Source organism: Sciurus vulgaris, assembly GCF_902686455.1.
Source record: "Sciurus vulgaris genome assembly, contig: HiC_scaffold_182_arrow_ctg1, whole genome shotgun sequence".
Classification (NCBI taxonomy): Eukaryota; Metazoa; Chordata; class Mammalia; order Rodentia; family Sciuridae; genus Sciurus; species Sciurus vulgaris.
The window spans coordinates 1868562-2012740 of record NW_027632871.1 but is presented as its reverse complement, the minus strand read 5'-3'; the positions used below and the strand labels follow the sequence as shown (position 1 = coordinate 2012740).

The 144179-nt window shown below is 42.2% G+C and overlaps 1 protein-coding gene, 1 long non-coding RNA gene and 2 pseudogenes across 4 annotated transcripts; 3 read left to right on the top strand and 1 right to left on the bottom strand.

Annotated features, from left to right (window-relative positions):
* Positions 1 to 42126: 42126 nt before the first annotated feature.
* LOC306652409 (zinc finger and BTB domain-containing protein 11-like) lies at positions 42127 to 45873 on the bottom strand. Its single transcript, XM_079125320.1, has one exon. The coding sequence runs from the start codon at positions 45734 to 45736 to the stop codon at positions 43799 to 43801; it is 1938 nt and encodes a 645-aa protein (XP_078981446.1). The 5' UTR covers positions 45737 to 45873; the 3' UTR covers positions 42127 to 43798.
* Positions 45874 to 54160: 8287 nt separating this feature from the next.
* On the top strand, positions 54161 to 54877 carry LOC306652393 (ras-related protein Rab-5C-like; annotated as a pseudogene). The gene has a single exon. The product of its transcript is annotated as a ras-related protein Rab-5C-like (transcript).
* Positions 54878 to 57401: 2524 nt separating this feature from the next.
* LOC306652390 (ras-related protein Rab-12-like) lies at positions 57402 to 59109 on the top strand (annotated as a pseudogene). The gene has a single exon. The product of its transcript is annotated as a ras-related protein Rab-12-like (transcript).
* A 35297-nt stretch (positions 59110 to 94406) lies between these two features.
* On the top strand, positions 94407 to 104954 carry LOC306652406. The gene is made up of 3 exons (XR_013761386.1): positions 94407 to 94708; positions 95257 to 95368; positions 104852 to 104954. It is a non-coding gene; the product is annotated as an uncharacterized lncRNA (long non-coding RNA).
* Positions 104955 to 144179: the final 39225 nt, after the last annotated feature.

Genomic DNA, 144179 nt, shown 5'->3' with positions numbered 1-144179 from the left:
GCAGTGACGGACCAGAGAGGGGCCCATCCCCTGGTGCTCCTCTTCCAATGGCTCAGCTTGCTGGGTCATCAGGCAGGTCACACTCTCTGCCTGTTTGCTCTTCCTGTGCAGACCGGCATCTCCTCCTGTCCTCAGGAGAGGTCTGGGACCTGCAGGCCCCAACCTGGAAGGTCATGGATCTGCCTGTGCAGCGCACATGACCGTTTCCTCCAGGTGCCACGCCCCCTTCACTGCCAAGGTTTCTCGAGTCTTTTGTCTGCCTTTCCCTCCTTCCTCATGACCACAGGTTGGCCAAACCTGTTGAGAGAGATGTGTGCAAACACCCACACATGAGAGTTCTGTGTCTGTCCCTAGACTGTCACCAGTCTTGGCACCTCAGATTCCTTCTGTGCAGTCCCCAGGATGACTTTCCAGGACACAACTTGTTCATGCTGCTCCACAGCTCAAACATTCCCGGGCTCCCCACTGCCTGTAAGAAAATCCCAAGCTCCATGACAGCACCAGAGGCTCCAGTTGTTGCCTGTGCTGTCTCCTCCATGTCTTCTCACCAGCTCCTCCATGCACACTCCAGCTGATTGCTTCATTGTTTGCACATGACCCTCAGTCACCAAGGTAGATGGGAATCCACTACATCACCTCCCAATGTCCATACCTCTTATGATGTGATTTTGGTGTTCTTCCCACCAAAGGCAAGGAACACTTTCTGCACCTTGACTTTGCTTGGCCATGTGACATGTTCTCACCAGTGGAACACAAATAGGTGTGACCCAAGGGAAGGTACAAAGAGTACCCCACACACCCAAGCCTGCCCATTGCACATCTGCCACCACTAGGAGAGGGGCTTCCTGTGAGTACCTGCTGGCTGGGGTCTCCAGGAGAATACACATGGAGGGCAGGTAAATGCAGCTCTCTGGGTGAAGTCCTGGCACCTGAGGTCTTTATTGCCCCCCTTTGAACTCAACCATGGGTGAGAACCACCTTGAGAGGGAGCCTCCAGTGGGGGTGTTCTCCATCTGGCTGCATGCTGGGATCTCTGGGAGCTTTGAAGAGTGGCTGATGCAGGGACCCAGGACTGGAGCACGGCTCAGGCAGCAGGAGCTTAAACAGCCTCCAGGAGTCTTATGTGTGTCGAGACTGCTCTAATGTTTTTACTCTTTTGCTGTAAAATGAACCCCTGGAAACTCTGGGCCCCTTTGGCTTGAGAAAGTCACTCGGTTCTGTGTAACCTTGGCTCACAGGTAAAGTAGACCCTGGAAATCTCTGCAAATTGGCAAATTAACTGACTCCCAGGAATGACTTCACTTCCTTCATGATTAATAATGATCCCCAACCCTGTGTGGTGTTTGAACACCATGTGATCCCTTCCATTGCTCTCATTGGAACATCACCAGCACCATGGGACAGCAAGTACTTTATTGTACTCTGAACCTCATTCCTCATGTATGAAGTGGAACCAGGTGACCAGCCATGGTTGCTGGGTTTGGGGAAGCCAATAATGTGACCCAGCCTCTGACCCTAAGCTCAGGCCCTCTCCTTCTTAGTCCTCATGACATCCCTCACTGCAGAGCTGGGAGGGAAGGCAGGCTGTATGGATGCAGGAGGGGTGTCCTTTTCTGCAGCACAATAACATCAGAGATTGGAGAAGATCTGTGGCCACTGTGAGCTTGAGGTATGCCCATGGCTGAGCCTCAGGCCACTATCTGGGACAGGAGCCCTTCCAGATGTCGCCTTGGGGTCACAAAATATGGGATTGGTGCTTCACACTATAGCAGACCAGCAGGGATGGCAGGAACTGGCCTGCAAGGCAAGACCAGCTTGAGTGAACCCTGAGGTACAGAAGGCAGGGTGCCTCTGTAGGCAGATGACCTGCCACCTGTCCTCCTCCTGTGACACCTGGAACTCCATGACATCATAATGGAACTCTGCTAGACTGAGGCAGACAGTTTGTTCTGGATGTCTCTTTCTATCTGATATGACTCTAATAGAAGAATTTCAGTGTCACCAAAACATCACCTCCCACTCCTTGCATGGAAGCTATTGGAGGATGTGCTTCAGCAAAACAAGAGGAAAAAGAGACAAAATGGGATCTAAGTAACAGGAGATTCAACCACAGGAAAAGAGTGGAAGAAGTACCAGAATGATAAGAAAGGGAAGGATGATGGATACAACTGCTCTAGATTAGAGCAAAAAAAAAAAAAAAAAAAAAAGGGCTCCAAGAAAATATTGGAACAGGTGTATTACCTAATGTCTATGACTATTTGGAAGATGTGATTGATAGACATCAGAAATCTTTTCAACACATCTAAGTAAACATTAGCAGTTTAGTTAAATTAAACTGCCTGAACTCACTGCCAACATGTCCTTGGAAACCCACAAGCACCTCTGAGCCATGAATCCACAAGAATCACAAAGAGGCTGTTTCTGAGCCATGAATCCACAAGAATCACAAGGAGGCTGTTTCCACGAGAACAGGAGCACATGGTCCCCAGGTCTCAAGTCAGAAAGTCTGGACTGCCCAGCACTGCTGACCCGAGAACACAGAGTGCTCTGAAGGGCCCCACGGCAGGGCTGCCATGTGACACGCAGGCCCACTGCCAGTCATGCCATCACTCTGTGCCTCACCAACACTCCAAGGGAGTGCTGGAGAAATCTCCCTTTGCCTGCAACCCAGGCCAGCCTGGAACTCAGGAAGGGCCCTATCTCAAAACAGAAAGGGCTGTGGTTTGGCCCAGTGGCAGAACACGGCCTAGCATCCCCAGTGTAAATCAGTCAACGAGGGTATCAGAGAGACAGGCATCCAAGACCAAGGCCCAGAGAAGAAATCCAAAAAGTCAGTGACATAAGTAATTTTTCAAAAATATCTGTTTCAGCTATAGATGGACACAATACCTTTATCTTATTATTTATTTTCATGTGGTGCTGAGAATCGAAACCAGTGCCTCACACATGCTAGGCAAGTAATCTACCACTGAGCCACAGCCCAATAAATGATATTAACAAGGTCATGTGATACTAGAATATTTAAGGACCCAGTGTTATTTCTATATATTAGCAAAAAATAATTGGAAAATTAAAAAACGAAAAACATTTATAATAGCAGCCAAAATCACAAAATACTCAGAGATAAAATTTAACCAATGATGTATGATACCAAAACATCACAGATGCTGGGGAGATCCAAGGATGGCAGACTAGAGGGAGGCTGTGTTCCTTGTCACTCTGTAACTCTGGTTTCAAGCAGAGGATATGTTACTTGGTGAGGCAGTTTTTGCTGCTTATCAATCCCCTGCTGTTTACCCCATTTGTCTACTGCGATCACCTGCAGTCTGCCAGCATATGGACGCCTTTTTTGAGTACAGATTACTCGCTGTCAGGCACCTACCATATGCCATTTGCCTGCCTCTTGCCTGTCCATCACCTGCCTTACACCTATCAATCACCCACCACACAAGGTTCACCTCCTGATTGTCCAACGACTTTCAGCGAATTAATCACCAACGGCCAGTGGAGTGCCAGCTGCCTAATGTTGCCTGGAAGTTCACTGTTACAGTACCTGAAGGTTTGATTACACATGGCTGCTGCCATTTTTAGACAACAGCCAGGCCCTGTAGGACCCCTGGCCGGACTGACTGAGCCCCGTCTCCGGGATCCCACAACCACACCAAACACACCCGACCTCCAGGACCCCTGCCTGACCAACCACACCCTGCCTCCAAGACCACCAGCTGACCATGTCCACACTCTGAGCTGCAGCTACCCATTTGCCAACACATTTGGAAGCCAGAATGGCCATCTTGGATAATCTTGGAAGCCATAGCTCGGATCTTTAGGTGGGGCAAAACCCATCCTGAGACAACTGCTGGAGACCTGAAGCTCATTGTCAGGTACCTCTCATGCATCAGGCTACTGAAGATCAGAGGTTTGAATACTATATGACTGTTAAGTGTAGATTTTCCTTTTTCTCCTTATTGAACATTTTTTAAGTTTTTATTTCTTTACTTTTCTTGTTCTCTCTTCCTTTTGCATACCTGTTCCCTCAGAGTCTCTTTCTTCCGTTTTGCATGCTAACATCCAATATTTTTTGATTACACTCTCACCCTTTCTATTATCTAGAATTTCTGTATATTCTTTTCTTATCCCATTAACAGCTACATCCTACATCCCTCTGCATCCTCTTTGTCCTCCATTAGAAACAACAGACCTTATTGCAAATCTGTTTGTTATACTGAAGATAATAACTTATCATTCTGTTTATTATGACAATATTGTTATCATCCTCATGAGGCTATTTGGTCTAGGATTGCATAAGGTCTGAACTGGGCACTGCTAATATTGATCTCCCCTTAAAGAAAAGGTTTTGGAAACCTATAGGTCCACATTAAGCCTATAGGGGGAAATCTGCAATACCCCAGATCTGCACTGCTAGAGGGGAAGATACATGAACAACATGAAAAAACAAGGGAAGAAAATGATCCAAACAAATCTAGATTTTATATTAATAGAATCCGATGACAGTATGTTAGAAGAAATGTCAGAAAAGGACTTCAGAGTATACATGATTAACATGATTCATGAAGCAAAGAATGAGATAACAGAGCAAATGCAGGCAAAGAATGATAATACCAATGAACTGAAAATGCAACTGAGGGAAGGAAAAGATCATTTCATCAAAGAGATAGAGATTCTCAAAAACAAACAAACAAACAAACAAACAAATAGAAATCCTTGAAATGAGGGAAACAAAGAGAAATAAAAAACTCAATGGAAAGCAACACCAAAAGACTAGACCACTTGGAAGACAGAACCTCAGACAATAAGCCCAAATGAATGGGAATACAAATCATATCTCAATAATAATCTTGAATGTTAATGGCCTAAACTCATCAATCAAAAGACAAAGACTGGCAGAATGGATTAAAACGAAAGACCCAACAATATGCTGCCTGCAAGAGGCTCATCTCAGAAAAAGACATCCACAGACTAAAGGTGAAAGGATGGGAAGAAACCTACCATGCACATGGACTCAGTAAAAAATGGGGGTTTCCGTCCTTATATCAGATAAAGTGGATTTCAAGCCAAAGTTAGTCATAAGGGATAAAGAGGGACATTTTATACTGCTGAAGGGAGCCATAAATTAGGAAGACATAATGATAGTAAATACTTATGCCCCAAACAATGGTGCATCCCTGTACAAAACAAATCCTTCTCAATTTCAGGAACCAAATAGACCAAAACATAATAATTCTGGGTGACTTTAATGCACCACTGTCACCACTGGAGAGATCTTCCAAACAAAAACCAAACAAACCATAGAACTCAATAACACAATCAATAACCTAGATTTAATAGACATATATAGAATATTCCATCCATCAAAGAATGAATTCATTTTGTTCTCAGCAGCACATGGAACCTTCTTGAAAATAGACCATGTGTTATGCCACAAAGCAGCCCTTAGGAAATGCAAAAAAATAGAGATAATGCCTTGTGTTCTATCAGATCATAATGGACTGAGAATAGAAATCAATGACAAAATTAAAAACAGAAATTACTCCAACACCTGGAGACTAAATAGTATGCTATTGAATAAAACATGGATAACAGGAAACATCATGGAGGAGATAAAAAAAAATCTTAGAGGTCAATGAGAACGACTATACTACATATCACAATCTCTGGGACACTATGAAAGTGGGACTAAGAGGAAAATTCATTGCATGGAGTGCATTCCAGAAAAGAATGAAAAGTCAACAACTAAATGACCTAACCTTACACCTCAAAGTCCTAGAAAAAGAAGAACAGAATGACAGCAAAAGTAGTTAGAAGACAGGAAATAATTAAAATCAGAGCTGAAATCAATGAAATTGAAACAAAAGAAACAATTCAAAAAATTGATAAAGTGAAAAGTTTGTTCTTTGAAAAATAAATAAAATAGACAAACCCTTAGCCACACTAACAAAGAGAAGGAGAGAGAAAACTCAAATTACTAAAATTCGTGATGAAAAAGGAAATATCACAACAGACACCACTGAGATACAGAACATAATGAGAAGCTACTTTGAAAATCTGTATTCCAACAAAATAGAAACTACTGAAGACATTGACAAATTTGTAGAGACATATGCTTCTCCCAAACTGAACCAGGAGGACATACACAATTTAAACAGATCAATATCAAGCAATGAAATAGAAGAAGCCATTAAAAACTTACCATCCAAGAAAAGCCCAGGATCAGATAAATTCTCAGCTGGGTTCTACAAGACCTTCAAAGAAGAATTCATTCCAATACTTCTCAAAGTATTCCAGGAAATAGAAAAGGAGGATACCCTACCAAACTCATTCTATGAAGCTAATATCACCCTCATACCCAAACCTGGCAAGACACATCAAGGAAAGAAAATTTTAGAACAATATCCTTGATGAATATAGATGCAAAGATCCTAAACAAAATACTGGCAAACCGTATCTAAAAACATATTAAGAAAATTGTGCACCACGATCAAGTGGGGTTCATCCCTGGAATGCAAGGATGGTTTCACATCCATAAATCAATAAACGTAATCCATCATGTCAATAGACTTAAGGATAAGAATCATATTGTTATTTTAATTAATGCAGAAAAAGTGTTCGACAAAATACAACACCCCTTCATGCTCAAAACACTAGAAAAAATAGGGATAGTAGAATCATACCTGAACATTGTAAAGGCTATTTATGCTAAGCCCATGGCCAACATCATTCTTAATGGAGAAAAACTGAAACCATTCCCTTTAAAAACCGGAACAAAACACAGATGTCCTCTTTCACTACTTCTATTCAACATCATTCTTGAAATACTAGCAAGAGCAATTAGACAGACTAAAGAAATTAAAGGGATATGAATAGAAAAAAGAAGAACTAAAGCTGTCACTATTTGCTGATGACATGATTCTATATTTAGAGGATCCAAAAAACTCCTCCTGATGACTTCTAGACCTCATCAATGTATTCAGCAAAATAGCAGGCTATAAAATCAACAGGCATAAATCTAAAACATTCTTATATGCAAGCAATGAAACATCTGAAAGGCAAATGAGGAAAACTCCATTTGCAATAGCCTCAAAAAAAATAAGTAAATAAAATTCTTGGGAATCAATCTAACCAACGAGGTAAAAGACCTCTACAATGAAAACTAGAAAACATTGAAGAAAGAAATTGAAGAAGAACTTAGAAGATTGAAAGATATCCCATATTCTTGGATAGGCAGAATTAATATTGTCAACATGGCCATACTCAAATCCCCAGCACTGAAAAAAAAAATAGCCATACTACCAAAAGTGCTATACAGATTGAATGCAATTCCAATTAAACTCCCAATGATGTACCTTACAGAAATAGAGTAAGCAATCATGAAATTCATCTGGAAGAATAAGAAACCCAGGATAGCTAAAGCAATCCTTAGCAGGAAGAGTAAAACAGGGGGTATTGAAATACCAGAACTTCGACTATACTACTATGTAATAGTAACAAAAACGGCATGGTATTGGCACCAAAATAGACAGGTAGATCAATGGTACAGAATAGAAGACATGGACACAAACCCAATTAAATACAATTTTCTCATACTAGACAAAGATGCCAAAAATATGCAATGGAGAAAAGATAGCCTCTTCAACAAATGGTGCTGGGAAAACTGGAAATGCATGTGCAGCAGAATGAAACTAAACCCCTATCTCTCACCCTGCACAAAATTCAACTCAAAATGGATCAAGAACCTCGGAATCAGACCAGAGACCCTTTATTTTATAGAAGAAAAAGTAGGTCTAAATCTTCAACATGCCAACTTAGGATCAGTCTTCCTTAACAGGACTTCCATAACACAAGAAATAAAAGCAAGAATCAATAACTGGGAGAGATTCAAACTAAAAAGCTTTCTCTCAGCAAAGGAAACTATCAGCAATGTGAAGAGAGAGCCTACAGAGTGGGAGAATATCTTTGCCACTCATACTTCAGTTAAAGCACTAATTTCCAGAATATATAAAGAACTCAAAGACTCTACACCAAGAATATAAATAATCCAATCAACAAATGGGCTAAGGAAATGAACAGATACTCCACAGAAGATCTACAAGCAATCAACAGATATATGAAAAAATGTTCAACATCCTTAGTAAAATAAGAAAAGCAAATCAAAACTACACTAAGATTCCATCTCACCCCAATTAGAATGGCGATTATCAAGAATACCAGCAACAACAGGTGTTGGCAAGAATATGGGGAAAAGGTACACTCATACATTGCTGGTGGGGTTGCAAATTAGTGAAGCCACTCTGGAAAGCAGTGTGGAGATTCCTCAGAAATTTTGGCATGGAAACACAATTTGACCCAGCTATCCCACTCCTTGGCCTATACCCAAAGGACTTAAAATCAGCATACTACAGAGATACAGCCACATCAATGTTCATAGCTGCTCAATTCACAATAGTCAGATTGTGGAGCCAACCTAGATGTCATTCAATTGATGAGTGGATAAAGAAACTGTGGTATATATATATACAATAGAATATTACTAAGCCATAAAGAATGATAAAATTATGGCATTTGCAGGCAAATGGATGAAATTGGAGAATATCATGCTAAGTGAGATAAGCCAATCTCAGAAAACCAAAGGAAAAATGATCTGGCTGATAAGCGATGATGACACATAATGGGGGGTGGGAGGGGGGAAGAATGGAGGAAGGAGGGACTGTATAGAAAGGTGAGGGAAAGAAAAAAATAACAGAATGCATCAAACACCATTACCCTATGTAGATGTATGATTACACAAATGGTATGCCTTTACTTCATTTACAAACAGAAACAACATGTATCCCATTTGTTTACAATAAAAACAAAAAAAATAAAAAAGAATCCATGAATTTAAAAAAAAGCAAGAAAGTAAAACACACTCCTGAATGTAGGACGGGACAGAAAATCTGCTCAACGTTTTGCTTCTGTTTGTTTTCGCAGGGTTGGGATGGAACCCAGGGCCTTGGGGAAACAGGCGTGTGTTCTGCCCCTGAGCTATACCCCTAGCCCCATTTTACATCTTTCCAAAAATGATATATTTAAAGAAAAGAAATCAAGTGAGTGATGACGCTTTGGCAGACAGATACGGCCTGAGCAGACACCAGTCCTCGTCAGGGTGGAGACACTAGGAGGCAGATGGACCTCAAGGAGGCTGAGTCTGATAGGAGGTCCTCAGGTCACAGGAAGTGCCTCAACAGGAGCTGAGGGACTCTGCCCCTGCTTCTTTCTCCTTTTTCTTCCTGGCTGATAAGGTGAGTGATTTTGCTCTGCCACATGCTGCTACCATGTCCCCAAACAATGGGATCAATGGATCGTGTACTGGAACCTCCAAAACTGTGAGCCAAAATAACCTTTTCTCTTTATAAAGTTCAGTATCTCAGGTATTTTGTTATAGTGATGGAAAACTGACTACACACCCTTGGACTTCCCAGCCTCAGAACCAAGAGACAAAGTGCACTTTTTTCCTTTATAACGCATCCAGGTATTCTGTTACAGTAACAAAAAACAGATTAGGACACAGCTGTCAACCACTGAAGGTCAAGAATTGGTGGGCAATTCCCTCGAGTCTCCTGAACCCTTCCGTGACTTTGAGGAACCTTCTACTCAGTTGCTCAGAAGATTCCAAAGGAAGCCAAGTGCCAGTTGCCTGTTCATGAATGTGTCTCCCCTCCCTACCTGCTTTTCCTACTCCCTCATACTGCTTTTTGCGACCACCTCCCTTGTTTGGAGAAACCAGAAGACATGGAGTAAAGTGGGAGATGGTGAGGAAACAGCGGACGTTTGTGATCCTGAGTCAGTGCTTCTAAAACACTTGCTCCATGCCTAGCATGTAGTATGTGCTCAACCAATGCTTCCAGTTGCTTTTTTTTTTGCTATTAACATTATAAATTGTGATTTACCATTTTAATCATTTTGAAGTCTATGCTTCACAACATTCTCCTGGCTGTGAACCATTGGCATCAGCTCTCTCCTGAAATCTCTTCATCCTGCAAAACTGAACATTTCTTCCATTAAAAAGCAAGCCGCACTTTGCCCTCTGCCCTCAGCCGGCCATCCACTTCTGTTCCGCGGATGTGCCTATATTGGTGACCTGGTGCCAGTGGAGGCACAGCACTGTCCTGTGGTGCCACGCTTCTTACCCCCATGTCCGTCTGCAGGGTTTACCGCATGGTGACGGCATTGGCGATTCCCACCTTTGAGGGCTGGGTGATGATCCCCTGTGCTGAAGGACCACACTGCATTGGTCTGTTTGTCCTTCCATGGGGTCTTGGAAACCTCCCTGTGAGCTATTGTAAAAGAGGTTGACCATGGCCGTCCAAGCCATCTTGCTTTTCGTCATTCACTCCTAAAGTTCTAGGAAGTCCCATGTGCTGATGTCCCAACCCACACAAGAGGGATGCTTTAGTCACCCTCCAGGGGACATTGGCCCTGTCTGGAGACATTTCAGTTCACGACGAGATGGGCTGCTACCAGCACCGGGTGGAGAGAGAACAGAGAAGCTGCTCCACACTCTAAAATGCACAGGACAGGCACCACGAATGACCTGGGCAGCGAGGTGAAGCATACCATGCTCTGAGGCCAGCCGGCCATTCTTTTTTTTGCAGTACTGACTGGGGGTTGAATCCAGGTCTGCTCTACCACTGAGCCAACTCCCCAGCCCATTTTATTTTCTTTGGAGACAGAGTTTCACCAAGCAGCAGAGGCTGGCCTTGAACATGTGATCCTCCTGCCTCAGCCTCTGGAGTAGCTGGGAGGACAGGCATGCACCTCTGCACCAGGCTGAGGCTGATCTTTCAACCTAGGCACTCTTAACCCTTACTGCCCCACTCTGTATTCAAAGCATAGCAGCAGAGGTGGGACCAAACCAGACCAAATCCAGTGTTCCAATAGCAACAACTTGGTGACAGCTGGTATCCCACAGAACTGTGAAAGGTCTGTGCTGTGGTTTGGATGCATTTTGTCTCCACCAGGGCTCATGTCCCCAGGGTGGTGACATGAGAGGTGGTGGGCCTGTTGGGAGCTGGGCCTTGGTGGGAGGTCATTAGGTCGCTGGGGACTAAGGTAGCTCTCCTTGAACCCTGAGTTAGTTTTCTCAAGAGGAGGTTGTTTTAAGAATGAGCCTGAGCCCTAAATCACCTGCTGCTTTCTGCCGGGTGCTGTGACCTCTTGTTCTTGCATGGGCCCCTACCTACCCTTATGATATCATCCATCATGAAGTTCTCACCAGAGCTGAGTCAATGCCAGCACTATGATCTTTTAATTCCAGCACTGTGAGCTAAACAAACTTCCTTTCCTTATAAAGTTACCCAGCCTTGGGTATTTTGTTACAGTGGAAAATGCTTGTACAATCCAAGTTTCAACACTATAATTTCATGGATGCTTGCAGAAAACAAGAGACACCAAGGTCAGAGAAAAGGGGATTTTATTACTGAGGCACAAAAAGCAGTGTGAGTTTTGTATTTGAGCTGGAACCTCCCAAGCCTCACATGGAGTTTATTCCACAGACAATAAGCTTACAGCTTAGAAATTCCAATTTGTATAGTGGACACAGACCAACCCACCCTACCTCTATGAGAGGGGGACACTGTCTTTATTCCATGGACAGCAAACACACCTTCACTCTGCTCCACAGGAAGACCCTCTCTCTACCCTCCAGTGCTGTTTGCTCTGGAAAGATGGCTGGAGCCAAAGCATCCACAACCCTGTTTCTGAGATGTGCAGATGTTTGAAAGACCCATCGATAATTGTCTCCCAGTGGCATCAGTGACACCCACTGCCCAGTGGCTGTCTTCTGTGGCATCACCTGGACTGGGAGTGGAACAGGGGAGTTTAGTGGATCAAGTGTGGACTCTGGAGTCAGACCCCATGGGCTGGAGTCCCGGTTCTGCCTCTGCTTGAGCGAGTTTCTCTTCCAGTCTGTGTCTCAGCTTCTCCTTCTGTAAAATGGGGATCCCAGTAGCTCCCATTTCACAGGAGACTGGGAGAGGAGTGGTATGTATGCAGGTCCTCAGGACAGAGCCACAGGCCACGTCAGTGTCAGCTGTAATTACGATTAATTACATGACCATGCTAAAAAAAAAAAAAAAAAAAAAAAAAAAAAACTCACAAATGGCCATGAAACTGGCCAGGAGAAACCTAGACCCATCAGTCCAGCCTCACGATGGATTGGACGGCTTCCTCTTCTTGTGGGGTGACAGCCCCATGTTGCTCGAGGCCGCAGCTGCCCCTTCTGCTGCTCAGAGACATAGGCATCCACATGCCCACAGTATGAAGAAGCTGACCATGGACTGAGGACTCGGTCAACAAGATGGTGGCTCCTTACAAATTCACCTAGAAGTTCAAGTGATCCCAACAAACACTTTTCTAGAAACTGACAAGCAGGTTCTACATGGGTTCCAGAACAGCCAGAATAATTGTGGAAAAATGGAATTGCTAAACAATGAGTATCAGCTAACTTAAAACAAAGCACAGCATCCACAAAGTGTGAGGTTGGGAGAAAGGTGGAGTCTGGAGGCTGAGCCCCACCCATGGATTCACAACCCTCAAGTGGAAGGGTATCTTTGAGAACCAGTGCTGGAGCCAGGGAGTGTGGTGGGGATACCCAGCCACTGCTGCACACTGCAAGGACCAGTTGGCCCCACAGCACAGACCTCAAGCCAAAGGAAAGGCCAAGAAGCCTCTTGAGGAACATGAGATGAATTCTCTCCAGTTTGACTTAAGTGAAAAATTTGACGGGACACAGAAAACACTAACTACAAAACAAGGAACTGATAACAGAGCTAGGTGTTCTGTTCTTCAAAAAGCACCACTTAAGAAGGGAGGGTGGGCCCAGGACTGGAGCACAGACCCAGCAGACCCTGAGGGCAGCAAGCACTCACCCACAGGATGGCAGATGAGCCTTGAGCCCAGGAGGTGACAAGCCCCACATGTCTCAAAGCGCAGTGTGATGCGTGCAGGTGGAGAGACAGAATGAGACCCTCACAGGAGACAGAGAGGGTTGGGGTGGGTCTGGGTGGGAGATCACGAGCAGGGTGCAGTGGCCACACCTGTGATCCCAGCAGCTCAGGAGGTTGAGGCAGGAGGATCACCAGTTTGAGGCCAGCAACTTAGCAAGACCCTGTCACTAAATAAAAAATAGAAAGGGCTGGGGCTTAGTATGGCTTAGTGGTTAAACACCCCTGGGTTCAATCCCCAGTACACATACAAGGAAAGAAAACAAACCAAAAATGTGGGCAGCAGCACCAGCCCCCAGAACCTGTCCACTCCCCAATACCCAGCCTCCAGAGGTGCCCAGACAGTGCCCAGCAAGCACTGCAGAGGAACAACCAACCAACAGGCCATGCCCCCAGTTCTTGGTCCCACTCCCAGGTCCCGACCTTGAAGTCATAGCCACGTCTCTGGCCCCACCCCCGCCTCTTGTGGGTCCCACTAGGGGAAAGGGCAGACAAACACAGGTGGGTATTGTCTACCCACTTGTCAGCCCTCCAGCTCAGGGATGTGCCCCAGGGAACCCTGTGGGCACCTGAGGAGCAGAGACTTCCTGCAAGGGTCCCATTCTGTTTGTCCACCTGCATGTATCACACCGCACACTGGGGTGGGGGGTGGGAGGATCATATGCACACTGACCACAACAGTAAGCATTCTCAAACAGCCAAAACATGTTCCACCAAGGAACTGGGACAGATGAAGGGGCCCAGTGATAGATAGCAGGTGGCAGGTGGTGCCTTCTTGCAAGTGTGGGCAGCAGGACGCCCCTGGGAGGGCAGGCATGCCCCTCTGTACAGGGGGCAGGGGACTCAGAGAGGTTTTGGATGCAACTGTGAGGCTTCAGGAGGCAGAGTGCGAGGATCAGGAAGATGGCACCCATGTAGAACCACAAGGGCAGGCCTGCACCCTGAAGCCCGTGAACTGAACATCTGTTTCTCCACCTGCAGAGCTACTCATGCTGCATGTAACTGGCTGAGGGCACTTTCTGGCTGTAAGAGCTCCTGCTGACACTAGGAAAGGTGGCTCTGGGTCCTGGGTCCTCTCTGAACCTCAGGGGACAGTGGGCAGCCCTGCTTTGTTCAGGCTGCTGCCAGGCATGGCGGGCTATAGCACAAGTAGATGGACAACAGATGGAACAGACAAGATGGGCATGGCCAGGCCTGGGGAGCAGTGCACAATGGGCAGCATCCAGTAGCCTGGGCTCTGCAGGATCTGCAGAGGACAAAGGGAAGCAGCCTGCCCAACATGCTGGACCCAGGTGGCAGGAGGGAACACAGCCTAGGAACAGTTTGGGCCAGGGTGTGTTCAGGAGGCCTTAGGCACTATTCCTGACCACAGGCAGCATGACCCCAGCCTGCCTGTCGGTTCTGGGTGGATAAACAGAAAGCCCCCTCCCCTGTACACACCTTGAGGACATCAGGTTCAGTGGAGAGAAGCCAGACACAAGAAAATGGTCCCAACTTTGGAAGTGTCCAGAACTGGCCAGTTTGGAGACACAGATGAGTGTCTGTTGAGGGCCGGGGAGGGTGGGAACCTGGGGGGACAGTTGGGGGCACCAGGTTTCTTTAGGGATGTGGATATGCCCTAAAGTCGACTGTGGTTACACTAAAAGTCACATAATTGCACACTTTAAGGAACTAATTGCTATAGTACATGAATCATACCTTTAAAAACTGTAAAAAATATGTCCACAGGCTGAGTAGCAGATGCATGGAAAATAAAAATTAAAGGGGTCATAGAAGAAGTGGATACTCTGCAGACCCTGCCCCATCTTCATGGAGCAGGGCTTTGGTGCCTCAGACCAGCAGCCCGGCCCTCGGGTAGGCCCAGAGCACAGGGCCACCAGGCGAGATGCCCAGCCCTGAACCTGGCAGTTGAGACAGTTTCCAGCAGCAGGACAGTCTCCTTCTTTGGGGTCCCCACAGAAACCTCTCTCCCCTGGGGTCTGCACGGCACACACCAGGAGGGTGCACCCTGGGCCTGCAGCCTGCAGCACTGCACGCCTGCCTCTCTAGTGGACCCTGGGGTGCCTTCTGCCTGGGGAACAGGAGCCTGTTTCCTCCAGACCCACCTGCCCCTGTCCCTTTCCTGCCTTCCCTGTGTCTCTTCTGTGGGGGTCTCAGCTGCCAGTGCCACTCTGTGCTCAGTCCTCCTCGTGAACCTGGCTGGGGGCAGTGGTGGGACCGCCAGCACATCATGCGTTTAAAGAAACCTCATAGAAGAAATGCAAAATCAAAACAAAAAAATATTAGAAAGCAACTTGGAAGGAAAAAAGGAATGGAGAAAGAAGAAAACTAAACCCGTCACAAGTACCTCAGTGAGAAGCTGTGTGCAGGCAGCACCTGCAGCTCCAGCTATTCAGCAGGCAGGGGCAGGAGGAGAGCCCCTGGCAAGAGTTCAGGATCAGCTGGGCAGCAAGGTGAGACCCCATCTCAAAAACAAAAACTAAAACAAATGCTCTCAGAGAGGCAGGAGTAGCTGCTGTACCCATGCATGAAACCAGAGCAGCACGGAAACGAGCCCTCCATTACAGCTCAAAATTCCACCACATTGTGGAGATGGTGGTGAGGAAGTTTTCCGGAGAGCAAGGAAAAAGGACCAAAACAGAGAAAACAGCCTGGAGAGGTGGGTCTCATACTGAGACGCAGGCATCTCGTTTCTAATGTCTGGACATGGGCTTAGGTAACTGGCAAGAGAGTGGAGCTGGACGTGGGAAAAGCATATAACAAAGCAGATGAAAGGGCCCTTTTGAACACCAAGGAGATGTGTGAGAAAGGAGCCACCTCTGGCCACAACAAAGGCAGCCTGGGAAAGCAGGTGCACTCAGGCCTGGGGTTGAGGGAGCACAACCATCTCCTCCACAAGAAGAGGAGTGTGAGTCTGTGTGAGGCTCACAAAGGAATATTCTCCAGGAGCAACAGACATACTGTCAACCCCGACACTGACCAATGCTAGCTGCAGGAATATGGTGGGATGGTGGCACCCACCAAGGTAAAGGTGTAGAACAGGACAGTGTGGGGACACCGTGACCAGGCCAGAGGCTTCAGGATGCAGTAGAGCTCACGCTCAGCAAGGTCATGCACCCACAACACCTTCATTGTGAAGAAATTCCAGGCTGGGCACAGTGTTGCATGCCTGTATTCCCAGCGGCTTGGGAGGCTGAGGCAGGAGGATCAGGAGTTCAAAGCCAGCCTCAGCAAAATCGAGGTGCTAAGCAACTCAGTGAGACCCTGTCTCTAAATAAAACACAAACTAGGGCTGGGGATGTGGCTCAGTGGTCAAGGGCCCCTGGGATCAATCTCTGGTACCCCCCCCCAAAAAATTCCAAACACATGGTCATGGCAGGGTCATGGCCTTCTGCCCAGCAGCACTTGGCAGGGCAGACAGCGGCTCACCAAGGACCAGTCCCTCACCTCCCACATCCTGGACCCTGATTCCTGCATGATGTGTTTCCATGGTGATTCAAGGGGAAGACCCAGGCCTGCTTCCCACCTGTGGTCAGTCGGATCAGCAGAGTGCCAGGGTAGGAAATAGATGCAGCAGCAGAGGACCCAGGCCTGGGTGCTGGCTTCTTAGGCTACACCCCAGGCCCCCACTCCAGTGCACTGCCTCCTCCCCCTGGCAAAAGAGGAACATTTTGTTTAATTGATAAAACCCAAAGATAGTTCTCCAGATAAAATGAACAAAATCCAATTAAAACCCTGGAAGAACAGATGGCCACTGGCAAGTGTGAGGAGGAGAAAGAGGCCGAACAAAGAGGCAGCTGGGCAGGTGGCTGAGGAGGAGAGCCGGGCAGAGGGAGCAAGACAGGCACACAGGACCCACAATGGCCGCCCAGACCAGCAGCAGCCAGGGTGCAGGCCCTGCTCCCACAGCCAAGAGGCCTGACCACTGACGGGGACCTGCCTGGTGAAAGCAGAGCCACCCAGAGCACTCTCCTGGACTAAGAGGAATGCGGCTGGGGAGAAAGACACCACCTGATGGAGCCAGCGCAGGAGGACCTCCCTGGCCCACTGGGCCCACCCTTTCAGACATGCCCAGTTCCTGCATGGGCTACTTCAAGTGGAGAAGCAGAGTCCTCCAAGAGAGGCTGCAAAAAGCCTCTGGAAGCCACCCCCCACAAGGCCTGTGGTTTGGGAGGGTGCCCAGCAGCAAAGTGCTCAGCCAGCACCAGGCGCTGAGAGCTCCAAGCACACTGGCCACACAGCCGCCAGCCCCGCCAGCCCCGCCAGCCCTGCCAGCCCTGCCAGCAGGCGCTCCCAGGCTAATTCACACATTCGATGTGACCTCCATGTAAATGTTTGGAACCTTGAGTCTTATTCAGAAGCCCATCCAGAAAGGGAAATGCTCAATAAAAAGAACCTGTGGACAGAGGCGCTTGGGACCCTCCTGCAGGCACCAAGGGCACAAACACCCCAGAACCTGCACCGAGTGTCACGGGGACAGGCTGCATGCCCTGCGGTGGCATCCATGAGGGACCCTGCTCACCCCCTAGAGAGCCAGGACTGCAGCAGTCACCAGGTGCACCCATCTGGGAGGTCAGGGGTCTGACTGTAAAGGAAGCCTCAGGAGCACAGGAAACGGAGCAAGAACCCAAGCCGTGGAGAGAAAGGAAACCTGGAAAGAAAGGTGGCTACAGAGAAGGTCCCACCACCAGCCAGGCCAGAAAGCAGACCACAGGCAGACAGCCGCAGTAGGCCATGTGTCCACCCACACCAGCAGCAGAACCCATGACCCCAGCAATTGTGAGTCCTCCACCAAAGGCTGGATTCAAATGTGAATGAGGGACCATCTGCTGCCATCAGACACAAAGCACCAGAGTGAGGCCAGGGACTGGGGTGGCGGCAGCACACACAGGAGTGAGCCAACCTGTGACACAAGCACCAGGGTGTTCATGAGAGGGAAGCAGCCTGGCAACCACCTGCCCATCAGCCAGGGAGGAGCCAGGAGGCCCGGGAGATGGGCTCAGGAGAGGAGACACAGGCACCTGCAGAGGCCCCACTGGCCATTGTGCACACACCACAGCTATCTTGGGGAGGGCCAGGCTCACCTGCTCCACATGGGGCTCCTTGGTGAAGGAGATCCTGGTGATGGAGTGGGACACGATGCACAGTTCCTGCCCATTCACCTCACCCTCTTGCACCTCCACAACACCCGTGAGGGGTGGAGCTCAGCTGTAGCATCCTATTCTGGCTCCAGAGAGCAGCTTCCACCCCACAGGAGGCTGGCCTCTGAGTCTTCCTCTCCCAACAGAAGGCTGGACTCTGAGACTTCCAGCACAAGACCCTTCTTGCCGACACACGGCTTTCTGGGTTTCGAGTGTGTTACAGTACAGGATGGATACCCTGGGGGGCTGGCCTCTGCAGAGGTGCCCTGGACCCAGCCCTCCTACCGAAGCCCCGCTGGAGCACTGTGGGGTGGACATACCCACTGACTTCCACCCACTGCCATGCCCACCAGGGCCTGAACAGCTCCACTCTAAGCTGGGTGCCTCCTGAACATCCAGGCAGGAAGCAGTTTTTGGGCAAATGGGCAAGGTCAAGGTCATGCAAGTTTTTTGAGAGTAACTTCTTTTTCAGTACTGGAGACTGACCACCAGGGCTTAGGGCCTCACTAAGTTGCTGAGGCTGGCCTCGAACTTTGGATCCTTCTGCCTTAGCCTCCAGAGTCCTGGGGATTGCAGGTGTGCGCCATGACCTGGCAGTCTGAGTGACTGAAGTAATGAGGGTGGTAAGGGTGGCTGATGAACGATTTCAGAAGGACCTCAAACTGGGGCAAGCCAGACTTCCAGAAAAGGCCCTTGCTGCCAGACTGTCCTCCTCAGGAGCCCTGCTCCTCACCACGCACACCACGCATCCATAGTCCCTGAGCAAGCATACCTGGAAGGTTGTCTGAGAGGCCCTCGCCCCTGCTCTGCTGGGTGTTTGCAGTACCTGTGTTCTGGGTGCTGACAAAGGCCACCTTGTTGGTGTTGGGCTTGAGGCAGATGAAGCCACACTGTCTGTGCAGGGGTCTGTGTGTGTCCGGGTGGAAGGAGTTGAACTTGCAGGAAGTCGAGACCTTGGGCAGGCACCGGGCTCGCTAGTGCCCATGCTCAGGTACGAAGGTGCCCAGCCTGACACACAAGTGGCCTTGTGCCCTGCTGTCTGTGCCCCTCCAGGCTCTGGGGTTCTGGCTGGCTATCACTGTCCCCAGGCCTGTTGTTCCCCACCTTCCACCCACTGGACGGACCTCCTTCTGTTGAGCCCAAGTCCAGTTGGTTTGTGTGGTGGAGACAGAGCAGGTATGGGTCCCTGGCTGGCACACACCCTGTGGCAGACAAAGGAAGAGAGACACAACTCTGCTGAGTGAGCACCCAGATTAAAGCCCTTTCCCTGCATGGCTCAGGATTCCACGCTGTCTGCGGCCTGTCTACAGCTCTCATGGCAAACTTCACACAGGTCAGGCGTCACCGCTGGTGCCTGACCTGGAGAACCTTTGTGCAGGGCTCACACTGCGGAGTCCAGGGCACATGCGTGCCCACCTGTGCTGGCACCAGACCCCACTCCGCTGCTCTCCCATGCAAGTTACAAGATGGACTTTCTGATCCTCTGGCTTAGGCCACAGTTCAAAGAGGCTGATGACACTGTTCTGCATCATCTCTACCACCCAGAATCCCACTGCTATGGGTTGGACTGACAGCTGGCCCCTCGTCAGTCTACTACTGCTATGGGGACTGTGAGCAGATGGGCATGGCTGCTGTGGGGGTACATCTTCCCTGTGCTCCCTGCCCTTCTCTGCTTCCTGACCCCACCATGAGCTCCCTCTACAGAAGCCTTCACCATGACATGCTGGCTTACCTCAGGTCCAGAGCAATGGAGAAGGCCCTCTATGGACTGAGACCTCAGGGACTTGAGCCCCACAGTCTGCCTCCTCTCAGCTGCCCTCAGGTCTTCTGGTCACAGTGAAGCAAAGCTGACTCAAATACTCCTTAGGGTCACATGCCCTTGTCTGCTCAGTCAAGAATGCCCCTTTTGGGCACAGCAGTGGTGCCTGTGTCCAGCAGCCTGGAAGGCTGCGTTAGAAGGATCCCTGAGCCTGGTTGTGAAACAGTGTTTTTAAATAAGATCTTCTAAATCTCTCTGAGACTGAAAGCGTTATATATACAAGTGGATCTTCTAAAATCTGAAACTCAAAATAGCATCATGTCAGGGCTCAGAAATGCTTAGCCTATGGAGTATTCCAGATTAAGTTGTGCAACTGGCAGTCTGTGCACATATCCTAATCCAACACTGTGCAGCCTGGAACAGGTCTGGTCCTGAGCCTCAGCCTGACTCGCTGTCTCCGTCATGCAGCAGAGGCCAGAGGAGCACAGGGCCCTCTCATTCCAGAGGCCTGGGAGCCTCTGCCTCCTCCAGAACAGCAGGGATCTCCTAGTGAGTGTGCCATGGGACCCAGCTGAGGACCTCACTGTGATGAAGACTCTGAGAACCACAACTCTAACAGAATCCTTGATTCACAACCAGCTCAGGGCAAATCAGGAGGACAGCCACACCCCTTGTTCTCAGTGACACTGGGGTGACTAACTTCCACACGGGAATTCAGCTTGAGATCAGATGAAAACAAGCGTGCACTTGCTCCACGCTTGGTTCACAGCGACGACCCTGGTGTCTGCCTAACACCTTCAAACACATAATGGACTCAGAAAGATCTTGCCACCACTCCTGCCTTAGATGGCCTGCAGGTTCCTGCTGGACCCTCTCTGTTCTGGATCAGCCTAGAACCGGAAGCCCACCGTGGGGGATTATGAGAAGTTGAGCATGGGCTGGTCCGTGTGGGAGATGCACACCTCCTCCAGGTACTGGAAGGGCTGCCGGATCGGGTAGGTCCCAGCTCCCAGAGGGTCAGACAGCCAGGTGCCCAGCATCCAGGACAGTGGCTCTACCACTGGGTTCATCTTGGGAGGCTCTGAGGACAGAAGGACAGCAGTCAGCAGCCTCCTCCTGTGCACCTTGCTGGGCTTCCTGTGGAGAGGCTGCCAGAGCACACCTTAGACGGGCACCACTGGCACCAGCAGTGCCACGTGGTCAGACCTCACGAGTAACCACAGAAACACAAACCAGAGGATCCAGGGGGCTAGGGTGGACAGCAGCTCCTGCATGGGGTCAGGGACCTGGAGATGGAGAGCGGGGCTACAGGGCTCAGGGTCTTCCCCAGCTGTGCTTGGTAAGCCAGTGACACAGCTGGGCTGAGAGGCTTGGGGGTGGGCAGCAGTGGGACAGTGGGTGGTGGGGACTGAGTGCTGCTGAGTGGCTTCATGTGACACGAGGTCAGCAGGGTGAAGTACCTCTGCATCCCCCACCTTGGACTGCTCATCAGGGCTGCCTCTTGTGGGCCAGGGCTCTTCCCAGTGCCTGTGTCTGGAGGCTGGAAAAGAACACTAGGGATGGCAGGAGTGCAGGGGGCTCTGCCCACCCTCCAGACCATCTGTTAGGAGCCTGGGCAACAGGCGCAGGAGCCCTGGGCACCAACCACAAGACAGTGGAGGTGGAGGGGGCAGCCTGGCCAATGGCAGGAGGGGCAGTGGGGGAAGGGCCAGGCTCAGGACCCCCAGGTAGAGCGGATGGACATGGGATGGAGGGGCTCTGAGGGTTCTGGCCTGAGCTCCCGGAAGACAAGCTGCCATGCTGACCTGGTCTCGGTCTGCGTCCAAGGACGAGCTGGAAGCCCAGTGCTGGAGGCCCCAGTGCAAAGGCCAGTGCCTGGGCACCTTCCTCCTGGTTTTCCAGATTGACTGACAGTTGCTCAGCACTGAGAAGGGGTGTTTCCCTCACACCTGGGCCTTCCAGACTCTGGCCCCATGGCAGGCAGGCTACCATCACAGCCCGGCCTGCCTCCATACCAAGCAGGGCCAACTCACGAGGCCCTTGCCTGAACAGGCTGAGGTCGACCTGGTCCTCGGGCTGTGCTGCAGCCCAGGTGTGGGCCAACGCAGCAGCCTGGGCACAGAGGAGTGGATGGGGGCTGGTCTGCCAGTGATTCTGTCAGGGGACTAGAATCTGACCTGCTGTCCCTCACAGAGTGGTAACCTGCAGCCTTGACTCCCAACACACACCTGAGCCTTCCAGGGAGAGCAGCATAGGTGCCCTGCTGTGGTCCTTCACAGAGGCCAGCATGAGCCAGCAGCACCAGGGGTCAGTGCACCCAGGCACTTGGCTGGAGGGCAGGGAGCCTTCCCTGGAGGTGCAGGAAGTGAGCCTGTTCCTGTCTGCTCAGGAAGTGCTTGTCCAGCCCTGCCCACACACTGGAGGTTGCAGCTCATGTGAAAGCCATCCTGTTGGCCAGCATCCTCCCCAGGAGATCCCGGGTGACCCTCTACTCAGCAGGCCCGAGCCTGGGATGAGCCATGCCTGCCCCCTGGTGGGGAGATGCGCAGTAGCAGCAGCAGAGCTGGATGCCACTCAGGAGGCAGGGCCGGGGTCGCAGACCAGGAGGGGCCACATCATTCACTAAAGGGACATCTGAACCCGCGCCTTGGTGGGCACGACTCCATCTTCCCCAGACCTGAGGCCACCCTCCCTAGCAAGCAGCCCACCCAGCTGTCCTCATCTCCGTCCCTCTGATCCAGCACTAGGCCATGCTGCAGCTGGCTGGAGGCCCAAGGGAGACTTGTTCCCAAAGCCTGGAAGGCAGTCCTCAGAGACAGGGCGAGGAAGACAGAGCCTGAGACACACTGGCATCTGAAAACAGTCCACAAGTCAGAGATAGAGAGAAGCAGAAGAGAGGCAGAGACCTTGTTCCTCTGTCCTTCAGTCTGTCTATGGTCTTCCTGGGGACATAACCAAGTAGGTCAGAATGATCTCCACCTCTTCTGGAATTAACAACACAAGAATGCTATGATGAAAGATTTTCCCTGAGCTTGATTTCCAGGCAAAATAGTTCACATATAAAATTCACAGCCACCAGAACTTGGGGGCTGTGGGAGCCAGTTGGGAGAGCCAGTGTGTGGCTGGAAGACAGAGAAAACCAGGCCAGGGCCTCTGGAGGCAGGTGAGTGGTCCCTGTTCACCAGAGGAGTGAAGAGTGGGCAGACAGTAGGGAATAGCCCCCGTGACCCTCTAGGCTGCCAAGAAGAGAGGCTGGGTAGGCTCCACATCTCCTGAGGTGCAGGGCAGGCCAGCATCTCACCAGGTAACATGGCTGACCCTCAGCAACACACTGGTCCCAGACATGTGCTGTCCTTGGTGCTCAGAGCAAAGGGTGTGTCCACCCCTGGTTTATCTATTCATTCTGAGGCAGGGCCTCAACCTCCCGAGTTGCTGGGACTGCAGGTGCACATGCTGAGTCCAGCCACTTCTGTGAAGAAAGACCAATCACCTGAGTGCAAGAACTCAGGGAAGAGAACACAGGTAGGCCACAGGCTGGAGGAAGCTGGGGAAGGAGGAGGAAAACCAGCAGGAACGCCACGCACAGGGGTCACGGGGCAGCGCCCAAGACACTCAGAACTGAGAACAGCAGGCAGACCAGCACTGCTTTGGGATGAGAACCACACCTCCTCACCAGAGCCAGGAGCTAGCTCTCGTCACTGCCGTGGGCAATCGCCCTCCCGACTGATGAAGGTGAGTGGACACAGTGTCCAGACAACACAGCCAGGAGCCAGGTGCTGGGCCAGCAAACAGACCCGAGCACACACCACACAGGCCTGGCCACCCTGAGGGGCTGCGGGGCTTCTCCACACAGAAGCCTCAAGGCAGAGGCCAGGCACGTGCATTAGGAATGGTGGTCCCTGAGGCGTGCTGAGTACCAGAAGAATTCCCAGCACCCCAGTGACCTAGACCATGGCTGGAGACCATGCTGGAGACAGGGCTCAAGTCAAACATGACCAAAGTAAGTCTCCCACCTTACGCTAAGGGCCACTAGGTGTCCAGGCTGCGGGGCTCCACCCAGGGCCTGAGTGGCCCAGCAACCAGATTGCCAGGGCCATGACCAGACAAGGCCATTTGCTGCTCCAGTCTTCCAATTGTCAGGGAAAAGCCAGAAATATTGGTTTGGGGATAAAATGTCCCAATTTCTAAAGATTTCTCCAAACTAAAAGAGCTCCTCCTGTTGTGGTGTGAGTCACATACCCTTGTCCCTGGCTATCCTGTCCACCAACCCGAGGAGCTTGGTCTCATGACATGGGTGGGTGAGGCAGGCCTGAAGCCCCACAGTCAGGGCCAGTGGTGCCCACTGGTTGGAGTGTGGTCTGAGGTCAGATGCTGACCCAAAAGTTTCTGCTGCAGCCCTCCTAACTGCTAGCAGAGGTTCACCAGAGGAATCCACAAGCACTCCAAGTATGGCAGGGAGACAGAAGAGATGCAGGAGACCACAGGGGGTGGGGTGCAGAGGGGGGAGTGGGGGGCCTGGGAGGGAAGGGAACTGTGTGACAAGGCCTGGGGGTCTTATGGGCATGGTGGGGGCTAAGGGTGAGGCCTCAGCTGTGCGGGACTCTCAGAAGCCAGGCTGCCCAGGACCATGAGTTGCTTGGTGCCCAGCTGATCCACAGGGTTGGTGGGAATCAGGCAGGCAGTGCACTGCCTCCAGGTGACAGCAGGGTTGCGCTCTGTCCCATCTAAGTTCTGTGACACTGGGTGGCTGGGTCTAAGCGAAGTCTTGATGACAGGAGCTCTGCCTGGGGGCTCAGGTGCGAGAGGCTGCAGTTGGAAGCCCAGGGCCAGCAGGACAGAGTTGACAGAGGGGAGCTGCTTCTGATGTCACATGGTCAGGGAAGCACCCAGGGGCAGGAAGGAGGAAGCCCCCACACAGGGCTGATGGCAGAAGAGGTGGGCAAGCTCAGGAGAAACAAGGCAAGGTGCTCAGGCCTGTGTCAGGGAGAGCGGGAGGAGTGCCTGGACATGGTCGGCACTGGACAAGGCAGGTGGGTAAGGTGCGCCTGTGCGCCCGCTGAAGTCCAGCAGGTTCTCCAGGAGGCACAGGCCCCGGACCACTTGCAGGCACCATAGAGCCCTCCCAGCCTCTGCTCCACATGGCTTTGATGTGGACACCAACAGCAGGCTGGGCAGGGACACCTGAGCCTGGGTCCCTGGTTCCCCACCCACCCCCACTCCCTGGGTCCTGGCCACTGCCCCTCAGCCTTGTTCTAATGAAAGCAGGCTCTGGTGTCTGCCATGAGCTGGGATTGGGCTGGGGCCCTGTGTGCTGGTGGGTGTGGGCACAGGAGGGGGCTGGGGCAGAGTAGGACCAGCCTGAGTTGGAAAGAAGCAGCCAGAGGGTGGTTCTGGGAGGTCCTGGGGCAAAGGTGAGGTAAAGGGGGGGGGGGGTCCCACAGCACTGCTGAGCGAAGCATGTTGGACAGAAATACGCCACACTCCAGGTGGAAAGGTAGATAAGGAGTGACCTGTGGATCACAGGACACAGGCATGGTCTGGAGTTGGACAGTTGTGGACTGTGTGGATGTACAGGAGGTTGTGTCCCACTTCTAATGGTTGCATTCAGCCCTGGGCAGCACTCCTGCAAATGCCTGCGGCTCAGCTGTGTCAGCGTGGCCACCAATGGAGTGCACAGTCCTCTGCAGAACAACCTCGGGTCCCCCTGTTGGGCCCCATGGGAATCCTCCCCTTCACCCTCCACTGGTGTCTGCTGGAGGCCTGGGGCTCAGTGGGCACAGGAGGTCCAGTCTGGGGTTGTGACTGGGCATGGTCAGGAGGCCCTGTTGCCCTGCTGTCCTTGAGCAGAGTTCTGGGGTGGAAGCTCAGCATGGAGGGCCAGGGCCCAGAGGGCATCCTGGCTCCCTCGCAGCTGGCCTATGGGGCCAATCATCCAGGCTTGAGGCTTGGGTGTGGCTGGACAGGGGAGGGTTTTGCACACTGTGTGGTCTGAGTTCAGGGCTGTTTCTTCTTGTGGAGGTGAGATGAGTAGAGCAGCTTCACCTACCTGAAGTGGCAGTTTGATGGCATTTGGTACACTGGAGTGGTGACCCCCGCTTGGCCCACCCCAACAAGCCACTGACCTGCTCTGGCTGCAGGCGCTGTTCTAGATGCTGCACACGTGGTCTTGCCCAGTGTGTGTGCTGTGCACCTGGATCCTTCCACTAGCTGTTCTGAGGCTTCCACTGTTCATGTGTTTCTCTCAGTGCTGGGGTGGAGCCCGGGTCCTGATGGCTATTGGACAGCTGCTTTGGCTGGGTCCCATCCCAGCCTGTGTACGAGTCTCAAGAGGGCTCTTCTTCGATTTGTGAACTGACTTGGTGTGCTCAGGACAGCAGCTGGCCCAGGGCTCAGGAGCACTTGTACAGGGCCATGGTCTGTCTCCCCCGAGGTGGCCCCAGCTCTGTGCTGCTGCTCAGTCAGTCAGTTGTCTGGGAAAGGTTCTTTCCATGGTCCTTGGGTCCTTCATGAATGGATGACTGGGCTGTCCTGCTGCAGAGGGACAAGAATGTCCAGAGAGCCCTTGCTGTCCCTTCGTGCAGCCCCAGGTCTACTGGGCCCTGTGCCAAGGTGCCTCCCTGGGGCCTCCTCTGTCCTTGGGCTGGGCACCTTGTCTGCCCTGGGGTGGGTGGAACTGACCCACGGGAGATGTGGAGGGTCCCACCAGGCCGTTGGCTGGCTGAGTGCCACTGGGGTGAGGGCCTGCAGGAGGAGGAGGTACCTGGCTCCTGTCACCACCTGAGCATCTCCCACTGCTAGTGCCTGACCAGCAACTCTCTCTGCAGGCATCGTGTGGGGCAAGGTGGTATCCCTGTATGCAGTGGCTGCAGGACTGACGGTGGACTGTGTGCGGCAGGCATAGCCCACCATGGTGCATGCCCTGGTGGATTGCCTGGGGGAGTTTGTGCTCAGGACCTGGCAACCTGGCTGAGGAGGCATGGTGGATGGGTGAGCCCCTGGGTGCAGGGCTGTGGGTATAGCTTGGGGTGCTGGGATCCAGGGTGCTGATGCAGGGCAAGGGAGAGTGGACAACACTGGGGCAGCACCCAGCTGGCTCCTGCTGTCTGAATTCTGCACTGGCTTGTTTCCTGCCCCTCCCCATCATGCCCTGCCCCAGCTAAAGACCTGTGAACTCTAGAAGGTGGCCAGCAGAGTGGGAGAGGCAGGACTCTGGTCCCCTCAGTACTGCCCAGAGCACCCTCTCCTCCTCGGAGCCCAGCCTCACCCACTGAAGGAGGGCTCATGGCCTTGGGGGTGGGTGTCAGAGGCAGATCCTCTGCTGTCTCCATGCTCCACTGGCCACTGGGCCTGGGCACACTGTGGGTGCTACTGGGCCTGGGCATGAAGTGGGCTGCACCTGTAAAGCAGGTGGTGGGGCTCAGTCCCCCCACTGCTGGGCCTGTGGTCCCATCTGGACACTGTGCTGCTTGAGGAGGGTGTATTCCCAGCAGAGACCTGAGGCTGCTGACCTCCTGCCTCTTCCCTGAAGACCTGGGAGGCCCCAGTGCCCAGGGGGCCAGCAGGGAGTACACTGGGCAGCACCTAGGCCAGTCCAGGAAGCGGGGCTAAGGTGTAGGCATGCACCCATCCCTTCTGAAGGGCCTCAAGTCCAGGGTTCCTTGGCTTCTGGAAAGCCAGGCCTCTGCTCCCACTCTAAGCAAGGGTCCAAAGCTGTTCAGTGGCCCTGTGGGATGGTTGTTTGAGGCTCCTCAGGGATGGACAGCAAGCAGGGGGACATTTGGGAGCCCTGGTGCAGGTAACCTCTTTCCCTCTCCACCCTGAGCCCTCCCTTCTGCTGCCCAGATCCTCAGGTGCCTGCAGTCCAGTCCTGTCCCCTCCCCAGGCAGCCTGGTGCTGACTGTGTGGTTCATGTGCTCTGGGCCTATGGGGCTGGACTTAATCTCACAGTCCTCTCTTCCCTCACAGACTGATATCCTTAGGTGCATGGTCAGCATGGACCCTGGCCTCCATGCACAATGACTGGTGGCCGTGCTCTGCAGTTTTGGCTGCTTCCTGAAGGCTGTCTTCTTCATGCTGCTGCCAGGGAGATGAACTTTCCAGCTGGACAGAAGCTGTGGCTTGGCCCCTGGGGTCCACCCCTAGAGTCCAGCAGCACCTGGGAAACACCTCTCCCCTCTGAGCCCATTTCCTCTGCAGACCCAGACCCCTGGGATAGGTGAGTGGAGAGGGGCTGACTTCAGTGTGGCTGCAGGCCCTCTCCTGGACCCCTGCCAGGAAGTCAGGGTCAGCTCCCTGCAGCACATGCTCCCTGATGCCTCCAGCCCCGGAAGGGCCATCTCAGGACACAAGCTGGCTTTGGTCCTTGTGGGCAGTAGGTCCTGCACAGTTGGTCTGAAGGAGACTGGCCAGCTGAAGCTGGAGAACCAAGAGCTCCTACTGGCCTGGTCAATAGCACAAGGCTCCCTTGTTGGTGGTCTCACCCATTTCTAGAGGGAGGGAGTGTCCCTGTCCTTGGTGGGTTCCAGGCCAGTGTCCTGACTAGTGGGCCTCTGATCCCATGGGAAAGCAGGACCCATTGAAGCTTCACATTGTAGAGAATGATCGTGAGCCCTGCTTTCCCTGTGCCTCCCTCATCCGGCCCCCCAAGGACTTGACGCCAGGAAGCCCAGCCCCTGGGGCACTCTAGAAGCCGAGGCTGGCTCAGGCAGAGTTCTGCAGCCCCAGCAGCCCTGCCCAGCCCTGCTGAGCCACATGACTGCTTGAAGTGCCTTCCCCTCTGGCTCCTGTGCCCACACTGTAGCTGCACCTGCCCACAGGCCCCAGTGGGAGACCATGTGCCGGGTCGTCTACCTGGCATAGAGGGTTTGGCAGGAAGCAGCCCCAGGGTTGTGTGGCCTTCAGGTCCCATTGGGGGGCACAGACTGGAAATAAAGTCCAAACTGAGGTTTTCATTTTAGTTGCCCTGTGTCCAGTGATGTGCAAGGATGCTGTGTGAGGTGTGGTAGGCACTCTGGTCTGGTCATGTGGAAGGGTGCAGATGCCTGCTCAGTGATGTTCAAGGATGCTGGTCAGACAAAAATGTGCAAACACCTCTCCCAGTTGAAGCTCCTGACAGTCCAGGGATTGATGTGGCAGTAGAAATACGAGGGACAGGGACATTGCCATGGGAGGCTTCAAGGCTCCAGGTGACCTCAGAACATCAAGGAACAAATGTGGTTGCCTGACTGTTCAGAGGAAGAGGAACACAGGGGTCAGACCCCACAGGTAACCGGAGGGCTGTCTGCCCTCCTTCAGCTGTGGGATCCCCAGACCATTGGGCCCAGGACCTCATTCCTCTGGAGCTGGATCACAGTACCAGAGAGAGCCTGGCCTTGCAGGGCAAACCCTGTGAGGGCGTGGGCTGTGAACGAGTGGCATTCTGAGGAAGCAGGGGATCCAGGAGCCTAGGATCCCGTGAAGGTGTCTGGCCAGTGGAAGCTGCTTCCCACCCCAAGAGGCAGCTGTCTACCTGTCCCAGAGCATGGCCTTGAGGCAGCTGCCCTGCAAGAGGAAGCAGATTCTCTCACACCACTTGTCTCTAGACACCAGCCCTGCAGACCCCTGGAGCTGAGCTTTACATGGGACCTTGAGGGACTGTTGTAGTTTTCTCACTCATGCCAACCACCAGGAACACAGAATGCAGACTGAGTGTGGGAGAAGGAGCACAGTTCGCCAGGCAAGCAGAGGTTCTACACTCAGTGTGCAGCCCAGAGGCCTGGAGGGTGTGCCGGAGTGGCATGTCCTCCCTCCCTGCCCCACAGGCAGCCTGGACCTTGGCAGGCACTCCTGCAGAGCAAGGCCCTCGCCCAGGGCTGGCAACTCAGGTCCTCAAGCCCAAGTCCATCTCCACAGGCACAGGGGAGGTGGTGCCACTGGCCAGACACCCATAGGGCCCACAGCCATGGACACACGCCTCGACTGCACAACTGGGGTCCTGCACGGGGCCCTCTAGGGCAGGGCTGGCCGTCCTTTTCCCACAGGCCTGCAGAGGCTCCTGGGGACCCTGGTGGCTGAATTGAACGGACCACAGTGAGGGCCTTCCTGCCCTCATATTGACCCTGCACTTTGCTGTGCCACCAGAGGCTCACACATGTGCACACACCAGAACAAAGGCCAATTTGCTCCAGAGCTGCAATCATTCCCTTTCCCTCTATCCTCCTGTGTCCATCTGCTTCCAGGCCAGCACAGGGCCAAATTTTTGAAGCAGGGACTTTCTTTCTCCCAAGGTCCACCCATCTCCAGGTTGGGTCATGGGACACTGCCGGGAGGTGGACACATCACAGGGTTGAGACAACAACCACCAAGGTTTTCTAGCCCTGCCTGGCCCTCAGGACACTGCAGCCCACCATACCCTGCCCAATCCCTGGCGACCCTGCTGCTCTCCTGGCTCCTTCCCCCTCCTGGGAATCCCCACCTGCTCCTCTCACAGCCCCCAGCCCCAGGCAATGTGGTCAGGTTTCCAGAAGCCTCCTGGCAGCCATGTGAAGTCAACTCAAGGGGGACACTGCTCTGCATGACCACCAGCTGGGTAGTCTTGGCTCCGCCTGCCTGATGGGCAGCATCCTTAGCAAAGGGTGCAGGGGTTGCAGCTCTGCAGGCTTCCAGGCTCCTGTCTGCACCTCCCAGAGCAAAGGCTGTGATCTAGTCCAGCACGGGAAGTTCTCCACTCCAAGGGCCCAGAGAAGCGGCAGGTCGAAGAGGCAGAGATCAGTGGCCTGGATCCAGGAAGAGATGGCCCATCAGGGCAGGGACAGATGCAGCATCAGTGGAACAAGCAACATGAGCCCAAGGCAAGGAAAACTAGGGATATCTTCAGGGCCCCAAAGTGGACATGAAGAGGTGAAAAGAGAAATGTATCTTGGTGGCAAAGTTGGACATCCCCCAAAAAAACCACAAATCAAATGTAACCCTCATAAAAGCAGCAGAATGCCTTCCCCTGAATCTAAACAAGCTAACTAAAGGTCACGAGAGGGAGAGGAGTAAAAATAGCCTGGACCACCCTGAAATGGAGAAGGGTGAGTGTGGAGCCCACTGGAGGGCTGGGCACCCTAACAATGGCACCTGAGGGGAAGGGGAAGGGGGATCCTGGGACAGTCAGGAAGGCATGCTGACAGGAGAGAAGAGGGCTTGTCCTGTGGAGCACGGGCCCGCTTGTGCTTTGTAAGACAACCCAGGAGGCTGTGGGCCACTCCCCTCCCAAGCTCTGCTCTGTGAGCAGGCAGAAGCCTGGGGTGCCCAGGGGTGGGGCCTGGCAAGCACTTCCCGGAGCTGGCAGCAGAGTCGGATACAGCCCCAGCCCCCAAGTCCCCCAACATGGGCCATGTGCCAGTTCAGGTCCTTGCCACAGGCCACATCCACCCCAGGACTGGACATAGACCTGGGCTCTCCCCTGAGCTGAGGTGTCCCCATGCCCTGGGGCTGCAGCTGCCTGAGCCTGTTGCCCATCACTGTCAGTTCTGCTCCCAGGGGAGGCTTCTGGAAAAGGGATCTCCTGGTGTGTAGGTGATGCCAAGGCTCGGCAGTCCTGGGGGCCATCACTTCACCTGAATCCACTCGCAGGCATTCAGCAGCAATTGGGGGAGGCAGAGATGACCATGGGCTGGAGCCGGGTGGCCAGGAGGGGTCATCAGAAATGAAAGCAAGCTGTAATGGGGTAATGAATAGAACAGACACAGTGCTGGCAGTTACCACTGATTGGCTCCTGGGGCTCCTGATTTGGGGAAGAGGCCTAGACTCTTGCTCCTAAAGGTGATGAAAATGACCTTCATTCTTTTTCTCATTTTGGAGACAAGGTCTCACTACATTGTGGGGGGGTGGGAGTGGGGCTTAAGCACTCCTTCTGCCACAGCCTCAAGTGGCTGGGACCCCAGGTGTGGTCACTGCACCCAGTGCTGCCACCCTTTGCATTCCATCTTTTGTCTGCAACATTGTAGCCCACCCTATTGAAGACTGATGGTACTTTAGATCTTGTTAAAAAACTGCAGGAAGAAAGAGAGGAACTTGCCTATTACATGAATTTTCTCTTGCAGTGCAAGGGGTGGACCCAGCGGGAGCTGCCCAGCTGAGCTCCATTCGAGTCCAAGACTGTTTTTCAGGAAAAGACTGTGGGATGAAATCAGCAGCAGAAGATAGAAACGCATGCCATTGAAACAAGAGGTAACAGGCAACATTCTCAGCCATAAAAATAAAAGCCTTTTATTTGGTTTTTCTACTTCACTCCAGGAGCATCTGCATAGGGCCACCTGTCAACTGCAGCCTCGCAGGGCCCAGGCTCTGGAGTGCTGACTACAGCATCACCTTCTTGTAGGTTACATGAAGATGCTGGGTCAATGACTGCGTGGTGGTTGCCATGGACACTGTCTGTTCAAGTTGGCCTTCAGAATTCAGCCTGAATTTTCAGGTAATCTGAGGAGAGAACAAGACAGATTGCCTTGTTTGAAGGGCCAGGACTGTAATTTCTTGTTATCATTTGATTCTTTCAACTATAAGCATATTAATATTCTCACTGGATTTCACATTAGAAATGGAAAGGAGAACAGGTTTAAAAAAAAAAGAAAAGTGGGAGTAGACCAACAGGTGCTTGGGTTCTTCCCCACCAAGACCCCAAGTCTGGCACTGGACAAGCTCTCTAGCCAACCATGCTGAGGATGCCTCCAGCTGCTCCCCAGTCTTGCCTGGGCTCTGATGCCAGTCCAACCATCGCTGACACCTACAAATATAGAAATATTGGTGGCACTGGAACCTCTCCAACACTGGAAAAGTAGCAAAATATGAACTGAAAACTATGAAAACGCAAAGCTCCCTCAGTGATGCCTTGACATCAGCTCTTCTCCAGGCCACGCTTGTCCAACAGCAGCAAGGGAAGCCTAGTTCCAGCCTCCGCCACCTCTGCGTGCCCTGGGAGCTGACCAGGGGTGGCAGCCATACAGACAGGCTGTGGGCTGTCTGGATAGCCCACCAGCCCTCTTGGTTGAAAATGTAACTTTAACAATTACCATCCCTGAAAAGGAGCCAGCAGGCATCCAGGGGCACAGGGCCTCATGCCCATCAGAGCACAGATGCTCAGGGGAAAGGACCACTGAGGGCCTCTGATGAGGACTTCTCCCTACAGGCTGTCTCCAATTTGAGAAAAAGAAGAATGTAGTGCCACCAGCACATCCAGGAATGGGCCGGCTAAGCTCCTGGGCCAGCCCCTGCCCCACAGCACTGTCCCCTGACACCTGCTATGGCATGCCCAGGACTATGAAACATCTGCAGCCTGACAGCTGTGGGTTCAGACAGACTCTTTCATCTTGTGTCCGTGGGTGAAGAACTGGTCTCTCAGCCTCCACTTCCTAATCTGGAAAATGGGGATAATAACACTTGACTCTGAGGGCCAAGGGCAGAGCTGGGCAAGTCTTCCGCAAAAACCCAACATGGCCGTGCAATGGAAGGTGCCTTTACCACTAATGGATGTTCTCTTAAGCTCTCTGCAGAACCAGCCAAGGAGAAGTCCCTGCCTCTCCTTGAGCCCCACTGCCACAGTCTGCAGTCCCTAAGGCCCCTTCTCCAGGACGCACTGCCCCTCACTCAGGCCAGGTTCTAGGGACAACCGTCCAGCCCTGCCCATCTCAGAGTCGTCCTCCTGCCTGGACATCCCCCAAGGCCTGTTCAGGGATCCTCTGCAAAATTCAATGTGTCTACTTTGAGCACTTCCTCTTCCCTGCTGGCGAGGGAGGGGTCTCATCCTAAGGTCACTGGATGGCAGAACACATGACAGCTGACACCAGGCAGAGGAGACTGTAAGCAGGTTGTCAGTCACTTGTGTTCCCACCCCGTGGTGGGGGGACACTGCCTGCCATGGAGGGCCACATGGGGGAGCACTTGTGGACAGCATAAACAGAGGCCACAGGAGGCAGGCTTTGTAGCATCCGAAGGGCAAGAATGCCCCAGATTCCTACCAGAGGATGTGATTGGCTTGTTTGAATAATTCTACAGACTCCCAGGAAGCTGAGGCCCACGACTCAGGGGTTAGCAGGAACTGCCTGCCGTGCTCTCAGTGAGGAGGGTGGCTTGGCTGGAGGACCCTGCCCACCGGAGCAGAGAGGGGCAGGGGACTTGCAGCCACTGCCCACTAGGCCCTCCTGGCTTCACCAAATGAACAGCAAGGTGGCCTGGTCTATAAAGCAGTGATATGACCAGGGCCTGGCTCCCTGTTGCGTAAGGACCAGGGGAGTTGCACAGAGCAAGGTCCTAAGACCAAGTCCAGCACAGGAAGTCATCGTGTTTCCCCGGCAACTGCATGGTCGACCTGGCTGGCAGGTCGGAAAGTGGGTTGGGAATCAAGCCTGGGTTGGAACCCTGACTCTGCTCTTCCTGTTGTTGGGACTTGGCCTTGGGACTGAGCAAAGGCTTGGGGCTTCTGGGGGCAGCCCCAGAGCAAGCATGACATCGGGTGCTCAGGTTTACTCCCCAGCACCAATGGGATGCAGAGAGAAGGTCTTGGGTGGCCTGCATGACAGGTCCAGCCACTCACTGGGCCCACAAGTCCACCATGTAACTGCCCAGAGTGGACACCCCAGAGACAGGGCTGCCCCCTGGGTTGGTGCTCCTCACCCACTCCAGGCTCTATGATTGACACAGTGCCCCTGTTGGTACCCTTCTCTCCTGTCCTAGGACAGAGGGCACCTGCAGAGCCCCTGATCCTGAGGCTCCTCCGAGGGCCACATGAGTGAAGCTTTGATCCCAGGCCCAGGTCAAGGGCACATCTCTTGGTCTGCGTTTGGCTTCTTGTTCTCCCTGGTGCAGACCCCCGAAGAAGAGTCTGACTGCTGACCACCAGTGCTCACCGTGGGGCCCAGAGGACAGCACCAGTCCCTTGATCTCCCATCAGCAGCTGCCCTCTGTGATCCACATCCTTGGGATCCCTCCCTGGGCCACCTTCCCTTTCTCCCAGCAACATGTTTGCTCTTTCTCTGTCCCTTTGCTTCCCTCCCTCCCCTCCCCTCCATCCTATGACCCCAGATCTATGAGTTAGGTCCCAGATCTAAAGCTTCCTGCAGGTTGTTCATGGGAAACTCAGCTGTTGAAGTCCTGAGCACAGGACCATACAGAGGAAGCCTCTCCTTACTCCCTCTTACCCAAAGGCCCGCCCACGATGGGCGGAAAGAGAAGAAAAGAGAAGAAGGGGCACAGGAGGGGGTAAACTGTCTGGATTGATGACAGCCATGTATTGAGGGGTGGGATGAGGTTCTGATGGCAAACAGAGAAGGACTTTGGAGGGAGGGAAGGAGGGAAGGAGAGAGAGAGAGAGAGAGAGACTTAGTCCCTTTGTGCTGCTATAATAGAATGCCTGAGACTGGGTAACTAATTTAAAAAAAAAGATTTATTTGTTACAGTTCTGGAGGCTCAGAAGCACAAGGTCAAGAGACCACTTCCAGCAAGTCTTCTTGCTGCCATCATCTCATGACAGAAAGCAGGAGGGCCAGGGAGACAGTGTGTGAGGAGGGAGGGTGGGGACCGCGCTTGCAGGCAGAGCCCTCCTGGTCTCACCACCGCCTCAAGGCCCCAGTATCAATGCTACTTCATTGAGGATCAAGTTTCTATGGATCCCCGGGGATACACTGGGACCACATGCGTGCACAAAGCCAGGAAGGGGATACAATCAGGGGCTGGAGAGCAGAGGGGAGTGAAGTCTGAAACTTCCAGGGAGCCAGGTTGGTGAGCACTTCACCAGCAGCAGGGAAGGCTGGTCTCCAAATCCAGAGAAACCGGTTGGCATAGCAGCTTCCCCAGGGCCTAGTGGGGCTCCACCACACACAGAAGGAAACAAGACCCCTAGGGACCTCTCAAGTTGAAAGGTCACAGAGCAGAGCCAGCAGGAGCGAGTGCACCAGGCACATGGTGACACGTAGGACCATCACCTTCCCTCCCTCTCTGCCACCTCCCTGGGGACTGCCTGGATGTTCCCCAACTCTGCCAGAATTCCCAGCTCATCCCTGCTGGCCTCAGGAGGTTGCCTCTCCCCCAGGGCCGGCTCCCCTGCCTTTGCTAGGCTGCCACCAAAGCACAGTCAGCTCCAGTTAGGAACAATTGACTGGAGGGCCCTGGCTGTCACAGGGCCAAGTGCTGGGTTTCTGCCACTCACGGCCTGGTGGAGGTGACTGCAGGTAACCAGGAGCAGGCCGCTAGACTTGAACCACCATGCGGGCATTCCGTGAATTCAGGAGGGTGCTGTCTCACTGCTGCTTGTCAGTAGAGCAGTGTGTGTGTATGTCCTGGTGCACCAGGATGCATTGTTCACACGTGCATCTGTGTGCATGCATTCACGGATGTCTGCATGTCTGTACCTGTATACACATCTCTGTATACACACTTCTGTGAGCACCCCTGTCCACAAGCTCAGGTGTAAGCTAGGTGTCTGATAGCAGGAATGAGATCCAGCTTGACCTCATAAAGCCCTGAGCTGAAGCATCCCCAAGGGTCTTGGAAGCACTCTGTGCACGCAGGCGCAGCCCAGCACCGAGCCACCCACGCTCACACCCACGCTCAGGCACACACTGCAGGCTGCATGGCGTGGTCAGGAGGCCCACAGAGCAGGCAGGCCTCAGCTCTGAGCAGACACTGGAAGGGGCCTGCACCTTCCAGTCTCCACGCCTTCCAGCTCCCACAAGTGGCTGCTCTGCCCGCCCCTCCTCACTGGCTGCTCTCAGAGAGCCCCCAGGCTGTGGCTGTGGAGTTGACTTGGGACACACCAAGCTCTGCCTCCTGCTTCCCAGCACTGAGGCCCCTCAGGCCTTTTGCCCCAAAGGGCAGGGCAAACACCCTCTCTGCAGGACCAGCCAGGCCTTTGCACCCTCAGGGCCTGTCTTGAGCCCAGGCAGAGAAACAATTCCAAACCTGCTCTTCGCGCCCCTCCTCAGCCCATGTTAAGAGTGACCCAGGGCCCTGCCCCCGAAACCCTGCATCCCCTAGAAAACGTTTTTGTTTTTCTTTTCCAGGCTGCACACTGAAGCGCCTACTGGTGCCTGGAGCCCTCCTTGTGGCAAAGTTGCACAGGCACAGCATCTGGGACATCAGGGTCTCCCTTCTCAGTACCTGAAAGGGGGTGAGAGGCTGGGGGGAAATTCACCCCTCTGGGTTCCTGCTGACACTCCTCCTCCTTCCAGGGTCCTGGGTATGGAGGGAAGAAATCTGAACATGGGTACTTTCACCAGGTAGAGCTTCGTGGATGACTGGAAACAGAATACCTATCTGCCTGGACCTCTGGATGCAGCTGTGCCTCTCAGAGCAATGTATTGATCACATTCTCTTTTATATTCCTGAAGATGTGTAGTGCAAATATAGACAGTAAGAAGGGGAAAAGAAAGATATACACTAGCAAATTCCAAGAAAGCATAATAATATAGAATTGATAAAAACTTACTGTCATATTTTATTTTTCTTGTCTGTAATCCTCAACACATTTATTTGACAAATGATGATTTATACTATACATAAGAAATGAAAATGAATTAAATTATATATCACACATATTCATTTATTTATGTGTTATAAACTTACTGACCATCTGTTTACAAGATGCAGAGTTTGTCATCAGAATAGCACTTTTTTTTAAAACTTATTTTTATTGTAAACAAATGGGATACATGTTGTTTCTCTGTTTGTACATGGAGTAACAGCATACCATTTTTGTAATCATGCATTTACATAGGATAATGATGTTTGATTCGTTCTGTTAATTTTTTCCTTCCCGCCACCCCTCCCACCCCTCTTTTCCCACCATACAGTCCCTCCTTCCTCCATTCTTGCCCCCTCTCACCCCCCATTATGTGTCATCATCTGCTTACAAGTGAGATCATTTGCCTTTTGGATTTTTGAGATTGGCTTATCTCACTTAGCATGATATTCTCCAATTTCATCCATTTGCCAGCAAACGCCATAATTTTATTATTCTTTACATCTGAGTAATATTCCATTGTATATATATACCACAGTTTCTTTATCCATTCATCAATTGAAGGACATCTAGGTTGGTTCCACAATCGGGCTATTGTGAATTGAGCAGCTATGGACATTGATGTGGCTGTATCTCTGTAGTATGCTGATTTTAAGTCCTTTGGGTATAGGCCGAGGAGTGGGACAGCTGGGTCAAATGGTGGGTCCATTCCTAAGATTTCTAAGGAATCTCCACACTGCTTTCCAGAGTGGCTGCACTAATTTGCAGCCCCACCAGCAATGTATCAGTGTACCTTTTTCCCCACATCCTCTCCAACACCTATTGTTGCTTGTATTCTTGATAATCGTCATTCTAATTGGGGTGAGATGGAATCTTAGTGTAGTTTTGATTTGCATTTCTCTTATTACTAAAGATGGTGAACATTTTTTCATATGTTTGTTGATTGCTTGTAGATCTTCTGTGAAGCATCTGTTCATATCCTTAGCCCATTTGTTGATTGGGTTATTTGTATTCTTGGTGTAGAGTTTTTTGAGTTCTTTATATATTCTGGAAATTAGTGCTTTATCTGAAGTATGAGTGGCAAAGATATTCTCCCACTCTGTAGGCTCTCTCTTCACATTGCTGACAGTTTCCTTTGCTGAGAGAAAGCTATTTAGTTTGAATCTATCCAAGTTGTTGATTCTTGCTTTTATTTCTTGTGCTATGGGAGTCCTGTTAAGGAAGTCTGATCCTAAGCTGACCTGTTGAAGATTTGGACCTACTTTTTCTTCCATAAGATGCAAGGTCTCTGGTCTGATTTCGAGGTCCTCCATCCATTGCAAGTTGATTTTTGTGCAGGGTGAGAGATAGGGGTTTAGTTTCATTCTGTTGCATATGGTTTTCCAGTTTTCCCAGCACCATCTGTTGAAGAGGCTATCTTTTCTCCATTGCATATTTTTGGCACCTTTGTCTAGTATGAGAAAATTGTATTTATTTGGGTTTATGTCCATGTCCTCTATTCTGTGCCATTGATCTACCTGTCTATTTTGGTGCCAATGCCATGCCGTTTTTGTTACTATTGCTTTGTAGTATAAAGTTCTGTTATTGTGATACCCCCTTCTTCATTCTTCCTGCTAAAGATTGTTTTAGCTATTCTGGGTTTCTTATTCTTCCAGATGAATTTCATGATTGCTTGCTCTATTTCTGTAAGGTTCATCATTGGGATTTTAATTGGAATTGCATTGAATCTGTATAGCACTTTAGGAGTGTGGTCATTTTGACAATATTAATTCTGCCTATCCAAGAACATGGGAAATCTTTCCATCTTCTCAGATCTTCCTCAATTTCTTTCTTCAATGTTTTGTAGTTTTCATTGTAGAGATCTTTTACCTCTTTGGTTCGATTGATGCCCAAGTATTTAATTTTTTTTGAGTCTATTGCAAATGGAGTTGTTTTCCTCATTTCCCTTTCAGCTGTTTCGTCACTTGCGTATAAAAATGCTTTAGATTTATGCGTGTTGATTTTATAGCCTGCTATTTTGCTGAATTCATTGATGAGGTCTAAATGTTTTTTGGAGGAGCTTTTTGGATCTTTTAAATATAGAATCATGTCATCCGCAAATAGTGACAGCTTAAGTTCCTCTTTTCCTATTCGTATCCCTTTAATTTCTTTAGTCTGCCTAATTGCTCTGGCTAGAGTTTCAAGGACAATATTGAATAGAAGTGGCAAAAGAGAACATCTCTGTCTTGTTCCTGTTTTTAAAGGGAATGGTTTCAGTTTTTCTCCATTAAGAATGATGTTGGCCATGGCTTAGCTTAAATAGCCTTTACAATGTTGAGGTATGTTCCTACTATCCCTATTTTTTCTAGTGTTTTGAGCATGAAGGGGTGTTGTATTTTGTTGAACGCTTTTTCTGCGTCAATGAAATAACCATATGATTCTTATCCTTAAGTCTATTGACATGATGGATTACGTTTATTGATTTATGGATGTTAAACCATCCTTGCATTCCAGGGATGAACCCCACTTGATCATGGTGCACGATTTTCTTAACATGCTTTTGGATACAGTTTGCCCATAATAGCACTTTTTGAGCTTGAAATCTAGGGGGATGGAAATCAAAGAGCCTAGCACACAACTAGTTATTTTACCAAAATTCTAATATTTGAGAAAATTACAAGTTGCTGTGAGAGCATATATGATAGATTATAATCTTACTCTACAACTCAGATAGAGCTTTGTCAATTAGATCACAAACGGATTAAAATATAAAGTGTTTGAAACAGTTGGTGAGTAAAAGTGCAAATATTCTTTCAGGAAGATGAAAAGGAATGATACAATGTCCTCAGAAAGCATAAATTATTAGAGTCACTGGGAAACATTACTGGAAAATCATGAGGTATATATTAGGCTGGGGCATTATTAGAGATAAAGTTAAAACAATAGGCAAGGACCACACTACTTATATTTCTGTTATGTACTTAATATAACAATGGAAGTATTTTAGCAATAGAAAGTCATTGAAATTTTGAAGCAGTGTACTGAGCTGGTGGTGGACATTCATATTTCCATTGCATGCATGCTGCTTTTCTGTAGTGTGGAAAGCAAGTTCCAATGACAAAAGATTATATTTAGAGAAATGACTAAGAATGAAAACAGCTCTTCAGGGAGAAATTAGGTGGAATGTTCTACTTGATGTCAGAAATGATGTCAATAAGAAAACAATTATTTCCAATTTATTAGGATTGAAATAGAACTTGAAAACAGTATATAGGCTATGATTTTAAAAAAATGGTGTTAAATCAAAATTCTGAAAACCAAGCGATCTCTAAAGGGAAAAATATAGATAAAAAGGATTCATTGAGCCATAAAAAATGCTAGACCAGGGCTGAGGAGATAGCTCAGTTGGTAGAGTGCTTGCCTTGTAAGCACAAGGCCCTGGCTTTGGTCCCTAGTACCACACACACACACACACACACACACACAAAATGGTCCCTAGTACCACACACACACACACACACAAAAATGGTCCAAAAATGCTAGACCAAAGGACTGCTCCTAAGACATACTCCCTGAGCCACCAGAAGTATGGTAAGTAGCACTTGGGAAAGTGCCTACCAGCTCTCATAAAATAAAAATTTATGGAGAAGAACATACATTGCTCACATTGAACCTATGTTGGCTCCAGATGAGAAAAGAAGGACAATGCAAAGTTAAATTTTGAGGAAAGGACAAGTTTTGGAATGTAAGAATAGCTGCTGCTTCTTGACTGGTAAGAATGTAAGAAGAAGGTGAAGAACCTTGGTGGTCATCCTCCACCTAGAGGATTTTGAATGGAGGGCTGAAATGTACACATGAGTGAGGAACAGTTCTTTTTGCTCTGTTGTTACTGTTCTTTTGAAACTGTTGGTTGAATTGCTTTTTTAACATCTCCTCTCTTCCATTCTCTGGCTTATAACAAAATTAAGACATTTCAGAATTTTTTTAGTATTAGTGGAAATTGTTAAGTTTGTGTTTTATAAACTAGATGTTTAAAAGTATGAATCAGTAAAATAGGGCCAACCTTTCCCTTTAAAAGTTTATATTAGAGTAGAAGGAGTTTCTGTGTAAATTATGCATGGGTTGTAATTGAGATGCCATTTACAAGTGGAAATATGAAAGATGGGGAGAAAAGGTGGAATTTAATATGTATTTAAGTATTTTTGCTTAAAGTTAGTACATAAATGAATAAAGACTTTTCACAAATTTGTTTCCAAGACAAGCAGAACATACTTATTAGTGAATAATAGAAAATGCACAAATAAGTTACTTTCCAAATATCATCTGGAAACATCAAGGAAAGATTTAAAATAAAATGACTATAAAGCATGAATAAAAATGTGGAAAAATACAATAAATTGGAAAGAAAGTGCAAAAATTTATGAAATTATATTGAAACCTGAAGCCACTTTCTTTAAAATTCCAAGAATTTTCTCTGAATGTATGATACACTGAGATTCATTAGAAATTTTATTCATACTTATGTCTACGTTGACTTCATAATCTAAAAAAGTGTACTTTGTATATATGTTCCTTTCATTATTTCCTTTAGAACATACCATGAAAATAGTAGGTTAATGAGACTTGTAAGGAGGGGCATAGTTATTTTTTATTAAACCACTATGAATAAATACATAAGAAAAAATATAATTAAAATATCATAATTTATTTATTAAATATAAAAATACATTTCATAGATTACACAATAAGAATATTTCTTTTAAATTAACATTTTTTTTTGCTTTTAAGCAAGATTCAACATCTTTTATTTACATATTTATGACATACATTAATTATCTTATACAATTAACTAAATCTAATTAACAATGGTGAAAATGGAACATAAAAGACACAATTCCAAATTTTAATAGATTGAAATACTTTTTCACTAACTGAAAGATACAGTAAACAAGCAGCCATTATAACGTATGGGCTGTATGTTGATTCACTTCTTAAAACTGAAAGTCAGCCACACAACTACCAAAACAACAGGGAATTTGCAAATGCAAATATTACATATCTAAGTATAATGCATGCACAGCTATCACATTTATTCTTTATCCATAAAGCCATTTTTAAAGTAAACTGAAATAAGCATCTGAATAATATATGTACATCAAGGCACATTCTTTTCTTGTGCTTTAGGAATGATTTACATATAATTTGCTTATATCTTAATTTTATACCTTATAACAGCTTCTAATACCTAAAAGCTTCATTTTAACAATTATAGTTTGAATGGTAGTTTCCTAGAGAGAAATGTGGCATTTCCCCATGGTTATTTTGAAAATCAGAAAGTTGGACAGCTTAAAGAGGCAAGAATTTAAAAATCAAACACATGTATTAATTTAGTGTTGAGGTAACTTTTCAAAATATTTTCAACAATTTGGTAGGACCATAATCCATTAATTTCTTCAAGTAGTATACTATGAAGAGGGCTGCACTGAAGAATTTTCAATATTTGGAAATTACTGGACAATTATGAGATATCCACAGGACAACTGTAGATGTCTATATTGCTGTCTTATTTCTCAACTTCAGTTTTTCAACAAAATAAAACAATTAAACATGATGCAAAAGTTGAAAACATGAAACGTAACTTGTTCATTCTTCAATAAAAGAATGTGGGGTTTTTTTGGTCTTTATTTATGTTCCTACATTATCAAGGAGAAACTGCCCATCAACAATTTTATAACAGTACTCTTTTCTTATTGTCAATTACCTGCCTTGAAGAGATAGTACAGTAAGGCTTTAAAAGGCATCTCATGCATTTTAATGGCATATTAAAATTAGCTATTTATTTATGGGTTTCCCATATTGTTAAAAATATTGTGCAAACTTGATTACAACATGTAACTCATTAATAGTGCTTTAAAACAGAATAAAGAACCCCTGATGTGGGGTTAAAATAAATAGTAAGAATCACAGATCTTAAAGTATTTTAAAAATGTAATACACCTATGCATCCTACTGAAATGCTTTATATTAGGATTTGCTTTTTAATTCACAAACAGGGCAACTGAAATCACAGAACCTCTATATGTTGAGAATAAAACAGAAGAAAAGCTAATTGGTGCAGCCTTTTAAACTCAGAATATATAATAAAATAATGTCAAAATACAAATGATACTGTACAGCTTTAAATTTAGTACAGTTGTTTACAAACATTAATTCATAAAGGGCATACCATGATAAACTATTACCATCATATAGATTTGTTTTCAATTTCTTTACAGTAAATGGACTTTTCTACAGAACTCAGTGGCTAGAGTTTAGAAATGTCACCAACAGCCCAGAACCTTGACATATATAAACTCTAAGTGGATAGTCACATGAAATTGTAAACAAATGTTCTGTGAGTTCAGTATAAATATGATGTCTCTTCTTTTTGTCACTACTATATTCATTCTGCTTCTGAAATATGTGCCACCTCTACTTCAACAGTTTGAATAGCTTCTGCAACTTCAGATAGCTTCTGTCCTTGCTGTTGGGCCAATACATAATTAACCACTTGCATAATACTTTGGTCAGAAAGCGTAGATACTGATGGACACTCTTCAGTAGCTGCAACAGCTTCAAGAACTTCCATGGTTTCTCCTGTCACCACCACAGTCTCAAGTTCTTGAGGACCACTGTTTTCTTGTTCCTGCATGTCTGCAGTTAAGATGCTAACAGCATGTTCCACTTGAGTTCCTTGGTTATGAAACTGAAGTGTGTCTTTTTCCAGCATAATTTTGCAAGGCACATAGTCTCTGTGGAATTTAGTCATATGTTTACGAAGTGTTCGAGCATCTATGTAGGCTTCACTACACACAGGACAGACATATGGCCATTCACCAGTATGTGTTCGGACATGGCGTTTCAGAGATCGGGCATCAGCCCAAGCTGCTCCACATGTTAAGCATTCAAATGGCTTAACTCCTTCATGGTTGTTCATGTGTCTCCTATACTCTCTCAGCTGAGTGAATTTTCTTCCACATTGTTCACATATTCGTTCCAGATTTTGCTTTGCTCTCCCTTTCTTCCCATGGGTGGCTTTCTTTACATGTCTTCTGAATAAAGCTTTTTCATAAAATTCTTTGCCACATATATTACACCTGTAAGGTTCAGTGACAGAATGAGACTTCACATGGGAATACCAATCTTTCTTCCAACTATAACACTTATCACAAAATTGGCACTGGAATGGTTTTACACCAAGATGTTTATTCATATGCTGGCGAAGATCTCTTGCTTCAAAGAAACTTTTCTCACACTGAGTACAATGATAGCCTCGAACCTCAGGCTTTGGTTGGTGTTTCTTTAAGTGCTTGCTGAGTCCAGAGCCCCTGTGAAAAGACTTTCCACAAACTGAGCAAAAGTACTTGGACTCTCCTGTGTGAATACTCATATGTTCTTGAAGACTCCATTTGGTAACAAATGACTTAACACATAGTTCACACTGGAATTGCTTTTGTGATTGATGGAGACTCTGGTGTAATTTCAGACCATGTTTATAGATAAAAGTCTTTCCACAGACCTGGCAAGCATGCGATTTTACACCTGTGTGCTTTAACATATGTATTCGGAGAGAATATAATTTAGGTAATGTTCTTCCACATATAGAACAAATAAATTCTCGTTTGGTTCTGCCCTTCTCAGATGATGTTCCTGATGCTTCGTTAGATGTGGAATTGGATGAGGATGATGCCGGTGCATCCTTTCTAGTGTGTCGAATAAGGTGTGCTCGCAATGAGGCACTGTACTGGAACTGTTTTTTACATAATGGACATTTGTAATCTCTAGCTCTTTCATGTTTCAGTGTGTGCATTATAAAGGCATACCGTCTCTGAAAAACCATTCCGCATTCCCCGCATTTATGGGACACTTCTTCAGCATTCTCTTTAGAGTCCCTTTTTGGCTGTTTCATCTTTTTCCCTCTTTGAACTAATTTCTGGGCTACCTGTTGAACCGCTGACTTGGGAATGGTTTTTCGTTTCTGATGCTTTTTCTCCATGCCTTTGTGAAGTCGGACATACCCCCCTTCATTAACAGAACGCTGCCGAAGCCTGCTTCTGTAAGTATCATCATCAGGTCCAGGGTCTGTCTTTTCTGTTGGTGTAACTAGATTTTCCTGATCCTTCAAAGGTTGGCCCAAGTTCTGCCTATGTTTTGAAATGTCTTCAATACAGATTTCTTCAACTGATGTATCATTTCCCATATCACTGTTCTCTTGAGAATTACCAATTATATTCTCTTTTGAAATTTTAAGATGAAAATTAGAAACTATGCCATCTTCTCTGATGTTTGAAGTTTCTAGTTCTGACTGGTTGTTTTTTGTTACTAAATCATCAGACTCCATTTTAGGATGGGAATCAGTTATACATCCTACAGATGACAGAGCAGATTCAGCTGCTGAAGAAACCTGAGGCTCAGGCTGTCGTCCTAGCCCTCCATTCTGCTCAGCTTCTGGCAAGTCTCCATTTACCAGTTGTACAATTTCACTTTGCATCATGTGTATGATGTATCAGGGCCTGATTATTTGAAATTAATAAGTAAATAAATAAAACTTCATCTCAACAGTGTTTGAGAGATTTATAGTGATGGTTACAGCTGCTCAAATTTATTCATTAAAATAATTTTCATCAGCAACTCTATGATATTGTATTTATTCATTCTAATTGTTGACAGCTATGTGAATAGTTTTCAGTTATATGCTATTATGGATACTGTAGCTGCAAACATTGTTTTATATAGCATCTGTTGCAAAAGTATGAATTCCTTTTAGTGATTTATCTTTAAAAATAATACCTATATACATATATAAGTATTATAATAGTAGTTACTTTATAATTTCAGATTGAGAAAAGCTTTATAATCATTACTTGAATTGATAATCTATAAACAATAGTTTGGTTACTTTTTAAAATTATTTTAATTGTAAACAAATGGGGTACAACTTATTTCTCTTACAGTTGTAAACCTATAACTTAAATTATAAACCAACAGGAAAAAAAATCATTAACCCCCCACCCCAAAATTATAAGCAATGCTTCTTCTACACAAAACAACTCATTTTTAAACACATGATGTGCTCCTGCCAACTCATTTTTAATTGGACCAATAGAAAAATAAATATATGGACATGAATGGGAGCTATTTTATTCTACCACCTTCCCCAGTTATGGTGGCAGAGATCCTAAAGTTTGACAATACCCTATGTTGGGGTATGTAAGGAAAAGTTCATGGGGTAAAAAGCATATGTAGCTGATAAGAGTACACTTAGATAGAATTTCTTTGAATAATCACTCGTTAAAATGCATTATAAACTCAATAATTTGATTGCTAAAAATTGCCTTTTAGACACATATGCATTTTCAAAAAGAACTGCTAAAAGTAATTTATGACATTGTTTATAATATCAAAAATATAATTCCACTTTAAGCATGGGTGCACATTTAATATATATCAATATAATAGCATTTTATGCCTAAAAATAAGAAAACTCATTAAACTCAATATGAAAATATCACTATCATTCTTTGGAAAAAGAAGCTACAGGATATTGTGCATAGTATGTAACTGTTTTATTTGTAGCAAATAGAAAAAAGGCATTACCTCCTTGAATTTACTTTTACATGAATTAAATGTATATATATATATATACCCTGATAATATAAATATATACATGTATATATGTGTAGTTATTTGTACAGAAGAAATACATTTATGTTAATAAATGTATAAGCCCATGAATTTTTATATTTCAGTCATTTGACATTCAAATATCAATTAACCTGTCAAGAAAACTATGCTTATCACGTTATAGATCTTTTCTTGGGCTGTGCTAGCCTGATAAATGATATTTATATAGATCAGCACTTTACCCAGTTGGCTATACAGGAATATTTATTCAACCACAGAATTCTTAGATTTTAGGATGATTCCGTGACCAAACTCTCTGAAGAAAAATATGCAGATTATTGAATTTTTTATTAATCATAATGATAATAATTGAGTTCTGACATCAATGGTGAACAACCCCAGAAGAAGGAAAGCAAGAGCCATCAACACAAAATTAATTTAACTTCATGAGAAGGGTTCTCATATGTTCAGAACCAAAAGGTCATTCTCTCAAAATGGTTCTGGCCCTTTAGTTCATAACTGCTTCCATGTGCTTTCTCTTATGGTCATCTGGTTATATGCAGAAGTGGAAGGAGAGAATACAAACTCAGGAGGATTCAGAGTATTGGTGAGGCTCAGTAAAGAACAAAGAAAAAACAAAGAAGGTGTGAGTCTGGAATGATGCAAAGTTCAGACCAGTGCAATTTAAAAACTTTATTCTAATTAGAAAATTATATGCACTGAGTATAAGTTGTTCAGCAAATTTAGACCGATAAAGGGAAAAAAATAACATTCCTAAGCCACCATTCATGAAATAGCATGAATGTAATATGTAAGAATTTGTGAATTGTGACAATATAGTATTTTATAATTTTACTTACAATTATGTAATAAATATTTCTGATGTGAATACTTAATTATAATGCTAACATTGTTTTTCATATGTATATAACTATAATTGAAATAGTCAATCTTTTATTTTGAGCACTCATAAAATATTTTGTTTTCACTATCAAAAGCAAAATTTTGATGATAAAATTTTATAATTGTGTTCATGGAAGTCCAATTGTTATGTTAATATGTTGTAAAGTTTCAAAAGAGTTTTATTTAAGTGGGATGCAAAACAGATATTTTAAGAATGTACTTAAATTTCAAATTCTTGATTGTTTTCTTTGCTGTGAAGAAGCTTTTTAGTTTGATTCAATCCCATTTGTTGATTTTTTGATTCTACTTCTTGTGCTTTAGGAGTCTTGATAAGGCCATCAGTTCCTAAGCTGACATGATTTGGGCCTACTTTTTCTTCTATTAGGCACAGGGTCTCTGGTCTAATGCCAAAGATAGAAAATCTTTGCCTCTTGCACTTTAGAAAGGATACATAAACAACTCAAAAGATGTTAAACCAAATAACCCAATTAATGGATGGGCAAAGGAACTGCATGGAACAAATATATGAAATATGTTCAACATATCTAGGAGTTAGAGAAATCCAAATTAAAAGTACACTGAGATTTCATCTCACTCCAGTCAGAATGGCATTTATCAAAAATGCAAGTAACAATAAATGTTGGCAAGGATGTGGGGAAAAATGTACACTCATAAATTGCAGGTGGGATTGCAATATGGTGCAACCACTCTGGAAAGCAGTACACAGATTCCTCAAAAACCTTGGAATGGCAACACCATTTGACCCAGTTATTCTACTCTTTTATATATACCCAAAGGGCTTAAACTCAGCATACTACAGTGACACAGCCACTTCAGTGTTCATAACAGCTGAATACACAGTAGCTAAACCATGGAACTAGCCTAGGTACTCTTTGACAGATAGGAAATTTGGTACAAATACACGATGTAATACTACTCAGTAATAAAGAGAAATAAAATTATGCATTTGCTGGTTAATGGATGAAGTTGGAGAATATCATGCTAAGTGAGATAAGCCAAACCCCAAAAAACCAAAGGCTGAATATCCTCTCTGATACACCCATACTAACTAACAATATGTGTGGCTAGTAGGGAAGAATAGAAGTACTTTGAATTAGACAAAGAGGAATGAAGGGAAGGGACAGAGAATGGGAATAGGAAAGATGGTAGAATGAATCAGATATCACTTTCTCATGTGCACGTTTACATGACCAATATAATCTACATCATGTAAAATCAGACAAGTGAGAAGTTGCACACCATATATGTATACATGTTAAAATTTATTCTGTCATGTATAACTAATAAGAAAAAAATGTACTGTAAACAATTTTAGGGCAGTTTTAGAATCAAAGGAAAATTGAGCAGTTAAGTATAGACTTCCTATAAATTTCTGCCTTTATACTCTTGCAATCTTCTCTAATATTGGCATGTCACACCACAATGATACATTTGGAACATGGACCATTGTCACTCAAGTCTAGAATCTTCAAAAGGGTTTGTCTTGTGTGTTCTGTGGGTTTGACAAATGAGTACTGATGTGTTCACCATTATCGTATCATACAGAATAGCTTCAATGCCCTGAAAGTCCAGTGTGGTCCACCTATTCTTCCCTTTCTCCAAACCTCTGGAATGACTGACCTTTGTACTATCTCCATAGTTTTGTCTTTTCCAGAATATCAAGTGGTCAGGATCACAGAGCACATAGCCTTAACAGATCAACAATTTCACATAGTAATAGGCATTTAAATTTTGTCCATGTCTTTTGATGGATTGAAGATACATCTCTTCTTAGCACTTATATTCTTTTGTATAAATATAACATTATTTGTTCATTAATTTACTTGCTGAAGAACATCTTGGTTACATCCAAGTTTTGGCAATTTACAAATATTGCTATTGTACACATTTGGATGCAGGTTTTCATGTAAGCATAAACTCTCTTGGGTAAATACCAATGAAAATAATTACTGAATTTTATTATAAAAGCATGTTCAGTATTGTAAGAATTTTAAAACTCTCTTCCAAAGTGACTGTACTACTTTAGAGTTTTATGACAATAGTGATTACTTTTGCTTCACTTTCGACATAACATTTAGGTTTGTGTTTTGGGTTTTGCTTCTTCTTCATAGATGCATAGTGATGTCCAATTGTTTTAATTTGCAATCCCATGATATCACATGATGTTGACTATTCTTTCTTATGCTAATTTGTAGATTCTTAGCTGAGGTGACTCTTCAAATATTTTGTGTATCTTTTAATTTTGTTATGTTTATTTTTGAACTTCAAGATTTATTTGCATATTTTAGATAACAGTCCTTTATCAGATTTATATTTTGCAAACATTTTGCCTTATCTGTGGCTTGTACTTTTATTCTTTTGACAATGTTTTTCACCAATATGAAGTTTTGTTTTGCTTTCATTTAAATGATGATGAGCTTGTTAATGATTTATTTTATGTATTGTAGCTTTGGTATTGTATCTCGTAGGGGTTTCTGCCATGCCCTGCATAGATGAGAAAAGAGTTAACTGCCAGAGGATGATGTTGGCTATAAATCAATTAATTATGAATAAACTTATCTAATCAATAAATACACAAGAGCCAATACTCTTCTTAAATGAAAGGAGGTGTGGCAGATCAGGCCATACCAGATCTGTCTTCTAACAACATGGAATAGCCCATCAGTCCTTTATTTATAGTCACAAAGATAAAGTGGTCTGGAACTGGAAGAGCTGCTTCTGTGATGAACAGGATTGGTGGATTAGGGGAGTCAATTTGCTCAGGGAAACTATCATAGAACCAGACAGGGAATCACTCCCACACAGTGCCACATACTGCCCAGGGCTCTGGGACAGTCCTTAGTGGCTGCCATTTCCTAAGAGTCAGGCCTCTGGTTTCCATGGCTAAACCACATCTGATTCTGCTAGATAAGAAGGGCTCCCCACGGTATTTAAAATATTATTGCCAAAATTTGAATCATCTCAATTTTCTCCTCTGTGATCTTCTAGAAATTTTAGAGTTTCTCCTTACATTTAGGTCTATAATCCTTTCTGTGTTAATTTTTGTAAAGTGTGTAAGTTCTGTCTCTAAATTTATTTATTTTTGTGCAAATGTCCAGTTATTCAATTACTTGAAAAGGCTAATGTTTGATGAATGAATTACCTTTGATCCTTTGTCAAACATCAGAAGACTATATTCCAGTGAGTTTGTTTCTGGGTTCTCTTATTCATCCAACTATTCTTTCTTACAGCAATACCATACTGCCTTGACTACTGCAGATCCATAATATGTCTTGAAGTTGTGTAGTTTCAGTATTCTAACTTTGGTTTTCTTGAATTCATGTTGTTGAATTTAAAAGTCAATTTCAGAAGAACTGATTTTTTAGCAATATTGAGTCTTTTAACCATGAATGTGGAATATTTCTCCACTGATTCAGTTCTCTGAATTATTTCATTAGATGCAATTTCTCCCATAGAGACCTTGGATATATTTTGTTGCATTTTGTGGGTGCTAGTGTAAATACTATTGTTTTTAATCTCAATTTTCACTTTTTTTCCTTAAAATATAGGAAATAAAGAACTTTCTAATATTAACCTCATATTTTCCAACTTTGTTATAATTGCCTACTCGCTCCATTATTATTATCGTTGGTGTTATGATTTTTCTACATAGACAATTATGTCACCTGCAAAGTTTTATTCTTACTAGTTATTTCCTTATTTGTCCTAATCTTTAGCTAGGATGACATAACATGCTGAAAACCAATATTGAAAGAGTACATTCTACTTTGTTTCTGAGCAAAAGTTTTTAACTTTCTCAAAGTTCTTGTTTACACTTGATAGTATTTTTTAATTCTAAAATAGAGACCCAGACATTTTCAATCATTTTAATTTTCTGATTTACCAGTGAATTTAAGCATATTGATATATCTATATTTACATTTTATATACACATTTTGGTGAATTTTTTCAAATTTCATTTCTTTACTTTTTATTGGTAGCCAGAGGACTTTTGTGAATCACTAAAAATACATTTGAAAATCAATATATATTTTCAGTAATTTTAATGACTACTGACATTATTAAGACAAAAATTTAAAAACCTGTAATTTTACTGCTTAGAATAACCATTTTCAATATTCACATATATACACTATTTTAACATTTAAATTATATCATATATATTCCATATAACCTAATTTTATATGCAAATATGGGGCAACTAAAAAATCTCAAATATTCATGAATCATTTAAATTTTAAAACAAAGTCTTTCCCCAGTGATAAATTATATTATGAAAATTTAATTATGAAAACTGGGATATTTTACCATTTAAACTTACTTTAGTTTTTTTTTTTTTTTTTTTTTTGTATCAGGAATTGAACTCAGGGGCACTCAACCACTTATTCACATTCCCAGCTCCATTTTGTTTTTATTTAGAGATAGCATCTCACTGAGTGGCTCAGCATCTCCCCATTGCTGAGGCTGGCTTTGAACTCATGATCCTTCTGCCTCATCCTCTCCCGCTACTGGGATTACAGGCATGTGCCACTGCACCCAGTTTAGGCATAATTAATTATATAATTGATTAAAAACAATCAGTGAATTAGATATTAACCACCTATTTCTAAAAAAAATCCACAATAAAGTACACTTCTTCAATTCAGTAATTTATATCAATTTTAAAGATGAATCCTAAGTAAGAATTTTCTGTTCCAGATATAATGTCTAGTCAATAACAGGCACTTGAAAAGTGGACAAATAATTTAATAAGCAATAAATTAATTGCTGGAGAATGGATACATTCTCATTAAAATTCAGGAGTTCCTATCACCAAACTAATAAACTGTATTTTAACATTCCACTGATGGAGTAGGTTAAGACTAATATGGGTATAAACAACAGAAGGTAGTAGTCAACACTATCATTATGTGAAAATTATTTGAAAAATCCAAGGAATGTCTGAAAACTATTAGAATTATAGATTTCTATATGTGAGCATATATATGAATATATACCAATTAATAAAAATTAACGAGAATATATATGAATATATATCAGTTAATAAAAATTAATCAAATAGAGATGACAATAAAAAAGAAAAGCTTAAGTAATTAAAACTATTTTAAAGTAATTAAGTGTTACAAAACACTTGAAATAAAGTTAACAATGAGCAAGGTAGTCAATAAGAGTCTACTTAAGAGAGAAACTGTGACAATGAAGACTTGTATAAATTTTTTCCTTGATAGAAACATTGATTATACTGAAACACATCCGAGGGTCCTCATATCATCTGTGAATCATGAATAACTTTAGTCTATTTCTGTGCTCCACCTTTATTAACATAAACATAAGCATGGATGACAAATTGTTGCATTTCAGTTTGAAACCAAAGTTACCTCCTGTTGAAGTCTGAGCTAACCTACTTTTGCCTACACAAGAAGCTGATATAAATTTTGTTTTACTGTGTAGTCAGGGCAACATTTCTATCCATCTTTTAACACCAAAGTCATACCCATCTCCACCTTGATACTCAGTAGGCCATGAAGAAAACATTAATATAGGAGCAAGTCTTCAGGTGAGAGAGGGAGAGAGAGGTCGAAATAAGAAAGAGAAGACACAAACTCTGCCACAATCTTTGAACTTGAATCAACTTCATGCTTCACCTATCATTTATTTAAAAACCCCAATTTTCTTCTCATCCCCTAATTAGAACATTTATAAGCCAGTTTTCTTTTTCTTACTTGCTTCCCATTGGAATTTCACCTGAAAAGAGGTTCTAAGTTGAAATTGCAGAATGAAAGGATAGAGTGATGCCCCCACTTCCCCTGAACCTGTACAAGGAGACATCATCTTTGTCATAGGGTTCATATTTAATTTTAAAAGGGCACACAGTAGATATTTATAAGGGATAGTTTAAGTGAAGCAGAAGTGTATAATAACACGGATATCACGTTGGGAACTTGCATGAATCAGTCTTCTTCATTTCTCTAGTGTAGACAACTGCATGAAAACACAAAACACTTAACCATATCATCTTCAAAATGAGGGCACTAGTAGGACTTGCCTCTTACTGCTATGATACAGATTAAAGGGCTTATTATCATCATGAAGAAAAGGAAAATATTGGGAAGTGGAGGCCGGAGACTGGGACACATCTGGCAGAAGAGAATTGGAGTCTGTATGAGCCCTGGCCCCAAGTATCATCACCGCCTGGTAGCCTCGTTGGAAGCCCCTCCCTACTAAGTGCCTCTCTGTGTAACACCGGCCCCCACCCCCACTCTCACTGGTACCACTACAGGGGGGCCGGCCATGGGGGGTTGGGGAGGAGCAGCACGACTCAACCGACTAGCTGTTGGGAACAAGATCTGTTTTAGCTGGTCCTGTGAGGGGAGACTGCAGTGGGAAAATCCAGTCTTGTCCTCCGCTTTGTCAAGTGACAATTCCATGAGTACCAGGAGAGCACGATCAGAGCAGCCTTCCTTACACAGACTGTCTGTTTGGACGACACAACAGTCAAGTTTGAGATCTGGGACACAGCTGGAAAGGAGGTAACACAGCCTGGCCCCATGTACTACCCTGGCAGCCCAGGCTGCCATCGTGGTCTCTGACATAACCAAAACAGATACATTTGCAAGGGCCAAGAACTGGGTGAAGGAGTTACAGAGGCAGGCCAGTCCCAACATCATCATTGCACTCAGGGGTAACAAGGCAGACCTGGCCAGCAAGAGAGCCATGGAGTTCCAGGAAGCACAGGCCTATGCAGATGACAAGTTTGCTGTTCATGGAGACATCAGCAAAGATTGCAATGAACATGAATGAAATTTTCATGGCAATAGGTAAGAAGCTTCCCAAGAATGAACCTCAGAATGCAGCTGGTGCTCCAGGAGGGAACTGAGGGGTGAATCTCCAGGAGAACGACCCAGCCAGCCCGAGCCAGTGATGCAGCAACTGAGCCCCCCTTGCCTGCCACTGTCCCCACCTCGTCCACCTGAATGACCCAACTGGAATTCACTCTAACCAATTGCACTTAACAACTCGGGCCACCACTGGGGGCAGGGGTGGGGCCCATCATGATTTCTCCATATAACTTTGATCCTAGGCTGGAGGGAGTTATTCCACCTGCACATTTCTGTACAAATACTAATTCGATTTTAAGTCTTAAGTCACTTTTTAAATATATATGATCTGCTCTTCCCACTTCCCCCCTTTCTACTGTACTCTTCCGTTTGTCCTTTGCTGGTAGTAGCCACATGCTCCAGCCCCTTCCCCTTGTCTGTGGGGTCGGGTCTCAGAACAACCCTTCCTTTCCCTCTTGCTGAAGAGCAACCTTAGCAAGAGAACCCACAACCTTAACTTGTTGGGAGTGGTCTTAGTCTGGGGTGGTGGGCAGGCCCTGGACTGGGAAGGGGACAGGTAGCTCTTCCCTCAGATGGCTGTCATCAGACTGCAGCCCCCTTTCCACCCAACTCCCAGCTGGAAGAGAAACTGCAGCATTATTGCAGCATCATTGTGACAGCCACACATCCATTGCCCATGAACCCTCCACCCTCGGTCACCTGACCTCTGGCTCTGAGCCCTGTTCTGACCAAATCAGAAGATGAGTATTTGGGGGTGGGTGGGTAACAGGGGGGAGTGGTAGGGGATGGAACCAACTTTTTCTGCATTTTGCATTGTATATTTTCTTCAACATGTAACCAATCAGTATCTTATCAGTATAGTTAGACAATCGATTAAAAAAAAAAAGAAAGAAAAGGAAGATATTTTATCCTCTGTTAAGGCACTATCCTCTGTGAAAGAGGAATAATGCTGAAAAGAAATGGAGAAGGGACATTTAGCTGCCAATATAAAAGTAGGCAAAAGATTATAAAAAAAGAATTAAACAAAGACATCCAAACTTTTTGTATGAACTAAGATTGCTACAAAGAAATGGTTTCTGTACCTTTGCGAATATACAGAGAACATAGAAGAAATAAAAAACAAATGTACAATTATATATAATTTTAGAGAAAAAGAGATGTCAAGTAATCTTATATTGTCAGAATTGCATTATCAAGAAAACAAGTTTAAATTAAAGACATTTTAGAAACTTGAGATAATTGCTCAGGTAATAGCAATAATAGCTTAATCTTAAGAGACTCTTTCTATAAATAAAATTCCCTAGGATAATTTTATAGGCACAGACAGGCACAAACACACACACACACACATGCACATACGCAGAACTGGAGGTGTAGTTACAGGTCTATATCTCAACCTTTTAAATAGTAATGCCCCCCTTTATGGTGCATATCATATTCTCACACTAAGATATGAAATAAAGCTTAATGATTCTGACAGTGTGCAAGCTAATTGTGTTCTTGGTGATTGAATGTTTCATAATTATCAAAGCTGGGACAGTCTCTACTTATATGAGTAATGTGAATTACTGAATTGAAATTCTCAGAAATGTTTTTCTACTGGTAAGGGTTTCTTTGAGTTGCATGCAGGAGACCATCTTGGAGACCTCTCTATAATCATGAATTATCTGCTTTTTTGACTAGAATGTTTCATGAGGCTGCTTCAAAATCTCTTCCCAATACCACAGACTCCAGTTGCTACAAATTTGCAGCACAAGGAACAAGTCCTACCTGATTGCACTTTCATTATCATCCTTATGTACCACCCTTTGTAATTAAAATTTCCTCATATTGATGGGACTCCTTGTTCTTTCTATCGGCTATTTTTTAGGTTAGCCTCTATCTTATAGGTAAGCAAGACTTTTCTTGGTTTTCTTTTTTTTAATTATTTTTTAAATTTATGATTTTATTTTTCTCTTTCATATGAAAAATTAGAAAGTAATGAGTCAGAGACTTGGTTCAAGTAATAACATTTAAGAATGTGAGGATCTTCCTTAGAATATGAATTTTTCCTAAAAATAATATATACTATATTATATATATATATAAAATATATTATATAAGAAGGGTATAGTTGAAATTTATGGCCCACCACATCAGGTTCAACCACAAGAACTGGATCCTAATCAGAATACATTATACTCTGTGTATATATAACATGTCAAAGTACATTCTACTATCATGTAACAAAAGAAAAAAGCTCTAAAAAATTTGTGACCCCAGATTACATTACTAAGAATGAAACATATTTGCATATCTTGGTATCTATGCTTTAGTCTCTTGGTCTTCGAGATGAATGTAGTTACATCTGTCATAGTTTCCTCTGAGCTTGAAGGATTATTACAGAAAAAGCACTTAAGAAGTATGAATTTTGCTTTCTCCTCTCCCAGCGCCGGCGGCGGGGAGCGGCACGCGGGGATCGGGCCGGCGGCGCAGTTGCAGCTCGGAGCCCGCGGGCCGCCGGGGCCGCTCGAGTGGACCGACGTAGGGTTCAGCTCGGGTCCGAGGCCCCGCGTGCGGCAGAGGCCGAGGGGTCGTCGGGGCCCCGGGGCGAGCGGCCGGGGCGCCGGCGGGCGGCGCGATCAGTATGCTTGCATGGATCCCGGCGCCAAGCTGCAGAGGCGTGCCTGGGGCAGCGGCGGCGGCCTGGGCGCTGGCTCCCCTGCGCTGCCCGGGGGCCAGGCGCGCCGGAGGAAACAGCCCCCCAGGCTGGCGGACTTCACGCTGCAGGTCATCATCATCGGATCCCGCGGGGTGGGAAAGACCAGCCTGATGGAGCGTTTCACGGACGACACCTTCTGCGAGGCCTGCAAGTCCACCGTGGGTGTTGACTTTACAATCAAAACTGTAGAGCTAAGAGGAAAGAAAATTCGATTACAGATCTGAGACACAGCAGGTCAGGAGAGATTCAACAGCATTACCTCAGCTTATTACAGAAGTGCCAAGGGGATCATATTAGTGTATGATATCACTAAGCAGGAGACATTTGATGATTTGCCAAAATGGATGAAGATGATTGATAAGTATGCTTCAGAAGATGCTGAACTTCTCTTAAGTTGGAAATAAGTTGGACTGTGAAACAGACAGAGAAATCACCAGACAGCAAGGTGAAAAGTTTGCACAGCAGATAACTGGGATGGGATTCTGTGAAGCAAGTGCCAAGGACAACTTCAATGTGGATGAGATATTTCTGAAACTTGTTGACGATATTCTGAAAAAGATGCCTCTGGATATTTTAAGGAATGAGCTGTCCAATAGCATTCTCTCATTACAACCAGAACCTGAAATCCCACCGGAATTGCCTCCACCAAGACTGCATGTCAGATGCTGTTGATTTGCTACTTTGGAGACAAGGTGGAAATGATTCCTGAAGAGGGGAAAAAACATTCTATTCTGCACTACAATCATTTTGACAATTTCCTTTCGCACTTTGTAATCCAAGTCAGAGCTATACACTAACTTGTAAATATGCAAATATGCAATCCTGGGTAAGTTTGGATTATAAATTATATATTTCCCTCCAAATTATATTTCTTTCATCCCTAGTACACATACACTGGGAAACATAGTACTTCTAATATGAAGAATGGGAGAGATGAAAGGTATAATGTTTCTTAAATAATATAATTGTCCTTGTTAATTATACTATGAGGACAGAAGATATTCTGATAAGAAGAGAGAATGTGGTGCTTTGCTTACTGTTTTAAAGAAAATTTGTAAAACTAACGACTTTTGAGGAAAAAATAAACTATTTTAAGTGCTTTTTTCTTTATTTATAAGACATTTCCCCAGCTGTAGCATCTTTGGAGTGTTTCTGCCATAAAGCAAAGCTCCATTCATAGCTGTTGTTGAAGGTTATTTATTAATGTTCTGTAATGATAGGATATTCCTAGTTAGAGGTTATTTTGACTTGGTCCTGAGGCCACAGAATCTCTCATGGTTTCCTGATAGATGTACCCTATGCTTTTAAGAACAACAAGATTCAAGAAAGAAGTGTTTTTGAAACTATAGAAAAAAGATTTTAAAACAACGCTGCTGTCCTAAACAAATCTTGTTTAAAGGAATTTTAAAGAGATACATTTTATTATATCAAAGAACATACATGTATTTGCCTAAACATTCTGTATCTTTGTAATGATAAAACTTTTCCCCTTTATGGTGAAGCCTATTCCTATTAAGCATAGACTGTGTTCAATATTTGTTTTTTTTTTTTTTCCTTTTTTTTTTTTTTGGTCTGATAATGAATTTGTGAACTCTATCTTTGGTATATCTTTTATTAAACTGCACTGTTTTGTTTAGTCAAGGTAAAAAAAAAGAAGTATAAATTTTTAGAAAACCTCAGGCAGCATATTAAAATATCAGAATATTATTAGTATATACCATGGATGATACTGATTAGATTTAAAACCTTGTTGTAGATTATACACCTGCTTTGTATTTTAACCAGCTTTTCTCCCTTCCTTGATAGTGGATGTTTATAGGAACCAAGGTGGTATTAGGTAAACATTTGTGATTCAAACTATATATGTTGTGGAGATGTAGAATACATAAGTCAACCATTTTTAAAAACTTAATGGAAGAAACATTTCAACCTATGCTTTAAATGTAATGCTTAGATAGCCATCTGAATGAGAGTTAGTGATTTTAAGTTTAAAATTATATATTTATGTTTGAATTCTGTGAAAAGTTCTGAATGTTGTAATAACTGAATTCATAATAATGTTATATATAGATAGAGAAAGAGAAAAAGATGCATATAAACACTCTTCTGTTTTGAAAGCCACCGACAGAGTTAAGAAATCTTAATAATGCTTCATGTGGAACCTAACCCTTAAGTATCCAGCAATGTTATTGCAGCATATTCAAAATTAATCAGCACAATTACAAATGATGTCTCCTGATTCCTTTATAAATTCTACCCAGTAATATGACTCTTAGGATAAAAATTTAGAAAACACACACTTGTAATCTCTTGAAAATATGAAAATTCTACACAATTTCAACAAAAGAATGCACTGGCTTCCAGTGATATATCCTTAAGGGGGGGGGGAAGCTATTTTTCTGAAATAACTACAATGGCATTCATTGTTCACAACTCTCTCATAGTTAGACATTAATGTGAGAATGAACTAGGGGTTTCCTAATTCATCTTCATATTTCTTTGTATGATATTATTCTAACACTTAAGTATGGATTTGAAAAATGTAAAAAGGAGCACGAATCAATTGTAATTTTTGCTACAAACATTCCCCTTTGGAAAGTGCAAATCATTAATCCCAGAAGGTCAGTAAATGATACTTATTAAAGTATAGGCATTGGAGTCAGAGAGGATCAGGAGTAAATCTTAGCTTCCACACATACCAACTGTGTTGACATCAAAAGTTAAATCTCTGTCAGTCTCCATTTTCTAATCTTCTCTGCAATGATCCTTACTTCCAATGAAAAATGCTAAGGTCTAAACAATGGAATGGGATAACTTATCAGGTTCTTATAGTAAGAACTCAAAAATAATAGCTATTACTTATTAGTTTTCAAATATTTTAAATTACCAAAGTTAAGCAACAAATATTAATGCACAGCATCATTAAGTGAGTTCACAAAAATAAACTAGCAGTCAAGATCCTTTACTCATACAATTACTTTTTTATATGAAAGGAAACAACAAAATTGGAGTAGGTATATATAAATATAGAGCAAACATTGCAAGGTTGTTTCAGTCTAATAGAAGAATAGAGGTATTTGATATGAAATAAAAGAACCAACAAATACTAGCTTATTATTAGGACTGAATATTAAATGTGTATTTTATAATTTAAAAATAATATTTTCTTTTTTTTAAGTTTCTTTGAGCAGAAACTGTGACCTTAAATGAAAATAGATTTTATTATTTTAAGACATTAAAATATATATATATTATATATATATAAAACATCTGAAAATTAAAATAAGGGAACTATCAAGAAGCTGAAAATATATGTAGCATAAAAATGAGTAACAGAGGGCTGGGGATATAGCTCATGCACAAGGTCCTGCATTCAATCCTCAGCACCACAAAAAAAAGAGTAACAGAATGAATCAAATTATATTGAACTACTTATTCATATCTAACAGTGTATGCTTTACTATATTCAAGTAATAGTGCTGTTAACATAAGCAAGAAAAAGCAAACTAAAACAAAGAAACAAAACTTAGCAGGAACCAATTCTGGAATGAAAGAATAAAAAGCTTCAAAAATTTATTCCTTTAAAAGCAATAGAAACACTGGAAAAAAATTGTCAGAATCAAATTTTCACAACTCTCAAAATACCAGAACAGAGACAGCAACAGTAGTAAATATAGCACCAAAGTGAGAAAACCAAATTCTAGAATTGCCATGTTTTTATTTTGATGTACAGTTTTCAACATATAACCAACAAAATTATTAATTATGTTGATAAAAGAGGAAAATAGCAATGAATAGGCAGTCTTTTGAGAAAGCCCAGACATTAGATTTTCTAAACAAAACTTTTAATTACCCATTACAATAAATATGTTCACAACTAAAGGAAACCATATCCAGAGAACTGATGGAAAGTGTGAAAACGAAATACCACCAAATAGAGTTTGGATAATTACATAGAAGCCACAAAAATAGACAAAGAGCAACTGTTCAGTTAAGAAGAATGATGCCTAAAATGAAAAATTCACTATAGGAAATCGAAAGCATATTAAAATTGGCAGAAAAATATCAACGATCTTGAAGAAGGTTCTGACATTACCAAGTTCAAAAAAAAAAAGAAAGAAAGAAGTGGTTAACAAATACATATGAAGAGTCATCAAGAATGTTAACATAAAGCAGAGTCATGGAGAAGATCAAGTGCAGCAGATAGAAAAAAAATTAAAGATATAGAGATCAGATTTTTTTCACATTGATGCAAAACATTAATCTACCTATCCAAGAAAGTCAGCATACTTAAATAAAATAAACTCACAGGCACATGCTTAGAATCATCAGTGCCAAAGTCTTCAAAGTCAAAAAAAGAAAGATAATATATAAGCAGAAAGAAACAACTAATTCATGTTTAAGGGACACTCAGTAAAACCAACAATGAAATTCCTACCAGCAATTTTGCAGTTGTAGAATTTAATGGAAGGGGAGGGGCTGGATTTACATCTTGGTAGTGAACTTGCCCATCATGAGCGAGTCTCTGGGCTCAATCCTTGCACTATGGAATAAAAGAAAACAAGAAAAGGAAGTTAGTGGAAACATATTTAAAACTTTCTAAATTAAAGACTATCAACTGAAATTCCATAAAATAAAAGCAAAAATGAACGTAGATTAAGACATTCTTAAATAAACTTTAAATTAGAAATAATTGCTAGAAAACATATTTCACAAGAAGTACTGAAATTTGTCCTTCAGTTTTACATGAAAAGACATAGTTAATAACTCAAATCTACTGAGGAAAATAAAGATCTCTGGCAGTACCTACATAGTTATATGTAAGAGGCATTGTAAGTATGTATTTATTTGTAATTTTTTCTAATACTGATTTTTCAATAGCTGCATAAAGCAATAACAATTCTTTGATTTTGAGTGTACCATATAAAATGATCTAGTTTTAAAAAGTATAATGTCACCAAGGAAAGGGGGAAGGGGACAACTACATGATAACAATGCATTTGCATACTTTTTAAATTGTTAGTATTAACCAATTAATTAATTAATTAAATGGTTTAGCTTACGATCTTAGTTGTAATCCCCATGCCAACCATTAAAAAATTAAGTGAAAAAGATGTAGAAAAGGAAACAAATGGGAATTAAAATACCACACTAGAAAATATTCATTTAACACAAAAGAAAGGAATAGTAGGGTGATAAAAATATGTAATGCATATCAAAATAAGTAATAAAATTATAGACATAAGTGTTCCCTTATTATTAATTACATGGGTTAAGCCACAATAAGATATCATTATCTATTTACTAGGATGGCTATGGTTTTAAAAATTAAAAGAAAGTAACATTTGTTGATGAGAATGTAGAATAATTTCAGCCTACATATATTGTTGTTGGGAATGTTAAATAGTACATTCTATAAATAAAACAATTTAGACATTCCTCAACAAGTTAAACAATACTGCAATACGATCCAGCAATCATATACATAATTATACCCCAAAGATCTGACAACCAATTTTAAACATAAATTTTATACATGAACACCCATATGAGCAATATTCATAGCAACTGAAGAAAAGACACAACTTCAAGTCCATCACCTCATGAATTGATAAAAACGTGGTGTATCTACAAAGTGAAAAACTATTCAGTCACAAAGAGGAATTATATACTGGTAATTGTTACAGCATAGATGAACTTTAAAAACATGTTAAATGAAAAAAGCCAGACAAAGTAAAAGACCACATATTATAAGAATATTTATGTGAAAATTTCAGAATAGGCAAATCCAAAGGGACTTGAAAAAAACTAATAGTAGCCAGGAACTAAAGGAAAAATGGATAACTGGTTAGAAAATTTGGGAATTTCTTGTTCGGCGATAGAAAGGTTCTGGAATGAGGTATTTAAGATAATTTAAAATTCTGATTGTACTGTCACTGGAATGTACACTTCAAATGATTTAAATAGTAAAATTTACAATGTATGTAGATTTGTATGTGATGTATGTGTGTATATAGATACACATATGCACATGTATGCACATATATAATTAAATTAAATAATGAAGTTAAAAATTCCAGCTAGAAGCACAACCTATAAGAATAGACTAAGCAACATGATAAAACTCTATGCCTTTTAAAGGCAATACACTTTAAACTCAAAGATAAAATAGGTTAAAATTTAAAATATGGAAAAAGATATGTCATGCAATCAGTAATAGTAATGAGCTGAATTAATAGAAACCAAATAGAGATTAAGATAAAAAAAGTTAGTAACAAGAAAGATGACAGCTTTTTGTTGTTGTTGTCTTTTTTTTCTTAAATTGGGGATTGAACTCAGGGACACTTGACTACTGAGTCACATCCCCAGTCCTATTGTTTTTTTATTTAGCAACAGGGTCTCACTGAGTTGCTTAGCTTTTGCTGAGGTTGGCTTTGAACTCATGATCCTCCTGATTCAGCCTCCTGAGCTGCTGGGATTACAGGTGTGTGCCACTGTACCTGGCAAGATGGGTACTTTATAATGATAAAAAGTATTGAGAGACACAACAAATATAAATATATATGCATATAGCAACAAAGCCTTAAAATACATGAAACAAATCCAAAAAATTATTGGCCTTTTGGAACCTTAAGTAAGTCAGTTTTTTGGTGAACTTAATGTGGACATTGGTGAACTTGTGTATCTTTATGTTCATAATGATAGGCTATTGTATTTTTTAAACTCCAATAGAAATGCTATTCTCTCTGATCTAAAAACTCATCTTTAGGGTAATTGTTCAAAGTTCATGAGGTCAGAGGAGCTAGCCTGGCATCTGGAATCTGCTGTTTCACAGCTGACAGATTCCAACAGAAGTGTATTTAAATTCTCTAGTAGACAATGTTGGGCAGGGAAAGGGAGGGAGTAGGGCTGGGTCATTAATATACAGGCTACTGTTTTTTAACCATTGACTGTGGGGTAAAGCTAGGGTGCCTAGACAAAACAAAGTCATTCCCTGTTTCTTTCTTTCTTTTCTTTTCTTTTCTTTTCTTTTCTTTCTTTTCTTTCTTTTCTTTCTTTCTTTCTTTCTTTCTTTCTTTCTTTCTTTCTTTCTTTCTTTCTCTCTCTCTCTCTCTCTCTTTCTTTCTTTCTCTTTCTTTTCTTTCTTTACTTATTTGAAGCAAAATAATTTTGAAAAAATATTATTTTTGACAAAAATGGGAGAAAATTCCAATGTCCCTAGCCACGAGAGACCAGTTCTGCTGAGCAGTGAATGGTGAAAACTCAAATTTGAAAAATTTGTGGAAAGGGAAAATTGGCTTTCTGTTAATTGGCAAGTGTTCTAGTGGGACTTTGTTTTTGATGGGGTGTGTTATGTTGTATGTACACACGAATGGACCACAGTCTCAATTGAGTTTATAAAATTCAAAAGGATGGTTGGTTAAATCTTGATTTTTGTTAATTTATCTCAATAAAAGCCCACAGGAACTCAAAAAAATAAATATTATCCCGTGAAACAAAAATGACAAAATTGAGCAGAGAAATAGGCAATATAACAATAAAACAATGGTGAGAGATATCAGTAACCTTCAACAATATATAGAAAGAGTATCAAAATATCAACAAGGAAATTAAAAAGTTAAAAAACAAATGCCAATAAAGCAACTAGATCTCATAGATAATCTACAAATTATTCATAGCAAAGTATACATTCTTTATAAACATGAAGTATTTCCTAGACAGCATATGTTAGGCCATAAAATATGTCTCCATGAATTAAAAATGCTTAAAATCATGCCAGATATATGCTCTTTTGCTTGAATAAGTAATATTAAAAAATCAACAAATGTTAAAATTTGGGAAATCCATGAATATTTGGAGATTAAGATACATAATCCTAAATAATCAAATTCATGAAAAAATATTTAAAATAATCATTATGGCATCTCAAACTTTAGTAGACATAACAAATGGTATGCTTAAAGAAAAATTTATATTTGTAAATGCCTCTGTTAAAAATAAAACTTGAGGTGGTAGAGGACTCCAATATGGTGGAGTAAAGAAAGGATGTACTTCCCACTTGCTCTGCCATTCAGAATTGAAATGACAAGCATACTGGATGGGTATCTGAAGAAAATACTTATAAATAATTATAAATTATAATTATAAATCCGGTGCTGTGAATGGAGGATAAAGGGAAATACACCTGAGCCCAGCATTAGTAGTTATGCTATGTAACCACAAAGATAGGAGCAGCACAAAGGGAAAGAGCAGACTCTTTGGGCACATAAACACCTGTAGAAGACAGTCTGTACCTAGCTTGTTACAAAGACTATACAGCAAACTAATGTTGGAAATACACTCTGTGTTCTCAACTTCTAAGCAAAGAACTGAGGTGGAGATCCAAGGAGTTTATACTATACTAAACTTTGTTCCTACAGGAAACTGAGTTTCTAGCAAATATTTCCACTCATGCTTACTGCATGACCTAAAGTGTACCTGACGAATCATGATTTCCAAACTAGAATAGTGGATCCGAGGTGATTGAAAACAGAGAAATGGAGGAGAGAGCAAGCTGCTTCCCCTTTGAGCTCAGTAGAGTGCACAACCAGCTGAAAAGCATGGGTAGGCATGATTACATTGGGATCAAGAGAGTTCAACCTTCTCTGTCTTTGAACTCTGTGTTGCAAACTACAAACTGAAAGGGATTGAGTAAGTGGAACAGGTGGGCATGATTTCATTGGCCATAGGCAAATGCCACCTGTTTTCCATTTGGAGGGGGCATAAATGACCAGCTGAGAAGGATCTGGTTAAATTGAACAGGCAAGTGTGATTACACTGGGGTCAGGAGAATACAATTTACTCTCCCTTTAAGTTCTGTGGTACAAACAGCTGAATCAAGGAAATTGAACAGGTGGGTGTGATTACATTGTGAATGCAGACTTGGAAGTCCATCTGTGGAGAGGGGTGGTATGGGAAATCTGCCATACATCTTCCAGTGAGAGTAGTCATTTAATTCCCTATGAATAGAACTCTGCAGAGATGCAAAAAATCCAGATTCCCAGAAAAGATTGGTATCTACTCTGCCATATGGGTACAAAGATTTAATCATTCTGGAGTATATACCCAAAACAAAGGTCCAAAGTTCCACATAGGGCTCAATCCCAGCTTCCAGAACTTCCCAAATACATCTGTGTACCACTTTCAACTAGAAAAAGCCAAGATCTAAGATGTACAAAGTCCCAGTAGAAGGTACTTTCAATTCCAATCCCTCTGTGCTAGCAAGCAGACAAGCTAAGAGCCAATTCAGTCAACTACCTTCCAAACCACTCCAGCAATCATATTGGCAAAAATCACAAAAGGAGGATTGGTTTAATAACACCCAGCCCTTGTTCTTAGAGGCCAGTAGCTCAAGAAGTGATGGACAGAAGAACATGCTGAGAGAGGATGTAAATATTCACAACTTTTGCCACCTCAGTAGACAAAACATAATTTTCTATTATGTTTTCTATTAATAATTTTTTTAAATTTTTTGTTGTTTAATTTTATTTGATGATTAATTCATGTTTATACATATACATATGTTGTTTTTACTGTTTTATCCTTTCTTTTCCTTTCATTAATATGCCTTGCCATTTGTTTTTATTTTTGTAAGAGGTAGTGTTTTCCTGGAGTTTTTATTGTTTTTATTTTTGTTTGCTTGTTTGGCTTTTGGGAGTGGAATTGCTTTGCTCTACTTTTTTGATTATTGCATTACTCTCAGTCCCTTTGCACTCTAATAGCAAAATATCTCATTCTCTTTTTTCTTCTCCACTTTCTTCCTTATTAGGGCCTTTGTGTGCTACCTCTCTTCCATTGTCTCTCCTCTCACTTTTATAACTCTCTGATTTATTACTTTCTATAGGTCTATCCTATCAAAAATATTCCTATCTTTCTCTTGCCTTAATAAATCAATTATTTCTCTCTTAATGATTTATATTTTTAATCCATGTAATAGAACCACTATATGATCCAGATATCCTACCTCACAGTATTTACTCAAAGGACTGAAATCAGAATATTATAGTGACACAGGCATATTAATGTTTGTAGGGCAGAATTCACAATAGTCAAGTTACTGGACCAGCCCAGATGCCTGCCAACAGACAAATGGATAATGAAAATGTTGCATAAATGCACAATGGAGTTTTACTCAACCATAAAGAAAAAAGAAATTATGGCATTTGCTGGTAAATAACTACAACTGAACATGATGTTGAGTGAAATAAATCAGAGTCAGAAAATCAAAGGTTAAATATGTTCTGTTACATGCAGAAGCTCAAGAAAAATTAGGAAATAATATTGTGGGAATCCCATGAAAATACAATAGATGAAGAGGATTGAGTGGGAAGGAGGTGGGAGAGGAAAAGGGAGGTATTGTGGAATAAATTTGAACAAATTAATCTCTCTCTGTCTCTCTCTCTCTCTCTCTCTCTCTATATATATATATATATATATATGACTATACCATATATATATATATATGACTATACCATAGTGAATTCTACCTGTATGTATACTTATAGAACACTAATTTTACAAAAGCAATAAATATATTGAAGGAAAAATAAAGAAAATTAATCTCAAATCAGAAATCTAACGTTCTACCTTAAGAAAACATAAAAAGAAGAGCAGATAATCCCACAGCAAATAAAAAGAAGATAAAATATAGGAACAGAAAAAAGTGAAGTAAGCAATAGGAATAAAAGTGACTAAAAGTGTGAATCCAATAGTTCTTTGAAATTAATAAATCATAGACTTTTAAAAATTGTTGACTTAACATCATGAAAACCAATAATGAAAGAAGAAGTGTTGCTATTCTCAACACTGAACAATAAAAAAAGTCCTAAAACACAAAGCACATTCAAAAAGAAAGTGCCAAGCCCAATTTACTGGTTAAATGTTCCAGCTATTTAAGGGAGAAATGATACCAATTATCTACAATCTCTTCTAGAGTGTAAAAGTAGGAGTATTTTCTAACTCGTTCTATGCTGCCAGCATAATGTCAACAACCAAAAGTAGACAGAGATATTACAAGGAAAAAAAGTTAAATCAACATCTCTCAAGAATTTAGATGCAGAAAAAAGAAACAGAAATTACTAAATAAAATTTAACAATATATGAAATGAATTATGCCAGATATCCCTGACTGGTTCAACATTAAAAAAATTTAGGTTTCATGTTTGCAGAAATATGTCAAAATTGACTTTCCTTTCATGTATAACTAAAAAGAATAAAATAATTTAAGGATTTCACCTTATTAAGAGGTTAAAGAAAAAAATCACATGCTTGTATCAATAGAGTTTTTAAAAATTATTTTACCAAATGTAGCCCTAATTCATGCTGAATTTCTCAGGTTGCTAGCAATAGAAGGGGAATATCTACAACTCTGCAGCTATCGGAATGAGCAAGTTTATTTTGTGACAATAAAAGCTCCTGTGACTTTAAAGTTCTATGGTTTATTTTTTACTTACTATAAGCCCATTGAGGTCAGCTGAAGGACCCTGGCCACTGTGGGTGAAGGACAGGGACAGCCCCTTTGTGAGCCAGACTGGAAGCAGGCAGGGGAGAAGTATTGAAAAATGATCAGATAAGCTGAAAGTTACGAGAATAACATTTGATTTTTTTACTGAAACGTCATTCAGCATATCAGCAGTCTCATGGGCTTCTCTTAACTCTTCCACTGGACTTCATCCTTATGTGAAGGGAAGTCCTACTTAGGCTCCTGTTAAAATCTATAAGGCACTTGACATTGCCTGGCATGGGGAGAAGAGTGCTTTTGTTGGAAGAGAGCCACCAAACTCCAGCTCACTTGGTGATTCTGAAGGAGTCATCAGTCACACCTGGATCAGGAAACAGGAAAGGTGAAATTATTTAGAAGGCTCTAATGGCTCCCATGTCCACTGCTTGATAATTGCCTCATTTACTTTTCATCATTGTTGTTAGCTTGCTAGCTGCCTTCTCACTGGAATCTAAGCTACAGGAGAGTAGGAACCTCAGCTAATTTGCTCATCACTCGCTCTACACTGCAGACAACTGAGATTAGCACACAGTAACTGCAGGAAAACCAGAGATTGCATAATTTAATGAATGAAGTACCTTCAAAATATGAAGAACCAGCAGAGGAGTGGAAATTGGTGATGTTTTGTAAATTCAAGCCTACCTATTGTTGTGTGACTCTTTTCTCCTTGTAATGCCTTCAGTATGCTAACTGGCATTTTACAGGGATTTCAAACACTGAATAGACTGTTCATATAAGGAGCTCACTTTCATCAGACCACACTGTGAATCTGGGTTCTGACACTTTGATTGTCTGAATCCCAGCATATCTTACTAGGATGGATAAGTGGACCAGGACCAGAGGAGGTGTGCACTGTCACTGCAGGGACTAAACAGGGTTGTGAAGGACATGGCCTTACAGACACTGACATTACAGGATCAGAACCAAAGTTGAAATTCCTCCTTGGCCCAACCATACTTTGTTCCCAGCACACATTGACTCTCCTTAGTGGTCATGGTCATGAGGTTGGGGCATAGTAATGATGTCAAAGATCACCCTCTCAGAATGGTCATCCCATGGCCACAGAGCCCCTCATTAGTGCAGTGGGAAGAAATCAAGGTGGCTCAGATGGCACCTTTCAGTTGATCATTAGTGGTTTTTTACCCTGTAGGGTGCCAGTTAGTGGTTTTACCATCTAACTCAATTTTAGTCAATTTTACCCTCTAAGGTGCTGACCCCCAGTACATGCCAAATTCCAATTTCATCATTATCTGAACTTCATTTTCATTTCCTTAGAATGCACTGATGGTTCCATTTCGTACAATGAATTTTTCCAGTTCTGTTGCCATATAATGAACACTAGGCAAGTGCCTCTACCCTGTTGTGAGTCCAACTTCCTTCCCCAGGAACCCCATGATATGGCAGCTCTGGGATGTGCACAGTGGCTGTCTCCTGTCCTGGGTAATCTTATTTTTGCATTCTCCCACTATATATAAGCAATTTTTTCAACAGAAAAGAAAAAAATGGTAACTTTTTACATTTTTTCCTGCATGAGTCTGGCTTATATTTGTATACACAGACAAGATCTTTCTTGATCAAAGCTATAGACAAGATTATGATTCTGTGAAATTAATTTCAGGATTGCATGAGCAGGTATCATTAGCAAGAAAGAAGTTCTGGAAATCACAGCAAACAATCCTTTGAACTGTGGTTGCCTTAAGACCTAATTAGTTAGTGTAAATTGGACTAAGTGAAAGTGCACGAGGCTGTTGTCATTAATACAATGGGCCAAGTAGGGGATGTGATGGGCTCATTGGGTTTTAAAATCATATTCAGAAGCATGCGTGTTTCTTGAAGGGGAACTCCACACCTGGGAAGATTCAATACTCTGGGATCTGTGGAGCCCAAGAAATGATTTTTCATTGAATTTTGCCCACCTGAGAAGTATTGAAAAATGATCAGATAAGCTGAAAGTTATGAGAATAACATTTGATTTTTTACTGAAATGTCATTCAGCATATTAGCAGTCTCAAGGGCTTCTCTTAACTCTTCCACTGGACTTCATCCTTATGCGAAGGGAAGTCCTACTTAGGCTCCTGTTAAAATCTATAAGGCACTTGACATTGGAGGTGCTCCAGGGGTATGTGTGTGGGACTGCCTGGTCAGTGGAGGGTCAGGGGGCCTGCTCTTGGCTGGTGCTTAATTCCCATCTCCTCTGATTGTTTTTATTATTTTCTTTGCTCTTTTGCTACTGAAATTCTTCATAGTGTATTGAGTATCCAAGTGCATTCATGATGGCTGACTCAAGGTTGGTGCTTTAACTTCTTGGAGAAAGCAAGCCATCACTGTCATTCTGAGTATCTCTGAGAGGCAGGTACTCCTAGCACTCAGATTCTGCTTCCACCTCTTCCTGAGTGGCTCCTTTCAGGGAGATGGTGTGGGGCCCAAAGGGCAGTGCATAGATGACACACTTGTAGGAAGGAACAGTGACCTGAAGGTCATGGGGTATGAATGAAATATTGGAATCAACACTGGGAACTAGGAAGGACTTAAGGTAAATGTTGAAACAAAATCTTGAAAAGGGTAACAAAATTTGTGAAACCACATAATCTAATTTAAAGCTTACTATGAAATTACAAAAATCAAAATGGTGGGATAGTGACATAAGGGCAAAAAAATAGATCAAACAGAACAGAATGTAGAGTGTAGAATTATATGTATACATACATGGTGGCTGATATTCATGCATATGACAAGCCAGAAATGGAGAGAAAATATTTGCAATACTTTGTCTGATACAGGACACACACAAACACACACACACACACACACACACATATATTATATATGCTCTATAATTCAATGATAAGAAGTACTCATAACACAACTGTAATAAATCAATCAATTTAAAAAAAAAGCCAAAACACTGGATCAGTTACTATAACAAAGAAGATAAATAAATAGTTCATACGTGAAAACATGGTCAATAAAACTATAGTTTAGGAAGGGGAATTGAAACCACAGTAACATACCAATATGCACCAATTTGGTAGCTAAAATTAATATGACTGACAATACCAAGCACTAAGATTTGCAGCAAGTAGAATCTCCTATATGTTGTTGACTGAAAGTGTAAACTTATACAGCCACTCTGCTTATAGCTATTTACCAAAAACATATGATGACATTATGTTCATGCAGAGACTAGCATGCAGGTTTTGTTCATTCTACCTGGTCCTTTTGTTTTGTAAGTTCATCACAAATCATTCCGTTTCAGCTACGGTCCTAATATTTGCCATATATTCATTATCACTACCCTGTGGTGTTACTGAAATTGGCTCACACTGTTCATAGCTAAATGACTTATTCTTCTCCCAGGCTGATCTCACATTTTCTCCACTCCATTTGGCAAAGATTTAGAGCAAGAGTTATGATTATCAAGGCTGCCAATGGCATTTTCTAAATATCTTTTTTCTGTCAGAAAAGAAAAAAAAAATTCTTATATTCCTCTCAATTTTCCCAATACCTAGCGTACATATTACTCAGTGCTTTGTCTCCAAGGATTTCTAAAAGCTTTGCCCTTAATTTGCCAACCCTCAAGCTTCCCTAAGGGACTTTAAGAAAATGTTACATAAATGTAACTGAACTTCAAGTAAACACAACAGTTAAGGCTTTAAATCAATTAACAAGAGCCCTCCTCCAAGGCTCTTCCTCTCTCCTGTGGCTCTAGGTTCCTCCTGGAACACCTCCCTCCGCCTGAGCAAAGCCTGCTAGCATATCCTGCAGGATACTTGTGACACAGGTCAACACCCCTGGGTTTCTGTTGGTCTGAGAACATCTTTATTTCTCCTTTACTCTCGCAGAGGCCTTTCATTGGACATGGAATTCCACATGGTGATTTTTACTTTTAATACGTTACAGGTTGCAGGTTGCATATCATTCTTTTTCTTGAGCAGATCTGTCCTGTTTCACCAGTTTGAAAACTAAACAACTCATTACCTCTAATGGACATAAACCAACCCCAAACAGTTAATATCCTGAGGGCCTGCCCCAGTGAATTCACACATATTATCTTATTCCAAACTTAAGTACAATGAGAAAAAAGGAAAAAAAAAAATCCAAAGCTTAAGTTGCTTATAAATTATAGAGTTTAAAAGCAAAGAGAGTAACTGGATAGTACAGCCCTGGTCATTAAACATTAGCATTTTGTACCTCAGTTTCCTGACTTTTCAGGATAACAGCACTGAAATAAAATACAAAGCATCTTCAATGCTTATTTTTAGAGGCCAAGGAGTACAAAAATATTTGAACATAGGATAATGTGAGACAATATTTGGAACTTGAACAGATACTGGAATTTTGAAAAAAGTAAATGAATACCACAATAGGTAATAATTTCATAGGAGAAAAAGACCTTCCAAGTTGTCTAGAGGAACAAAAAGGGGCTAATTTTATGGATTGGTTTGTTGTAATGTGGACACAGGAACAGTATCTAAATTATTCAAAAGCATATCTAATCTATTGAATGAAGCAAGTTACTTGTGAGAAAAAAATGTGAACTGATTTTCCCTGTCTCCATGAGAAAGGTGAGCTAGCACCCAGTTAGGTCACATGTTTATATGATTTTTTTTTTAAAGCTGGTCATATGATTTCTAAACCTGAAATTGAGTATTTGTTTTCATTTTGGTAGAGGGGATTGAACCCAAGGATGCTCTAGCACCAAACTACATTCCGCCCTTTTGATTTTTCTGATTCAGGGTCTTGCTGAGTTGCTGAGGCTGGCCTGGAACTTATGATTCTCTTGCCTCAGCCTCCTGAGTAGCTGGGACCACAGGAATGCACCACCATGCCTTTTTCAAATGATGATTTTTGAACACAAAATTATGTTAACTTACTAGAGCTGGGCACGGTGGTACACACCTGTAATCCCAGCAGTTCAGGAGGCTGAGGCAGGAGGATTGCAAGTTCAAAGCCAGCCTCGGCAGCTTAACAAATCCCTAAGCAATTTACAAGACCCTGTCTTTAAATAAGATACAAAAAGGGCTGGGGATGTGACTCAGTGGTAAAACACCTCTGGGTTCAATCTCTGGTACCAAAAACAAAACAAAAGGAAACAAAAAAAAACACCTATAGTTACTTACTAAAGACTTCAAGCACTTACCCCAACATTATTTAATTTCATCTTTTATTTTCTGGTACTGAGGATTGAACCTAGGGGCACTTTAGCCACATCCTCAAGTTTAATTTTTATGTTTTTATTTGTTATAATTAGTTGAGACAAGAGTCTCACTAAGTTGCTTAAGGCCTCACTAAGTTGCTGAATTTGAGATCCTCCCACCTTATTTTTCTGAGTCACTGAGATTAAAGGTATATGCCACCAAGCCTAGCTGTATTAACTCATTTTACAACAGTGTTAAGTAAGCAGGGCAGGTATCATGATCACACTTTATAAAAAAGAAGTTCAGTGTGCTTACCACTTCCCAAGACCACCTGGAACTGGGTCTAGGACTAGAAGGCAAGGTCTTTCCTCCCCAGGGTCTGCCCATGTCATGATAAGGACAGTTGCTCAGGAGCAGGAAATCTCGTATCTAGTGCCAGGGCCACCCCAGTGTAGCCCACTTTATTATCCAAATGGTTCAATGTTTCCCTGTATCATAAAACATTTTCAGAAAGACAAAAAGAAAAAAAAAGAAAAAAAAAAAAAGAAAAAACCCTCATTCTATATCCAAAAGCTGCATGGGGTGCTGAGATGGTACCTAAGAGTCTAGCACTAGCAAGCTTACATGGTTAAAAAGTGTCTCCTGACACTGTAGTGCTTTGTTTTTACTATGATGTTCATGAAAATGATTTAAACCCACAGAGCTCCAACTGGTGATTGAAAAATTACTGATAGCTGGAGGCATAAGTTGACATTTTAAAAATCGTAATCTATTCCAATTTCAAAGAACTTACCTAACTGGATTGCTTTCATTTTTGTTAAGTAGATGACTAAATCCTGGAGATAAATTTTCTTTAGGGGGTTGCTTTGGATGACAATCCACAGTCACAGGTGCTGACATAAGCTCTCTTTTTGCTAAAGAAGAAATTAAAGAGAAAACATTATTTTCCTGTTTTACTATGCATTATGATGGCAGAACAGCATTTCAACACACAACTTTTTCCTAGTTTTAAAAATAAAATTGCATTGTAAAACTTCCTGAGAAATAAACAAGTGTACAAAAAATAAAAATAAATAACCCATAACCCTGATATCTCAAGGAAACCCTTGTTGCTCTTTTAGTAAAGCAGAGTGCGACATTAGTGCTCTGGCTCAAAACTGGTTTTCCAGGTGGACTGGAAGTAAGATAGGAGAGCCCTACACAGTGATCACCCCTGCAGCACCATAAGGACAAGTCCCCAGCTGGGTTAGGGAGGAAATGAGGATAGAAACTCAATGCCTCCATTGTAAAACAAACCTGTACCTGACTGAGCAGAGGTGACTGATGCCAACTAACTGAGGCCAAATCTATCAGAATCACCTTCTGTTTCCAGATGAGCATGAACTGAGTTGTTGGAATTAATGTCTAGTAACTGTCTACTATCCCAAAAACTTTGAAGTGGTATCAGTTGCAAATGATTTACTAGATATACAAAAATATCCCACTTAAATACACTGAGATTTCTTAAGTGATGCTGGCAGTATGTGTGCATTGGGTTTTACTTAATTGAAGATGACTGTGTTTAGACACCCTTTGCTCAGGGCACTCCACCATTAGGAAACAGAATACACAGCTCAGATGTCACTCTCTTCAGCCCAAGAAACACATGTCTAACCTTTACTTGGAGTACTGGATTTATGATTTGCAGGTGGTAAAGATGATGATCTTAGTGAGACACAATTCTGTCTCTTTTGTCTCTGTTGGGAACATTTCTCTGGGGAAGGCTTTGCACTGATGGAAGATTTAGTTTGCTGAGAATTCACTAATTCTGTAGCAGTCAAGTGGGGGAAAATCCCTCACACGTTAGGCAAGCGCTCCACCACTGAGCTACGACTCAGCCCTGCCTGTGTCTAATTTTCAAATAACTTATTTCAAATAATTAACATGTATGACATTATATATAAAGAAAATATACTATCACTTGTATTTATACATACAAAAAAAGAACACATACCTTGCTTAAAGGTCCCCCTTAGTAAAAGTAGTTTCCTGCTTACAATGGTGGGTGGGTTCCTCTAAGGGGCAGGCTCTGCCCACCTGTGTTCCAGGAGAAACGCATGATGAGTTTTCTCCTGCAGGACTCTCATGCACCAAATCCAAAAAAGGAAAACTCCTCCTCTTAGCTGGACAGGACCCTACTACTTCAGTGTGCAGCAGCTAGCCCTATATATACCTCTTGGGAAAATGCTATTGGTTCACATTATGCTAATAAGGGTTTGGAAAAAGTAGCAATGCCATTGGTCCAAATTCACAAACTATCTGTGCAACCACGCCCCCAGGGGAAGCGGAAGTGAGAGCAGAGCACGTGAACCAACTAAGAGACTGCTTCCTTTTTTAAGAACTCATTAGCAGATGAGCCTTGGCCAGAGCAAGGCAGCCGTTTTAGGTGCTCTTGCTGCCTCCAAGACACCTGAGGAGCTCCTGCCTGGGCAGACGCTGGAGGAGCCAAGGCCGCCGGAGCCGAGGCTCCCGCTGCTGGAACCGAGGTGGCCGCTGCCCCCCGGAACCGAGGCCTCCAGAAGTGAGACCCCCTGCCAACAGCTGCCCGTGGAATCGAGGCCGCCAGAACTGAGGGCCCCGCCGCTGCCACAACTGAGGCCACCGCCGGAACCGAGGCTGCCGCTGGAACCGAGGCCGCCACTGTAACCGAGGCTGCCGCCGCGGGAACCGTGGCCGCTGCTGCTACCCAGGAGCCCCTGGAGCACAGGAGCCGCTGCCAGGGGACTCAAAGCCTCTACCTCTGCTGCCGCCGCCGCCACCCAGGAACCCCTGGAGCACAGGAGCTGCTGCCAGAGGAGTCCAAGCCTCCATCTCCGCTGCCGCCTCCGCCATTAGAGCTGCTGCTGCCGCCATCCAGGAGCCCCTGGAGCACAGGAGCCGCTGCCGGAGGACTCAAAGCCTCCACCTCTGCTGCCGCCGCCATCCAGGAGCCCCTGGAGCACAGGAGCTGCTGCCGGAGGAGTCTAAGCCTCCGTCTCCGCTGCCGCCGCCTCCGCCGGAACCAAGGCCGCCGTCGCCACCGTTAGAACTGCTGCTGCCACCACCCAGGAGCCCCTGGAGCACGGGAGCTCTGCCAGATGAGTCGAAGCCTCCGTCGCCGCCGCCGTCCCACTGGAGCACAGGAGCCACCGCTGAAGCTGTTTTGGGAGCACTGGCACCAACCTCACCGCTATCGTCTTCTCCTGGAAGCAGGAGTCTTTGCTGCCACCCCCACTGTGTCTAGAGCGCTGCTGCAGCCACAGTCACCACGTCCAAAACAGGAGGCTCCGCACAGCAACCAGAGTGCAGGAGCCAACATACCACTGATGCTGACTTCAAGACACAGGATTATCCGCTGCAGCTGGAGCACAGGAGCCAACATTACCACCGTCATTCTGTAGTGAATGCAGGAGCTGCCTTAGGAGCCAGTGCCCCTGCTCTGGAACACCCCTGTGGGAGCACGGCCACCACTCTCTCAGTGTCCAGAGCATGGTACTCAAGATGGCCATTCCCCGCTTTCAGAACACAGAGGAGTCCCCCCAGCCGCTGCCAGAATGCAGGTGCCAACACCATTGTCCCCACTTCCAGAGTTCAGGAGCCAAGGTCAACTCAGAGGCCAACTCAAGGACGCAGGACCCTCTGCTTCTGCCACCACCGCAGCACAGGAGCCACTGCCTCCAGAGCTTGGAACTGTGCTTGTCAGGACCCAAGCCCAATGGAGGCTGCCCAGACCCTGGCTGTGGACTCCGGAGGCTAAGGCAGGTGTGAGTGATGGACAGTTCCATCTGCTTCCACCACGTGATCCCTTGTGCATCCCAGCTTGTCCCCCAGAGACAGACCTGGTAGAAGTTGCTGAGCATCTTGAAGGAGGAGGTAGGTTCTGAGAACACCCCAGGGAGGTTGCAGGCACCTTGGATGAGGGACAGCAGCTTCTGGAGAGGTTCTCTTTGGTGTTGGGAGGTGGCACATTAGAAGCAGGTTCACCCAGTGTGGCCATCTACTGCCTCAGGGCTAGAGGTTTCACCCGTGAGGTTGGGGATTATGGGGCTGGAGAAAAGGGGTACCTCTGGTGTCTTTAAGCTGTGTGCAGGGGTGGGTTTGGTGTGAGGATCCTCTATGATCCTCAAGGTGGGGCATACCTTGAGGTGTCTGGTGGGTTCAACCCTGTTTTGTGAGGTATAGGTGTGTGTGTCTCAGTGAGGGAATCTTAAAGGAGAGACGGGCTCTTGTAACAGGCAGTTCTGTTGCTGGATTGACATTGAAGGGACTGCCAAAGGGGGCCCAGCCATCAGCAAAGGGGAGAGGTTCAGTGTGGAGACATAAAGATTCCTTCTTGCACCCCCTCATTCTCAGTCTTTGGAGCCACCTTCAGGAGCCAGGAGGCCCCCTCACCAAGGGTTCCTGGTCAGAGTCTGTAGAGTGCCCCCTTGGCAGGCAGGTTCTCCTTATCCCTACATCCCCACACAGGAAGATGACAGACAGGTTTCAACTGCTCCTCTGCCTTTTCACTGTCATCCTGCCTTACCTTCTTTCTGCAATATGTGTCTTAATAAGCTTCCCTAGTTAAGATGGACAGCTTGCAAGATTGGTCTGAGTCTCTGCAGTCACAAAGGGGTTGGCACAGGCTATGACACTGGAAAATTTGTCCATTGCTGACAAGCTATCAGGACCCAGGACCTATGAAGCAAGTCTAGGAGGTACTCCAGGCTCAACCAGAGCTGTGTTCAAATCCTAGAGGCTTTTTTAAGTGTTTTTTCTTTTTCTTTTTCTTTTTTTTTTTTTTTCACTTTGGCTTGTGTGTCCAACACAAACTTTATTCTGTAGGTACAGCAGTGAACCAGACAGGCTCAACCCTTGCCCTCCTGGGGCTGACATTCTCCTGCAAGAGACAGACCCTGGCAGATTCTGAAGAATTTAATTATTAGGATTATTACGGGAGGCATTTGGCAACATAAGAACTCCAAACGGGGGTAGTGGTGTTGCTTAGTGGTAGAGCTTTTGCCTTGCATGCAGGAGGCCCTGAGTTATATCACCAGCACCACAAAAAGAAATAAAGAGAGAAGACACAAAAGAGGAGCACAGGAAGAACTGCACACATACAGGGGATCAGGGAAGGATTCTCTGAGGGTGTGATGTTGAAGAAGATACGTGAAACATTAGTGGGCTTTTTAGGTAGTGGTGTGAAGTAGCTAGGGAAGAGGGAAATCCATTCCATACAGGGAACCGTATGTGCCTGAGGCTTTGTTGCTGGATGGAGCAAGGTGAATTTGATGAAACTGAAGTAGCTGGAGCAGGGAGGTAGGAGGACTCTGCAGGCTGTAGAGAAAGTGGGGTGTGTGGTCTTACCCTAAGAGCAAAGGGGAAAGAATTTGGAGGATGCTGGGAATATGGAAGGAAGGGAGCAGATCAGAGATTGATGGCTCTTTAGTTGCACCACCTTGGAGAAACACCTGTCTTCACATTTACAAGCGTCAGAGTTTGGGTTTATTCATAATGGGTAGAGCTGGCAGGAACTAACCAGAGGGATGCATGCTGAGGCCTCCTGGTCTCCAGCTTTACCTTGGTGATACATGGGAAAAAGAAAAGTCATAACGCTGCCCTGGAATAGCTCAGGTGAACCTGGTGGGTGTTTTCACATGGTTGATCCTGCCAGGTGAGTAATTTTTATTCCCATTATGAATGAATGTTGACTTCAGAAAGATTCAGAATTTTGAAATGATTAGAAATGTTCAAACTGTACTGGTAAAGTTGCAAAAGTTGCTGTCACCTGATGCTTATGTACCCCAAACCCACCATTCCCCTTTTATCTCGTCTTATGTGAATGTGTCTTCTTGAGTAACTCAGAGTCACTGCTTTTAAATTGTTTTGTATACATGTTTGGGGTTCAGTAAAGTGGGGCCTGTGATTGCTTAACTGATGTGTCTGGGACAAACTTCCTGAGCCTGTAAGTGGCTTGGGCCATTCATGAGGACCGACTCTGCCAAAGTTAGCATTGCCTAATTCCTCCCTGCTCATGGAAGTGTTTCATGGTGTTTGCCACTGTGCCATGGAGATCCCAAGCCAGATCTCCTTCACTACCCACCATAACCCCAAGAGGAAAACCATCATCTTTACTTGATATGTGAGAAACTAAAGGGACAGAGATATTAAGCAACCTGCTTTGAGGTCACACATGGAGCATTTAGAATTCAAGCACCATTTTTCCTGGCTCTTGTGACCATGGCATACACAGGGCACCAGGAGGGAGCTTTGAACTTTGGGCTTGCCACAGGGATCATGGCTTAGGGTCAGGTACTAGCAGAGAAACTAATGAGGCAGAAAGGTCCATTTGTCTCAGTCTGCAGGACTGTGAAAACCAGGCTGCAGCACTTTTATTCACCTAAACAGCAAGCTGGGGGCTGTAGATATATGAGCATGGTAGGGCTTGCTTAGAGCTGTCCTTCAGGATGTCTCAGCTGATAGCAAGAATAGTGTGGACTTTGTCTGCTGGATGTTCAAGGGGATGTCATTTGAGCAGAGACATGAAGGAAGGGAGGATGTAGACATCTGCAGTTAGGCTGCTCCTGGCAAAGGGATCAGCATATGCAAAGTCCTTGAGTTGGGAACAGAAAATAGCAAGGAGGCCCATGAAACCAGAGCAGAGTGAAGGAGAGTGATGATGAGTTCAGAGAAACAATAGGGTTCATCATGCAGAGCTTTGTGACTGCTGAAGTCTTTGTCTCTCAGGGAGTTTTGGGCAGGAGAGGAAATGCAAATATTGGGAATGGGTGGGTAGTAAACAACGACACCAGATCATTAGGCAAGAGAAGATACTTCTGCCTATTCTAAAGTTCAGAGCTTTAGATTCTGTGCTGGAAACCCCAGGACCCCCACCCTGCACTTCTGCCCTGTTGAGGTGGTACTGCAGAATGCCTATCCTTTGAATGGGTGCAGAACTTCCAAGTGGGACATTTCCAACCTCCCTGAAGGCTGTAGGATTGACTCAGATCAGTCTGTGTGTTTTGTGTTTGTGGGCTCATGAGGGCAGAAATTCTCCTCAGGAATAATGCAGACCCATCCGCCTCATGCATGTTGAAGCTTTTTCTGGGCTCTGGCAGCACAGCTCCTGGGAGCTTCAGATAGTGATGTGCATCTGTGGCAGACTCGATTGCCCTGGTTTTAGTGATGAGGGTGGAGGAGGGTCCTGGCTTTTGTCTCCTGGTCCACTCCAGCTAGGTCTTGCAGTAGCAGTAGCCTCACACCGTGCTGTAGGAGTTGGTGGGAGCATGTTGTCAGGGGTTAGCTGATAGAAAAGGGCATGTTTGTTGCCACTGTAGCCTGCAGTGACTAAGGCTGCAGAAGAGTGATGGACATGAATGGGCCTGAGTTCTTGTTCCCAGGTCTGTCCCTAACAACCATGTGACTCAGCAGCTCCCTGCTTAGTCTCCTGTCCCTGCTTTCTAAGCAGAGGAAGTTGCAGAGCTGCAGGAGTCTGAGTGCCTCAGCTCATCTGATTGGCTGGCACCATCTTCTGTGACCAGGCCCTTCCTGTTTCCTCTACTTGGAATTTGCCAAGACTATTTTTAAGACTTAAAACTCAGTAGCTGATAAGACTTTGGGAGTCTTACTCCCATCTATGTAAACCAGGGCTCAGGTAAAAACATCTTAAGGGAATAAAGTGTTTCTAAAAAAGACACACCATCAGATACCAAGTCTGTTCTATGGACAGTCTCATTTAACTATGCCCATGACCTGTGAAGTGAGTAAAACACTTTCTCTTGCGGATTAGGACATGGGACACAGAGATGACACGTAGCTAGTCTGTGGTTGTAGCTCAGTGGTGGAGTGCTTACTTCGCATGTGTGAGGCACCAGGTTCTCTCCTCAGCATCACATAAAAAATAAATACAGGAATTGTGTCCATCTACAACTAAAATATATTTTAAGAAATTACTGTCCATTTCAATTGCAGTTCTTCCCTTTCTATACTTGTAATTTCTCCAACATTGACAAATCTGTCTCCCATTATTTACAAGTATTGACTTTTTGTTAAATTCTACGTATATATCTTGTAATGATTAGATCATGCTAATTTGACATAACTCATTACCTCAAATACTTCTTATTTTTTTGTGGTAAGACAACTTATAATTTCTCTTATCAATTTTCAAGTGTACAATATGTTGTCATTAACTGTAGTTACCATGATACGCAGTAGGTCTCTTGAACTTATTTCTCCTAGTTGGAAAATATCTCCTCAACCCACCCTTGACCTCCTGTTTCCTAGAAACAGCCATTCAATTATCTATTGAGTTCAACTTTTGTGATTCTATCTATATATACTCATCTATCTATCTATCTATATATAGAGAGATATAATTTTATATATATATATATAAATATATAAATTTGTGTGTGTGTGTGTGTGTGTGTGTGTGTGTGTGGTGCCAGGGATTGAACCCAGGGCCTTGTGCTTGCAAGGCAAGCACTCTACCAACTGAGCTATCTCCCCAGCCCATAATTATATATTTTAAGATAAGGTTGTTCTCTTGCTCATGAGTTGCTTGTGTCCTTATATGTTTCTGTCTGTTCACTGTACTGATTGCTTCTTTTGTGATTCTGAAAAGCCAGTTAGTTTGATGAAATCTCATTTGTACTTTTCTTTGTTTTTGTTATTTATGCTTTGGATTTCATATTCTAAAGAAATCTTTGCCCAGATCACTGTCATACACCTTTATCCTTTTATTCTTGTACCAGTTTTGCACTCAGTCTTATATTTAACTCTTCAATGTCGCTTGAGATGATTTTTGTATATGGTCTTAATTTCATACTTTTGCATGCCCAGTTTTCTAGCACAATTTATTGAAGAGACTGTACTCTGCTCTCCCTGTATATTCATTTTGGGGCTCTTTCTTCTGTTCCACGTGTCTGTTTCTACCACACTTCTTTGTGGTTATCTTCTGTGTAGACATTTATTCTCTTAAATTCTTCTGAGGAATCCTAATGTTTTTTATTCCCCTGGCAGTTGGCTATAGACACTCCCTTAAGCTCAGAATGAAAGTTTTATTTTCCATAAAAGAGGGCTGAACTCTCAGTTCAGAATATTAAGACATTATTATGTTGCATTGAGTCTCTTTTACATACCAAAAGAGTTAAGGATCAGTCTGAGACTTGCACAGTGTTCATAGAAAATGGGGATACTTTTTATTCAGCATTGTCCTGTCCTAGATTGCCTTTGGAAGCCATCTGTGTTTGATCAAGCTCTTTCCCGCTTTTCTGGCCAAGCAATCTGTGGAATTTCTAGAAATGTTTTAGCAGCCTTCCCTGCATCACTCCTATTATGATGGTCAGTCCTTTGGGTCAAAACTTCTACTCCTTTCCCATTCCCAAAACAAAAACACAAAGTGGAAATTAATCCTAGTACCAGTCCCTTCTTCAGTTTTCTCCCAACAATCTGTTTCTCATTAGTTTACTCTTCAGAACCTGCAGATATTTGTTTTTTCCAAAGTTTATACTTGTAACTCAATTTATTTATAAGTTTTTTTCAGGCTTTTGAAGCCATGAATAGTCTCCCAATCTAACATTTTCACTAGCAATTCACATACTGTGATATTGAAAAATATTTATTAAAATATTTATTAGAATATGAGACTAAAAATGTAGGTTTGATTACAGAGTTGAAGTGAGGAACCCTGCAGGATTTTGAAAAGGCACTTCCTAAAATATCATCTGTGTTTTGGGTGAAACATGCATTGAAGAAAGAGACTAATGACAAAAGATTTATTAAACTTTTGTTATATCTATGCTATACTCTCTATGCTATTGCAAAAACCTGTATTCAGACAGTGCTAATCATGTGGGAAAGGAAGGAATCTCATTAGAAACATTATGAAAATAGAATAGACAGAATTTGGCCATAGGTTTATTGATGGAGGAAAGAGAGGAGATGACTACTGCTTGCTTGCTAGGAATGATGATGATGTTATTAATCTGGATACATTATATAGGTGGGCAGTATAGTTTGAGAAAAATTATGAATGGAATGAGAAACATGGTGCATTAAAAATTCTGGCCAATATTACTCGGCAGGAAGTTGGAAACTTCAAAAGGAGCTTTGGAGAACAGGTCTAGAGATGTATAATTAATTCTTTAGCAAAGAATTGAAATGAGTCTTAAGAATAGAACCTTGCAAATGGTAGAAACCTCAGAGATAAACCTATGAAAGAAGAGGAATCAGCAGAAAATCTGAGGCTTTCAGAGAAAGAAGAGCCCAAAGACTGAGGTATATCAAAGGACAAAATTGAGAAACTTTTAGTTTGAATGATTTGTCAGCAGTTGCTTGCACACACAAAAAAATTCAACAAAGAGATGCATTCCTCCCCATCCAAGATCATGGAAGTGTTTAAGTGATGCACCTCTTCCTCCCTAGCAGCAATACCAAAAATTTAATTTTATTATAGATACTAATGCAAAATTCATATTCCAGGGAAGAGTAAAGATGATGTAATGGAGGAAATAGAGGTGTGGAGTCTAGACCACATCTTAAAACTTTCTCAGGGAGGGGAATAAAAGCAATGGAATGGTAGCTGGTGGCTTAAAGTAGGCAGAGGGAGCAGGGCCAGGCTCTTAGTTTGGTTGGGTATTATTGGAAAGGCAACTATGGAGAGAATAATGGGTTTGGTGATAAAGTTATAGAGTAGATAGATAAGAAAAATAGACTTAAGGATATTAGATTGTAAATATTTAAGGGTATTTTTGCCTCTAATACAACAATAAGAGGGTAGGTATGGAGTAGTTTTGTCAGGGAAAAGTGAGTCTGTATTGGAGGATGTTGGGAATTTGAGACATTGAGAATGAGTGTAAAGAGTGAGGTTGCTACTTTTACCCTCCGTTATGGGATAGAAAATAGTTGGAAATAAATCTTCCTTCAGACAAGTAGAAAAGCCATCTCCCACTCATCTCCCAAACTACTTAAAGGCATTTGAGAAACAAAAGGGCATGAATTTCTAGAAGAAAATAAAAGCTTAGGGAAATAAGGACAGTATTTGGAGCTGACTTTCATTAGTGGATTATCTGCTGATTTTTGGAGTATCATCTGAAAACCTGAGCACTACATTTGATAGCCCTAAGGGTTAGAGGGACAGGGAATGTAACTCAGGGCCTTGTAATGTGGGGGGGGGATTTGGTCCTTGTGAATTACTCCAATTTGGAATTAGGATCCTGAAGGGCCACATCTAGAAGCCTGGGTGAATATGGTGTAAATAGAACATCACAGGGACTGTAGCTCTACTGTTTCAAAAAGTATATTTAGTTATAGGTGGACCCAATACCTTTATTTTATTTATTAATGTTTTTGGTGCTGAGGATTGAACCCAGTGCCTCATGCATGTGAGCCCAGGGCCCTACCTTGGAGTCTCAGCCCCAGCCCCTGGAGCTGTAATTTAAATATGTTTATAATTTATTGTTTTTATCTCAGGTGCTTGGCAGAAGCGCATGCAAATCCTAAGTAGAAGATAAGAACATTATAATAGGTCCTATATTGTTACTGCAGAAATCATGCAAGTATGTCCAGCCCATAATTAAAAAAAAAAATTTCAGATAGAACATGATCAAGTAGAAGCAAAAGAAGATAGTAGATCCATAGGGACTTTTGATATTGAACTTTTCATGAACAAGTTGTACTTGTTCAAGTATTAAAAACAAGGTTTTGCATTTTCAGAAGAGAAATAAAAATGTAAAGAAAACAATGAAAATTCTACTCTTGAAATAACAAATTATAAAGTTAACAGATAGTTTAACAGAAGATGAGATAGAGCTGAGAAGATAATTAGTGAATTGATAAGATTCAGAGAAAAAAGGATGGTGAAAACTGAGGAGACCAAGGAGCACAGATACACTGAGGAGATCAGAAGTGTGTAACTGAGTCCCAGGCAGGGTTGAGAGAGAATGGGTACAAGTAGAATTTGTTAAGAGAATGACTGAAAACATTCCTAAACTGACAAAAATTACCAAGCAACATATTCAAGAAGCCTTCTTACCACCACACAGGAGAAAAAGCAGCCCATACTCATGTACTGTGGTATGTCTGCAGAAAACCAAAGATCAAGAGAAAAATCTTTAAAGTTGCCAGGGGAGGGGAAAAAGTGTACTTTCAGAGAATTAACAATTAGACTAATGACTGACTTCTCATCAGAAACAATGGAGATCATAAACCAATGGAATGGCAACCTCAAAGTACTGAGAGAATATAATCCACAGTCTAGAATTCTAAAACCTGAGACAATATCCAATGAGAATATAAATGAAATACAATTGTTTTGCATATGGCAGTTTTTCAGTCATAGTAATAATGTAACCACTCTTTAAAAAGCCGAAAGACATGACTAGTGAGCACATATTGGGTAACATAGATATACAAATTTTCATTATTGTAGAAAGAACAACACTGAAATAGGTATTAAGACAATCGAAGTGGATATTTTGGATCATGTTCTACCCTCACCTTTAGACTTTAGATGAAGTTGATAAATTTCTATGAAAAACAAATTAACAATCTGAATAAAGAAGAAAATTTTAAAATATGAAATATATGTTAAAAAACTTTTCTTGTGACACCTTTGTCTGGTGTTGTCTGGGTAAAACTGACCTAAAATGAATTTTCCTTATTTGTTGGAAGAGTTTTAAAGGATTGACATTATTTCTTTTTTAGTGTTTGGTAGAACTCACTAATGAAACCCTCTGGTCCTGGACTTTTCCCTAATTTACAAATTCAAATTCTTTACTTCTTATAAATCTATTCAGATTTTTCTATTTTTCTTGAGTCAGTTTTAGTAACTTGGATATTTCTAGGAATTTTCCCATTCCATCAGTTGTCTAAATAGCATGAAGTTGTTAATTATATTCCCTTTTAATCCTTTTAGTTTCTGTAAGGTTTATAGAGATATCCTGTGTTTGATTCCTGTTCTGTGGTCACACTTTGAAGGATCATAGGTAGGATGCTTATGTTGAAATCATTCCGTACAGAAAGAGAATCTGAGAGGAAATGAACTTAGAGACTTATAGAACTGATAAGTGAATTTAGTGAAGTACCAGTATACAAAATCAGCACTTGTAAATCAATAGCATTTCAATATTCCAACAGCAATTCAGTTAAGAAAGAAATCAGAAGAAACACTCCTTTCACAATAAACTTTAAAAAAAATCTGGGAATTAATCTAACCAAGGAAGTGTAATAACTCTACAATGAGAACTATAGAACATGGAAGAAAGAAATTGAAGAAGACCTCAGAAGATGGAAAGACCTTCCATGTTCATGAATAGGCAAAATTTATTTTGTGAAAATGGCCATACTACCAAGTGCAGTATAAACAGTCAATCAAAATACCAATGAAATTCTTCACAGAACTAGAAAAATCAGTCTACATTCATTTGGCAGAGTAAGAGACATAGAATGACAAATGAACTTCAGAACAAGAAAATCAGTGAAGGATTATCACCATACCAGATCCCAGACTATGCAACAAAATTCTAATAAGAAAAACAGCAAGGTAACAGCATCAAAATAGACAGGAAGACCAGTGGAATGGAAGACACTAAGACAAAACCCAATTACAGACACCTCATATTTGATAAAGATACCAAAATATATATGTCACAGAAAAAAATAAGCTTTTTTAATAAATGGTGCTGGGAAAACTAAATATCCATAGGTTAAGAATGAAATTAGATCTCTTTATTGAACACTGCACAAAAATCAGTGGATCAAGGACTTTTGAATTAGGCCAGAGACCTTGCAACTGTTAGAAGAAAATATAGGGTTAACCTTCCATCATGTAGGTATAGACACTGACTCCTGAACAAGCCCCCTAAATCCCAAGAAATAAAGCCAAGAGTCAGTAAGTGGGATGTTATCAAATTTGAAAGCTTCTGCACATCAAAGAAAATGATTAACAGTGAAGAGAGATCCTGCAGAATGAGAGAATCTTTGCTAGCTACTCTGACAGGGGATGTTACATATTAAAGGATATATAACAGGGTGGGAGGAGTGGGGGAGGAGGAAAAATTAACAAAATGAATCAAACACCATTACCCTATGTAAATGTATGATTACACAAATGGTATGCCTTTACTTCATGTACAGAGAAACATGTATCCCCTTTGTTTATAATAAAAATAAATTAAAAAAAGAATATATAACAAGTTCAAATAACTCAAGGCCAAAAAAAGAAAACCCCAAAAACCCAATTAATAAATGGACCAAAGAACTGAATTTCTCAAAAGAAGAAATAAAAGTGAACAACAAATATATGGAAAAATGTTCAACATCTCTGTCAATTAGGGAACTGAAAATCAAAACAACACTATGATTTTTTTTTTTTTACCTAGTCATAATGACAAATTTTAAGAACATGAATAATAATAAATGCTGGCAGGAAGGAAGTTGTGTAAAATGTATACTCATACATTGCTGATGGGACTGCAAATTAATACAACCATTATGAAAAGCAGTCTCTCAGAAAACCAGGATTGCACCCACAATGTGACCAAGCTACGTCACTCTACAGTATTTACCCAAAAGAACTAAAATCAGAATACCATCTACAGAATACCATATACAGAATTCATTCACTTCAGGGTTTAAAGCAACACAGTTATTCATATCCAAATTATGGAATGAACCCAGGTGCTCATCAGAAGATGAATGGAATAAGAAAATATGGCACATTCACACAGTGGAGTTTTACTCAGCCATAAGGATGAATGAAATAATGACATTTGAAGGTAAAAATGTGAACAGATATTCACAAAATCCAGACTCAGAAAATCAAGAGCCATTGTTTTCTCTTACATGTAAAAGCTAGAGCAAAACAAAGTAAAGAAGGTGACAGGGGAGGAAACTGGATATCATAAATGCATAAGGTACATCAGCAGAGTAGGAGGAGGATAGGACAGAGGGTGGAACTGGAGTAGAAATAAGGAATGAATTTAACAACAGCAATGTTGTGTATATATGCAAACATACCAAAAAGAATTTCACCTGTATGTATAAGTAGAAAATATCAATAAAAATAAAGGAGTAAAAGGTAGATCAATAGAGAGGAGAAAGAATGGGGGAGGGAGGAAGATAGAGAAACGGGGAGTACATGGGTATTGAAATGAAATTCTTTACAAGTATGGTCAAAATGAACTAAAATAGTATAATCGTAATGCTCTAATTTTTAAAAAAAGAGACTCCTGGGGCCAGTAGGGTCAATAAAGCCAAGTGTGGATTAGCTATTGAATAATAGCTATGGGATTAGGGAGAATTTCTTCTGTACCTGTTGGGGATTTGCAAAATTTTAATTTCCTTCTGGAGTCAAAGATGGGAGATGGATATTAACTTCCTTATCATCCTATTCAGATATGGGTATGAAGGGGAAAGGGGTGGTGAGTCTTAAATGAGCAGTCACACATGAAAAATTCCAAAAAATGGAGTGACACTCTTACAGTTCCTGATTTTGAAATTTTTTAAGAATTCATTTTCTTCAGCTTAGATGATCTTAATTGATTTTTTTTTTTTTTTTTTTTTTTACTGGGGATTGATTGAAGTCAGGGGTGCTCTGTCACTGATCTATATCCCCAGCGCTTTTTTATTTTTAATATTGAGACAGCTCTCACTAAGCTCCTTAAGGCCTTGGTAAGTTGCTGAGACTGGCCTTGAATTTGCAATAGTCTTGTCTCATCCTCCTGAGTTGCTGAAATTATATAGATGCATCACTGCAACTAGCAATCTGTATTTTTTTATTGATTATCTCTTCTGTAAGGTCAAATCTATTGAGCCTCTCTAGTGAATTCTTTCATCTTCCAGTTTGGAATTTCTATTTGTTTTTTTTTTTTTTTAATAATTTCTCCCTATCCTGTTGACCAGTCATCATCATAATCACCTTACTTCAAAAATGGTTCCTTTTGTTCTTCATGTTTATAGTAACTGCTTTGATGTCTTAAATCTATGCTTCTCTGATACAGTTTTCATTAAAACTACTTTTCCTTCCCTATGTATGTGTATGGGTCACACTTTTCTGTTTCTTTGCGTATTTTATGATTTGTTTGGTATGTGTGTGGGGAAGATGGACATTTTTTTATAATACTTTTTGTATTCTGATTCCCTTTCTTGCCCTCAGAGTTGGAGGTAGTTGCTCAGCTTGTTTAATTACTTGGAGTCTGTTTCTCCTGCTGTGTGTGGTTGCTGGTGCTCATTTCTTCCTTTTTTCTTTGTTTTTATTTTTCTGCCCAACTCTCCAGCAGTTGCCCGTGGGTCAGCATGTTTTAATGGTCTTCCTATGATGGGTTAAGGGTCATGCTTCAATTCCTTGAAACAATGAGGCTCACACCTTTGATCAATGGTTCTTATGAGGTTTGAGGAGTACATTTCAAAGTACTCCTCAAACATTTCACTAATCTTCCTTATGTTTCTCTTTCTACATTTGCAAGGCCTCACATTCTTCCAGGGATGAGTAGCTCTTCGGGGCTCTCTGGTTCCTCTCCTTCAAGTTTGCAGTCTTGTGCAAGCAGTCTTCCAGGCCAACAAGGGAGAGCTGATTTTTCATCAAGGCTCACCCTGCCTATCTTATTCCTTGGTTCTCCTTGTTAAAGTTCTCTTTGGTCTGCTGATGTGTCACTTTTCCTGACTGGTGTTGCAAATTCAGGTTAGTTGTGGTATTTGGCCTTCCCTGACTTTTTGTCCCTGGAATCAGTGACAGTGTCCCAGGCATGGAGTTCTTGTTCTTCTCCAAATAAACTTAACTTTCTCTGGCAGTGGAGCTCCTAGTTTTTACAGCTTGCCCTGCATTAGTGGGACTTCCACCCCAAGGACTTGACAGTGGGGTGGGAGGAGTTCCAACCTAAAGCCCCCTCACTTCCTCTGTTTTACCAATATTAAGTAATTTTTTCCATACCACCTGCTCCATTTCTTTTGTGTTTTCAGTCAGTATCCAGATCTTCAAATGTTGACAGTTTTTGTTGTTTTATTGTTATTTGGGGGGGATAATATTTATGAAATGTTTTGGTCACTCATTCTGGACATTCTTGCCCCTGTGTCCCTTTGTCTTTCATTTTTAAACATGCAAATTTTATTCAAATTTATTTCAGTATATTTTCTGAAATAGGGATCTCTTAGCTATTAATCTGTTTGGTAGTTAATATTATTTGTTGCTTAACCCATGTGTTTTTCACTTATTTGTAAATTGTTTTCTAATTTCAGTGAGATTTATTTTACTTCTCTTCCTCTTTTTCCCCTTTTTATTCTGTCAGTTAAACCTTCTTGCACTTGGTTTTACCATCTCTTGCTTTCCTTGGCTCCTTAGATTCTGAGTAGACCCAATCTTTCTCTTTAAACCTGTCTTTTGATTTTCTCCTTAGTTTCCCTCACTGTCCACATTCATAAATTTCTTATTTTCTTGCTAATGTGAGAGCTGATGTTAGCTTAAGACAGTGAAAAGGTACAAAAGTGGTAGGAGGCTCTTACTCTTGGGTCCTGCCAGTGCAGCATTGGCACTTGTGAGACTTTTCTTTTTCAATTTCTGACCCCAGGGGCATGGTTTGCCCTTGTCACCCTGACCCTGGTGCTTATAAGTCCCATAGTGTGCATTTGATGGAACCTGACTTCTGTCCCAGATCAGCTACATCTGTTTAGAATTTTAAACCTACCTGTACTGTTGTGCCAGGTGTGGAACCTCAGAACACTTCTTTCTCTTACTTGATTTCTTCAGATTTGCTTTCTCAAGTCTAGTACCTTCCCCATTCATCACCATGCCCATTTTTTTGTATCATGTGACACGTGCCCATCACAGCCTACTTGTCCTAACCCCGTCCCAGCTCTTTATAGTGTCTGTTTCTATGATGGGAGTCTCTAGGAGCCAGTGGGCAGCTAGGCACCGTATCAGTGGCCCTCATCCTGGAAGTTGGTGAGTATTCAAATTGACTTGTCCTTCCAGTGTGTCAGGGGAGGAGTACCTAGGATTTCTCCAGGATTAGTGGGCCTTTACAACTGTGGCACAGGGGAGGGAAGATTGCCTGTTTGGTCATCTTAGTATCTTTTAAGAATTTTGTTTTAGCTGTAAATGGACACAATACCTTTATTTTATTTATTTATGTTGTGCTGATGCTCAAATCCAGTGTCCCACACATGCCAGGAAGATGGTCTACCACTAAGCCACAACTCCAGTCCCCAACTTCCTAGTATCTAACATACTAATCTTCATGTTTTATTCTAGGGGTCTGATACCCAAAGGTGAGCTTTGTCTCCATGCCTAATTGTCTGCCATATTCTTGCCAATTTGACAAACTGGGTCTTGGGTCCTTTTCTCATTCTTTCCTGCCTTGTTTTTAATGTGGTTTCCCTGAACAACCCTGCTCCACTTGGTATTCTGTTTGTTTACTCATCTTTCCATGTAAGGAGAGGCTGTTGAGCATTTCTTTTATCCTAATTACTATGGGAGCCACTAGGATTACAAGGTGAACCTCCTCCAACATTCCCTTGTCTTCCTTACACGCGAGGTGTAAATCACACACTAGGATATCTATAGTGGAGGAAACATACCAATGCTACTGACCAAGGAACAGTCGAGTCAAGATTTTTTTATTCTCTCATTTCATACAACTCGCAGTAAGTCCCCTGAATTTTTAGCTCCTCCCCTCATCAGCATTGATGTATGTAGTAACCCTTCCTCAATTTTGGCTCTTGCTTTTTGCACTGTTGACAGTTTGTCCCCAACCCTTTGATCCACCTGAGAATCACTATTTGTATTCTTACTCACTAGTGGGATCAAACCCTGATCATTGATCTCTTCTCCTAAGGAAATTCTCTCTCCCTTGTTCTTACAATACCTGACTCAGTAGTTTTTTTTTTTTTTTTTTTTTTTTTTTTTTTTCATAGTCTTTATTAGTTTCTTTTTAAAAAAAAATTTTTTTTTCTTCTGGTACTAGGGATCAAACCCAGGGTCTTGTGCTTTCAAGGCAAGCACTCTACCAACTGAGCTATATTTATTAGCTTCTTTTGTGTATTCTGTACTTCTAACTCTTGGCATTCCTGAATGTTGCACCAACTACAGTTTTGTTCAAATAAGAGTGCCCAGGACCTCTGCAGGGTCAGTGGACCCACACAGCTAGGTGTGGGGAGGGGAATCTTGCTGAATTGTCCTTTGTCCTAGGTCTTCCTCTGTTTCAGTGCTCTTGGCAATTTTATCTGTTCTCAACACTCTGAGCATGTGTACTCAAATGACAGGTTAATTTCTGTCAGTTATGCTGCACTGTCCAAGACTTTGGTGGATTGTTCCATGTGGAAGCAAGCAGCACTCAGGTGGATTATCATCTTCTGTAACATAGTGATGTTCCTACCTTCCAGCCTCCTAAGTGCAAACCCACCCTGTTGCCATGTGCTGGCTTTATCCATATCTTCTTGGCTGCCAGATGTGCCAGCCCATGCTGTGGGGTGCCCTTCAAGGGCCACTTCTATTTGGTGTCTGTTTGCCTAACTCCAGGGCACCCCTCCTTCCCTTTGGCCCCTTGCTGCTACTCTTTCTTAAATCTGTGAGAGTCTAAGCCTTGACGTGACTGATTTTTTTTCTCTGAAGTAACTCTGATCTGTCGTTCTACTCTTTTGCTCATTCATACTTCAGAAATTCCCCAGTGCCTTCAAAAAACTAGCTGCACTAGCTCCTTTCGTAGAGGCCGGACACTAGCCTAGTAATTCATTCTCTATTAGGGAATTCATGCAAGAATCTGTGTGGATTTTCTGTTTGTATTTCTATTTTTGTTTGTTTTTGTTTCATTTTGCCAGGAGTAGGCATCTCTTACTCTCAGTTCTGCCTTGAAATTCTTCCTCAAATTGTTTTAGATTTCATGACCTGGAGATATCCTTTCCCTCCCATCATATGTACATTTGTCCATACTTTAAAAATATGATATTGTATTTTTATTTCAATATGATTTAAAAAGTATAATAAACTCTAAAAGTTGACATATATGCACAGTAGAGTTTTGTTCAGTCATAAAGAAGAATGCCATTATGACTTTTGCAGGAAAATGGATAGAACATGAGAACATTATGTTAAGTGAAATAAGCCAAATTCAAAAAGTCAAGGGACATCTGTTTTCTCTTGTATGTGGAAGCTAGAGAGAAAAAAGAAAAAAATATGATGTGAATTTTATGAACATTGAAGAGAAACCAGTAAATTAGAGAAAGGGGCAATGGGAAGGGAAGAGGGACAACAAAGTAGAAATATTGTGGAACAAAATTGACCAAATTATATTGCTATATTTTGTGCATGTACAAGAACGTAACAGTCCCAGTATATGTATAATTGCAATACACCAAAATGCTAAATTTCTGGGAGGGCAGAGGAGGAAGCAGGTTGACTGTTTTGCACTCATTGATCTCTTTGGTTTCAGCTGGTGACAACTGAAGTATGTCAGACAAGATGAACTCTGAGCTCAGCAGTGGAGGTTCCCCTGGAACCAGTAATGAGCCAGCCTGACTACAGACTGAACCTCTGACCCCTGAGTGCCCCCCAGAGGTAGAGTCTGTCCTGGCAATGGGAGAACTGAGGTACCAGTGGAGTGGGTGTGGAGGTGGAGGGCAGCTCTTAGGATGAGGGGACTAATTCTTCTGGTGAACTGTACTGTTCTCCCATGTTATTTATTCTAGAACTACGTGTGGTTTCTTCTTAATTCATTAATACATTGTGCACAACTGTTTAATTTCCTCCAGAAAAGTGATCATCTTTTAATAATTCTTATTTTTTAAGTTTGTATCTTTAAACAGCAAGGCATACCAAACTGATTGTTCGGATTTTGTCCCATACGTGTGGTTGTGCTAATTTGAAGCTCAGGTCTCATCTGTACCTGTTTTTTCATGTTTCCTTATACATTCTTTCCTCTTTGTGACTCAATTCATCATCAAAGAATTTCATTCTCTTATTGATCTTTGTAAATAGTAATACTAATAAGCATAATATCTCCAGTTTCAAAAATACAGAGATGTTTGAGGACAGAGATAATTGCTGCCTTATGTTTCTACGTGTGTCTTCTTGGGTTGATCCTCATGGTTTCATTGCTTTTACAGGTGACAAAAGTCAAAGAACAAGTCCATGCAAGAGAAGAAAAGGAGCATATTTGAAGCCTACACCTCCAAGGAGGCAGTTTCAGAAGGCTCGAGGAGAGGAGTGCCTATCCAGGTGTGTAAAACTATTGGCTGATATTTCCTGAATATGTGAAACTTGTGCTGTGTGCTGTTCATTCCACTCTTTCCTGTCTGTGCTCTGTGCTTTGAGATGATCACATAATTGGTGCAGGGTTTACTGCTTCTTCGACCTGAAGTGCATTTAGAAGTGAAAAGCACTATGAGACAGTGGTTAGCAAAGTACTTTGATTTGAGAGTAGGGTGCTCTTACTTCCAGTAGTGTTACCTAGGGATGCTTCATTGGAAGGGATGAGGGCAGGCCATGGACAGCCAGGCCCTGGCCAGTTTGGTTAAATGAAGAGAGGATTTGCGTAAGCAAGAGTTTTCCAAGTGGAGCTACTGGTACCAGTGTGAGATACTAAGGCAAAAGTGGGAAGTGGGGCTTGGATATGTCAGACATTGAATAGTTCAGTTTGCCTGAAGCACAAAGATGCTGAAAACTGGGAAAAATGGATAAGATTGGGAAGAAAACAGTGACCACCAATACACAGTCCTTGTTGATTGCTTTATAGCTTACATAATGTTTCCAAGCTAGTTCAGTGGTTGGCAGAGTAAACATTCATTGAGCATTCCCTGTGAACCTGGAACAGTTAAGGTTAGGAGCATATTGCATAGTTGCTTTTGAGATGACTGTGGAAGATACTGATTTTTTTGTACTTATGAGCTTACTGACTAGTAGAGGGAGGCAGTCACGGTAACTGATGTTTTGGGGATAAAATGGCAGGTACTCAGATAGAAGGATGACCAGGGAGTATGGGAAGATACTGTGGGACACTGGACTGCACTTCTGGAGAGGCCAGTTTGAGGAGGTGACATCTTTGATGGGTATTGAGGATGACAGTTTAAGCCTATTAAATGAATGACACATGTAGGAAGGAGATGTGGAGATGCAGTTGCACTAATGAAAACATGAACTTGTGGAACATTGTGGAGTAAGGCAGCTTATGTCTCCTTTGGGGTGAAATCTAAGGCAGGCTTAAGTAATAAGGCTGGAGATGGAGGCAGGACCAGTTATTCTTTGAACTAAGTTTTTTTCATAATTCTTGGATTAGTGTAGAACTTTTGCCATGTGCTGTATGGATGACTTAAAAATGTTGACTGTATTTTGTTTTCTCTCATTCTGGAAGTCCAGCTGCTATATTTGTATTTTCAGCTGAGGATCCATCCAAATAATAGACACTATCTTCATCTCTTCTGTTTTATCACCTTTCCATATTGACCTGTGCTCAAGTGTTGTTAGGATCTTAGTCCACAGCTTAGCTCAGTGCATAACATATGGCTGATGTTTAATAAATTTGTTGAATAAATATTTACTGTCTGCATAAAGATGAAGATCTTTTGAAGAAAATGGGAGGGAAACTCAGTATTTATAATATGAGAGAAAAATAGCTTAGAATTTTGGTTGCAGTGTTATACCTATATAGAGATAGTGTAAGAATAGTTTTCTGCCATGGTATTTCTTTTGCTATTAATTTTTGCTTTCAAAGTGAGTTTTTGCTGACATTAAAACAGAAACAAAAATCTTATCAATATAACAACTCTCAACCCCAGAAGCTCTTAGTGATTCCCCCTGGTCTATGACTTCATGAGACTCCACAGCCAGAGCCTCCCCCCACATGTGAGAACAGTTGTACTTGGCAGATGGGGAGAGGAATGGCTTCCAGATATGAGATCAACATGTGAAATATACAACAGTGTAAATAAGATTTTTAGGCGAGGTGGCGCATGCCTATACTCCCAAGCAGCTTGGGAGGCTGAGGCAGGAGAATTGCAAGGTCAAGGTCAGCCTCAGCAACTGCAAGATGCTAAGCAACTCAATGAAACCCTGTTATTAAATAAAATACAAAGTAGGGAAGTTGGGTGGGAGATGTGGTTCAGTGGTTAAGTATCCCTGAGTTCAATCCCTGATAGCAGAAAAAAAAAAAAAAAAAAAAAAAAAAAAAGATAGGCAGAGAAACAGTTCATCTGCTTTTGGATATAAACTTTCAGAGTGTAAGTCTGGGTGGGCAAGGTAAAAGTAACTAGACAAGAAAGAATATTGTAATGCCATTGGAGAAAATTAAGTGTGTTAGATATACTCTGAAACATTTGTTAACTGTTATATATCAGGTCCTCTCAATTCAGAGCAAATAAACTTTCACTGAGATTTTATGGTTTTCAAAAACAGGAGTAAAGGTCTAGGGCCATAGCTTAATTGGTAGAATGCTTGCCTTGTAAACAGAAGGCCCTGGGTTTAATCCCCAGCACTGCCAAAAAAAAAAAAAAAAGATATTTTTTAGTACCTATACTAAAAATAATTCAACATTTAATTGATTTACCCTATAGGGGGAAGAAGAGACTACAGTGACCAAATAACTCTCCCTAAGCAGCAATAACACATGATAATGTACCAGTAGTTTTGAATGTTTTTTTTTTTTTTTCTCAGTCAGGTTCTCACATCAAAGAGCACATAGCATTCCTTTCTCCACAGATGCAGTATTGCGAGGTTTTATGGAAGATGTTGGGAGAGATGAGAGCCTGATGAACATGTGTAGAAGGGTCTTCAGTTTGGGGAGATGACCATGGAGAAGTGAGGAGGAGGATGGTAGAATTGGCTGTTTCAGATTCCAGAGGATGCTTTGACTGAGATACCTGTCAGAGGTCCCTCCTAGAGTAGAATATTGTATGAACTGTTATTTGACCTCTGCAAAAAATTATACTCCAGGAAGAGAGGATAGGATGGGCTAGTTTCTAGGATACTTTGTTAAGTACGAAGTCAGCTGGAAAATACTGACTGTAAATTAAGGTTGAGAAAAATAAAGATGACATTACAGTGGAATGCGCCGAGTCATTCAGAAGGGAGAGATGTCACTTGTAACATTAATACCAGGGGCAATAGTAGGTTGTTAACTGTGCAGACATTAATTAATCAGTTAGCTGAAGAAATGTTTCCTGACAACCTTGTGGATACCACATATATACCAGTGATAAGATAGGGGAGGTAGGCAGAAATAACTATAGAAATACAAAAAATTACAGATTGAGTTAATTGTTAATAGGGAAATAAGAAAGATGGGAGATAACAAAGATGGGAGTGCCACATTATCTAGGGTGATTAGGGAAGGCTTCTGTGAGGAGGTTCTCTCTGAGTTAAGGTCTGAAGGGTGAGAGGGAGCCAGGAATTTTGAGCCTTAGGGGAGGAATGTAGGCAGAGAGATCTGCAAGTTGAATAGGGTTGGTGTTTTGAGGAGCAGGAAAGAAGGCTGTTGGAATATAAGTGAACAGAGAAATTACAACATGGGAGCAGTTGGAGAGGTTGACAGCAGCCAAGTCATGGAGGGTCTCTAGGAGATATATTTCATTCAAAGAATAATGGGAAGTCACTGAAGGGTGTTAAGCAGGAAGAACATGATCTGTTTCATATCCTAAAAGTGTCTCTCTGGTATGGGAAGATGAATAGACTAGAGTAGAAGCTAGAAATTTGGAAGCCATTGATGTAAAGTAGGGAAGAACATTTGAAGAAGTGAACAAGGGTGGTGGCGATGAAGAGGGAGAGAAATAGGTGGACGTGGAGTGATTGCTGACATGACCTTCTGACAGTTAGAAGTGGAAATTGAGGCAGAGGGAAGAAGCCCAGATGGCTCAGTGGATGATGTAGTCACTAACCAAGACAGGGCAGACAGGATTAGACGTGGTGCTGACTGTGGGGAGGCAAGGAGGGCAGATGGATAAATGAGCGAAGAGGCCCTGGTGTGGACTAAAGCAAGCACCTAGGCCCTGCAGTAGTTGAGTGCTGGGACTCGAACAAACCTACCCAGGCTTGAACATAGTGTGATACTGGCAGTTTCATCGCCCTCTCAGTGCCCCAGTTTCTCCTATGCAAAAAATAATATGAGTCTCTACCTCTTAGTTGTTGGAAGGGTTAAATTAGTTCATAGAGATAAAACTGTGAAAACAGTGTGTGGCCTGGCAGACACCTGTGGAAGTGGCACTTGAGATTGCTCTTCTTATTGTCAAGGAGCATCTGTGACTCAGCTCAGGGGGTTGCTGCCATGTGAAGGTGGTTGTTCACAGCTGCTGCTAGAGCTTATGGGTTTTCAACGTAATCTAGAATACATACTTTCAGGTGGGAAATTCTTCAGGATGTTACCAAACATCCCATCAGTTAGATAAAAGGTGTTTGTGATTGCCAAATTAGACAAATCAACCCAGTTGTGTTCTGCAGTACCATTTGGTTCTTCAGGTAGGCAGGGATAAGGAGGACAACTGGCGTCAGTTGAGAGAGGGCTTTGCTGGTTGAGTATAAGGGGAGGAAGGGACTCAAAGCTCAGGGTTTGTGATGGTAAGAAGTAACAGCAGGCCATTACTAGAGAGCCAAAAAAGGAGTAAGCTTTGTGGGAAGATAGTGAATATTAAAAAGTTGGTCAAACTGTGACTTGGGGTTCTTAGTGACAGTGAAGGATTGTTGAAGTGGAGTTTGTATAGTAAGTGAATTGGAAGGACAGAAGACTGTAATCAGAAAGTTATGTTTGGCTTGTGTTTGAACACAGTGTAATTAGGGTGATGACAGAATACACGTGGTGGGCATGGAACAGTAGCTGGGGTGGGTGGAGAAGGTGCCTAGGATGACAGACTAGGGTTGCCTAGTCATTGATATGGATGTGAATGCCTCAAAATGTTTATGTGAGTCAGGATGGTGGGGAAGGCAATGGGCTACCAGTCAACACATTAGTGAAACAGGGCTGTGGCTGGGACAGTTTGAAGAGGCAGCAGGAAAGAAATGCACCAAAGAAATGACATGAACTTCCAAGGACCTGGAGTTTTTTTAGAATGAATGGAGGGAAAATCATTTTAAAGCCATGTTGCAGAAGCAAAGAGGAGACAATCTTTCCCTGGTCCCTGGGAGCACTCAAGGGAAGTGATGACAACAGGGGACAGCTAGGTTTTGTCAGTATGGAGTTGCCAGGAGCATTCAGAGCAAAGGTGGAAGAAACAGCATGCTTACTGGTCAAATTTCAGGGCTAGAGGAGGGTTCAGGAGGCAGATGAAAGGTGACTGGGCGAGGTTAGGGGTGTTTGCAAAAACAGGAGACTAAGAGTCTGACACTTCTTCAGGTAAGACAGAGAATGTGCTGGATATGTCTTGCAGATGACAGATTTTTATGGTTCTTTTTAGATATTTATGAAATCGAGTGCATTTTGACATTTTATACATACGTGGAGTACATTTTTCTCTAATAAGATCCCATTCTTGTGATTGTACATGACGTCTAGTTTTGCTGGTGGCATATTCATATGTGAACATAGAAAAGTTATGTCCAGTTCGTTCTACTCTCTTTCCTATTCCCATCCACCCTTCTTCCCTTCATTCTGACAGATAGTTCTCAACAGACTGTGCTGCTAGCTTCTCTGCAGATTTAGAAGCTTGGTCTTACGTGGGACCTTTTTAGAACTTTCTCTTTATTATTGTGATCTGAACTCTTAGGGGTTCTGTTTCTGAGGTACAGTTCTTAAAAACTGTGCTCCAGTCAAATTTACAGTTGCTGTTTTGGAACACAACTTCTGTCATCTCCTATATATTTTTACATATGAAATTTGAGGATAGAGAATTATGAGTAAAATATTTAAGGTCTTTTTAATGTCTTTTCCTTTTAATAGAGCGTTGAGCCACAAGTCCCTTTCCCTGAGCCCAGTCTTGGCCTCTCTGAGTGCTCTCTAATTAAAGGCACTTAAAGCATGGCACATTCTCACTTCTTTATTTCTTCATGTGCAAACTTTTTGCTGAACTGGAATGGGTGATAAATGAGTGGGATATAAAAAAAAAAAAAAACTCAGGCTAGAAAAAAAGTGCCTGGAGTCAGAAAATCAAATTGTGAAAAGTGTAATTTCGGTGAACCTACTTTGATTTGTTTGGCATGTCTTCCCTGCTTAAACTGTGAGCTCTGTGAGGGTAGAGATGCCTGTGACTTCTCACTGTATTTGTATCACTTAACAGGGCACTTGTAATGCTAGTTATCAGGAAAAATTGAGTAGATGACTATTTAGGATAAATGTAAGTTGTGTTGTTCCTCTTCCCTAGGAAGAAACAACTGTTGTAGAAGTGAATTGCTTCAGCACCATTAAGGGAGGCCTCCGTGCTTATCCAGCCATATTTCCCTGCCCCCCCCCTTCATAGAAGTACAGTTCTAGTCTGATGGGGAAGAGTAACTGTTGGTTTTCTAATTCACTTTTGCTAACACAGTATCTTCTACTGTCCTTGTCTTCTGATTTACTTGAAAATTTGACTCTTCCATCCAGGGTCAGATCAGACACTGTCCCTGGAGAATTTTCTTGTCCTCCAGCTGAAAGGAAACTGCATCCTCACTTTGGCATTCTGTACATGTTCATTTACAACAAGGATCAAGATAAGTTATCACCCCCCACCCCACTGTTATCTGACTCGGGATCTTGACCATTGTGCTTGATAAATAACTAAGGGCTGAAGGAAAATTTGTAGTATTCTATTTGATACGACTTTGTATATTATAGCATGGATGTTTGTAATTTAAACATGGAATACCAGTGAAAGAAAGAAATTATTTTCTGCCTAATTTTATGTCCTCACCTATTTTGTTAATTATGTTTCTTTGAGTCATTCATTTTAGGGGGAAATTTTATTTAAAACACTTTCTCAAGTTATCCTTTAAATCTGGCTGTTAGGTAAACTGCTGCTTCCATTCCTGTGTTCCAGCAACCTTCAAATGCAGCTGGAACCTGGGGAGGCTTGAAGCTCCCTGCAAAGGGGCAAAGCACTGAACTAATATTGAGGACTGGCTTCACCTGTACCCCTGTGTATAAATAGAAGTGGACCCTGATTTGGCACTGGAATAACATGAAGTAGAAGTCTGACTGGGTGACCTAACCCTTGCAGCCAGTATTTCCCATTTGCTTTAAGAGCTGGTTATGAACCATTTTGAACTATTTACTCATTCAGCTCTGCAGAGGGTCCTCAGTAAAACATGTGCATTAGTTTATTGAGGCTAATTATGCAGGTTGGAAATCAATGTGTATCATTTTGAAAATTGTTACAGAAACAATTTTACAAAGCTCTTGGAGTGGGTAGAATTCAAAACCCCTATTATGTAGTGAGACATGAACCCCACATAGCCTCCTTCTTTAGGTCAAGGTTTAAATTTGAAGACCAGCATCTAAAATCCCAAAGTTGCCACTGTTCCATTCTGTGCAAAGCTCTGCTGATCCTCACCTTTGATGTTTTCACCACGTGTCATCTGAGTTTTTAGTTTTCCATGGGGTCTGCTCATATCCCCATCAACATGTCATGTTTCATGTATTTAATGAAAGGTTTTCATACATCAAACGTGTTTTCTAGAACAAATTATTAATCAACATTTTATTGCAGAATAACATTACATATAGAAAAATAAAAATATATAGCTATTTAGATGTTAACATATTTTATTTTTGTTTTAAAGGATGTATAGAGAATCAATCCAAAGAATTTTCACGAAGCCTTCATTCCTTCTCTGGTAAGTTCAATAACTATAATAAGCTTGGTGCCACACTTAGTTTTGTACATGTGCTGTGAAACTGAAATCATATATTCTAAATAAAAAACAGTAATAAAATGAAATTGAGGATGGGCAAAAATTTGTTTCATCTAAGTAAGGAAAATTTGCCTTTGGTTCACTACCACTTCTGCCAGTCTTGAAATCACACACCAAATGTGAAGGAAGGTGTTTGTTTTGAGACTGCAGAGAGCAGCTGGCCCTAGGTAGACTACCACCAGTTCATGTAATTGGACATTTCCTGGTTTACATCTTAGAAGGATTTATTATTTTTTCCATTTATTTAAATTAATCTTTCCTAAACAAATGTGCTAACTACTTTCAATCTGCATGAGCTAATCTGAACATTTGTCCAAAAATAATGTGTAATACTTCTTTTGTTTGTGGAGGGGGAGGTGTCAGGATTTCTCACCTCACTTCCATGCAGATGATAGCACTTGGTAACAAGGCTCTTTATCCTTGGTACTTTAGAACCTTTTTACATTCATGATTCATTTTAAGAGGTCCTGTCCTGTTCAAGCAAGTTTACCCTGTCATGTCATAAGTAGTAGGTCTCTGTAGAAGACTTGATGGTACAGAGCTGGGAGGGCAATATTCTTGAATTCGTGACCTAACTTTTCAGGATGCCATGTAAGCAGAATAGCTATACATTTCTCACGGTTGAAGAACCATAGGGATCAACTTCACCTGTAGATGAGGAACTGGAATACACGTATTTCATTATGTTAAATAATGAATTTAGTTGAGCTTGAGCACAAATGCAAATCAAGTCTTACCCAATGGATTAGGTCAAATGCATCACTGAAATATCACATTTTTCTGAATCATATTCTGTTCTGTGACAGATCATAGTATATATACTGACCATACTACTTGAGTTGTAGGATTGAGGGTCAGCAGGAGGAGTTCTACTGCACAGTGAAAAAGTGCAGTTTACATGGGTATTATAGTCTATAGTTTGATCATAAGGTAGAGTTCACATACAGAATCACAAAAGTTAGCCAAAAGCATTTCTTAGGAAGGTGCCATGATGAAGATGGATAAGCCATTTCTCAATAAGTACTGCATAACCAGCATTTTCTCTGCATTAGAAAGAGTGACACTTCCATCACCCAAGCATTTAAATCTGAGCTGCCAAGGGGTGGTTATAAACTGCTTATCAAAGAGGCATTTCATTGCCTATCTTTTAACACACAAGAATAGGTTAGGGTGACCTCCAAGTAGCTTTCTTGGTTCCAGGGAGGGCCACAGGATCATGTACCTCTAAATTGCAGAAGCCAGCATGATGGCGATGGGTGACCCTTGAGTTGCTCCCTCTCTATTTTCTAGTATCTATTTATTTCCAGTGAAGCTTATTATGAGGTCAGCTGCAATAATTGCTTGTTGCTAAAATGTTAGCTGTTGCTTAGGGAGTAGGGTGGGGTCAGGTTTGGCAGTTTGGAGGTCACAGCTGCCAACCCCTAAATAGATTGGAAATTTAGCAGAAAATCTGAAGAAATACCTGATGGTTTTGTAATTGGAAACTCTAAAAATGCAGAGCAACTAAAATCCACCTTTTTTGCATGGTGATTTTGAAATGTCAATTTTAGCTAACTGCAGAAGGTCAGAGTAATCACCTTTTGTCCTTTAGTATTGAATCTTATCTGTATAGAGTGCCTCAGAAAAATTTGAATAGTGACTTTCTAGACCCTTTTGCTGTCACCTTCTATAAGAGAAATTAGCATTTGACTTCTTATCCTCTGAAAAGGCACAACTAGTATGAGTTTCTAGAAGAATGAAAGAGACTGAGTTACACTTAAATATGTGTGTGTGGCTGTGGATTAGTGTTTCTGTTAAGTCGGTAGAAAGATTCTGAAGTCTAACATTCTTCAACCAAGGAAGTGTTTTAGGTGTCAGGCCCTGGTGAGCTGACTGTGCCTTTAATTATCTCTCCAGCCTAGGACAGTGATGGAGACACTTTTATCGATGGGGTTGTTGCTGGAAATAGACCCTTAAAAGGGGATCTGGTGGTCATGAAACTACTTCATGAGGAGAAGGGGAAGGTGAGTTAAATTTTATTTTCTAAAGATATTCTTCTTAGGGCCTTTGGCATTCCATGGAACAACAAGCAGCTTCAAAAACCAGGGGAGTCACAGACCTCTCAGCCCCTATGCCTCCGAAAGTGGCTATAGGACTTGTAGGCAGCTGCTGGGCAGAAATCTGATAATTCAGATTTTCGTTTTGCTGTCTCTCATTCCATCTTCCCTGTCACATGGAATTTTTTTCCTTTTTTGATAGAAGGAAAGCTTGCAGGATCCAGTCACACTTGAAACATGTTATTTCCCCACAACCTGTGCTGCAAGATTTGGAAAGACAAAACCATGGACAGAGTGCATTCTTCGCACATTTCTGCTTCCTGTACTAGAAAATCTGGACAATATATGTCAGTTCTGTTAGGCCCAGTTTGGTGATTTGGCATCCCTAGGCAGATAAAAATTGCCTTCATACATTTTTATAACAGGGGTTTAGTGACAGAAGAAAGCATTTTTTTTTTTTAAGAAAAAAAAAACATTTTTACTATGAGAATGTTTTGGGTTTCAGTCTCCCATTAGTATCTGACATTTGAAAAGTAATAGTGGTTTTAATTTTGACTGTTGTTTTGCATAACAGTAAGCATCAGACATTGGAAAAATTCAGGTTTTTTTAAATGTCATGTGAAACTTGTGACTTGTATGTGTATGTCTGAATTTATTTTCATATCATTAATTTTGTCTTAGTTTATTGGTATTTAAGAATTTGGATTCTTTACAGGAAGGGGAGATATACTATAGTGATGAGAAGTGTGGATTTTTAGGTGAAGCTTCCAGGGTTTGAATCTCATCTCTGTCATTCATCTGTGTAATCTTTGATAATTATACAACCTCTCTGTCTTAAATGCCACTTCTATAAAATGGGAATAATCAGTACCTCCTCTGGAGGTTTCTCATGAGGATAAATTGAAGATACAGAGGAGTCCTTAAAAAAATCTTAAAATGACTGGAGGTCCAGAAATACTAGATCTTATTATGAGCTTTTCCAGAAAAGATATATTGTGTATCACAAGACTACCATCTTGTAACAGAGCTTTATTTAGGCATAAATTAAGTTTTTTTTTTTTTTTTTAACCCAGTGGAACTAAAGTAATTGATTATAGCTCTGTGCCAGATACTCATAGGGCCCAGAGATGTTACTAATGATCAGATTGGATATAGTTCTCTCTCTTATGGAGCTTACAGTTTAGTGGAGAGTGCAGGTAGGGAGATAGATACTAATCACACTGATGCAAATTTCATTATTATAATTTTAATTAGTGTGGAGTTACGTGGAGGGTTTTATAGTGGATTTTCCTAGTTGAGATCCACCTGCCCCCAACCGATAGCCACTTGCTGCCTAATGGGTGTGTAGTCTCCTTCCTTAATTCCTTGAAAGTAGTGCTAAGGGTTGGCTCTAGGTCCTGGGAATGAAGGTCGATTTGGTCACTACTTGTTTTCTGACAAGCATCACCTTGCCTAGTGTTGTCCAGGTACAACCAAAGAGAACACACTAGGGCCTGTTTAAATCAAAGGATGCAGTCTACACAGTAAATGAAAATGTACAGTGATAATGAAGAAGTGCCAAAGAAATAACAATAGTGGCTTCCTTTCACTTAAGGAGTGACAGTGGTAGAGTAGGAAGACAATAGTTAGTAGTTTGGGTGTCTTAGTCTCTTTTCCTTTTGCTGTAACTGTATACCACAGTCTGGGTAATTTTATAAAGAAAAAACATTTATTTTTTACAGTTCTGGAGGCAGGCAAATCTGTGATCTGTGGGACTGATTCTGGTGAAAGACTTCTTGCAGGGGGTTGGGGTCTCTGTAGACTCCCAAGATTGCTCTTGGTGAGACAGAATAAGTTTACTTACTTGAGTTAATCTCTTCCTCTTTTTGTAAAGCTACTAATGTAAACATGTGGGTCCCATATTAATTATTCATCTGATCACCTCCTGAGGACATCACCTGAACATACCATTAAGAGATGACTTTTGTAATTATGTTTTTATATGAGTTTTAAAGTGGACAGACATAGAAGTGCATCCAAACAGACCAGAGTATGAAATAAAGTGTTGATTGGTTGAACAGTAGGAAGAGGGAGCATATGGTAGACTATCAGTTGAGTTCTGCAGAAGTGGGTAATGTAGCAAACAGAACAAGATCAAGTTGTCTGGGATCTTCCCTGCTCTTGGTCCTGGGCAGAAGATGACTGAACATGAGTAAATAGATCTGTTGTACTATTTCTCTGTTCCTTCCTTACCTGCCTCAGTGATAAGACCAGCAAGCTTAGCCTTTCCTGGTATTGTCAGGAGAGCTCTGTTTGAGGAGGAAGCCTAAGAAGACAGGATAGGTAGCTGACTCTGAAATTTGAGACCAGGTTGTGTGTGAAGGTGATTGTTGTTGTTCCTATCTGGAAGGACAGTTTGGGAATTTGGCTATTCTTGGTGTTATTGCTTCCTGGCAAAGATTTTGTACTCCATGTAAGATTCAATGCAACGAAGTCTCCCCACCCCACTAGAGATATAATTTTACAAATTCCTCTCTGTCTTTTGCTAGTTATGAAGTTAAGAGTTTATAAAAATAGGTAGTAGTCCCATAATCAGTACATTCATATTTCATAGATGACTTGTTTTTGTTTTGCAGTTAATATCTAAAGGTGGAAGAAATTAAAGTCCACGAAGGACTTAAGCTGGAAGAGTGGAATGCAGTGGGAACAGTCAGACATTGGGATAGCCAAGCTGAAGTGGGAAGTCTGATGGTTAAGATGTAGAGAAGGAGGGATATATTTTGAAATTAAAGTCATTAGAAATTGAGGATGGATTTGAGGCAGCGGGAGAGTTACCTGAATTCAGCCAGGAGGCAGAAGACCACATGCCCCCGGCATTTTGGGTAGGCATGGAGGACACATGTGGGACTGCCACCTGCATCTCAGCTGCCAGGTAAGGACTCTGCTCGCCTCCTGGCTCTCAGCCAAGTGAGGGGCAGTAGTAGGTGATCTGGTTTATTGGTTTATGTCCTTGCTAGAGGAGTAAAATATTTTTTGCTGTAGTAGGAAATGTTTTGGCTAGAGGACTTAATAGAAGGAATGATGGAGGGAACAAAAGAGGTTGTTCAGTCACTTTGGGGCTGGGGTGAGGCTTGAACCTCAAGAAGGTGGTCCATTGTGAGGTTGCAGCTCCCAGACTGGCTCCCAGCCTGTGGGTGAGAAATTGTCTGTAAAGGAAGTTGAATAAGTCCAGAGGTGGCCAGGAGAGAGCCGGGGTTGCCCACCCAACTTACTTGTGCTTTGATTTTCTCTCCCTCTTGTTGAATCCAATGCACCAAGCATCAAGACTGGTAGAGCTGCTAGACTGTGTGTGTGTGTGTGTGTGTGTGTGTGTGTGTGTGTGTGTGTGTGTGCAGAATGCTTGCTGAAGCCCTCATTTGATTTCATAAGGTATTTTGAATGGCATACATGCCAACCTTCTAGAGGAGCCACTTGTTTGAATTATGCTTAAGGGATCAAAGAGGTAAATGTTGCTCTTAGAGTAACGCAGGTGAGGTACTTAGCTCGGGTGTGCTTCTACACTTTCCCAGTGGTGGCTGCTGATCTGCACCCCATCTTCTCTCTGGAACTCTTGCCAGACACAATCTCCTTAAAACGGATAAATTCTACTTGTTTTCACAGGGCAGAGGCAGGAGGGGGAAACCTCACTGCAACAGTAGATTTATCTTGTCTACTTGTCTGGGTGCATGTTGGAATTGTGATCTTGGTCTGCATGCTCATGCATTTGTGTAACTTCTTGCACTCAGGTTGGAAGTGAACAGAAAGCAGGGGTTTGGATATTGCATCCATTTGGACAGATATCCAGCATGAAAACCTTTGTGTACATGTTGGGAATCTGTGTTGGTATGTGCCCCTTACTCCACACTGTGGGTCTTGTTTGCAGTTTGCATTGTGAATGGATGGATCTCCATATGGGTATAATGTATTCATCAGAGCAATTGTGTAGTTAAGGACAATGATTATTTTATCCATTGCTGTCACCAGAGAGCAGGTGGCATCAGGCACAAAGCTAGGAGACAGGAAGTGGGGCTGGGCTGACCTCTCTGTCTACCTTGCTAATTCACATTTATGCCAGCTCTTATGAGACTTGTCCTTCCTTAATGTTGAACTCCTTTCCCTTGTTTTCTTTCTTTTTCTTTTGTTTTGGCGAAAGGAAATCTAACCCATTGCCTTCTGACATCTTCTACTGCATATTACATATCTCAGCTCTTTGTTTTTCAATTACTGGTAATTATAGTTGAAAGAGGGAGCAAAAGTATAAGATAAAATATACATTCCTGAGCTAAAATGAGGTGATGAGTGCAATGTCTGAGGGAGACCAGACTGGTGGATTGAATGTAACCACTCCCATGTTTTGGGTTTGACATGGGTAAATTCAGTGCACATAATGGAAATTCTGAGCAGTAAGGTACAGTCGGTCTAGCAACCCGGATTTATCTTCTTCTTCATCAAATGAGGGTTATTCCCAACTTGTCCATTTTTATTTTATAGTCTGGTTCTTTAAGTTAGCATCAGGGGCATACCTAGGACATCTGAATTCCCACCCACTTTAAGTTTGAGTGGGAAGCATCTGTACTCCGCCTCTGAGCCAGTTCATCAGTCACCAACAGGAGCCTCATGCAGAGACCCAAAATAGCATGAGGTTTAAAAATGGGCACTGTTACCCTAATCACGGCCCAAATCTCATAGGATCAAGTGATAGTCTCCCTGGGAAAAGAGCTACATGTCAAGTAGTAAACATGATCATTGTAAGAATATATTTAACACAGGAGATAAAAACACCAAACCAGAATATTAATATTTCTGTTATACAATTACAAGTTCAAGGAGTTCAGCCTTATCATTTCATAGTGAGTATAGAAAGTAGGAGTGATCCCTTTTACTTGTAATTATTTGACTGCAGTGTGATGTCCGGCAGCCCTGTTCTTACCCTTCTGGGCTGGAAGACATTGGTATGCAGAACTCATGCATCAAAGGTAGCCATGTTTGATTATTTATTAAAACAAACTAAGAGAAATTAATCTCATTGAACTTCTGTTTATTCAACAAAAGAGTTGGATGTTTCCAACTCTAATGTGACTATAATGTTCATTAAATGGATTTCTTTACACCTTTAAATGGATTAACTACACATTCAAAAACATCACAGATCTAATTCAGGTTATGATAATGGCCTTTCTTTTGTAACTCTGGGAAAGACAGTAAATGGATATGCTGTAAATGGATATGATATTTACTAGTGCTATTTTGTTTTGAAAGGGCATGAGTTGCTCCAAGGAGGTGGGAGGAAAGGACAGACCTGGATGTGACTTTGCCTGCCCCAGTGGTTTAATTTTAGAGATTTAGGATGGACCCAGGCTTGGTGCCTGCTTCTTCGAGTTCTCTGTTCCAAGCATCTTGGAGGTTCCTCCCACCTCAGGGGTCAGCTAATGACTTCAGTCTGCCTGGGATGGCTCTGAGTCAGATAAGGGATAAATTATGGACATCCCCATTCAGTCCCTGCCCTTTGAGTCTTCTTAGAGTTCCTTCACCCAGAACTTTCCTGATAGTGGGAGAAGTCCCTCTCCTGTGTTTCGGGAGAGCAGCGCTGCATCTCCACGTGCAGGTTTGACCACAACTCATTGGGCCTGCATTGCCTCCCCTTTTTAAACTTGGCATGCTGTGGCAGTTCTCTGGTGTCCTAGGGATGACATGAGTTATGCTTGGCTCAGGAGAGTACAGAAAGCTCTAGGAACTACAGCAGAAATACAACAATCTTTTGCTCTTTGGGGACAGAAGACTGGGAGGGAGGATCCCAGAAGGCCCCAGAGAGCCAGTCAGGCCTTTTCTGTTGAAACTGAGGTGGGCATAGATTGGTCCCCATTCGTTCATTTCACCAATGTTTGTGGAGAGATTTCTATGGGTCAGGTACTGAGCATGGACAATCAGAAGCAGCCCAACGTTGAGTGGATGCGACTCTGGCACTCAAGGAGCAGCCGACCTGAGCGGCGTTAGCAGAGAATTTTGTGAGTTGAAGAAGGCTCAGAATTTCCCAAAGAAGGGAAAACTACTGCTGGTGACCTGGTCAGAAGGCATATCCAGAGGGCTTGCTTTGAGTTGGTGCATATAAATTCACACTAATTTTACTTAGATTTTACCTAATTGAAGCTGATTTGGAGTGGTGGATGAGAACCTGTGGGAGGTTAGAGCTGACCAGCAGCCTCCTCATCCCTAGTTCTGGCTCCTCCAGGGGACACTGGGCAGAGGGATGGTGACCCCAAGCTGGACCACAGCAAAGGATGGGAGGTGTCTCTGGAGCATCAAGGAGCATAGTGAAGAGACAAGGACTTTGTGGGACAGTGCTAGGTGGAAAGGCTGGACCTGCCCCTACCTAACAACACAATTGACAGGTTGCCTGACCTCTTTAAACCTCAGTTTCCTCATCTGTGAACGAGGATAAATATACATAACTTCCAGTGCTCTATGTGACTTTAGGAACAACAAATATGGAAAGGCCCTATCACAGAGCTAGCACATAGTAGGTAACATTTACTCAATAATCTTTACTTTCTTCTTATCAGCTGCCCTGTTTATTGCCACCCACACCCTGCCATGTCCCATCCTTAATGATCAATATGTAGATCTTCCTTCAGGAACAGGGTAGCAGCTCCAAGCTCCCTCTACCAGAGGTCTTTGTCTTTTTCAAGCAAAGTCCTAAAGTAGTCAAAACCCTGAGGCAGTGGAGTAATGTCCAGTGGGGTCATCATTTGAGACCCATGGAGTGGGCAGCTGCAGCACCACTGTCCAGACTCTCCCAGCCAGTAGCTCTGTTGGGGCCCTGGTCTTGAGCTCAGCCTGGTGCCTGAAACTCCATCACAAACCTGTCCACTGTGTGCTCTTCCAGCTCTAGACTCTGAGTGAGGCTGGGTGGCCTGGGCAGGTGCAGTCCCCATGCTGGGCTACCCACTTCTCACCTGTGCCCGCCCCTCAGTTTCTTTTGTTTCTGGCATTTCTCAGGGCATGGCAGCAATGGGTATGATCCTTTGGAGATGCCTGTCTTAAGGCAGAAAATACTTTAATAAATCATTTAAGATCATGCTGTACCAACATCAATTATTAGAATTAATTAAAACATACAGAATTGTGCTACAAAGAGTCACCACCAGCTCAGGAGCTGCAAGTCTCAGGAAGGAGCACAAAGCACGGACCAGGAGAAAGCAAACACGGGCTCATTGTGTGCTAGGTTCCGTGTCCAGGTTTCCAAACTAATGGTGAATGTGTAAATAATTTTGTTTTCACTCTGTGTTATAATGATTCAGTTGTATTTGACCAAATAACTTCAGGGAATATCATTAAATACTCTTCAAATAGTGCTTTCTTGAAGCCACATTCTTCTGTTGGAAAGTGTCTATGGATCCACTCAGAAAGCCAAGGTGGAAGGTAGTCTACATGGAGTGTGGACTCAAAAGCTTCCTCATAATTGAGACTGTGCCATGAGGATGGAAGTTACCAATGGGGAGCACGCCTGGTTCACATGCTCATTCACCTGCTAACTTCTAAGTTCCATATGAGGCTAGGGAGTAAATGGTGTGCAATGGAATATTAAATTACAGAAATTAAAATCTTGCCCAAATACATTTTATCAAGAATAAGCTGGAAAAAAGTTATGAAGATCTGCAAAGAGGATATTTAAGAATAGAATGCTATTATTTTTGCCTATGTATATGCATAGCTTATATGTACAGCTGATGGCAAAGGGGACAGGGAATATGCATATAATGTTTACAGTGTAAATGTGTGAATTACATGTAACTAATAGCATGTTGCAAATGAGATGATGTTAATACCTAAGGAATTAGATACACAGCACTTATTAGCCAGGAATGTTTCATTTCAAGATAACTACTTTGTGCTAAGTTGCCTAGTTGGTCTTGAACTTGTGATCCTCCTGCCTCAGAAACCTAAGTTGCTGGGATCATAGGTATGGTCATTGCACACCACCATCATAAATTTGTTTGATCTGTGTTAATTTTATCATATGCACATCAGGTAACAGACCACAGTTTTGATTTCCATGTACAGTATCCAGAGACCTGACACTAGCTTCAGTGCTCTGAAGTAAAAAGTATCTTTGTTCAGGAAGTTTCTTATTGGACAGTTAACATGTGGAAGCTATGTCAAACAATATGTGAAAATAATAAGTTCACATTGAATTCCCAAAGGATGGAGGCTTATTCTTCTTGGAACAAGACTGTCACAACTCTTGCTGATGGAATAAATGGGATACTATATTTCAGTCTAAGTAATTATCAGAAATGAAGCTTTGTGAATTCATTTCTAATGGGGCCACATGTCACCCTTCAGTTTTTGTATATAATGACATCTAAAAGCCTGGGCCTGAGTTTAGCTCTTCCAATGTCCTGATTTCTCCTGTCTTGGTATGATGAATAGTTATATTTTCCTCTAGTTTAACATCCTCCACCCAACATGTGATTCTGTGTTCTCAAAGTGCCTATGGCAGGTATGCAGAGCTATAGCAAAACAAGGTGCTCTACCATAATTGTTTGCTCATTGGCAGACTTGATTGCCAAGACATCCATGGAAGGGTGGGGGGGAAACAGCAATTTTCTCACCAGGACCTTCCCTGGCTTCCACCTGCCACCAGCTGCTCTGGGCTAGTGGCAGTTACATGAGGCTGCAGCTAAAGCCCAGGACACTAGGCAGCTCTGTGTGGGCTGTGGTCAGGGAATGGGACTCCCCATACTTTGCTCAGAGCCTAAGGCAGAACTCCAGTTCCAGAAAGATGTGGCATCTGGCTGTGTTCCTCAAGACTTCTCTGAGGATGGACAGAGAAAGCAACTTTTCCCTGGGATTATGTGTGTGACCCACAGGCTCTTGAATACACAGCTATTTTGTGGCTCTCTGGTTGATTGTTTAATATTTTTCTCATGCAAGGCATTCTGTGATGGCCCTATTGCCATCCTGGATTTGTTGATCTGTGAGAGAGGAAGAGTTAAGCAACCTTCTTATATTTTATGTTAATTTCATCCTCATCTTATAAGATAATAGGCAGTAAGCTTTTATTTGCTTTTACTCAGAGATCTGGCACCAATGTTGAATGCTTGGGAGGAAGAAGGAGGCTTGATTGAGAAGCTACTTATTACACAGTTCACATGTGGAAGCTGTACCAAACAGTGTGAAATAAGTTCACCTTTAATTTCCAAAAGATAGAGTCCTCTGCCTTCCTTTCCTTCCAGATGGAGAAGCTGTGATTTTTGGTTCAATGATTTTTTTTTTTTTTTTTTTTTTTTAGTGCTAGGGATTGAACCCAGGGGTCTTAACCACTGAGCAAAATTCCCAGCCTTTTAAAATTTTTATTTTGATATAGGGTCTCATTAAGTTGTTCAGGACCTCGCTAAGTTGCTGAGGCTGACCTTGAACTTGTGATCCTCCTGCGTCAGCTTCCTGAGTTGCTGGGATTATAGGCATGCACCACCAATCCTGGCTGGTTCAGTGATCTTTAAATGGCAGGTGTTCTTCCAGAGTCTTAGATGGTCTTTCCACTGGCTGTGGCTTGGAAACCACTTATGATCATTTAAAGTTCTCCTGTCACAGGCAGTGGTGTGTACACACAGTAGCAGGTCCACAAGGAGGCAACTCACTAGTATGTGCTTTCATTAGGTTCTGCTTTGTGTTGAGCACCCTAAAACAAAGGGAAAAAGACCTTGAAAGTCTTCTATTTTTTGAGAGATGATGGGAAAGTACTCTGCAGGGACTGAGAAAGAGGGTAAGGAGTGACCTCTGAGTCCAGTCCCAAGTGCTGGAACCCGGACACGGTGCTTACTTACCTAGGGAGTTATAGTCCTGTGGGTTCAGGTGGATTGAGGCCATAACATCTTTGGGAAATATAAGTTCACACTAATTTTGACTTCTCACAACCTACTTCCTGCAAAGTTCAGGTTTGCTTTAGTGATACAAATTTTAACCCATAATCAAGAGTCTTTACTTTTAATGCAGAAAGAATACGCAGTACTTGCTTCTATATGCAAAGTACTTGCCTGCTGCAAACTGGTTCCAAAGAAAGGGAGTGACAAGTTAGCATCTTAATCTACTTAAGTCCTTTTTCTTTTAGGAGATAGGTGCTACATCACCAACCCAGGGCCTCATGAATGCTCAGCAAGTGATATATCTTCCCTATGTAAGTCTTGAACTTTCCTGCAAGGGAGAGGTCTTCAGAAACATGCTCCCTCTTACTTGACAGCTTGGCTGAGCTCTGCCATCCTTAGTGAAAAGGTTGTGTGATTATGACCACAGCCCCCAAATTGACACCAGTTGAAATAATGTTGGAACTATATTGGTAACTAATCACAACTAAGATGTCAACTCAATTACTTTGATGATAGAGATACCCAAGAGACATCCTTGTACCTAGACTGGCGTTCCCAGTCAAGTCCAGCCTTGCTATTACCTGGCAAGCCTGGGTCTAAATTAGCACTAAATATAAGTTAATTCAGTAAACTCTTCACATCCCAGTAGGCAGTCCCATGCTCTGGGTTCCCCAGGCCTTCTCAGCAGAAGGGTGGCACCCCCGGTGGGGAAACACTTAGGGTGTGCTTACATTATTTGAAGCATGTGGTTTGCAACCAGGTTTCTGCCAGAAACTCCCTCCGCCACTAAAGCAACAGCAGAGTTTTTCTTACCCTTAAAGATATGATAATTGTGTGAAGTTCATTCACAGGACAATACACCTGCATTTATTCACAGGGTCCCTTAAGGATCCTCCAAGAAATACATGTGTTTCCTGGCCAGAGGGAGGGGAGAAGGGGGAATGGGGAGAGAGACAGAGAGAGGAAAGGCTGACTTCCTCTCAGAACAAGAAGAAGACAAGTCTCCCTCCCAAGTAAAAATAAAAATAAAAAGGATGTAATAATGTAGAAAAAAATACACTTCATGAAATTATTTTTTATAAAGACATTCTATGAACTGAAGCTTTTAAGGGACACAAAGGCCCCTTTTATTTCCCAAATTCCAACAATGCCCCTCCACAACCCTCTTGTCTCCAGGGAACAGAATATCAACTTACTTAATTTTTTTTCCATTTTCCCAATATTCAAGATGAAGTCAAGATAGAGGCCATGAAGCCACAGGTTGTGATCTATTTGAATGCTAACCCCAGCCACACAGAAAGAGCCAAGCAGAAGAGCTGGGTGAAGATCTCACTTCTGTGGCTATAACTGAGCAGGCTGAGCCCTGAGATCCAGAAGAGGTCACCTGGAGCTCCTGAGGACAGTGCCAGCTTCTCCAGGAGTCTGAGGAGTGGGACAGCCTCTGGAGAGCCAGGGCTATGTTCTCACCTGGGCCTCCTGGTGAGAAGTCACAACCTACACTGAAGCCACCATGGGGCTCAGTGTGTGCAATAGTGGGACAGGGCTCTTCTCCATAACAAAAAGAAGGCTGCAGCATATTGTCAAGAGTGGCTGAAATAAGGTACCTGGGCTGGGACCACCAGGTCAGTAATGTCTGCAGACCTCACTAGAAAAGGTAGATCAGTGGGATGGGCCAAAGCCATTAAATATGTTAATTTGCAGCAGGGAAATTAAAGCTTGGGGAAGAAGACAGCAGCCATGAAAGAGCTAGCCTTGGAGCTGCTGCTTGGGTGACCTTAGGTGCTAATTTCTTCGTGTTTCAGGAGGGAGTTTGAAGTTGTAATGGAAATTCACCATGATTCAATTTACTTGGTAACTCATTGCTCAGAACACCCTGAGTAGGTGCTTCCCAGGCATGACTGCATGGTAGCCCAGAGTGCCATGTGACGATGGGGTCAGATGGATGGGTCCACGAGCCCCGGCTCGGCTTGTGAGCCCCTGGCTGTGAAATACATCTCTGTGGGTCCAGCACCTTTCAGGCACAGACAAGGTTCTCAAGTTACCTATTGAATAAATGAATGAATCTAAACAAGAGCGATTTAAACAGGAAAGATCCTCTTGGGAGGCATTTTATGTACAGGGAGTCAGTGGCCCAGGGCTCTGCTTCTACCTGTATCCTGCAGCTGTGGAGCTTTGGAGAAGCCACTTCCCCAACAAGGAATTTAGGGTAGATGCTCTCAATATTTTGCTCTGTCGTCACTTTTCTCTCTGGTCCATGAAGGTAGCAGGAGCAATTATAGACTTTTTTTTTCCTGTTTGCTTTTGCCTCCTGACCTTGTAAATGAGCTGAACTGTGTAAATTAGGCCCTTGAAGCTCTTTGGGAGGAAAAGGGACCCTAATGGGGAGATCAGGCAACACTCAGCAGTCTCTTCTCCTGGTATCTGCAGATAATTAGAAAATACAAAGTTATGCAGACTCTGGGCCAGTTGACCTACTTCCAGGGGGATGGGGTTGACGGATGGTTTCAAAATGTAAGAGGAAGGAAGAGGAAAGGGTGGAGTAAGCAAGGGGCCCCCGAAGGGGAGACCGGCACCAATCAGGTCAGCTAAAAACAGAAAGCTTTTACCCTTGGCAGGAGGCACCTCAGCAAGCAACACCAAGTGACGAGAAGCTGCAGAGAGTCGCCTGCTTTTTCAAAGGGAAAATGTAATTTGTAAACAGTCAACATCTTAACAAGCTATAAACAATCAGCCCTGAATTCTAGCAGAAGTGCCTGAGTGACAAAAATTCACAATGCTTTTCTAGACCTACTTTGTTAATTTGCAGCCTGGTATTCATTAGGGTGACAAGTCCCCCCAGGGAGTGCTTCTAGTTTGGCTTCCAATATCAGGATGAGGGCCAGGGGTCCCAGCACTTTTCCAATACAGGTGCAGGCCCAGGGCAGTAGGATCCTGTCTTTTCCCTCTCACCACATTATAGGCTGGCCATGTGACTCATAGGATATGTTTTTTTTTTTTTTTTTTTAATTCTAGCATTTCAAAAATTGCCCATCATTTATCACTCATCCTAGGTGAGCAACTGTGGGTGGATGCTGGCTGGCTGCTTTTCCCCCACCCCTGTAACCCCCTGTCTCACCCCCCTAGGGAAATCAAGAAAAGCAAGATTCAACTTCTCCAGGCCCTTGGAGACTCCTATGAATTGCTGTAATCATCATAATAAGTGGTAGTAATGGAACAGTATACAGGATTCTGCTCCATATACTGCTCCATGAAATGGCAAAAAATAGTGAAGTAATTAGGTGACCTATCATTAGCACCTGTGACTTATTGGCACAAGCATGTTTCTATTGTGGTTTTTTAAGATTCTGAAGTCATGTGACTTCTTGTTCTGCCCCCAGCTTTCCTCTCCTAAGGGCCTCAGTTGCTGGGTCTGAGGCCAAGTGCTCCAGGATTGGGGACCTGTGCTAGGGCTTAGCTTGTGGAAACCACAGGAAGGAAATGACAGTCCTGCTTCCCAGCCCATTAGGGTTAATACCACTTTAATTAGCAATTGATGCGAAACCTAAGAGTGCTACTTTTGAGCCATTTCTAGGCTAAACCTGTGTCTCACAGACTGACCCAAACCATGAGCCCACTCCAGTGGGAGACAATTGAGGAATGGGGACTGGCAAAACAACTCACTGTTGATTCCAAGGGGAAATGACTATTCAAATGCTCAGCCTGCCTTCTTGTACCTTTCTCCTGGCTGAGACTTCTGCACAGAAGAACACAATTGCCAGGAATAAAAATTTCATGGTGACAACAATAGTTAATGCTGACAGTATCCCTATCCACCAGCCCCTTTTCTAAGGTCTGCATGTATGTTTAATAGTTAGAACATGTGATAGAGAACATTATTGCTTCCATTTTACATATGGGAAAACTGAGGCATGAAGAAATTAGGTGACTTAACCAAGGCATGAGCCAGGTTTCCAATCTAAGCTGTTTGGTGGTGGCAAGTACACATCTTAATCTTCTGTCACTGCCCTGCATGGTTAGTGCATTACAGGGCTGTTGCTCGAGATGTCCACAGTGTGTCAGGCCCAGGTGAGGCACCAAGTACTGTGCTGAAAACCAAGAACAGTTTCTAGACTTGCCAGGTGACCTGAGAGAAGGCAGCACCTTCCTTAGGCAGGAAAAAGCAGACGTCCAGCTACAACCCCCATGCCTACAAAGGGACAGATGGGAATGGTCACCACCATCTAGGAAAATGTCAGAGGTGGACAGGGTGAACCCATTGGCTGAGAGCCATGCACCGAGAGCCAGGCTGCTTCTAAGCTTCCTCCCCCCCAGAACCTCTGTGGGTCTGCAAACTTTGACCTCAGTCAAAGGTCAGTTAAGGATTTAATTTTTAAACCAATAGGGTGTGGAATTCAAGGCCTGTGCTTTTTACTTTGGCTCCACTGTGGTGGCAGAGTCATGTACCTGCTCCCCAGCCTGTCACCATTTCTGACATCAGTGTGGGGTGGCTGAGCAGAGGGGCTGGGTGCCTGCAGACATGTTTCCCAAACTCCTTGCACCTCAATGTCCTCATCTGTGAAATGAAAATAATGACCCCATCTGCCTCTGAGGCTGACCGTGGGGACTCCTTGGATTAAAGACTGTTTGCTGCTAGTTACTACTGTTTTCTACAAAGGCTACTTGTCCACGAAGTTAAGGGAGCTTAAACTGTCAAATCCTGTCCTGCAGACCCTCCTCCCTGTCCCTGTATTTCATATTGATGATTTGGTCTTTTGTTTCTTAAAGTAGGCCCCCAGATAGAATGTTTCTGGTCCCTTACTCTAGGACCCACTGGTGATTATCTAGAAAACACAGCTTTGGGTTGCTCCAGCTCTGTCTAGCTCAGAAGAGAAGTTTCTAGGTGTTGAATGTGAAGACATGTGGGATGGGCTCTGTCTTTCTGACAGACACACTGACTTCTTCCAAAGACCAGAGGCCACAGATAGTGAACCATCTAGATGTGCTCATCCTAGTTTGCAGGACTGTGTCTGTGGGAAAGCCAGAAGCCCCTGTCTCCTGCACCCCCTCAGTCCTGGCCAAGCTGGGTCCTGTTGGTCCTCAGCCCAGTGGTGGAGGACAAAGTGTGCCATTCACCATGGGGCTCCCAGCTAGCAGAGCATGGGGACAGGCTAGGTACCCAGGAGATATGTGGGAATGAAGGTGGGCAAGACAAGCATTGATGGAGTGGGAGCTTGGAGGAGGGTGGGCACTGGGATCCCAGGAGGGCAGATGGCTTTTGTGCAGAGCCAGTGTGAAAAACACAAGCCTGCCATAGGTTTGTTATATCAGAAAAGTGCCATGACCATGTGGAGGACTGTGGAATGGCCAACAGTGTATCTTCCATTTCAGATCCCACATCACCATTTTCTCTGCTTGGAAGCAATGCCCGTGCCAGTGTATAGAGCAGAGCAGGAGCAGACTATTTCCATGGGGAATGCACCTGGGACAGGCAGGCTCCACTCTGGGCTGGGGGCAAGCTGCATGGCCGACCCAAGTCTACAGGCTGGGTAGACTCCAATTTCCAGAGGACCCGGGATCACAGCCCAATGGTGCAGCATGATGCAGGAGATCTGAATTTTACTTAGTGCAACACCCTTCCAACCAGACTGCAGCACAATGCAGGACACTTACGTCTGAGCCCCACACCTCCCAGGGTTGGCTCAGCTATCCCACTGACATCTCTATAAAGCCCACAGGGGAAAGAGTTAAGATATTTGAGAGAACCTTATGATTTCTGCAGGCCTGGACAGAACCACCTTGAGGTAGCCACAGATGGCTCTATTGGAAAGGCATCCTCCTCCTCTGCCGAGGATGGAGAAGTCTTTCAAGGTTATTTATTTTCATTTTTTAAAGATCATTTTCAATTTTAGATATATTTTTAAAGGTTTCATGTTGGTGCATGGGAAAAAGAGATTGCTTTTGCCCCAGCTGAGCTGTGGCATACACACACAGGACTTGATACATAGAAAATAAGAAAGCCAGGAAAATAACAAGGGCCAGACTGGGATTTCACAAATTTTGTTTTTCTTCCATCTCAGAAGTGTGGTATTCCAGAAACTGCAGTCACTTCAAACATTTACTTAAGGAAAACAGGAAGAGTTGAATTTTAAAAAAAATCTAAATGTTTAGGCAACAATGGACACCTAAGACCACAAATCTGATTTATTTACATATATCAGCATATTTTTATACATCTGGTTTTTGGACAGTGGATTTTTAAGATTGAGAATAGTGGTAAAAAGTGATAAAATTTTTAGAATTTTTTGAGACATGATTTCACCTGTGTAATGATCAGATTCTTCATGTTGCTACTTGTTGGTAGCTATTTTCTAAAAAATGAATGCTGCAGATATCTTAAATTGATCTGTGTTCCCCTTAAAAACAAATAACCCTTTGAAAAAGAAGGTGAAAAATAAATGAGATGTTGTCGAAGCTCCATCACAACTTGTGAATCAGGATCATAGTTCAAAAGGCGATATCTTTGCAGACTGAGCAGTATCTACAGAAAGTTTTATTTTCACCTTAACATGAAGGGAGAATGATCTTGTAGGATTTTCTGTTTTGGAACTAATATGCTAAATCATTTCAGAGTTGATGGTCATAGAGTCTTTGAAAACAGCATTTTTCAAGGATGGTAAACACACTAATGTTGAAAACTAGTAAAAAGCAAAGTTTTCTTTGTGCGAGATTCTGAACAGCTTATCTTAATTTTAGTTATATGTGTTCAAATACTGAATGCTCATCCCACCACTCTGCTATTCCCATGCACTGTTTAATTTTCTGTGTGTGTGAAAATCATAGCTAAATGATGTACTGTCTCACTTTGGACTGTCTCATAGATGCTTAACACTGATATTTCATTCAAGAAGAACTCTTTAAGTCCTTGCTCTATTTTGAACTAATTGATGTTATAAGAATAAACCTGAGATATTTATTTTCCAGTACTAATTTGGATTTGTTTATTCTTTCACCACAAAAGTCCCAAATTAGGTTAAAAATCAAATTTTTGATAATTGTAAAATGTGATATTGCAGTTCATTGCCAAACATCACAACTGCATATTTGCAAGATTTAATATATCCTATGAATCAGCACAGAACACTGAGAAAAATGAGGCATCTGCCACAGAATCTTCTCCCTGTGCTATTTATTCAGCAATGCCCATAAAGTCCCCAGGGGCATAGAAGTCATGGCCAGGGCACAGGCTTCTGTACACAGTGATGGTTTCTGTGGGAAAAAGGCTCCGATGTCATACTACTTTCCTTGTTTTAGACCACAACTGTTGCAGGCAAGCATGTCTCTGACTGCTTCTCGGGTTTATTCAGTCTGCATCCAGGAAGAATCCTTTTCCCTGACCAGTCAATTAGGTGCTCCTTAGGAGCAAGGGACTTTGGAAAATTCTGTGCATCCTTTCCTCAGTAGTTCCTCTCAGCTGAGAGTCTTAGAGATGGACAAATGTACTGTGGCTGCCCGACAGGCACTGAAATTTGGAGCAGGAAGACTTCTTCCAAAAGCCTTTCACAGAGAATGAGCACAGTTTCACAAATGGCACATGACAATCATTTCTATCAGTCACTTGGGAGGGCATCTGTCCTAGTCTGTTTCTCATAGGGCACCATTGGGTTCTAAACAGTTCCTCCAAGACAATTTCACTACTAGATTATTACTGTCATTTCAGTTTTTAAACAGAAGCTAAGGGGTCCTGGTTTACATTTGAACATAGGGGAAGTTGCACTGGAAGAACCTTTATCAGGTTGTGCACCACTGTATCTCCACATTGCCATTAATAAGCATTGATCCTTAAAGCTGAATTAAGACATAAATAGTAAGCACCAACGTGTATCTACCCATTCATCTACCAAGGCTTCCACAAATGTTTATTAAGTGTATACTCTGTGCAAATGTCAGTCATGTTTCTAAAATGTTAAAAGAATCTTTTATTACCAGAAATGAGGACAAGTAGCAGAAAATAAAGACATCAATTTCATGTTGTCCAGTTGGGTCACAGATATATAGTTACACGTGAAAGTGGATTTACTATATGTTTCTACATGCACATGCAGTAGTTTGTCTAATTTCATTCTGCTGTTCCTCCCCTTCAATCCCCTTTCTCTACTCCACTCTTCTCCCTTCTATTTTCATGAAATTGCCCCCTCTTCTTTTTTAATTCCTTACTTCTCTCTAGCTTTTGCATGTAAGAGAAAACATTTGACCCTTGACTTTCTGAATCTGACTTATTTCCCTCAGCATAATGTTCTCCAATTCTTTCCATTTACCAGAAAATGAGATAATTTCTTTCTTTTTTATGGCTAAGTAAGATTCTTGTGTGTTTACTACATTTTCTTAATCCACTCATTTGTTGACAGGCACCTGGGCTGGTTCCATAACTTGGATGTTATGAATTGCATATATAAACACTTCTATATAAACACTGCTACACCTGTATCACTGTAAAATGTGATTTTACTTCTTTTGGATAAATACTTTGTAGTAAAATCACTGATTATATGGTGGGTTCATTCCTAGTCTTTTGAAGAATTTCCATACTGCTTCCAAAGTGACTGTACTAATTTGCAGTCTCAACAACAATGTATAAGTGTACCTGTGCCCCACGTTCTCACCAGCATTTACTATTACTTGTATTTTGGCAATGGCCATTTTAACTATAGAGTGAGATGAAATTTCAGGGTAGTTTTGATTTGCATTTCCCTGGCTGCTGTTAATTGCTTATTATAAAATCAATCTGAATGTCAGGAACAAAAACAATACCATGAAGTACTGTATAAAGTCTCTCCCTCTTACAGCAAAATATATTTCCCATGCCTAAGGAAATGTAAACTTCTATAAATAAAATAGATTAATAAAATAGACAAATTCTGTAGTCGAGTTAGTTTTCTCTTTCGTGTACACTGTCACCAGGTATAGTAATGGGTCTTTCATGACATAAATTTTAAAGCTTATTTAATCTAAACCCTAATAATAATATCTCTATCACAAAATATTCAGAAAAACTTGAGAAAACTTCTTTAAAAGATTAGTTCTAAGTTGTAGAGAGAATGAGAAAGCCCTAAGATGCTTTTCACTTTAAAAGTCAATGATTTAGAAAGATCAGGAGCATTCCATTTCTTTCACTCTTCTCAAAATACGTGTGATATTTTTTCTAAGGTAACTGCTAACCAAAAGAAGATTATGGTCTCATTTTTAGAATTACTGGCTGTTTGTTTAATCTAAAGAATTAGTTGCTTTTCAAAATAAGGACATCCCTAATAAAAATAAGGAATCACTAATAAAACGTACAGAGCATTAAATTATAAGCAAGTGGGTGTGAGGCAGAACTATGGGGAGGGGAGCTTGCTAGAGACCTGAGTCCAGGGGAGCTGAGAGCTTTGGGTTTTCCTCAGAATACAGAAGATGATTGTTAAACAACAGAGGTAAACAAACAACCACCCCTGGAAGACAAGTCTCTCTCCCTTTTGATAGGTAGCAATGCAATAAGAGCCAGAAAGAAAAATCCATGCTTATTCTAACAGTTTAAAGAGACAGCCACTATTGAAGAAAATGGGACTCAGTAGGGTGCCTAGAAAGGAAACCAGGAGTCACTTTGGGAAACTGGCCTAGGAGTGAGAGGCCTTATTGAAATCAGAAAGGCAGACAGGTCCAGATTAAGCCATGGCTCAGGACTGGGCCTTATCTTCATGAGAAATACATCTCCCCAGCTATTGTCTGGTCCAGGTTGTTCATGTAGCACTGTCTTCCCTGAAATTCATCACTTCAAATGCAGCTCTGTATAGTTAAGAGAAAAGGGTTTTTGAGCTAGAGTTCACAACAGCTGAGAAAGAAGATTCCCAAGTGTGAGCAGTTCGCAGACTGTGCAGCTGGTCTGAGAGGGTGCTCTTTGATTTGGTAGAGTCCACCAGAGTTTTATCTTGAATTTCTATCAGGTCACATTTAGAGGAACTTGTTCCTTGGAAACCAACATTTGTTTTTTTGTGTGTTTGTTTGTTTTGTTTTGTTTTGTTTTTAAATCTGTGTCCTGTCTCTATCTTTCCTGAATATACAATGGTAGTCTTGACTCATTTGAGTTGCTTTCCTAAACAGTGGCTCCTATTGTCTCCAAGTGTGGGTTCATGGATGTAGGTCTAATGATAAAGGAAATAAACCCTCTAAGATGTTGCCGAACTTTTAAAAGGCATTTCACCTTTCTTAGCTGTTTGTGGCTTTTGTCTTGCATGTCTGCAACGGAGAGAACAGTGGCTTGCAACCAGGGCCAGTCAGGCCCTGAGTAAGGGCACGGGTCATCTTCAGAATTAAAACTGGTTCTTCCTTTAATAGCAGAAAGAACACCTGGACATGAACTGGTGCATGTGCACACAGGCACTCTCCCTACCAAAGGGATGAGTGCCATCCTTCTCAGACAGACAAGGTCCCTCCCAATCCAGTCGAACTGCCCTGGTGTGCCTCTGATGAACTTTCACATGGTTACATCTGTCTGGCATCACAGAAGCAGTTACCACTCTGAAAATGGAGCAATGATTTCAGAACCTCATTCCCCAGCATCATCCAGCAAGGGAAGGTGCAAGTGATCAATACTGTGCTGCCTCATGCCTAATCTAAAGGCTCAGAGCCAAGTCTGCTAGGAGACAATGACTGTGTGTTCAGCAACTATCTCCTTCCCAAGTGCTGCATTTCCCAGGCTGATTAGGGAGTAGGGTCTCCCTTGCCTCTCACCTTCCCCTCTGATCACTAAAAGACCATAATCTTTTATCATTATTTTCCAGTACTGAGGATTGAGCCCATGGCCTTATACATGCTAGGCAAATGCTGTATCAGTGAATTATATCCCTAACCTTTAAAAATTTTATATTGAGACAGTGTCTAGCTAAGTTTCTTAGGCTGGCTTTGTACTGGTGGCTTACATGTATGCATCATTGTGATTTGTACCCAGGGCCAACCCAGGGATTGTTCCCAGGGTTATCTGACCATTGAGCAATATCCCCAGTCCTCTTTTACCCTTTATTTTGAGGCAGGGTCTCCCTAAGTTGCTTATGGCCTCACTAAGTTGCTGAAGCTGGCTTTGAACTCACAATCCTTGGGCCTCAGCCTCCCCAGCCACTGGGATTATAGGTGTGTGCTACCACACCTGTCATATGGTTTATTTTTAAAGTGTTTCTGAATGTGTCCTTTAGTAAGTCTCTTTCAGGACATAGAAGATGGGCCATAAATGTATAAATTTAACATTAATGCATAAAGACATAAAAATAGTATCTACCAAAGTGCACTATCAGAGATGCACTCTGGGGATTTGACAGTGTCCTTACTGCTCAGTGAGCCCAAGAATCACCTGGAGGAGGGTAATACCATGGGCCTTTACTAACTATATTAGCAAGGAAACTTAGGACCTTGAGGATGGGAAGTGGGTGAGGATTGAGTTGGCAATTAGTCAAAAGCAAAGCTTATCAGGGCGTGGTGATAAAATGAGACAGAAGTGACCAGTAGATGAGTGGCTAGGTAGAGAGCAGTGCTCCAGCAGGGGATAGGGAAGGGCCACACCCACAGTCTGTGTGTATGGATGCCACCTCTCATCCTGTGCCCTCCCAGTCCGTGCAGGGATGGTTGTCTGTCTTCACTGGGGTGGGAGGAGCTACAATCCTGATTTAGTTTGTGGCACTGCCCCAGTCTGTCACACCACCAGCAAGTCCTAGGATAACATCCTCTAAAGACTCAGTGGGATAGTTGTCACCATCGTCATCGTTGTCATCATCACCAACTGCATCTCCATCCTAGCAGTGGTGGAAACTAAGGTATGGGTAAAAGGCATTGTTTTGAGTGCTGTACCTGTGCTTCACCCTGTGAGGTGAAATCTGTTCTCCTTAAGTGCTGGTCATAACAGTGCTTTCCACACAATAAGCCCTTGGGAAAACAGCCAGGACCAGCATTCAGGGAGAAGGCCTGCAGGGAACTGGCATTCTTACCAAGTTCCCTAGGCATCCTGATGCTGGGGGCCCATGGACCTCCTGCTGAGAAAAAAATTGATAGAGGGTTCTGAGTGGACAGGGTACTGTTGGGCTTTCCCAGAGAGTCTGGGGTAGGTGCTGAATTGATAACAACCACATACTTCTGAGAACCAAATCACTGTTCTTCAGAATTGGATCCCTTGAAGGAGATGCAGAGACAAGACCAAGTCACATACCCTGCCCTGGAAGCTGACTCCTGGGAAGATGCAAGGAGTCTCTGATCAGCTCTGAGACCCCTGGTGCAGCTCAGGGCCCTGCAGTCAGGAGGGGTGTCTCACTTGCTTTGTGTCCAGCTGCTAGGATGGAAACAGCTGAACTTCAAAAGAAGCACAGTGTTTTCCTAAGGAAACTGTGGGTGTGTGGGTGGCTGGGAGCTGAGGAAAGGACTGGAAAAATGAGAGAGAAAGAGGGAAGGAGGAAGAATTTCAGGGAGGAAATGAGTAACATCAGGGTTGAGCTTTATCTGAGGAAAGATGAACATCCTTGAGATTGTCTTCCACTTTTGTGTTTTGATCAAAGATCAGTAGTAAAACTGCCCTGATTATCCCTTGAGGATTCACACAGAAAAACTGTTCCATGATCATTCCATCTGGAATCCCCTCCTGCATGCTACTTCAAGGATTGGCACTAAAACTTCATGGGAGCCAGAAGTTCAAGAAGTGGGGAGGGAGGCATCTGTGTCACTTCCTTCCAGCAAATGCTTTTGTGAGCTGTTTTCTTTAAGATGCAGTGATTTTACAGAGCTTGGCTAAGGGTTGGAGAAAACACCAAACAAACAGAAGCAAGCCACTCAGGACTTGAAAGACAGAACTGTTAAGAGCCTGAACCATGTTCTGTCTTAGGAAGACAGAAGGCAGGGAAGCAGGCAGTTTCACAGTAGGTGAGAAGATGTAATCGAGGAAATTGTTTTCAATGGCTTAAGTTACAGGAGGGAAAACGTACTCAGAGATTGGAGAAGTTAAAAAAAAGAGAGAGAGAAAGAAATAGGGATTGTGCAGAACAAGAGAACAAGCAAAACAAGGGAATGAACTGCCAAGAAAGTGGAATTTCCATCCCTGAAAATTTCCATCTGAGAAAGAGGAGGGACCTCTTTATTGGAGGTTGTTTAGAGTAATGAACTTGATCCCACCACAGTGCTGGTAATGGACTAAATGACCCAGGTAAAGTACCTTCCAGGCCAAACCACTCTGTAATTATTGACCCAGGTGGCCAAGGGTTTGTCTCAGAGGATGAGGAGTCTGTTTTCAATGGCCTTGCAAGGGCTCTGTCACCAACAGTACTTTGTCATTGGCTGGGTCATTTTCAAGTCATTTTGTTCAGCAGAAACTCTAATGGGCGGTCCATGCAGCATCCTGTTAAGTACTTGTGGAGGATCAAGAGGGTTCAGGCCTTTCTAGCCAAATGTAATTCCCAGTTGCATCCAGCAGGCTCAGGAAAGACCCCAGGGGTCAGCAGAAGAATTCTCCAGTTCCTAGGAGAAAGGGAAGTAGAAAATATCCTCCATGTTTTCTTCTCTTGCTAGAAAGTTCCATCTATTGGACTCCGTAGCTGGTAGATGAAGATTTCCCCCAAGAAATGTGGAGCAGTCTGCCACATTTTGTTTTCAATCGAGTAGATGTGAGATTACTCTGGCCTTTGATTCTGCATTTTTGCCATGTTTTTTCATACTACCCTCAAAACAAGTCAAAAAGGATTTTTAAATTCTAACTCTCCAGCTTTAACTCTCCACTTCCACCTTCATCTTCCAGTCTCAGAGAGCTTTTTAAAAGGAGTTTTAGAAAGCTGGTTTTATCACTTTATATCCTACTAGGGTAAATTTTTCATAACAATAATTTAATGGAGTAAATTATGTTGATAAGCTCTAATTCTCTCAGGCTTTACCAGCTTGAGTGGGTAAATGGCTCCACCTTAATGAACCATACATCCTGACTCTTGCTTCTGCTCATGTAATAATAGGAACCCTCTGCTCTGGTTTGGCCTTTGCAAAATTTAGGGTGGAATCTCATCTCCATTGTGAGGAATTAAGGGGTGGAAACTCAGAGGGTGGGACATTTGGGAGGTGATAAGGATTAAATAAGGTCATCAGGGTAGAGCTCTGTGATTGACAGTGTTGGCTTTATAAGAAGGAGAGTGCCAGGCATGGTGGTGCATGCCTGAAATCCCAGCAACTCAGGAGGCTGAGACAGGAGAATCACAAGTTCAAAGCCAGCCTCAGCTACTCAGCCAAGCCCTAAACAACTCAGCAAGATCCGACCTCTAGTAAAAAAGGGCCGTGGATGTTACTCAGTGGTTAAGCGCCCCTGGGTTTATCCCTGGTACAAAAAAAAAGAAAAAAATATTTAAAAAAAAGGGAAGAAGAGGGAGAGAGGCCAGAGGACACAAAACATGCTCTGTCTTGCACCTTGCCATGTGATATCCTGCAGTGCCTGGAACCCTGCTGGCAAGAAGGCCACTACCCAATGCCTGCCCCCCGCCAATGTTGGACCTCCAGAGCTATGAGTCAAACCTTTAAATATTAATACAAAATGCTCTCAGAGTCAGATAATTACCCTGATTTCCCTCCCCAAGGAGCCATGTGGGAGAGAAATTTACCACCACTCCTGCTACTGGAACCCACAGTGACAAACATTCCCTGACTGGAGTACTGGTTGCAGATGATTTTGAAGCCAGAATTGGGGATAGGCAGTTAGTGTAGAAATAGGGGATTGGGTCAAATTGAGGAAATGGAGGCCATGAGAGCCATCTGCCTCTGGAAGTTGGAGACTGCCCCTGGGAGAATGGAATGTCAAGGATCTCTGGAGCCCATTTATTACCAAGTTTACCTGCCCTTATCAAGGACTGCAGGCAAGGAGCTGCTAATTAATGCCCCCTGGGCCCTTGCCTGGCTCTATCACTTTGGCCCTCCCCCTGCCCAATCCCCTTCTCACTTTATGCATCTCACCAGCAAAACCAGGCCTAGTCACATAGGAAGGAGAGATAAGAGGGAAGAGACCTGGAGAACAAAAGAGACCTTAACCTATAAAAGATGTAGGGTGTGCTCACTTCTGGGCATTCTAGAATATCAGCCATGGCTCCTTCTCCCTCCTGGGAGAAGACTGCATTATACCTTTAAATAAAATCTGTTTAATATGTTTGCCTTGGCATGCTTCTCTAGTGTTGAGACTTCAGCATTAGAGGAAGCAGAACTCGTCCCTAGTAAACAGTGGTATCAGTTCCAAAGAGGCAAACCCAGGGGCTGCAGCAGAGTTATGTTTCTCAGATTGCACCACATGCTAATGTCCTCTTGAAAAGTGGGAAGGACCCCTTTCTCTCGGTCCTCTGTCCCTCAGACCCCTGTCTCTGTGAGACTGAGATTCAGTCAAGGAGCTTGGCCAAAGTATGAACATCTGGGACAGATAAACACTGTCCCTTGTCCTCCCTGGCTGAGGAGTGAGGGCACAACTCTCTCCCAGTACCACCCCTTCACAGACAACCAGATCTGCCATTCAGGTGTGAATCCAGTGCCGTTCTTGTTGGCATTTTCCAACTCCGACCACCATCACTTTTTCACCAGTTATATCTGTTGATTCAACAATTCCATCAGAGTCATTTCTTTCTAGGGATATAATTCTGAGTATAGAAAAGATATTATAGAGAAAGATGCTTATTGAGGCATCATTTAGAGTAGTGAGAAATCAGAAATCATCTGCATGTTCAACCATTATGAAATGATCGGGTACATTATGGACTATCCCCTTAAAGGCTTAGTGCACAGCCATTAAAAATGTGTTTACAGAGCACTTGTAGGAATGCAGAAAATGCTTATCACAAAAAATTAAGTTAAAAAATTAGGAATACAAAATTTTATATTTAAATGACTAAAGTGGCACTGAAATATTCATAAAAGTCTGGAAGGACATGTAACTAAGTGCTACTAACCTTTGTCTTTAGGTAGTAGAACTGGGTAGTTTTGAAAATTGTATTTTTTCTACTTTTCTGAATATAAGACATTTCATAAAAAGGGAGTAAATCTTAAATAATTTTAAAATGCAGAGAGGGAGAGAGGAGGGGAAGAAGAGAAAAAAAGCCCATCCCACCTCTCCTGCAGGTGAAAACGTAGCCCGTCTCAGCTGGCTCTGGATGCACAAGGCTAACATCCCTACTGTGCCTCTAGCAGTTGATGCTCCCTCCATTCAGAGCAGTAGGGTCTAAGGAAACCCTGCTTTTCTGTGTTCAGAAATGTGGTTTGCCTATGTTGAATCCATAAGAATCTACGGAGCACCCTTCACGTACCCAGCATATCTTTCTGGAGAGGACAAAATCGTGTATCTAAATCAAGACCCATTTAGAAACTTAGCCTTCCAGGACTGACCCTTCTCTTCACTGTCTGCTTGCTCCCTATCAGTACTCAGCCTGTCACTAGGGTGGGTCTGCATGCCCTGGTACTGCTTCACTGGCAGCTCTGTATACTGGGAGAAAGGTCCTCCTTCCATCTTCTGCACCTGAGCATCCCAGCCTGGCCATTTGCTAAGGCAGCTACAGTTTCTTTCAGTGATAGTTGAATCCAGTTTGCAACTTTCCCAACACTTGTAGAGCTTCCTCCTGGTGTCACCTGAGAGACCCATAGTCTGGCGGTGCATCTCCCTCAGTGGTCTGGGCCCTAACCACCCATTGGTCCCTCCTGTGGTGACCAAGTTAAACTCAACCTCTTCCTTTGGTTCCTCCAGCCCTGGGATGGTGGTTGCCTTCTGCAGCAACTGCCCTTGTGATGCTTTAGAATGCTCTTTCAGAACCTTTCAGTTAGTTAACAGACTTGTGTTAATGATCTTTTATGACAAATTATGTCTGTTCCAATGGCTGGAGTGGCTTTTTTTACTTGGGTGAAATTGTGTATCCCCAACAACAAATGTCCCTAAACCCTCACCACATATTTCCCCCAAATTCACAGAAAAACTAGACTCCTTCAGCTGAGATGTCCCCATTTCTCATACTCTACACTCCACATCTGCTTTCACCTCCTGTCCTGTTGTACAGTGAAGCCATCTCTCCTGCTTCAGTCCCAAGTCCTGCATGGGTGCTTTTGAGGCCACCTTTCCCTGTCCTCTCAGCAAACCTGCTTTTTACCTACTTACTCATTTCCTCCCATTTCATCAACATTTCCTCAAATAGATCTTTCCTATTGACTTTTAAAAAGGTTTGTTTTCATAGAAAGGACTCCTGCCTTGGTTCCCACCTTCCCACCAGTTATCAACTGCTCTCTCAATCACCACGCCTTTAAAAGAACCATCTCAATTCACTGTCTCTGAGCCCTCCTTTTCTATTAGTCTAACCCCATGTCTGGTCCCAACAGCTCACTTGGTTAAAATCACCAATGAGCATCATTTCTGAGGGAAACCTTCTCTGCTGTCACAGAACTGGCAAGGGTCCATTGTTATGGCACATGCCACCCTTCCTGGGTGGCCTTTCCACACTTGGAATTTCACATTTTCTTTCAGGCTTGGTTGGCCAGTGCTGGTCTCCCCAGAAGCTGCATGTTCTGGGTGGTCAGGGGACCATATCTGCATTGCTACAACCTTGAAATCTTGCAGCCTGGCCCAGGGCCTGGCTCTTCATCACCATAGATGAGCATGTACTAAACAAATAAACTACTGAATTCAGTCTGGGGCCTGCTGTTCTTGGGGTAGTTCTCTTTCATCCCCATTATTTGCATGGGATCCTTCTGTGTCTTTGAAAAAAGTGCTGTAAACAAACAAGAAACTTCTTTTAGTCATCATTTGTGTTAGAAATATGTTGTTCGGATGTGAAGATGGTAGATATGTGTTTCATTACTCTCATGTAGAAGAGTGAGACAATAGTTAATGGAAGTGAAACCTTCAATAAAAAAACAAAACTCAAGCCTAACTTCCTGCCTGAATCTGAGAGAGAAAACTAGCTATAAGGGTTTGGGAAAAAAATCATTTGTTAGGTCTGATTCCTCCTCCTCTTCTGCAGAGCAAGGAATGCTCTTATTATAAACTAGTAAAGGCAGAGACTAGTCTCAAACTCTGGTCAGTCTGACCCCAAATTTAGCACCTTAATTGTCATGAGGAAGCTTCAGTTAATATACCTAAATATATCCGTGTTCTAGTTATCTATTGTTCCATAACACATCACTCCAAAATTAGTGGTGTGAAACAGTGTTCATTTTATTATGCTCATGATTTTGTGGGTCTGGAATTTACTAGGGTTCAGGAGAGATGAGTTGTCTGCTCAGAATGACTTGGTTGCTTCTGACTATTGGGTGTGTTTCTTGGCACCACTTCACATTGTGATTTTTGGCACAAAGTGTTCAAAATGGCTTTTTATACTCACATGACTGGCACTGGGCTGAGATGGCTAGAAGAGATGGGACTGGCCAGGAACCTCTTTCTCCACTCAGTCTTTCCACAGGCCTCCATTGGGCTTCCTCACAGAATGGTGGTCTCATAGGAGCAAGTCTTCCTATATTGGCAGTTGGCTTCCCTCAGAGTGAGCAGTGCAAAAGCCAGGAAGCAGAGATTGTCAGTTGCTTAAGACCTGGGCTAAAAAATGGCACGATATCACTTCTTCATTTGTCAAAGCAGTCAAGGAGGCTATCTTAAATCCCAGGGAAAGAAACTTAAAGACTTTAAATTTTAAGGTAGTATAGTTTATCACATTTTTCTTTCGTGGCATGTGAATTTGAGGTCATTTAGTATATGCTGCCTAATTTTAAATTCTGGAGATTTTCCATTCCCCGCCCCCCAGAAGTTTTGGTTTTACCACTTACGTTTAAGTTGGTGACCATTTTGAGTTAACTTCTGGATAAGGTGTGAGGCTCAGGTCAAAATTAATTACTCTCCCCCAATGGGGTCTAGTTGTTCTGGCTCCAGTTGTTCAAAAGGCTATCTTCCATCCTCTGAATTGTTTTTACACCTTGGTAAATAATCAAGTGGCTATATGGGTTATTTTGTCTTCTCTACTCTGTCCTATAAATCTGTGAATTTATTCTCTGCCAGTACCACACCATCTTTATTACAATAGGTATATAATGTGCTTTGAAGTCAGGCAGACTGATTCAAGTTTATTTTCATTCTTTTTCAAGTTTATTTTAACTATGGTCATCCCTTTACTTTCCCACACAAATTTTAAGAATAATCTTGACTATGTATATGAAAATCTTGAGATTTTTATATGAATTATGATAAACCTATATACATCAATTTGGGCAGAATTACCATTTTTACTATAGTGAGTCTTCTAATCTGCATAGAATATGTCTCACTATTTAGATCTATGATTTCTTTCATCACTATTGTGTTTGTAGCATATGAATCTTGTACATATTTTATAGTTATGTACTTTGTTACTTGAAATGAAGATAAATAAGCAATAGTAAAAATTTTATTTTTAGATTTGGTGTATTGCTGGTATATAGAAATAATATTTTTTGCTTATTTTATATTCTATAACCTTACTGAAACCATATATTAGATTTAGGAGATATTTTTGTAGATTCCTTGGGATGTTCTATGTAGACAATTATGTCATCTGCAATGGTTGCCGAGATGGTTTTATTTCTTCCTTTCCAATCCATGTGCCTTTCATTTACTTTTCTTGCCTTATTACAGTAGTTAGAAATTCTAGCACTAGGTTGAATATGATCCTTGACTTGTTCCTGATCTTAAGGGAAAGCATTTAATCGTTCACCCATAAATATGATGTTACCTGGAGGTTTATGATAGATGTTCTTTATCAAGTTGGTAGTTCCCTTGATCCTATTTTTCTGAGTTTTTAAAAATCATAAATGGGGGGTTGAATTTGCTCAAACATTTTTTAATCAATGGATATGATAATATAATTTTTCTGTCATTGTGGATTATACCAATTGATTTTAAAATAGTGAGGCAACTTTTCACTCCTGACATTAGTTCAATCCAATCATGGTGCATAATTATTTTTATATATAGCTGAATTTTATTTGCCAGTATCATGTTAAGGATTTCTGTATTTCTATTCATGAACAATATTTATCTATAGTCTTATTTTTAAAAATGCTAACTTTTCAGTTTTTGCTATCAGAGTAAAGCATCAGGAATTATTGAGATGTGTTGCCTGCTCTTTTATGATTTGGAAGAGACCATATAGAACTGATGTTAATTATTCTCAAAACACTTGGTAGCAACCTGCAGTAAAAATATATGGGACTGGAGGTTTCTGCTTTGGGGGTTTTCAAATTACAAATTCTACTCCCTGAGTAGTTACAGAGCTGTCCAAATTATCTATTTCATATTGGGTAGTTTATGGAAGTTTGGTTTTTTCAAGTAATCTGTTTCATATGAACTGTCAAGTCTATGTATGGAAAGTTATTCATAGTATCCCTTTATTATTCTTTTGATATTTTCAGGGTTCGTATTATTTCGTATTTCATTCCTGATGCTGATACTTTTATTTCTTCTCTCTTTTACAATCTTAACATAAATAAAATTGGCAACTTGATATTTTTAAAACACAAGCTCCTTGTTCTGTTGAGTTTTCTCTCGTTTTTCTGTTTTCAATTTCATCGATTTCTGTCTACTCTTGGCATTATTAGTTGCTGCAGGGAATCCTGGGAGGTTATATTGAGAAACACCTTTTCTAAGCCATATTCATTTTCAAATGAAATGTCTTAGCTTTAGAAAAAAGGTAAATATATATATATATATATATATATATATATATATATATATATTATTGGATGCAACATGTTTTAAAGTATATATCCATTGTGGAATGGTTAAATTAAGTTAGTGAACATGCATTAATTATCTCAGTAGTCATGTTCATGTTGAGAACACTTAACATACACTCTCATGACATTGTATTCAAGAATATAGTATGTGCTATTAATTATAGTTGCCATGCTGAACACTAGATTTCTGGAACTTACTCTTCCTACCTCACTATAATTATGTGTCATTTGACCAACAACCCTACAGGCTGCCCACCCCCACTAACCACCCCTGCCTGTGGTAAACGCTGTCCTACTTTCCACTTCTGAGATCAGATTTTTTAGATTACACAAATGGGGTTTATATGATGCTTTTCTTTCTGTTCCTGGCTTATTTCACTTCATGTAGTATCTTCCAGGTTGATCCATGTCATCACAAATGATCAGATTTCCTTCTTTTTATAGCTGAGTAGCAGTCATTGTAGGTGTGCATACCACTTTGTTTGTCCATTCATCTCTTGGATGTGTAGGTTGATACCATGTCTTGGCTATTGTTAACAGTGCTGCAGTTAATGTAGGAGCACAGATACTTCTTTTGTGTACAGTAAACTGCATGAGGTAAGGGAAATAGCAACTCTAGTACACTCTAGCCATCTGGTCCCACCTAACCAAAAAGAACTTAAATACCTGTGAAGTTCACAGTCCATGGGCATAATCCCATGAAAGAATGAGACCTAATTACAGGAGTCTAGCTTCCCTTCACCTTACTACCACATGATCATTTATAGCACTCCCTGTAACACCCAACACATCTTATCCAGCCATCAAGGAAAATTACAAGGCATACCAAAAGGCAAAAACAATGACAAGAGACAGCAAACATCAAAACAATGGAGGGTGGCAGAACCCTCAGATCAGTTTGTCTCAACTTTCACTCTTAACTAAAAGGATTGATTAAAAAGAAACTTTGAACTTTTAAAAATCAAAGGTGTCCCTGCTCATCAACTCCTTTAACATTTTACTCAAATTTCTCACTAATGTAATTACACAAGAAAGTCAAAGCAGTGAACCTATCTTTGTTTGCAGATGACATGTCTGAAGAAAATCTGAATCAACAAAATCCTGGAATGAATAAGAGACTATAGTAAGGTTTCAGGATATAAGGATTAACATATAAAAGCTAAATGATTTTTACAAATCAATAAAATTAAAAACACAACAATATTAGGATCCAAAAATAAACTACTTCGGTCTTGTACACACATTGTCAGATTTTACCTATCTGAGGGAAACAGATTCCAAAAAATCAAACAATCAAATGGAGCACTATTTCATGTTCATGGATAGAAAGACTCAAATACTGTCAAGATGTCACTTCTTTCCCTCTTATTGAGTCAATACAATGCAAAGGAAATCAAAATCAGTCAATATTTACAATACTTAGTGAATATTGGCAAAATAATTTTTCAAAGTTAAAAGGAGAAGCAAAAGACCCACTATAACCAACACATTTTTTCTCTTTTCACATTTTTAATTTGTGTATTACAGCTAGCCAATACAACATTGAAGAACAAATGTGGAGGAATGAACTAACCAATGTCAAGATTATTAGAAAACTACAATAATCAAGACAGTGGTTTTGGGGAAAGCATAGATAAATTGGCCAATGGAGAAGAATATATAACCAGAAATAGACATAAGTGAGTAATTCTCTTAGATACAGCTGGGAGTGAGATTTCTGGTCATCTGGTTTACTATCTCTAGTCTGGCATTTCCTCAAATGTTATTTATGAAAGAAACTATTATTTTACATTCCTACCACAAGGTAGGAAGGTTGGTTCTACATTACCCAAATCCTTACCAAGTTCTTAATATCTGCTTTCATTTTAGCCATCCCCATGGATATGAAGAGGTACCTTATTTTGAGTCACTGGCTGATGGTTTTGAGCATTTTTTCATGTGCTCATTGGCCATGAGAATATCCTTTGGAGAAAGGTCTCTAGAGAAAGGTCTACTCAGATGCACTGTTCATTTTCAAATAATTGGTTGCCTTAATAATTGAGTTGAATTTTTTATATATTCTAGATTTGGGTTTCTTATAAGATGTGTGATTGTAAGCATTTTCTTCTTGTCTGTCAGCTGTCCTTTCATGTTTTGGCAATGTACTTAGAACAACAGTTGTTAACTTGAAGTCCAATTGACCTATATTATTCTTTATCTTTATACTATGAATGTCCTATCCAAGAAGGGTTTGCCTAAAAGTCAAATTTTACTCTTACATTGTAATAAAATTTTGCTTTTAGCTCTTACACATAGCTCTATTTTGAGTTATTGAACTAAATTTGGGTGAACTCTGCATATTGGGTGTGGGGGCAGGTGAATATCCAATCACCTGAGCATATTACTGAAGACTTTTTCCCCTTTTGAATTATCTTGACATCCCTGTCAAAAAAGCTAAGCTACTGCAAGGGTGATCAACTTCTTCCCTCAGCTCTATTACAGTGTCTGCCTGGTCTATCTTTATGCCAGTATCGCCCTATCTCAGTTACCGTCACTTTGTAATAAGGTTTGTAGTTGGGAAATGTGAGTTCTCCATCTTTGTTCTTTTAAGATTGCTTGGGTGAAGTAACTGGTTATTAAAATTCACTGTCTTATGAAGTTAACACTTGTGGTGTAGGAGGGAAATGAAGGATAAAACCTTCCTTCAATTAAAAAGTAGCAAATGGATTATACTTAAGTGCTTATTTTTAAAATAGTCTGACATCCACCCAAGAAATAGAGGAAAAGAAGTGCAGAAAAATCATGCTGCTCTGGATAAGGAGGCCAAATGAACAGTATCAGGGACTGCAGGACAGCTGAGCCCAGAGATCCTCCCCCAGGCTGTGCAACCAGATGAGCAGAGCAACCGGTGACTCATGATTTTCATGCTATTTCTAGCCCTAAACTTCAACCTTCAGTGGTTCAAGAAATAAAGGAACAGCTTTCCTTTGGGGTCAGTGTGGGGGAGTAATCAAATTGATGATTGCATCTGTTCTTAAAAAGTAGACTTACTTTGTAAAAACAATTAACCCAACTAGTTCTTTCTCCACTTTCTCTTTGAAATTTCTTCCATTGCTTTCAAATATCTTCATTATTAAATCATAAGCAATTTCCATTTAGAGCAGTTTATGGTTCAGATCTGCACACAGAGTAAGGCTGTTTTCATAAGGAAGAAAGGAAGTAATAAAACCAGGCAAGACTTCCAACCTGCAGGCAGAAGAAACTGCATCAGAATGAAAAGGTCAAGCTCTGCACAGGAAGCAGAGTGTGTCAGGGCCTGAGCTCTGGATCTAAAATAGATACAAGTCAACTGGTTTTGATTCCTTAATTTTAGCAATAATTGGTCTTTCCAAGGACACTCAAATAAAGATTACTTATAAGTAGTACATCTCTTTGGTAACTTATTACCACACACAGGCTTAACTCATCATCTCTAACTTTTAAAATATATATGTATACATATGTATACCCTGTCAAATAATAGATACATATAATGGATATAATTACTATAAATTTTTTTTCAGAGAGAAATTTATCACTCAGTATTTGACTTAGGTTTTCTACATTGTTTATACAACAATTAAACACTTTTAGGTTTATATTTTTCATGCTAGAGTTTTTTTTTTCTTAAACAAACAAGCAAAAACACAAAAGTTCAATTGCTTTGCTAGCAAAGTAGAAACACAGGGGACTCCTGTTTCAGTGGCTGCAATTCTGCCCATCAGGGGAAACAGAGGGTATTTAAAGAGGCAATACCAGGTGTGCCTGGTCCTACTTCACTTATTAATTTGGGAGATAATAATTTCTTAGATCTTCTAGTACCATTGCCAGTCTGAATTTGTTCACTCCTGTGGTGGGTGTGTGCACAAGGACAGATAACTGGATGGGGAAGAAGAGTAATCCCATCCTCTCTCACACCCCAGTTTAGGGAGGGGGAGAGGGGGAAGAGAAAAAAATTGTTCAGTTTAAAATAAGCCTCAAAAAAAAAAAAAAAAAAAGCCTCAGTGGCAGAGCCTCATGCTGGGGTTTTTAAGGTTAATCTTTTCACTTTAATTTATACTAAACTGAACTTTAGTTGTTTATGGTGGATAAGTGGTACTATTTAAAAAGGCATCACGTTTAAATCATATCAGTTCAAATAGAGCAACTTTCTAAAAAATACATATATAAAGTCTGTACATTATATTTTTCACTTTATATAGACTTATAGTTGCAGAAATCATTTTGTTCCTGTCATCATAATTTGCAGCCAATTTGTTTCAAATTCATCTGTCTCAGAGTTCTAGAAATTGAAAAAACAGAATTTGTTGAAAACAGTGTTTACTAAGCATTTAGTCTCACCTAAGATACATTAGGAAGCAGTCTGTCTATAGTTTTGGTTCTATTATCAAGAGAAAGTACAAAATAAATTACATGGATACATGTGTGTATATATGCACAGGTTGTGTATATGTGTATACCCAATTAATTATATATATGTTTTTTTTGGTACCAGAGATTGAACCCAGGATGCTTAACCATCGAACCACATTCCAAGCCCTTTTTATTATTTTATGTAGGGACAGGGCCTCGCTAAATTGCTGAGACTGACTTTGAACTCAAATTCTCCTGCCTTAGCCTCCAGGGCTGTTGGAATTACAGGTGTGGGTGACTACACCCAGTGAATATATAAAGGCTCATTTAACCTCAATTTTTCTGGCTCTTTTTCATAAGACAAATTATATAATAATTTATAACAAATTATATAATAATCTCAGCAGAATGTCCTTCATTTCCACAACAGAGCTTAAACATCTCTTACAGACTGTGTGTCCCAAATTTTGCCCCTCTGGTTGTCACAGTGAATCTCGAGTAGAGAGCAAGCAGGTGCTCCAGAGAAAACACATACTGTGTGTCTGTTGCTCTTGCAGACTGAACCAAACATGGGAAGTGGAGGTGGGCAGGGAGAATGAATTTTGGGGATGAGCCACCGAGCTTGCCTGCTGTGAGGCCCTAGTGTCACTTCCTCCCCAAGACTTCTTCCTGTCTCAGTGCATGGAGTGCAGCTGTTCACCAGTACTTACAACTAAGCAAATCACAAATGCAGCTCAAGGGAACTCAATCTTGCTAGCGCGCCTTCTAAAGAGAATGTTGTAATAGTGCACGCAGTCAGGGTGGGTGGGCTGCAGTTCCTTGGAAGACTGGAGTGTAATCTTCACAGTGCTACAGCTGAAGGTCTGGCTGACCAGTTCCACCTGCTAAGAAGTAGAAACAAAAAAGGTCCAGGTGTCTTTCAAGAAGCTAAAGTTCATTGAATGATAAACCAACATGTCACTTGTTCATCCAACACACCATGGTGATGCACCTTTCTCACAGAGGGACATGCATGTAGAAAACATGATTGACAAAAGCCAAGCATCAGAATTTTTAAAAGAATTTTTAACCTAAGCTCCTGTAAATAATTTATTTGGTTAACTAATATCAAAATTTATTGAAGATAAAGTTCAAATAAGATAATAAAAATGTATAGAGAAAAATATGTCCTTATTCAAACTTTTTTTGGTTGAAGTTTGAGAGGAAATGATAAAATAATTTTAATTTTTATCAGCATTTTCCAGTTTCATTGTGCTTCTGTTCCATCTAAATTTCCCTTAGGCACTCAATTCAGAAGCATTACTGATGATCCATGATGATCAAATGTGACATGCAAGTTAGTAACAAGTTCTATGGGGAAGAGATCCTCACCTTCTCCACCCACTCTTATACAGAAACCGTTTTGTTATAACAAAGTATAAATGCAAGAGAAAGTAAAGCAAAGAAAACATCAGATATTACTTAACCAGACTTTGTAGCCTTCTAGATAATAATAGAGTTTCCATCAAATATGTGACAGTTGCCAAGAATTGGTTCTTGTTGACAAAAAAATTAATGCAGATTTATATAGTCTATGTCTGGTTTGTAGTCAAGGTTGTACTTACATGCAATTCACTGGGGTCATGTCATTTGGAAATGGTTCATTTGTAGAATTACCACTTCACCTTCTGAACAAGAAAAAATGAGGCACATGTTAATAATGAGTGACTGATTAGACCTCAAATGGTCTGGAAAATATGAAATTGAAAACCAAAGTTAGGTCAAACAGGGAGATGAATGGTAAATAAACATTTATGCATGCCTGACTTCCAGAATGCCTGTCAATTTGGTGAGAATTGATGTAAGTATAAATTTATAGAATTTAACTCTGATAAGATTAGAATATTTAATAACACTAAATCAAAACCCAAACCAAATCTCTATAGCTTCCAAAAGGAAAAATAAGCCACGATGTGTAACAATGTTTAATTTTTCTTTAAGCTCAGGACAAAGAACTGGGTCATTCTCTGTTAGGGGCTATAAAAGGAAAAGAAAAATAGCTCACCCAAACTGTAGTGAACTGTCATTTCTACAAAAGCCAATGTCATTACAAAGACCAGTGCCAGCCAAAATTAAGTATCTCCATAGAGTGTCCTTGTGAAGCTGTATAGAATCTCTTAAACGCACGTTATTGGTAATCAAGAGCTTAGAATGAACAGCTCCATAAAATATAATGATCATAGGCCAGCATACTTGATTTTTTGATTTTTCTTTGAATGCTCAAAATAAAAAAATTAGCATTTATGTGTGGCTATAATCAATGCAACAATAACAACTTCCTTTTGAACATTGGATACTAAAACTTGTTCTGATCATCACTAATTTATTGCATATGCACGTTATACTTATTATCAAACTGGGACAATTGGAATCACTGGTCATCTAAGAGTAATATTAATATTCATCATATTTAGCAATAAAACTAAGTTTTCTTTTAGTGAAAAATATAGGAACTTTTTAAAGACTAGTCATGTCAATAATTTTATAAATTATTAAAATTACCATTTGTAGACAATGTGCTTTGAAACTCTGGGCAAATCATCTCCATGGTGGTCCCATTTATTTGTTAGTTAACATTCAAAGTTGAAGTATTTAATAGAGACTGGTTAAATTAAATAGTATCGTTATGCTCTATTGGATCTGACCTCAAATATTTCTGACCCTCCCTCAATTTTAAAAATTATAAAGGAAATGATTGCATAATTCTTTGACCTAATTGTACAGACTTTAGTATTTTTAACAGTATTCTACATCTTTGAAGTAAATTCAGTAGTTGACCATGACAAGAGGAAAATATTCAAAGCCAGCATGGAAAAGATGAAGTATGACTAACAAGAGTAAAGTTGTTATCATCACAGCACCAATTACACTTCTAAATGAATCCACTGTCCTCTTCAAATTCCCCATACAAAAAAGATACATCAGCCAACACTGCAACTGGTCACCATGAATTTTTGGTTTGTTCATATGAAAATAATGCAGCAAAAGAAAAGAATTTATCACAATTTGTTATAAGAATCGTGCTTATAACACTTTATAAAGGTGTTGTTCATATGATTGCAAATCAGATATTTGCATGCTTTCAAACACAGTCCTTTTAATAAAGAGTAATAAATTCTTTGTTTAGAAGCTTAAATGAAGAGGAAAAAGCAGTAAAACTAGCTTTAAAAGGAAAATCCTGTAAGTAACTATTTTACATGGAAAAAGTCATAGTGGTACAATTTATGAATGTCACATCACACATGCACAAAAATGGCATTATACATGACAGAAGTAGTCAGAAAATATTGAAATAGATCTAAAAAGATATGAAGGATTTACACATAAATAAAATCACCATGCAAATTTTTGCCTCCTTTTAACAAAGAATTAAAAGTAAATATTACCAGCTGGTTAGCACTTTCTAAGTGGCTAAAATCAGATTGGCATTTAAAAATCAAATAAACTAGCTGGAATTTATTTTTCTCTCATATAATTTTCTGAATCTTGGCAAAACATATTTAAAGTGTTCATTCTACTTGCTGATAATCAAACTTTAGTTAAGAAGCTCTGTTTCCATCTTCCATCAAGAGCCCAGCAATGCACAGATAAACTGAATATGTTATTGCATCAGCTAATGAGAATGGGCACGTTCATTTAAGAGCACCTGGTATAAGCATTCAGTCACCTTTGTGTAAATTATTTATACAGACTAGCCACTGTAAACCCAGAGTGAAAATTATAACAATGGAAGATTATGGCCAGTATCTTACTAAATAAAAGTGTATGAATTTTTAACAAAAGAAGGAAGGATCAAAGTTTGGCACAATACAGCAATAGGCAGCTGACAACTTGGATAAAAATGTCAGAAAGCAACACAGAGCCAGGGCTACCCATTAGTTACTGTGTTGCATTCAGGAATGCTAGACTTCAGATGGATAAATTAGACTGATTTCAGGTTGTTAACCATTTTTGTCTACTGTTCTAAATTAAATTTTGTAGTAAATGTACTACTGCATTAACCCTTCAAAGAAATTTTCATTAAAATACCTCATCCATCATTTTTCTCCTTCAGGCATTCTTTCATCATAGTCATGAGCCAACATCTCAGCCTGGGATCCAAATCATGATCCTCAGAAGACTGGGCTTCCTAATGAAGCCTCCCGCGGGGCCACA

Bases quoted from the DNA above. Each gene is read 5' to 3' on its own strand.
- LOC306652409 (XM_079125320.1), bottom strand. From the start codon at position 45,736: ATGGAGTCTGATGATTTAGTAACAAAAAACAACCAGTCAGAACTAGAA.